Below are 144,179 nucleotides of genomic sequence, written 5' to 3'. Positions count from 1 at the left end.
TCAACCACATGGTACATAGTGTTGCTTACGTTTATATTTGGCCCATAGGCGGAAATAATCGAAACCAATGACGTAATTGTATTGTGACAATTCTCAAATTATCCTACAAAGTTTGAATGTACCAATGTCCTGGACACCTAATCCCATAATAGGTTAATAACAGATAGGTTAATAACATAATTACGTTGTTTACAAAAATGAATGAATATTTACAATTTAGTCACCCCAAGTAATTAGTAACGAGTAATTAGTAAGGACAACAATTTATGGGGTTTAGAAGGAAATTTCTGTAGTTACATAGCAGTTATATAGATATGTTTACATAAAGATTCGAGATATCTAAAAGGGTTTACTTACTCATACTTTATTTTATACAATAAAATCCTATTGTGAAAGATCATGAAGAATCAGGGGTGTACTGCTATTACTGGATTTTGCAGGTTTTTAAGATTACAATTTTCAATTTTTTATTTACTATTCTATTGTATTTTATATTATGTCATGCATGACAAAAGCAACAAGACGAATAGAATTTTAATATTGAGTTGACGTGTAGTCGCCGCCTTGAGTCTACATGTCATGAATTTAAAGCTTGTTTGGAACCCTTTTTCGTTTTTGTAACCCTTCAAAATAATGAGTGATCCTCTCTCCTTTCTCCTATTATTTACGTTGTGTAGCCAATGGAGAGAATAAAGAGGATTTTAGATTATCAGTCTGCACTAAAGGGGGATCGAACCGACGATTTCTGGCTTTCGAGGAAAAAATCGTATCCTTAATAGAGATTGTAATTCAAAGTATTCAAATTGCTATTCCACTATGGCCATGACGATTGAACAGGCACATGGAAGTTTTTTTTAAATGAAATTTTAATTGTGATTTGCATGCATAGTCGGTTTACAGCAGAGAGATTAGTTTAACAAATATTCTGAGTCGCGGTTTGGATAGACCACAGTGCGCTGATATGGGCTTCGTGTTTACGCATTAAAATGATATTACAGAAAACGTGTGCGAATGCAGCGAAGAAAGTGGAACAGTGTTTCCATTTGTGATCGTGAATTTTAAACCAAGGGTTGGTGTTAAATAATTCAACAACTTATATTCTTCCAAGCTGTTTATGCTCGTTATCGACATACTAGTGGAAAAATGTTGGGATGGAACGTCTTAGTTCTAATGTTAGCAAGTGAACCCATGTCGCCTAATATGGGTTGAAAAAATGTCCTCTTTTATTCGATTGGCTGCTGCAATTTATTAGTGGAAACTCAAACGGGCGTTGGCCGAATGGCGTTTGATTTTTTATAAAAATATAATATTGTTCTTAAAGTATTCGACTCGAGGCAATTAGTAGATGCACCACGTAAGTGGTGTGCAGCGAAAAGTTTGGGCAGAGGCAATTAGTGAAGGTGCAAAAACAATTTTAATTATCACCGTCGCTAACTAGGTAAGTAACTAGCCATTCACTGGTTTCTTTTCCTTAGTTCTATCAAACATTAATTAATATTAGTACACATTAGTACATAATTGGATTGATACCATAAGTGCTCCAAAAATAACATGATTATTAGTGGGTGAACGTATCCTTGTGAAAAACAGTCATCCAGATGTTCAACAACAGTTCTAAGTGTCCTAAGTTTTTAACAATTTTTTTGTTTGTTGACGTATTTCTTCTCAGTGCGTGTTGTTATGTGTGAACGAGGCGACTCGCACCCAATAGTCAAGATTGAAACATGAAAAAGATAATTCAAAAAATTATATTAATTATTTGTATTCAATAAATAAATAATAATTAAATAAGCTTCTAAGTAACAAATCCGGACAATTAATAAGTATTAATAATCATTAATCACCATTAATGAATTTTAATAATGAACTTTAATAATTTAATAATTAATAATAACTTCTGTAATAGCACAATATAATTAATAGATTGGATAGATAATAAAGAAAGATAATTATTTTATTTTATTTTATATTCTTATTTTGTTTGCCCTTTTATCATGAGTATGAGAACATTGGTGTTATATATCTAAATAATTGCATATGTAACTGTATAGAAATGCATTCATGTGTGTATGTTCCTTCATGTGTGTCCTTGCTCTGCTGATAATTCTTTGATAATCCCTTCCGGTCTTTCAACTCTACGCGACAAGTTGTTACATAATTTTATATAATAGTTCAAGTTGAAGAGATAAAATGTTTGCATGTAGTTTAAGGGGATGTCTACCCACTTGCAAGTGTTTCAGGATCCCTATAAGATAACACGTAGATATTTCTATGTGAATATTTAACAAGATATTGCACTTACCGTCTCAAAATTTTCCATGATATTTTCCAACAGCAATACCTATATGTTCATGTTTTCTGTTTTTGATTTAATGCCCCAGATCAATTTAGATTAATTATAATGTATACTTCCGTTTACACTTGGCAACGTAGAGGATAGAATTTCTCCAGGAATTGAGAGCTCTCTGCTGAACCTCTAGCCCTAATAGTCTTCGCGTCACGTGGTAGTGATTTATGAGCGCTTCTGGCTAAAAACAAATGTTGTCTGTTTCTTCCTTTTTTTTTTGTCAAAAACTTGTTTTGGGCAGCTTTGTCCTCAGTTTTGTCCACTGCCTCTATCGAGATAGCAGTTATACAATGGAGATCGTTTGCAGATCTCATAGCAGATAATGTAACATTCTTTGAAGAAACTCGAAGACTGACATACGAACCGCGTGACAATTTGGGTAGGGAATCTGGAGCGTTGCAATTTTGTGTTCTGAAGTCCGCCTTATCACACAAGACGAAATGACCATAAACAAGAGACTTGTGAAGGAAGAAGGAAAATGTTCTTAGTAATTGTATCCAATTGTTTCCACATTTTTCACCTTTCCCCCCGAAAGATCCCTTCGAAAAGGGAAAGAGGGGAGGGTGATTTTGTGACCCTTGAGTTTTAGAATAGTCTTGAAATGAACTGCAAAGTGCACTTACTGGAAATTCTACTGTCGTTGTGCTATAATATATGTGTTGCAAGAAGTGTGACAAAATGAAGGAATCAAAGAAAAAAAGAATTTGGTACTCTCTCCTTCCAAAAAAGAAGTCTCGCCAAGCTAATTCATATGTGTGGTCGATCTCAGAGTATGGAGTTCAGAGACTGGATAGTTAATATTTACCATTCAGGATTACCTTACAACCAATTAAATCCCATTTTCACCTAGCTTGGGCAACTCCCTCTTGTGCAGTCGCCTGGACCCAGATCAGGCTCGTATTTATGGACATGTGTCTATTTCCGGATCACTTCGGAATTGATCCTTCGTTAATAACCATTCAAGTTCATTACTCTATTTCCTGAATTATCCAGTAATCCTTTCTCCTCCAATCCTTTATCTTTCTTTATTCTTTCTCTTTTTCCTTTCTTCTCTGCCTCCCTCTGCTACTCTTCTTTCTCACTCTTCTTTTTCCTAACACTAACAAAACTGAAAAACGGTGTCGTGACGGGGAGTAGTCGCTATCAGCACGGTCAATAAGTTGTTTCGATAGTTTTTTTTTCTTTCTTCGGGAGTCCGATATGGAATGATTAACTCGAAAATGAACATATACAGAAAGAATAATAATAATAAAATTTATTCATGATTTCAATTATCAGATAGGAGAGTATTGTATTTCTTCCTTACTTCGGGCGACTCCTCCTTCCACCCACGAATAAAATTACCCGTATACATGACAATAGGAAGGTATTTCGTTGAAAAATATGCTTTTTGTAGGATCATTTTAATTTCAGGCATATAGTCATTCTACTCCTTTTCATAATGTAATTAATATAGATGTATGCACAGTATAAATGTAATGTGTTAGAGATGTAATAAACTATTTCGTTGATAATTGTTTTTGGTAGAATCATTTGAATTTCAAGCATAACGTCATACTAAGGGGTTCCATAGTCTTGTGGTTAGAACTTTTGACTCCTGTTCGCGTGATTCTAGGTTCGATTCCCTACTAGAATACTCAAATCATTGGCGTTTGCTCATCGTTGTGAGGCAAGCTGGGGAGCCACGTGATTAAAAGACGTGACAGTCTATAGAATTAATATAAATGTATACACAGTACAAATGTTGTTTGACAGTAGTAAGGTATTTCGTTGATATGTATATACTATTTCTAGGATGTATACATTTCTTTGTATACGACTTTTATAATGTATAATGTATTCTTATAATCAAGAACGAAATTTTAAAATTGTTCTTCTTCTTATTATTATTATTATTATTATTAAGTATTCTGCCTTTTGGCCGGTCCTGGGACTGATGAGATTTTTTTCGTTTCTTCTTAATTTTCAGTTTGGACCTTGAAATATTTCTTCCATGTTTCTCGATTTTCAGCTTCTTCTTAATAATAATTAATTATTAATGCTTAATAATAATTAGGCATAACAATGTTAGAAAACTGAAATATTTTAACAGAGCAGTTGATTTCCACGAATGTCTAATAACAAATTTTACCACCCAAGTGAGATTTATACCACTTGACACGATGGTTCGGAACTCATGACTATCATATTTGTGTTACAAGGTTATTTTCTAAAGACAGCTGTTTATTAGTCTAAAATCTAAACTCAGCAATACAGCCCATAGGGGCCTGGACATGCCAGCTGGTAAACATTCACAACCTAGAAGATCGTGATCAGTGCAATGACATCAAACAATCCTTTCGTCTTTCTTGGCCAGAGATCGCTACCACTTTATTCGGATAGTTCTCCATTTCTTTCACGATGTTGACTCAACTTCGGAAGTTGTGAGCTTACACTGGCAATCGAATCCTATTCTACGTACAATGGAGACACAATATAACGAGATTCAGCTAAGGAAAAACTCCTAAATAGTCATTAGTAGGAAAAGAAGCTGAGTACTATTCAGGAATGAATTGTTGATCATCTCTTAGGGGGAGGATATTTTCGAGAAAATGTACGCATGGAAAATAATAATAATAATAATAATAATAATAATAATAATAATAATAATAATAATAATAATAATAATAATAATAACACAGCTACACAAAAAGAATAAAAGTTCTGTGCACCAGACCCCAGGGTATGGATTCAAAATATTTTGGTACCCAGAATCCAAATTTCGAAACCCCAGGACGATTGACCGTGATATTTTTTTAAATGGGCGATAAACATAAGCAAACGTAAAACAGCACTTACGTTCTTCGCCCATAAAACAAAGTTGACACGGTCAAATCGTCCTGGAGTTTCGAAATTTGGGTTCTGGGTACCAAAATACATCGAATCAATACCCTGAAGTCCAGTGCACAGAACTTTTATTTATTTTGTGTGGTTGTGTAGCCTAATAATAATAATACTGTATAAGGAAAAGGAATGAAGACGTACTAAAGGAAGCTAATGAAGGACGACAGATCATGAAGATAATAGGAAAAAAAAGAAACACATGCTTGGACATCTTATTCGGCACTCCGATTGGATCACCATGTTGATAGGGGAAAAGGCAGAAGAAAAACCAGGAAGTGGAAGATAAAGGATAGAAAAATCTATAAGTTTTACGTCCCACAGTTATGCCTGGTAGGTTAAAGGAGCTCTAGTGATGTTGTGAAAAGAAGGAAATGCTGGAATGCAGAAAGTGGAAGGAAACGGGAGAACCCCGAGAAAACCCCCACACATGGTGTTTGTCCTCCACAAAGTTCACTTGGTGCGAGCTGAGATCGAACTAAGGACGCCATGCATTAGAGGTGAACGCTCTACCACTGACCCACCGCGGCCCGATCAGGGATAGATGCAGTTACGAAGAAGAGACCTTATCAAATTATAAAACAGCTCTGCCAGGGTAGAGAAAAGTTTTAAAATTTCCTTCTTGCGCATCAACCTATGATTGAAGTGAGAAAGATTATTATTATTATTATTATTATTATTATTATTATTATTATTATTATTATTATTATTATTATTATATCGAGAATGTACTTCTGGGTTTCCTCCTTAAAAAATACACACACTATTTCCAATTATGGTTATCCTACTTTTTACAAATTTGTCTTTTTTTCCCTCTGTCTTTCATTCCCATCATGCGATGGGTGGGCCATAGAAGGTGACGCCTTTTCTGTGGCCAGAGTGATCAAATTTGTCTAATTCAATATTGGTTTAAATAGTATTAGTTTTCAAGCTACATATATGAGTTCTTTGACTAACTGAATAGTGCACGCCCCTTCTGGCTCAATCGCCACTATTTAACATTAAATTTCAGATGCCTCGATATACTTGCATAAGTTTATTATTTCTAAAATAAACATTACGTAAAAGGTTAATCAAATTGATATCAAGTTTTTCTGACATTTGTATATTACGCATATCTTTCTTAATTTGCATTACTCACATTACCCCAGAGAACGAACAAATTTTAGAGTTCTGGTTTGAACTTCTCTTACAATAATAAGCAAATATACGAGGAACAAATTTACCATTATTGATGATGCGGAGGGGAGGAGATTTTCTGGACTAGGAAGGAATGTGTGCGGGTGCAGAGCAGAGGTCTGCACGGGCCGGAATTTTCAGCCCGGGCCCGGCCTGTGAATTTACAATGTGAGACCCGACCCGAGTCCAAAATATGTCTTAGCATTTAGGCCCTAGCCCGGATTGCAGAATCTGGCTCTGTGATAATCAAATGAGCCCGAAATAAGCCCGGATTGCAGAAACTTAATTATTAATGCAAAATTGTATTTTTATTTACAGCAATTCGAGGTTTGATTTTGCAGTTGTGTTTTAAAAGTCCTCCAGAAAGAACGGTGCAATTTGTATCGTTTTACACTATATTTACAAAGTTAGGCCCGAAAAAGTCCGAGAAATATGGTTGTATATTTAAAAATTCACAGCCCGAACCCAGGGGCGTCATTTAGGAGGACAGGGAGAGGCATTTGCCCCCCTCCCGAGTTTGAGATTTATATAATTTTATCAATAGCATAGTAGTAAATCAGTGAAAAACGCGAAATTTTACATATATCGAGGGGTCTTGACCCCCCAAGCCAAATCTGAAATGACGCTACTGCCCGAACCCCTCCCAGGCCCGAAGTGATACATTCTTTGTAGGCCCGAGCACGTGCAGACCTCTAGTGCAGAGGCGTTTCAAGTGGTGGGCGACTGCCCACGGCCTTGCATCTTGAGGGACCTCTCAAAAACCAACGAGCCTAAATCGATTTAGCACTCACTTTTGTCGATGCAACAATAGAAACAAATATGAATTCGGACTTAATTACAGAAAAACAATACGCTTCAAACTAACTTTTCATCTATTCGTATATATTAGATCGCTAGCATACGCGACAGGCGGCGAGTTTATTTTAAAATTGCAATAATGAATGTGTATAAGTCTTTATCGTTGAGATGAATTGTTTTCGATAAATTTTATTATAATTAGCAATTTTTAAAAAAGGGGGCAGGAAGGACTCGTAAACCTTATTCGCCTTCTGTGCAGATGGTATGGTAAAAATCAATACTGGATAATGAAAGTGTAAGTGTAAAGGCTAATATGGAACAGAGAAACAAAAGAGAACTTCTTCAGAAGGGAATTGGGAGGGGAGGGGATGAGAGTACAATGATGTGACACTTAAAATGCGTCTTGATTTGTATACTTCAACAAACTTTTCTTATTAGATTACGCAATTTCTAGTTTCTTACTCCGATTATTCAAAGTATTCAAATGTTCTCGGAGGGAGTGACCGCCCCTCCCTTTAATCCGTCCGTGGTGTCATTCAGTTTGGCTTTTCGCTACTAATTCAAAGTGCTTTCCGAAACAAGTTGTCTTCTTGTGACAGCAGGGGGTGGAAGAAACAAACAAACCGTGAAAGGAAGAAAGAAGAGGTTTTGGGCTCTTCCAGTCCAGACCATTCTAACCACTGAGAAGTGAGAATCACAAAGTGATTTTTCTGGTAAGAGCGTCCTTTTAAAAGCAGCTAACAAGCAAACAGATGGTCAGCCCTCTCCCCTCTGCAGCATACTTTTTATTCTCTGTTGCCAAACTTACTGAAGAATATATTGCAATTAATCTAACGCATGTAACGTAAATTGGAGACCGTGGTTGGATTTATATGGGTCTTGTGTATTTGTATTAAAAATTTCAAGTTATTACCTGCAATACTTTGTTAGAAATTACCATATTAAATTTTACATGTTATCAAATGGAGAGTTAGAAACCTAAGCGGAGATGGTAGGAGATCCCCTTAAAGAGAATATTTGCATGTAGCAACTACATATTATCTTAGTGCCACAGTGGTACAATATATACATATAGAAATACAGAAATAGTATTCACTTTCGCATGTTCTATCTTAGGCGTAATAATAGATTTTAAGTTCTCCTTTTTTCATAAATCTTTTAGAAAAGTTATTCGTGTGTGCCTTGCTGATGTATTTTCCTTATCCTTTACCTGTTCCTTTTAGGGTGGATTTATCCCCGTCGCAAAATTAGCAGGGACTTGGGAGCCCCACGAGTCTGTTCTGCGACAAAGATCCACTCTTGGTATCTGGTAAGCAATGCAACGTTTTAGCGGCTTATGTTTTTCGTATTTTCCTTCCTAAACCTTTCCTTCGAGTGTTAATCTAATCCGGTCGCAAATTAGCAGGGATATGAGAGCCCGACTAGTCTACTTTTGCGATAAAGGATTTTCACTCAGATACCCGGTAGCAACATGCAACACCTAAGAACATTAACCTATTGAAGCTTACGCGCAGAAGTGTAAATTAAAAAAAATCATTTTACAAGTAGTATTAGTATTCATATTATTCGGTTGTTTTGGTATTATATTTATATGTGTGCTAGTACGTAGCATACTTAACAATTCACATTAAGCTTGTTTTTCCATGGATGGTTCACAACCAGAGTGTCGCGAGTCTATTTGTGCCTTTAGTAATAAAAATCGTCTTAAAAGATAATAGGGAATTATCATCTGCTGGAAGTGCAAATAACATAGGAGATAATAACGATTCTACTTATAACTATGTCAAAACAATGCTAGTATTTGTAAGAAAAAGAATTAGGTTGGATCAAAATTATTTCATTGCACATACAATAAGGATTAATGTAATAATATCTGCTAATGGGTAAGATCTTAAAACACAGCACTTTGAAGAGGAGGAAGGCATTCTTCCACATTCGTTGACATTTAAGAGGACACACTCACTGGCCGCTAAAGGTACTTCCGGAACAAATGGGAAATTTAACGCAAATTGTTCGGGAGCATCGGTAGCAGAAAGTGAAACTACACCATAGATGGTTGCATGAGGTAGCGTACTTCTTGGTGTGTGGAGCCTGACAATTTACTATGGGAGCTGATGGCATTATGTTGTTTACTAGTAACCTCCGTCAGAAACAGCCCTGACTCAACGTGATTTTAATTCAACTCCGTTGGCCAGGGGTGTCCCTAGGGGAATGTTATTGATTCATCTCGCATGCTCTTATCAAGTGGATTTAGAGAGGATTGAAGAATTTCACCAACTAACACCTACACATTGGATCAGGACTTGAATGCGTGGAGCCTGGAGTATATGTAGAATTAGTAATTAGAGGGAATGTAGCATGTAATGCATGAGCAGTGTAATATGTAGTATTGACATAACTTGTCTGGTTTCTTTTCACTATTCTTATTATCACCATATATTTTATTATCAATTATGTAACAGTTGCAACGCAAAAGTTTTATGCATGTTTCATGTACAAGGTTTTGTTGTGTGTTTTTGTATTATTTTTCATAATTTCATATTCAGTAGTGTACTCAAGGGAGTTATATCTATATGTGTGATACATATATATGCAACATATATGTACTATACTATTTAATAAGCTAACCTAAACGTTACTGAACATAGTGTTCTTATGTAAAATATGTTAATGAAATCAACACTATATATATATATATATATATATATATATATATATATATATATATATATATATATATATATATATATATTGCACATAAAGAATAATAATGACTCGATTTTTACTTAGAATCGTCATAAAATAATAGCATCTTGTGCAAGAATATGTATCGACAATGTGCAAAAATATATAATAATCTAGCAATGTCACTAAATAACTACTATATATATATATATATATATATATATATATATATATATATATATATATATATATATATTCAAATAAATCTAGCAATTATATAACGTTACTTCTAAACTTCTAATGATAAAAACAGTAATCAATATTAAATCAACAACACAAGGACAAATCAACCTTAACCTGACCTTAACCTGACCTGGCAACTTATTTTTCCCCTTTTTAAAGAGTATTACACACATACTTATATACTAAAAATAACATCATATCTACATTAACATCTGTAATCAAAGCAATATAACGCTCATAATAGTATGCTAATAAGAAGTAGTAGAGCGCATAACTCAATAAAATTTTGATAGATTCAGATAGTCAGCACAGGTAATAATCAAGCTGTCTGAGAAACGTAAGTCACTCTTAGGACTGATGTTTTACCCAACCTAAAGCGGTCTGAGTAAGAACACTCGTACGCAGAAGGGCTTCTTGGAAAAGGCTACTAGGAGGGCTCTTTGCCATAAAATTTCAGGCTGTGGAGCACATATTCCTTATTAGGCAGTAGAATAAAATTGTTTTAGCGCAACTTTTTTCTATGAATGTTCAGTAGTTATTATTATTATTTTTGTTTTCAGAGTATGGAATGCTTATGATTATTCATTTATTCTAATGCATAGTATAATTTGTTTACTTATTATTATTATTATTATTATTATTATTATTATTATTATTATCCCTAAGATGATCAGTATAGACCCTATTACAAGAATCCCATCTACAAGGAACATGGTTAGTAGCCAATTGAATTTTCATGCCCTGTTGTTTTTCATGACCTAGAAATAATATCATTGCTTAATCTGTCGATATTTTGTTTTGAACATTAATTTGAAAGCAATTTCATACTTTTTCTTTCAGTTTACAAATTATGGAACTCATTGTCTTTATGTTTCATATAGCTAAATTCTAATAACATTCAGGACGTAAGTGTGCATATATTAGATAAGCTTCAGTGGCTAATATTGCTGAATATTCGAGGGTGTTATGGGTTTAACATACCCTTCAAGGACATGTTAAAACATAGACTTAGGATTTCCTTTACCGTTTTCTCAAATAATGATCTTACAGAATATGGAAACGTACGCCATTCTGCTATACGAGAATGAAGCATATACTGATTCATGATTGGTTATCTTACGATATAAAGGCATATTATATCAGTCTGTTTTATACACTTTTATTTCCTTAGCTAACTCTTCTAATTACTAATTACCTGCGCATTATAGAATTTAAACAGTAAAAGGAAAGAAAATAAAATTAAAAGAATACAATGAATAAAATAGAAGAAAAATATACCAATGCTCGCTTATTTTTGAGTTTTATCTATAAGTCCTACATTTTGAGGGCTTAATCTGTCTTCCACTATTATTTACGGTTATTGACGATATCTTCCACTGTTAGTCTGTTTTCTACGGCTGGCCTCTTATTATTATACACATCTCTTATACCACGGCCTATATTATTATAAAATCATTGTTCTCCACAATGTACTAATACCCTTTGTCAATTGATTTTAACTTGGGTTGACTACATTCCGCATTATGGAGCTCCAAAAAGCATCAGTGAGAGCACGTAAACCTGCTTGAAGCTTAGCAATTCATACAATTTAAGTAGTCTATTAACTTCATTTACACACGACCTGGCTCACGAGTAAATATATTTTCCAATACGCGGGGTCCAAACCTTTTAATATGTACCATTTTTATTCATAACTAACTCTAGTTTGTTACATACTCTTAGAACTGTATAATTAATTCGGAAAATTTCATGGGATGTTTCTTGCATTTTTGCCAATAAGGCAAGTGGTTCACCAAGCCCAGCTGAGGCTGCGAAGGCAAAAGCTTATCTGGACCTACAAAATACGAAGGCGTATCCTGTTTTTAATTATATTCTTATTAGTGCGATTTTCAATCTTTCTAACGGAGGTTTTACCTTTAACAAGTAAATAAAAACTTTTCTCACAAACAATGAAATAATACAACAATATTTTTTCTTTTTTTCCGTTCACTTGGTTTTTTTTGTCTGTCTGTCTGTCAACACCAGGAATGTAATACTTACGTAAGGAATCAATCTGTTTCCATAGTTGTATATATATATTCTTATTCTCTTTTATTTTTATTCTTTGTAGCCATTCTTATTATCCGACCATGCATGGATTTCAAAATAAACATGTACTCTTCTAAACATCTCTTTTCTCTATTTATTTTTTCTTTACACATAGATATATATACTTAATTTATTGGGTACCCATTTACTTGTTTATTTATTTATGTATGTATTAATATATTATATCTTTGAGAAAGTCTGCTTCATCATTGAATTTCATGTTAGAAGTTCCTACGCCTATCGCCACAACTTATTAATTTAACATTTTTTAATTAGTCTTTGCGGTGAGAGTTGATTGAACAAATCGATCGGGTTTGAAACTAGAGAACTTGAATAATACAACTTCATCCGTTCAACATTAATTTTCTTCTTGCCACTCTTAGCATATTTTTAGGAAATAACCCCGGCTTAGTTGCCAAATTGCTAATGAGGGCAAAATGAGGACTAAATCATTTTCTTTATACGTATGGGCTTTCCTATGTTTCTCAATTTTGGCTTTTTTGTTTTTACTGCTGACTAATTAAGGCCTTTTGTGCTAGTTTTCTTATACGACTAAGATTCTTTTTCATGAGTTTTCCATACGGGGTTCGACATGGTGTCTTGAGTTCGATTTCCTAATATAGCCTTTCTAGCAAACACCAATTCAAATGGAGAATAAGGATAGTGTTCGTGTCTTGCAGTATTATAAGCGAAACAAGCAGTTCTAACAAATAGAGACCAATCTTTTTGGGAGGTAGTCACATATTTCTTCAAATAGTTTGCCAAAGCTTGATCATATTTCTCCATTCGTGAATTTGTTCTAGGATGATAAGTAGTACTAAACTTTTGATGTATACCTAGTAAGCCATAATTTCGCTAGTTACTTGTGCGTGGAATTTAAAACCAAGGTCTGACAATATATGGCGGGTTGGACCAAAATAACAAATAATATTCTCTAATAAAAACTTTGCAACATTCCTTGCTGTTATGGTTTTTAAAGGTCGTGCCACTACATAGTTTGAAAACATATCGACAACGGTGATGACATACTTATAACCATTAGAGGAGGGCAGTGGGCCAAACACTTCCAAATTTAAAGTATGAAAAGGAGCCATTGGTTTGATAGGTTCATGCAACCCTAATGGTTTAGTGGTTGAGTCCATACGTTCTTGACATTCGCGGCAAGTTCTGATAAAATTTTTGTTATCAGTTCCCATCCGAGGCCAATAAAATCGCTCATTGACACGTGAAAACACTTTTCGCTTTCCAAGATGTCCGCCTTCTAGACATGATGTATGGGTAGCATATAAAATTTCAGGGATCATACAACGTGGAACACATTGTTTCAAATCGTTATTGGCCTTACGATATAACACCTCGTCTACTAATACATAAGGACGAGCCTCATTATTAGTAGGATCTATTTTTACTAATTCGCGTATTCTACCAAAATATTCGTCTTCTTTCTGAGCCTTAATTACATCAGTCGCGTCAATTTTCATTGTATTTATACAAAGTCCGTCTTCTCGATTTGCGTTATCTTCCTCAATTAGCGATTCGTCTTCTTCAGCATGCGAGATGAAAAGCTTTAAGATTGGAGCCTAATTAGCCAACGAAGATATTTTCCTTTTAGATTTTTCATGTTTCTCAAATAACAAAGACAACTGTGTAAATGCAGTGGGTGAGGCAGTCCTATTAGATATTCGCGGAAATGTAATACAGCTTGTACCAATGCCATGGTCTCTTTTTCTGGGATCGTTAAAGACTTAGCTTCATGGTCTGAGATTTTTATGCTATAATAAGCAATCAGTTTCGTCTCTCCTTTCTTGATTTGCATTAATACGGCGCCAATTCCGTATTCACAGGCATCTACGTACAACTCGGTAGCATCTGCTTCCGGATCAAAGATGGCTAGTACAGGGGCAGTAACTAACTTCTCCTTTAAGGTGTTAAAGGCTTGACGTTCCTTATCTCCAAATTGAAAGATTACTTCAGGCTTAGTCAAATCTATGAAAGGCTTCGCGATAGCTGAAAAGTTCTTAATAAATCTTCGATTATAACTAGCTAATCCAACAAAGGTACGTACGCACGAACTGTTTTTAGTTCGGGCAAATTAGTGATAGCCTCGATTCGTTTAGGATCTATCTTAACACCTTCGCGTCCTACGACGAATTTTAAGATTGGTAGTTCGGCATACATGAAGTGAGATTTTGAGGGATTTAACCCTGGAATACACAGACAAAAAAGCTTACGTGAATACACAGGTGGGGTGCCAGCGCACCCCATATAATTAAACGCTACTAAAATTATAATGAACGAACTTAAACATATTTATTGCACTTTATCACTTACAAGAATACACAATAGGAGTTTGTATGCATTTTTGAACAGACACAGCTATTCCTTACTGCACGAAATGCAGACTTCCTTTCTGTGCTTAGCACAAACAGCCTCTTTGCATCTGAAACAAAAAGATTTAGTTTTTCTGTCCTTATTCTTAGGGCACATTTGACATCGTGCTTGCTTTGGAAGACTAGATGTTGAATCAATTACAGGTAACAGCTCTTTTTGAATTCCAAGGATATTTCTGATACCAATAGACAAATTAGTCGGAAGATTCTTCTTGAGGCGCTCCAGCTTGTAGGGTCTAGCTAACTGCAACCCCAGTTTTTTTTCTAGAAACTCCGAACGGATGGTTGAGAATTCCATTTATGACCGTTTCTTCCTAATATAGAGGCTCCCCTTATAGCTGGATCATCTTCGATGTTACCCTCAGTGTCACTCGTGTCATTTCCACTAATTTCATCATCGACTTCCGATTATACTTCAATATTGTCATCGGACTCTCTGAAATTACCTTCAGAATCATAATCTTCTTCTAATGTGTTCAGTACAAAGTCTGTCAACTTGCTTGAGCCTGCACACACTTTCGCCATCATGCAATTAAACAAATATGCACGCAAAGTATCTAAAACGAATTTCGTCAAAACTTGAATTTCACATACGTAAATACACAGGTGGGGTGGTGGAGAACCCTACCCCTTGAATATATTCTCTTCTAAAACGAGACAATTTGCTTCACACCAACCACCGTGAATGTCATGCTCCAAAATGAGAATACACGGAAGCACCAACCAATGTGCCTGAGAACAGAGCCACAATGCCGATGAGTATAACGTCTGGGGTGCTCCAGCACCCCTCTGTGTATTCCAGGGTTAATGTTAGATTGGCTTCTTGCAAACGAGTGAACACTTTCCGAAGTCTATCTAACTTTTCGTCTATAGATTTTTCAAAAACAATCAAGTCTTCCACGAAGCATGCAATAATATTATATTTTAACCCGGCAAACACTTTATCGATCATTCTTTGAAATGCTGCGGGGGAAGTGGAAAGATTTTTTGGGACCTACAAATGAATGCGGTTTTCAATTTATCCTCTTCTCTTAAAAGGATTTGTAGAAAACCAGGTCTGAGGTCCATTGTACTTATAAATTGAATATTTGCGAATAAATCTATCAAGTCGTTGAGTGATGGAAGAGCGTAACTGTCAGGAGAAATAGTGTTCAATTTTCTATAGCCCACTACGAGTCTGTCTTATTGACTAAAATAACTGGAGACGCGTAGGAAGACCGACAAGGAGAAATGATGTTTTGTTTAAGCAATTTGTCAATTTGTTCTTTCATGGCTCTCTTAGTCTCTTAAGTCTCTCTATGGTGTGGTGAAGATACAGGAATGCTTGAAATTAATTCTATGCTATGTTCATATTCGTGTGTTACAGATATATCATTTATTGTCCACGCCATATCTTGGAATTCAGATAATAGATCTATTAACCTTTTACGATCGTCAGGGGAAAGGTCATGGGAAATATCGAGTTCCTCGCCAATATCATGTTGTAGTTTAAATTTAGATTCTTTAACTTTCTCGGCGCGGGAGACCCGGGTTCGGTTCCCGGCGGGAGCTCATGTGGTTCGGATTCAACGTTAATCAGTAGGTCCACGTCTCACATAGCCTTGCTGCTAAAAGGGACGCTAAACTGGAATTCACCTCACCTCTTCAACTTTCTCAGCGGAGAGTGAGCTGGCTTTAACCGTGTTCACCCTTACCTCTGGTATAGGAACACATTTCCCTAAATGTCCTACGATTTGAGAGTCAGGTATAGTCACATCTCGTTTACTCAGATTGAATACAGGCAGTTTAGCAAACCCTTTTTCTTCCACAAAAATTGTGTGTGGTATTAAACATGAGTAAGATCGATGTAAAACTTCATTCGGTTCCATATAATAATCTCCAACTATAGGATAACTTGGCTTAATTTTTACTAAACCAACTTTTCCAGCAGGTATTTGCATGCACTCGACTGTTTTGATTAGATTACGCGAGGATTGAGTTTCAATACAATTGATTCTCAAAATGGTATATGGTATAGATTCTTACGACATTAAACCTGCTTGTTACCATTCTCTTAACCATCGTTATCTGTGACCGATTTTACAGCATGAAGATGAAAATTTAAACTGGAAATGGTAATCTTTTGTTCAGCTTAATAAGATTTATCGTTTGATATGAATATTTAACTTCGGTTCACGCTTGCACCAGAACAAGTCACAGTGATTCATATTTCATTTTGCACTTTGTTATCTGTTGATGTTTTCTCTCTATTGTGATTAATTGAATCGTAATTAATTGATTTAGACTCATGAAAAGAATATGGAATAAATGCCAAAAGAACAAAATGAATAGAACATATGTTTCAGAAATAGTGTGTGTACAGGGGAAGGAAGCACAGTTACAAGATCTTATGGCATTCTATTTTTCGTCACAGTATGCTTGAGTGTTATGAGTAAAAGAGGTTATCTTGAATCCTAAAATTTTTCCTAAAATGAAACTTGTGTGAAAATCCCAGAAGAACGGACAATGGGTTACTCCTGAAGTACAAAAAGCAAGTGCTGCAAACATAAATTTACATAAACTTAGTAAGGTTTTTAAAACAGGTTGTGCAAAGTCCTCTATAAACAATATAAAAAAGGTAAAAAGAACTAATTAGAATGACAAAAAAGAACTACTACCAATTTAAACTTGCTTATGCATCGAATAAAACTAAAACAATATGGAACATTATAAATGAAGAACTAAATGGTGGCAAAGAGACGCTATATGTAGATACAATAATATATGAAGGGAACAGTGTAACAAACCCAAGGAAAAAGCAGAAATATTTAATAATTTTTCTATAAATGTCGCAAAAATTATGGATGGTGATAAAGTAAAAAAGAATGTAAACAGAATGGCTACAAAGTAGTTCCTGTAAATAATTTTAAACAAAGTTCAAATAAATGTGAAAGAAAAAACAATCTTTCTACAACCGGGGTCAGGAGATGAAATAGCAAATATAATAAAATCTCTCAAAAACAAAAATACAGCTGGAATTGATGAAATCTCAGATAATTTATTAAAAAGATGTTTCAATCAGGTGAGAAAGCCGCTTCGTCATTTAGCAAATATATCACTTACAAATGACGAGTATCCAGGAAAGTTAAAAATTGCGAAAGTTAAGCCCTTGTTTAAAAAAGGTGAAAAACAAAATTAGAGACCAATATCTCTCCTACCTGTCGTTGGAAAAGTTTTGGAAAAAAATTATATATAACAGTGTAATTAATTTTTTGTTGAAAGAAAATATTATCTCAATAAAACAGCATAGCTTCCTTAAAGGTCGATCTGCAAACATTGCAATATTTTATTTCATTGAGAAAGTAAGAATCATTGTAGATAAGAAAGAAAACTGTATAGGAATCTTTCTTGATTTGTCTAAAGCTTTCGATACAGCGCAACACAGTTTACTTTTGAACAAACTGGAGAATTGTGGAATACGTGGTAAATCAAGGGACTGGTTTGGTTCGTACTTAAAAAAATCGTAGCCAGGTCGTAGACATAACGCATAAGAATAATAACATTGTAGAAAGTTATTTGTCAGATGAATTATATATAAAACACGGAATTCTACAAGGATCTATTCTAGGGCCAATGCTCTTCCTTTTATATATTAATGATTTTGATAAAAGCATATCTTTGGCAGATGTTACACTTTTTGCTGACGATACCACTCGGCTAGCGACTGGAAAAATAAAAAATTATTGGAACAGGATGCTAGACAAGCACTAAATGAAGTATCTCTTTGGATGAAGAACAATAATCGTTTTGTTAATGTTGAAAAATCCATTGCTATATATTTTCATAACAAGTGAAGTAAACCAATATACCCTAACCTATATCTGAACCAAAATAAAATTGACTATACAAAACACTGTTCATTTTTAGGTCTTACTATAGATCATAACCTGACATGGAAATTTCATATAGAGTCAGTTATTAATAAATTAAATAAAATATGCACTAAGGATTATTAGAAAGAAGGGAAATTTTAAATTAGCTAAAACTTTGTACCATTCGTGTTTTAACTCTATCTTGCTATATGGTGTCATGCTCTGGGAAAATTCAAGTCAGAAATTTCATGTTTTCAAAATTCAGAAGAAAGCCATAAGAATACTTTGTGATAAGAAACCGAACTTTCCTTGTAGACATTTGTTTAAGGAGTTCAATATACTTCCACTGGATAGTTTATATTTGTATCGTCTCTTTTTGTATTTGAAAGAACACTCATCGGCATTCGTAACAAACAAGTATGTACATAATCATAATACGCGAAATAAGAATGATTTTCATTTGTGTAATCACCGCTCAGCGATGTATCAAATATGTGTAAGTTATGGTGGTGTTGTACATTATGTTGCCTATTGATATAAAGTATGAAGAAAATATGAAAAGTTTCAGACAAAAGTTAAATTCATTTCTATTAGAAAATTCTTGTTATACGATTGAGGATTACGTAAATATCATGACAAGATAACGTTACTTTATTTTACTCATGCAAATTTTTTGTACATATGACGCATGTTACACGTAGTTGAGGACATTCCTCATACTTGTAAGTTCATACAAAAGAAATAAATACAATGCAATACAATACAATTGTTATCCTTTCATGGAAATTAAATGCAGTATGAAGTCTTAACTCATCAACACCGCTAATGTAAATCACTAACTAAACATTTTTTGTGTAAATTTCTTATAATCCATTGAATTTTATATACTGTCAGTTTTAATATCACTTTGTACAAATCTTAATATGATCTATTGATTCAAATGAATTGATATGAATGACTTCGATTTGCATGGTACCGAGCTCGATTCTCTGTGGATCACTCTTCATTTAACGTCTTAATGTCACTATGTTTAGCTCTATATAATCCATCAATTGATATGAATATTTGACTTCGTCCGAGTTCGATTCCCGATGAACCACTCTTGCACCAGAACAAGGGGCACAGTGGTTCCTATTTATATTAGGTTTAATGCCACTTTGATCACCTCAATACGATTGTAATGTTTTTATTAGTATTCGAATAAATTACACTAACGTATTTATATATTTTCAGAAATTCTTGATGCCTCTCTATGAATGAATGTATCATAGCTCAGAATATGATTAGAGCAGTTCAAAGAAGCGACAGTATGATTACTACTCGTTCGCACTAACAATTGCCAGACATTGCATTCTTCTTTTACTCTCTATCTTTGCCTCTCTTGATGCCACCCGATACACCAACGCATTCTACAAAGCATAGTTTTTATGATTTTGTAGTTTACTTTTGCGACAAAAGAGCTAGATGTTACACGTCTTATATCTAGCTTTGATATTGATTCCTAAGAGGAAGTGTAACACCCATTGCATTATGGATCTGAAAGCCATTACTTTCTATCTTACTTCTTACTATCGCCAATCTTACAAAATAATTCACTGGAAGCAAGAGCCACATTTTCTTTCTCTCTCTCTTTCATGCTAACACGAAGCAGGGAAGAGGTGAATTAGTGATAGAGCGTTCTAGGGTATCCTCGTTTTGATCCCAAGTCGCGTCAAGTGAACTTTACGGTGGCCACATACCGTATGGGAGGGTTTAAACTTGATCTACATCTGTTCTCTGAAACTCAACGAAATGATGCTATTAGCAAGTTCATATTCAATTTAGAATTCAGTCATGTTTAACATTACTTCAAATCTTTCAACGTCATTCACTTGTTTTAACTTTCGTCTCTAATTAAATAACAGTATTTCATTAAGACGATAAGAGAAACACAAAATTAGAAAAAGCGTACGCGCCTTTGGCGCGGGAGACCCGGGTTCGATTCCCGGCGGGAGCTCAAGTGGTTCGGAGTCCACGTTAATCAGTAGGTCCACGTCTCATATAGCCTCGCTGCTGAACGGGACGTTAAACTCAAAATCAACAATCAACAACAAAATGAGAAAAGATTTTGTGAACTTCCCACTGTACTTCCGAGTTCCACGGGCCATAGATTTAGTTAATTAATACTCATTATCTCATTTTAATTTTCGTTATATGACAGGTAGGCGAATTTTATGATTTTTAACTACAAAAGTTCCTAACACATAGCTTACGCATGTGACTCGTAACGTCATAAAAACTGTAATATCTTGGCGACCCTTATCACTTCTTGCAACATAGTCATTCCATGCTGCTCTAGTGTTTAGCACCTGTGCCTTGTGAACACTGTTCTGGGTTCGATTATCGCTGAAAATTTGATGCTCTAGGGGTTAGCGCGCGCGTCATTCCTACCGTCCTAGGCTCGATTCCCGTAGAAAGCATATTTTGTTTTTACGCTTTAATACCACTGTGTTCAGCTCAATAAGATGTACCGAATCATGAGAATGTCTGCGCGTGGAGCAATAAATGTGTTAACAAATTTATAGGTTACATAATAAACTCAAGTTTAAACATTAGAGAGTTCTATTATACATCCAAATAAAACATGTTAAACTGACAACCCTTTACTGTCTTCGGTTGTACTTTTATTACTGTAGTCCATAAATAAAGAAGAAAAATACACTTCGATAATAAACAGTGGTACTAAACTGAATGTAATATTTTCACAGGTTCTTTCACTACAATTCAATGTTATGAAGTATTAGGTTTCTTTAAAAATCTCTCACACTATGCTATAGCTGTATGTAAGCCGAAGCTGTATGCATGTATGTATACAAACATCATTCTCACAACGGTTCTTCTTACATTTTCCCCTAAGATTCAGCACATCTCGTAACGGTTTCAAAATATACATACATTTCAGAGGAAGCCAAACAGCAAACGCATTTTTTTCTCTCGACGTTTCAGCATTCTTTTATTCAAAACTTCAAATCGATAACGTAAGATATTTCCCAATGTAGGTTGTTCGATTATTTTACATTATCTCAGGCAAAAAAAAAAATCATGATAACCAACCTACTTTGATTTGATTCTCGCACTGCACTGCAGCATGTGTCTGTGTGTGTGTCTTTTAAAATCCTCATCTTACATTGCATCTATGTTTTCGCTACGGGGCTTTATACATATTTCCTTCTGTTAATCATCAATAGGCCGTATAATTATCTTTCGTTTCCTGTTCCTGTTAACTCGGTAGAGAGGGCATTATGATGATTCGAGTTCTATCTCAAACTATAAATTCATCTCTCGCGTACAATATTTCTTTGGTACTATTATTTTACTTCAATACCGAAGCTATAACCCGGAATGAGCTTTCTTCATTTCAATCAGACAAATACTATAATGGATCCTAGCATATCCTCGGGTTCGATCCCGGTGGGATGGCACCAATCGAAAATGAATATTTCAAATCAACTAGAAGATGAAAACAAATCTTTCCTTTGAACGTCCCACGATTATATCCACCCAGAGATAAACTTTAAACATAATGTCATACACCACCAATTAATTCTACTCCGGTGGCTCACTGGTTGAACGTTCATTTCTAATACAGGGAAGTGCTATTATTATTATTATTATTATTATTATTATTATTATTATTATTATTATTATTATTATTTTATTATATATAAATTTTCATAAACGTGGCTTTGGATTTTTCTATTTACAATAAAGTAAATTGTCTGTAAAGAGAAAATATTTAGCGGCTTTCATCATAGTTTTGCTTTGTTGATTTATTTTCTTCGACATAAATAACAGGTCCTGGTTTGTTTCTCGATGTAAGCGCATTATGATTGTTCGGGTTCCATCTTAAACTAAATCCATTTCTCAAAAAGTGACAACTAATTCCAGTACTATTTTGCTTAGAGCTTGTGCCTTTAGTACTTACGTGGGGGTCGGGGTTCGGTTCTGGCATTGAATATTTTAAGACATTAAGTTGATTCAATCCTTTCTGCTATGATACGATACCATTTCTACCTATTCAAACTAAAATATAGAACGTAATAAAGTGACTTTAGACAAAAAAATTTCATACTAGTATCATTCGATGGTGTCTTCCGTAGTACGACATAACTTGGGTATATTCCGTTAGCAACCCACACACTACCAATAATTTTTGAACATATAAAATGGAAGGTGACTTCGTGGGAACCCCAAGGCCAAATTAGACCTAGGAAATAGCTTCAATGAAACACTATCTTCCGTTAGCAACTAATCAAAGATGCAGTCTGAACGATTCTAATCCTACGGCTTCAAAATATTACAAAATGCTATGGGAAGCTTCGATCGTTGCAGTTCTTCCACGTGGAACCCAAGGCCGCTTCAATGCCTGTGGGACACTTAAACATACCATTTCACATTTCTTCCAATAACAACTTTCACGTAGAACCAAAGGCCACGTCAATGTATATGGGGGTTGTTGAATACACGAATTCTCATACTACGTTTTCAAATAAAATAATGAAATGCGATATTCATCTTAGCAACTAACTCAATTCGATGAAAGGACAAATTCCATGCAGTCTGGTATCAAAGTCTCTCATCATGGACACTTACAAGTGACTTCGTGGGAAACCCCAAGGCCAAATTAGACATATTAAATAGTTTCAATGAAACACTATATTCCCTTAGCAACTAACAAAAGATGGAGTCTGTACGATTCTCACTTTATGGCTTCAAAACATTATGAAATGCTATGGGAAGCTTTGACGATCAATTTTCACAAGAGGAAGAGGAACACTCATGTTTTATCTTGTCTATACACGCATCTAAGAGCAGGACACTATTCAATACACGTCTATACCCATATACGCCTAGGAACAGCCCAATTTTCACATTAAAATTTACCCACGCAGTGAAGAGCCGTCCAAGAGCATGAATGCGTCCCAACATACTAGTTCAGGCCAGTGTAGGTACTCAGGGAACTTCTCAGGCCGGGCCTAAAATGTCAAAAGCCAAATCCACCTATACGGTTCGTTATCTACTCTAAACTTGACAAATTAGAGAGTCGCTCAAAAAATATAGAAGTTTCTTAAAGGACAAAGACAGTTCTCTCAAAATTAAAGCAGGCAACTCCTTGAGTTCCAAAACATGCACTTGAAACAATCATAAATTTGGAAGCCCGTGTATAGAACAACGACCTGCCAGTAATAAACCTTGACCTTCACCTGCCCAAATCAACTGTTTCAAAGTAAATATCCCTTCTAAACTTACTTACAATATTAACTTGCCGTTTTAAAGTTATGATGTGCTCATTCCCAAATTTTGAAACAGGATAAAGTACTTCTGAAAAACTGATTTGGGACACTGAGTATTAATATCTATTGTTGCAGGCTTTAGGGTCAATCTTAACAGACCGAAGCCATATTTATGAGTAAGTTAAATGTCTAATAAAATCAGATAATTCGTGGTATGTTTCAGTTCAAAATCTCTTGTTGTCGCGATCTGTCGGGGAAATTGAAGCTCAACATATATAAAACGATAATCATGTCTGTTGTGATTATCGATGCAAAATATGATCGTTTAACTGAAGGAAAGAACGCAAACTAAAAGTATTAGAGAACAAGACCTATCGAAAAGAGTATAGTGATATTCGTAGTTCTCTGTAGGATTTCGTGTATTATTGAAAAAGTTACGACCCACATCTATTTTTCTATATGGTGACTGGTAGAATCTCTGCAGATTCCGACATACCTTACAAGTGTCCGATATTAGCAACGTCGGTATGTTGGCAGACGTCAATCATGTACTGTAGAAACTTCTATCGAAGTTATGTACATCTCTTTTGTAATATTGTTCTTGCACTTTTCTTTGATTCTTTCGTAGTTCCAGGCGAGTCAATACATTGTTTCATACTGCTGTTAAAATACAAAAGGAAAAATCCCGTCTCGCGAAGAGCATGTTATCTTTTTACTGTCGTAGCATTGGTTACATAATTATGCTGATTTTCTCTTTAGCATTTCCAAAGATAACATACAGTATGAACTAATAGAGTAAGTGTAACCAATAGAGGAAAATAACATTGAAAAGTGAGTGTTTTATCCTGCTGTGATGTACTTATATCTCTTACTTCAGTTGAAGCATAGAGGCCAGCAGTACCTCAGTTGTGGAACGTTCACGTCTAGTACATGTGGTCACTAGTTCGTTCCCAGTTCATGCCAAGTATGTTTTATATTAAACAAATATCATGTGCATGTTTTCTTCTTGGCGCTCTCCAAATTTCTCTCACTTTCTCCATTCCACTACTTAATTCATTCTTATCATTATCGTGTCCTTATGCCTACGCGGCAAAACGATGGTTGAAGTATCTTCATCACAGCAAAAAGAAATCAATCATAAGAAATTGTTTACACATAACGTCGATGTATAAACAAATAGCAGATATATGAATGAAGTAAGTTTATGTTAATTCTGTGAACCAACCAAAACATATTTTTGTAGCAATCACGCCAGTTGCATCTAGAGTTTTTTCATTACTAACAATTTTAGATGACACATTTTCCACACGGGATATGCATAGTGATAAAGTAGTTATACATAAACAAAGCAAAAACCACATAAAATTAGTAATATAAGAAATGTGTTTTAAGATCTTTTAAGGCAAAATTTCAAAACTTCCTTCCGTGGGGCTGAGAGAACAGGCACTTAAAACCAGAAGTAAAAGTGGATCGGAAACAGTAGAATGACGGATGACCATGTCGTTCCCCAAGTCTACCTCTTGCCACTGTACTTTTTTCAGGAAGTGGGGAAACGTCATCCTTCTGCGTTAGTCTTCACTTTTATCCCTGCTTAAAATGAGAGCTTGGTGATCAGATTCCTTTACACAAAGTTCTATATCTAATTGAGTTACTTAACAATGCATCAATTTAATCAGAAAATTGAAATTTCATACAGATTAAAAGATAATATTTGAATTGTACTGTTCAGAAAATCAGTTAGTACTTTTCAAAACATCATTATAATCTTAACTGTAAGAACAAGCATGTATCTTAAATGATAACTTAGATTTGTATGATTAGGAATATTTCTCACCATTATATGGCTTTATTTATGTGGGACTTAATACATGTACATTCAATGATCCCTTTGTAGCAAATGATTTGTCGCATACTTTGCATTGATATGGTTTCAGATATTGATGGTGTAGTATATACCACTTCAAGGTAGTTTTGCTGGAGAAGGTGTTACTAGTGATGGGCAGTGGGTGTATTCCCGGTGGGAAGGAATTTAAAAAATGGGAATATTCCCGGTTTTTTCCCTGACCAATAAATTCCCGGGAAGGAATTTCTTTCCATTTGTTTCTTTTATTTTCCAAATTATAAGAACCAAATGACTAATTACCTTATTTTCATATATTACGATTTACTTCTAAGGTTTAAAGAATAGGGAGGTTAAAAAAAATTAAAATTCTTTGACTGTACTCTATATAACTAATAACATGATTTTTTTAGGTTCAATTTCCACTTGCACTAAAAAGCAAGGTAATTGTTTAGTATTGGGTGGCCAAAACTAGCAAAAAGTTGGATGATTTACGGAAGAAATGAACTGTTAGTGGTGTTCAAGTAGTCAAGAAAGTATGGAACACAATTTTTTTGGGTGGTAGTGGATTTGTACAAAGCGTAAAGGTAAGTCGAAGTGATTTATGTGATAAAAGGAAGTGAATTGTTTAAAATTAAAATAGAAAACAATGTGCTTTGCGGCGCTTTAACCCGCCTTCACTCGCTAACGCTCGCTCTGTAATGCTGTCTGAATTTAATGTTAGTAATGTAATTTAACGTATGAAACCATAAAACAACCGCATCGGAATAGAATATCACAAAAATGTAGGTGCAAAAGCTGCCCTTCCCCAGTGCTAAACAATACCCAAAATTAGCGAAGTACTAATTTACATATGATGAAAAGGAATATTTTGTAAAGTAATGTAGAATTATGTAGAAATAAAGATAAGGTACTATTAATAAACCTTGAACCACCGTTAGCAATAGACGTCGGTTTGTCTGCACTCTCTGACTTGAATTTCTGAAGAGGTATTCGGACTTCTCTAACATGTGAATTTACGCATGAAATTTCGGAAATGGACAGGAAGAAAGGTTGTGTGTGGCAATGTTACATGCAAAGTTATAAAGACAGGAAAGTATCTTGCAAATATTGTGAACATACATATTTATGCGCAAATGTTAACAAAATGGTGGGACGTGTGTGTTCTGGCAGTTACCCAACCTAATTTGTTTATAACATTTAAAAATTTAATATGTTTATATTGTTAGTAGTAGAAGTTTAGAAAATCAACTAACATGTAAATGTAAACTGTTTAGCGGTTTAAAAGTATGTGGGCTTACCATTTTTGAAACATATTTATTTTCATAGAATATATTGTCAATATATATGCATTTTACGTACTCTCTAAATATAATAAAATAGCAAAACATCATTCAGAATATACATTCTAAAGACTCCCTGGGGACAAAAGTAATAATATACTGTGATATAAAAACGAATTTAACTTTGAAATCATAATATAGTAATATAATGCAATTTTCTCTGTGATTGTAGATAAATTCCCGGAAAATTCCCATTTTTAGGAATCTTCCCGAAAAATATCTTCCCGGAAATTTACCCATCACTAGTCTTACGACAGTTCTCACATGTAAAGTACTCTGCATCTGAGTGAACCAGTAAGTGCTCACTCAATATGTTTCCGACTATACGATTTACCACACTCGTGACAAGAATATGATTTCCTAAGGAAATGTGTTTCTAAATGCCTGTTTAATGAATTCTTCCACCTAAATATGTTACCATATTTATTACATATATGATTTTGGGTATTTCAGTGACTTCTACCATACAAAAGGTTTTCTCAAGTCTGTTTACAAAGAAAATGTTGCACTACATTCATTTAAGCAAATTTAGGCAATTCTATAATTTTAAACGCATGTGAATGTCTTAATAACAAGCGCTCTACCAAGTGACTCTTACGTAAAAACGTCCTACTACATACATCACACGTTATGAATTTGAACACTTCTAAATGTGTTAATAATGTGTGCTCTTTCAAATCACTCTTACGTGAATACGACCTACGACATACATTATTTGAAAAAGACTATTTTCGAACAAGTTACTAGGTGCTGTTCAAGGTGAGACAACTGATGAAAAGAAGCATCACATTCCTTACGAGGATAAGGTTTTTCAACTGCATGTGTTGACATATCTCTTCGTAAATATATCTTCTGCTTAAGTGATTTGGCACATATGTGACAAAAGTAGAACTTGTCAGCTTCACGTGCTGCTAAGTTCCTCTTGAAGGAACTTTCCGATTTGAATGATCGTCTACATTTTTCACAAGAATACGGTTTCTGAGATGAATGTGTTATTATCTCACCTTTTTGGTTAGATTTCGTGTTAAATAATCTTAAGCTTTTTTCACAACAATATAACTTTAATTCTTTGTCAGTTGAGAAAGGGCTAACTGACTTCAACTTAACTTCAAATGGCGAACTGTAGAAGTCTGGTGATGATACTTCGTAATATGAGGAATGTTCTTGTATTGTTTCCATATCCCTAATCAATTCCTCAAATCCTTAGACAAACCTGTGCTAGTATATGCACTAATTGGTAAGTCTTTTAGTACTTTAGCACTCGCAGTTGACGGTTCACTGCTATGTCTTTGATGTCACAGAGTAATTAGTTTTTGTGTAGAATTATGTATTTCTATTAGTGATAACTCATTTAATTTAGGCATATACAATCAGGAATTATTCAGAGTAGTTTGTTTTTACCTACAAGGACCTGGTCTATAATAGCTTGTAGAATATAAGAATGATACATTAAACATATGTATAAATTTACGAAAGGGCACCGTCCAGAAGAACAACATGGCGGCGTCTGCTGCAGCTGGAGCACGAGAAGTTCCTAGAAACTGTAAAAGTTTGGCTGAAGTCGGAATATTTAGAAATGATAACGTGCCTGATTGTGAATTGAAGTGCAGTGCTTTAAATAGAAATATTAAACTTTCGGAAATTTGCAACAAAGATAACGATATTGAACAATCAAAATGTAGATATTGTATAGCAGCAATTAGTAACCAGAAAACAAATGACGATCAATCGTGCTTGGGTGAATCATCTGAAAATAAACTAATAAGTGAGCTGATTGAAGAAATACATTCTCTACGCAATATTATTTCATTGCTGAAAAACGATAAATGTGCAGGTGTGTCGAAGCAACATTATCAAAAAAAATCTGAAGATGTACTCCTTCGTACAAGGGATTGCAGTCCGCTATGGAGTGAAGTGGTTGCAGACTCAAGAAAGCAAAGTAATTGCAAAACAAATACTCTGCAGTCTACAAATGTCCAGCTGTTACAAATGCAAGTGCCCAGCAGTTACCGGTACAAAACGAGTAACAACAAACAAACATGTATAAAGAACCAAGAAGTATCAAAAAATATCCTGCCTAAACACAAGTAAATTAAGTCTTACAAAAAATGCATCAGTAATTCCAGACTGCACAGTGTTTCACGAGAAGTACCGACGCAAAATAGCTTCGCAGCTCTGGAAGATGTATCAGGAGAAAATAGTTATGTAACCACACCATCTCGGAGTGCTTATCAAGTGAATAGCAACAAATCAACTGTTGTTCGACTGACAACAAAAGCAGTGCAAGTGTAAATTTAACCATTAGATCTATTGGTTTAAGACCAAAAAGTGTATGTAACATACCTGTAAGTAGTGCAAGGGATGAATGAAACGAAGTAAATGAAGTGCTTATTGCTAACAATGTGAGAAGAAGTGGAAGGAAGGAAACATTTAAAAATGCTACAGTTTAAATGCCAAATGAGAGTAAAGAGAGCAATAGTTTAGTTGTGAAAAATGTACGTGCTGAAACAAGTACTAGTAGTGCGTGTAGTAATATGAGAAAGTCAAGTGAAAATATAATGAGTGAAATGAAAATGAGCTCTGATGACAATAAGGGGGGTAGTTCAATTGTAAAATTTAAGTGTAGTGGTATCACAGCGAACTTTGCTTCCAAGTCGCTTGATCCTGCTGCAGAATCTGTAGAAGGATTCGATTTAAGATATGTTAAAAGTCCTATTATAATTTTAGCTGATAGTCATGGCAGAAACATTGCTCAAATGTTAAGCAATACGCTGGATGACAGTTACACAGTTTTCAGTTTAATAAAACCTGGAGCTCTAATGAAGGAAGTACTACAGGATCCTTCAATTAATACTCTCTACTCAAAAACAACGGGAACATTAATTATAATGGGGCGAGCTAATGATGTATATTCAAATAGAAGTGAAAATTCTGTCTCAGTCTTAATCAGTGCTCTGTCGTTACTCAAAGATAAAGTTTGTAATATAGTTGTAATACGCATTCCAATTAGATATGATCTAATCGAAAGCTCGTGCGTAAATGATTTAATTAAATCAACTAATAGAAGTTTCGAAAAAAAATATGTAAAGGTCACCCTGATATAATCTTTGTTGACCTCTCAAATCTAGGAAGAAACTGTTTCACCAAGCATGTAATGCACTTAAATAAGATAGGTAAGAAACAGGTAAGCCAGCTACTGGCAAAATATATCCAGAACAAGAAGAAGGTATGCCATGCTATTCCAGCAACATGGAAAGTTCCAACAAATAACAACAGTCTTTGTTTAGCGAATAATAGTGTAGAATGTGAACTAAAAGCTAGCAATATTGCAAGTAGAATCAGGAGAACAAGCATTGGCACATCGGCTATGTCATGTAACAGTAAGTTTTCGCAAAAGTCAATCGACGAAACGATCTGTTCTGGAGTAGTAAATGGAAGACAAAATTATGCCATACTATCTAATGAAGAAGATATCAGTGTAGAATCGAATATTGCAAATAGGAGTGCTTCAAATGACATTGTTTCTCCTCAAGAAATTACATCATATTAGGACAATATACATAAGAAATCAAAAAGACAAAGAAAGCCTCCAACACACCGTATGGATTATTTTTTATGGTAGGATCATCAACCCAAAATAGACATCCGTAAAAAAAAAATCCAGTTTTGATAAACGTCTAATTGACAAGAAATTAAATCTACGGTCTAGTAAGAGTAATACTGTTGGAGTGCAGACATGCTATCAAAGTATACAGTCTGACAACTTAAGTTACAAATATAATACCAATAATATAGTTATTTTTCATCAAAATGTACAAGGGTTTACGTTTCATAAAAAAAGCATGTTAGAAGAACTACTTTTGGACAGACTGTTAGGAGTACATTTAATTTGTATAACAGAGCACTGGTTACGATGAAGTTGCTTAGACTACCTAAGCATTCCTCAATTTGAGCTAAGAGCACAATACTGCAGACAAAATAGAGATAGAGGAGGGGCTTGTATATATGCAAAAAGGGACCTAAGAACGAGAGAATGTACTAGGTTTAAATATTTAAATGTAGAAGAACACTGTGAAAGTTGTGCATTAGAAATTGTAATTATAACTTTGTAATTGTATGTGTATATAGAACCCCTGACAGTGATATAGAATTCTTTATAAATAAGATGGACACCATACTAAATTATTTTATAAAAATCAAGAAGACTGTCGTGATTGTTGGGGATATCAACATAGATTTTTTAGAGCCGATAAAACACGAGGGAGAACTTTTTCTAGATTCATTTAATATGGAGGCAGTTGTTAAAGTTCCCACACGAATCACAAAATGCTCCAAAAGTGCAATTGACCAGTTCAGTGAGCAACCAGCTTAACTACTACACAGTAAACGTCTTCAACAGTGGTTTTTCAGACCACCTTGCCCAAGTACTCGATATATGCAACTCCTAATAAAAGTTTTTGTAATACAAGAACAAATAATGTAACGTACAAAAGAAAATTTAATGATGAAAATATACAATATTTTAATCACCTCCTCAGGAAAGAAAATTGGAACAAGGTTTACTTTTATAACCAGGTTACTGAACTTTTCAGTTATTTCATTGACACCATAACATTCTATTTCAATCTAGCATTTCCTGTTGTAAAATGTGTAACTTTAAGAAAACAGTCAAAACCCTGGGTAACACAAGGGATCAGAATAGCAAGTAAAATAATGAGACTTCTTAACAAGACTAAAACACAAAGAAATCTATCATCATATACAGAGACATATTACAAAAGATATAAGAAGATATATAAAGGAGTTCTTAAAGCAGCAAAACAGTTACACAATGACAAAATCATTTAAAAATCGGATAATAAGTCGAAGGCGTTGTGGAAACTAGTGCAAACCGAGATAAGTGTAAACACTCGTAATGATGACGGTAATTTAGAGGTAATTCAAAATGGCAACGTAATTAAAGATCTTCGTACAATAGCTGACCTATTTAATAATTATTACAGCAACTTATCAAAAACGTACAATAGTGAGCCAGCTATGCCCACGAAAATATTCTCAAAAAGCTGCAACAATACAATATATCTGCATCCAGTTACAAATGCAGAAATAATAAAAGTGATGAAGAAGTTGAAAAGTAAATGGTCAGCTGACGTAGATGGTATACCGCCAAGTATTGTAAAGAAAAGCATTAAATATATTGCTGACTCCCTTTGTTTCCTCATAAATATGACGTTCTTAAGCGGAGAATTCCCTAGTATATTAAAAACTGCAAAACTAAAACCAATATATAAAAAGGCGACAAATCAGAGCTTGAAAATAATGGGCCTATTTCACTTCTCTCACCTTTTTCAAAAATTTTAGAAACCACAATGTGTATCCGGTTATCATCCTTTTTACTTAAACATGATCTAATTAACACACGAGCAATATGGCTTCCTAAAAGGGAAATCAACGGAAACAGCAATATATAGTTTTGTAGAAATTGAACATAAAAGTTTAGATAGTAAGGAGAAATGTATACGTGTTTTCCTTGATCTTTCCAAAGCATTTGACTTAGTGTCACATAGAAATCTTCTTTCAAAACTCCAAGATTATGGAATAAGAGGCATTGGGTCCAAATGGTTTAAATCGTATCTGGAAAATCGGCAGCAAGTAGTAGAAATTACATACAGTAACAAAGATACAAGCCAAACTACATACTACACATCGGGAAAACAAGAAATATCAGGTAGAATGCCGCGGGGATCCGTATTAGGACCATTATTATTTTTGAAATACATTAACGATCTACCATCTAATATTGCTCTAGCAGAACTATCCATTTATGCAGAGGATTCTAATATCATAGTAAAGGGGAACACAAATGAGGATGTTGAAGGTAATGCAAATGAAATCCTTCATAAACTATCTCAGTGGATTAAAGAAAATAAGCTTAAACACTGAAAAGACACAAGCAATCAATTTTAATCATATGCACAACCAACATACGCAGCCTGTTAATATTTTAATTGAAAATAACGGAATAGACAATGTGAACTCAACTAAGTTCTTAGGAATCTGGATAGATAAAAATCTCTCCTGGGATGTAAAAATAACTCAGCTTGGTAAAAAATTAAATCAGATTTATTTCGCACTTAGGTACTTAAAAATGTTTTAAAAGAATCTATTATACTTTAAAAACGATTTACTTTGGATTATTTTAGTCAAATTTAACATATGGCATTATATTTTGGGGAAATACAAAGCCAATGTAATTTTTACAATACAGAAACGAATAATAAGAATGATGGCGGCCGCTAAACCAAAAGATCGCTGCAAACCAATATTTCTAAAAAAATTCCTATATCCTTAGTGCCATGTTTGTACATTTTAAATCTACTGATATTTGTAAAGAGACATCTAGAGGGTGTCCTTACGCGAGTAGAAGAAAAACATGATCATGATACAAGAAACAAACAATACTTTTCCATTGTAGAAGACAGAACCGTGGGGGAACACATGAAAAAGGGTGTAAATACGCGGGTATCATGCTATACAATAAACTTCCCAAACATATAAAGACTCAGGAATCTGTTGCTAAATTTAAAAGAGAACTTTAAAAATATTTATTGAAACACTGCTTTTACTCGATAGAGGAAAACATGAATTGCTAACAAAAAAAAAAATAACTACATGATCTACAGTAACCAGTGTCGCTGCTTGTTTTTAGCATTTAATATATGTTCAAGGATTTCTACATACACTGCAAGTAATAATTACTTTATTTTTAATAATATCATGAAAAATATAATGGATAAGATGTAAGGTGTAATGTTTAATTATTAACCTAGTGTGTGTAATTTTCATTATTATTGTCCTTTTTACTTTTGTGTTTATATATAAATGACTTGTCCACTTCATATGCATTGCAATACAGTCCCAAATGTATGAAAAAGGGACGAAATAAATACAATAATATTTGTGTGGAATTTTTGTTGAGTTTTTCATTTCATAGAATCAGTGAAGTTTCTACGATTATGTTTCGGGGTCTTTGCTTGTTTAGGGAGAGGCTTTGGTAACTTTATTCCGGGAAATGAGAAAATTCTGCAATATTGGCATATGTAAAACAAAAGGATTGCAATAAAATTTCAGCGAGTGATTAAGCCACAACCTCATAAATATGCCACTACATAGAATACAATATTAAATATCTTGCGCTGATTCAAATTAAGTTCCTTCTGAGCATTAAACTTTCTAGAGAAGACATTATCATGTGTTGCAATAGTTAATTACAGTACTGCATTTGCTCTAATGTGATAGATGCAAGTAACAAACCCTTATCCAAGATATTTGACAGCTAACTGTAAGAGTGGACTTTCTTTTTAATCCTCCATTTTCAACTATGCGAGAAACGAAACCAGCAAATGAGGAAGAAATTCAATTCGTTCTCCTCCACTTCAAATCCGAGGTAGAAGAAAATATGGACTCCTACGAAATACTTGTAGTATAGTTAAATAGAATACTCTGCTTACGTTTTGATCATCTAGCCAAGACACGTCACGTAAAAGTTTTTTTTTTTTTTTATATATTAAATAAGTGAATTCTTGTTCAGTAGTGTGTTTATTTTTCTGATTTTATTTGCAAGACGTATGCTTGTGATTGTGTGTCAGTTTAAAATGGGCCCGAAGCTGAAAAGGGCAGTTGGAGTGTACGTCTGATGAGGATCTTGGCTAGAAGATCGAAACGTCACGTGTAAATGTGTTTTTTTTATATATATTAAATAAGTGCAATCTTGTTTAGCAGTGTGTTTATTTTTCTGATTTTATTTCCAAAACGTATGACTATAATTGTGTGTAAATAAGAAAATTTAAGAAGATAGGTTCACGGTGCATAATAACGGCGATTTACGTATCTTTGAGACTCAAAGACCAAGCACAGAGAAACAAGGAATTGTTTTGGGCAAGTAGAAGAAACATGATTAACGAAGCGAGAACTAAAAGTTCACAGAGCTATTTTACGTAGAAAGTAGATCGATTAATCCTGGCAGGACGGTGATGTTGGCAAATGCAGATATAGCTATATTGAGGCCACTATAAGGATCTTATGGGGCGAGAAAAGGATATGATTGAGGCACATGTACCCAAAGCAGAGGCGCAGAAGCAGGGTAACAAGAAGGCAGTAATAGTCACTGCCAAAGCCGTTAATTTACTATTAATTTCTCAAGAAAGGTAGTGAAACAGTAGCAGAGTGACGTTATTGGCAAAGGAAAATTCTAAGCGACGGGAAATACGAGTTGAGATACTGCAATGTCTCTATTACATTTTCATTGCCCCTATGAAATAAATTCAGTGGCTACACCGTTCATATTTAAAAGTCTTTGTTCTGCGAAATGTTGACAAGTGGGTTAAAACTACTTTCGTAAGGAAAGTCCACACATATTCCTGATAGGATAATTTTTTCTTTGTGTGTTAGCGTTCTATATTTTCTTATTCACAAGATCACTTACCACGCTCCAGACATGTATTATGGTTAATTTTAGTATATTAACATGTGAACATTTAAATCAATGTTAGAACAAATTCATTACCATACACTCAACAAGCACGATATTTTCCTCTGGTTTGTAATAACATAAAAATTTATGTGACTTAGAGATTCATGAAGCTTTTATGTGCTTCAAAATATGGGCATTGAGGCTAGATTTTCTGACAAATTTTTGACCACACACCCAACACATATGAGGCTTTTCATGTGTGTGCATAAGTACGTGGGTACTCAAATGACCTTGTTGAACAAATTTCTTACCACACTCTTTACATGTATGAGGTTTCTCTCCGGTGTGTGTTAAAATGTGTCTATTAAAATCGCCTTTACGAGAAAATCCCTTTCCACACTCCTGACAGATATGAAGTGTTAACCCGGTCTCTTTAAACATGTGAATTTCTTTATTTCTGTGCCTTGACATGTGCACTTTTAAATAACGTTTTTCAGAAAATGGTTCACCATATTTCTGAGACGTGCGACTTTTTTCGTTTCTGGACTCTAATGCATCCACTTTTAAACAGCTTTTCAGAGAAAATGCTTTACTATACTCTTGACTTGGAAGACGTTTTACTTTGCCGTGCGTTAATTTGTGAACATTTAAATGGTCTTTTCGAACAAATGATTTACCACAATCATCACATTTAAGAGCTGTCTCTCCAAAATGTATTAACATGTGGATTCTTAAGTTACTTTTGCGGGAAAATTTTAAACCACACTTCTCACACTTAAAAAGTTTTTCTTTTGTGTGCGTTAAAATGTGAGTATTTAAATGACCTTTCTGAAAAAATCGCATTCCGCATTCGTTACAAGTATGAGGTCTTTCGTTTAAATGTCTTAAAATGTGGGCATGTAAATTTATTTTTTGAACAAATTGTTTATCACACTCGTTACACGTGTAAGGTTTCTCACTTGCGTGGGTGAAAATGTGGACTTTTAAATTGCCTTTATGAACATATCTCTTCCCACACTGCTGACATCTATGAGCCCTTTCTTTGGAGGGTTTCAACGTCTGGACTTTCGAATTATATTTATCACTATACTCTTTACCAGACCCCTCAAATTTCTCACCTAAATGTGCTTCCGTTTGCTTTGCTGAATCTGAATTTCCAGTACATCTCATTCCACATTCTTCGTATACATTCTCTCTCTCACCTTTATCAGGTAATTTGTGATTCAATGAAAGCTGACTTCCTGTAAGAGTTACGTTAAATTTCATATAAATTTCACAGTTGTTAGGTGGAAAAGAACTTACATCCTTTTGTATGATCAGCGTATCTCCTCGACTGAAAAGAATGCATTTATTAATCTAAAAAGAAATTAAAGCAATAAGAGTTACAAAAAAAAGTAGTAAAAGTTTTCCAATACTAAAAAACAAGGAATTTGTTTCGTGCAGAAATCTATAACACTAAATCTCTAGAGTTTTCATCTTCTCTAAAATTAACAGTAGTGATAAAAAAAAGTTATAAATCATGGTAGGATGAAACGAAGGAACCCTGGGAAAATACCCACAGACTATGTTTTTCCATCACAAACCTCATTAGGGCGACCTCGGTTCGAAGCAGGACCAATACCACACGTTAACTCTCTTGCACAGTGAACATATCATTTAATTTATTTTTTTTTTTTAATCTATGAAGTTAACTATTATAAATAAATGTTTTAATATTTAGAAGCAAATTTTCGACGTAAGGTAACACATATTACTACGTAATCTAAAAGTTCACATATCAAAAATTGCGAACATATACACTCCGTCTGTAGAGTAAAATGAATGTGATGTTAACATCAGATGTTGATGAACATGAATAAGTGAATTCATAGACGACATCATTTAAATCATACTTACAATTATCCTACAATAGACAACCGTAATCTGTTTAAATGTTAACACTAGAAATGTTTGTATTACAAAATACGAAAAATTAACTTATTAATCATACTTCAAAATTTCGAAAACGTTGAAATAATTTACAAAATAAAAGTAAAAAGTCAGTATGAAAATGGACACTTGTTATCAGAAACTACAAATCAGATTGTGAGGACCATCATTTTTATACTACGTCTAATATGTTCCACAAAAGAAAAAAAAAAAAGATATATTAGAAAAAAAACCTTTGACTCCAAGGAAAAATATCTTCAATGCATTTTATTTTCCATATTTACGGGTGTAATTAAACATCATATTGCAGCTAGTAGGATGTACCAGTTATAATTAACTTTATTTTCTGGTAAGTCAGCCAGTCACATTTATAGTGAACTTATTTCTATCCTCCTATGAAAGGAGAAAACAGTACTTGCAGGAATATGTCCTCGCTGCGCCTCTACGAACCGCTGCGTTAAATCACAACTTTTCAGGAGAAACAAAAAACATTTGGAACTGTTCAAATTTTGCCAAATACAAGGAAACACATGAAAGATACAATAAAAGTGATTCTGCCTACATTAAGCACTGGACATTATTGTAGCTTCCTCAACAATATTATATTACCATTTTCTGTTTACGTGGCACCTCTTACGTCGTTATAAGCACATAGAGGATTATGTACATAACCAATGCGTACAATTTGAGAACCAGAATCCTTTAATTTCAAGTTATAACTTTTCATTCTTGTGGCGAAAGATTTGAATATTAACTTATGGCATCATAAGGGACGCTGCCTGACAGCTTTCCGGTTTATATGCATGACCTAACTCATTTTTGACAAAAATGTCATATATCGGTTCTTTGAGGCGCACCGGCGATGTGCAGCAGATACAAGAAAAATAAACAAAAGTAAAATGAACTTGTGTTCAGATTTCATTAGCTCTAAATCTAATTGGAGTAACTCATGATCTCGAAGGAGTCAAATCTAAAATTATATAATAGTTCACCGATAGGAAATATCTGCAATTGACAGATTAATTGGACATTGGTGATAACTTTCTGTGACTAATATCGACATATTGATACCGATAGCTACGTGGGAGTTGCGAGTATCCACGAATGAAAAAATCTAGCACAGTATTTGCTACAAGAAGCTGCTCCCCGAAACATTGACTACACAAATGTCTTTCCTCTTACTGAAACAAGTAGTCATATTCACTAATTTATTCCCATTTGAAGTTTGTTTTTATATTAACGATTTTTCGCTTTAGATATTGCATTGAAAGAGTTCTTCAGGCTATATTGTTTCAGATGAGTATAATACTCGATTTTCCCTCCTTTAACCTCTTTCATGAACTTTCCAAGAACTTGTGTTCTAGATCTTATATGCATACGTCTAAGTTATACTCAAATAGTTACTATAATTTAGGAATACATATATTCGTGTGGAGTAAATTCGAATTATCCTGTTTAATTTTCATGTGGTAAATGTATGATTTACGTGGAGTAGCAAAACATTATTTTAAGATTCAGCCGTACTATGTCGACTCGTAATGACTGCATGGATCGAGTCATTAAGAAGAAGCCAAAATATCGAAAAACAACTATTAATTCTTTCTTGATTTCCTTTATATTCTGTTAGTTAAACCGATTTAATACTATTAAAGCATCGAGTTATCATTAGGTAGCTTCGCCTACGCATGTTTTCATATAATTACGTCATATACTTTCTGTTGAATTTTCAGATACGATTCTGTGCACTAAAAGTTGTTGGTTTTAAATGCGTCAGCCTAGATTTAAAGAACGGTAATATTAGTTCCAAACCAGTCAATAACTATTTTAATTATCATTCTTTCAAACTTCATATCAGCTAAACTAAAAAGGATAAAAGTGAACTGTTTTTATCAATTATTGAGAGTAAATTCTTTAATATTTTTTTTCTGTTTAAATGAGTATAAAGTAATATTTATTAGAAGTTTAACAAATAAATGGCCGATGTTACACTTTTTTTTTTAGATCTCAGCATTAATGCTGCTTGTAACCAAATTTACAGGTTATTATGGCAGAGTTCGTCTTTGATAATATATTATTATATACAGAGTTATTTGGGATATCACTTTGTATTCCAATCTGTATTGGATACAAATAAAACTTACGACGCACGAACCACATACTACGGTCTTTACTCTCACCAATTAGACATTGTTTCTTTATTAGACAAAAACGAGCTCAAAATTTTCACATTTTCTAGAGCAGTAATGCAATTCGTTCATATGATAATTGGAAAGATAATTAACTTTTCGCCACGAGTGAGTGTTTCGATATTAGCTGCTCTTATTGTCGTATTAGTCATTGAGGATGTTCAAATTTGTAGTACAGTAAGAGATCTAATAGCTGGGAATTTTTCTTAGATAAATAAATTGGGATGGGTTTAATCCGTACATAATACTTAATTTCACCAATATAAATTCTTGAATGTATTTGTAGTAAGAAGCTGAATATTACTTCTATTATATATGTAACTGGGTAATGCTAACTAAGTCTGAATAAATTCGCTAACTTGAGGGCAATGTGGAACTTACCCTTTGACGATGTCAGATACAGTGAACAAGATACAACAGTTTAGAACAATAGACCTTGTATCTCTTGGGTTACTGCACTAGTTAATGGTGACTCACATATTCCCTTCAGCGAGGAGAATACAGATATCAATTTCGTTCCTCAACAAATGGGGTTTACAGTCTTAGAACATTAATAAATTTATCAAACACAAAAATAAAATTATTTTCCTCTTTGGGAGTAGTTATTTTTAAAATAAATAATTTGAAACTAGTTCCTATAGGGCAAGGAGAGTTCAAAGTGAAATAAATTATAAGTATCTATTTGTTCGTGTGAACTTCAGCATGGTTTCGCACGTACTAACTGCCTGATACGATAATATTAAAGGACAATTTAAAAACCTATAGATGGGAAATTGTTCCAAACTTGCAATGGACGCAAATCTAATGGAATGATCGCAAATTTACGGCTTTGTCATGATATAATGGTTTTCTCTGTCTATATTTTAAAGTGGTTTTTGAGCTTATGCCATATGTGAAAACAGTGCACTATTCTATAAACTTGTTTTGATGGCAATAGTAGCAAAATCACGAGAGGTCTTCTCTTAATCTACATTTGAATGTGTCACTAATCTCGTACGAGATGATCTGATTATTGATTTTGTCTGACGCTTAATAAAGCAAAATTATTACGTGCAACTACACGAAAGAAGTGACAACACTGATTTTATTTTGAGTCTAGCGTCCCTTCAAGAACAAGGCTATATTTGACGTGGAAATAAGCTTAACGTGGAATCTCAAAAAAATGTGCTCCAGCCACGAATCGAACTCGGCTCTCGCCCGCCCAAGGAGAACAAACTGACCACTTGGCCACGAAAGATCTCGGGAACGTTATGCAATATATCAGAGATTGTTACTGTTATTACATGTTGTAAGGACAATATTATTATGAGTATATTTTGTGTTGTATACTTCTAGCATAAACCCAAGTGCACTTAGCGATGGACAAACATCGTCTGCGTGGATTTTTTTTGTTATTTTCTCCCGTTTCCTGCCACTTTCTTTGTTTAACCATTTCAATATTTCCCATCACCGTCTCCTTTATTCTAGCCGTCATACCGGTGCCACGTAGAACTGGAAGATTTCATTCTGTAGCACAGTTCAGCTGTTACATAACGACCTATTTTGATATTCTAAACCTAAAAGCTTTGCTTAGTTGAAGTGCATACTACAGGTTTCAATCTATGAGCAAGAGAACAATTCACTCTCCTAAACTCACACAAGTATCATTTTCCTAATGGGATCACAAGACAGTGATCTGCCGCAATTACTTCCAAGACATCAATGTTAAAATGTTTGAGAGGAACTAAACGTAAAACAAGTATATTAATCTGATTTTTTTAAAAAAAGAAATAAGGTGTGTTTGTTCTGAAATAAAACACGTAACGATGACTTTTCCGTATTTTCAGTAAAGTTGATATCACGGAACTTTATTTTCAACGTGCAGTGCACACGTGGTTAATGGTTTCTTTAATTGATCACGCTTTAGACAGCACTCATTCAGTGAAATAAAAAAATAGAAGAAATCTTATTGGTTCGGAATTAATGACACAGGTGTTACAGTACAATCTGAATTTAATCTGTAACTATCAAAAGTAAACTCTTCACACGGCCATTTTGAACGGTGAAATTTACGCTGAATATTGAAGCGATAACAGCTAATAATATAGTGAGTTGATAAGTTACTGAGTACATGAACGACGGAATGATATTCAATAATTTTCAAGTGCGTAAAACTGTATGATATAATTGCTATATTCCATACTGAGATAAAATAAAGCGCTAGTCAACCTTCCAAGAATTTCACTCACTGATAAATCCAAAAGAAGAGAAATGGAACAATTGAAGTGTTCAAACACATATATGCTTTGTAGCAACTGTGAAGAGCTACAACGATTTGAGGCACAAAGTGAAAATTAAAAATAATCTGATGTCATTAATTCCCTTGACCTCTGTCATTTAGACGTCAGTGTTGGTCAGTCATTGGCAGCGGATCTGTTTCAATTATCTTAAAACCAGTAGAGTACATCTGCAGATTACAGGCGTATGGTCAGTAATTCACTTATCGTCAGTAGAAGAGATAACTATCGAAGACCAGCGGGCTCATAATATCATAAAGAGAAAATGTATCCCTAAATAACTGGAACAACTGGATAGTTCATACTCATACTTCTTTACCAAGAACCAAGAACCGAAATAATTATACTTCAGATATTCATATAACAGATAAAACGCCTTTTCGATTCACATTATCCTTTATCTCGTCAGAATAAAAACAGGCTTGATTAAAAAAGGGAGAAAATGTTTCATAATAAGATCATTGAAAATGAAAACTTTGAGTTTTACGTCCCACGGTTATGCCGGTTAGCTTAAAAGAGACGGTGATTATGAGAAATGAATGAAATAGTGGAATGAAGAAAGTGGGTGGAAACGGGGAACCCCAAGAAAACCCACGCACACGGTGTTTGTCAACCACAAAGTTCACTTCGCGGGGGCTGGGATCGAACCCGGGACCCCAAGCACCAGAGGTGAACGCTCTACCACTGAGCCACCGCGGCCCCAATAAGATCATTGAGAAATCCTCGAGATTTTGATCATTTCGAGCCTTTAATAGCCAAAAAAGGCTGGAAGACTTCTTGACTATTCCATATTCGATCAAGATAAACGTTATCACTTGTCTCTTACAATAGAGAGGATACAATTTTTCCAATAGTTGTTGCGCCTCCACAAAAACTCTCAGGAGCTTGATTAATGCGCGTTCCCCAGTTCACTGTTTGAGCCCTAACCGATGTTCATGTTTGCACACTCTAACTGAGCCGTTTCAGTGGGGTATACGACATATTTTAGCATCAAATTCAGGCAATGTATGTTGTTAACTATCGTTTTATTAAAACAGCCTTTAGGAAGTTAAAACGACAGAAAAGGATTTGCTACCAAATATGATTTTTTCTATATCGAACACTATTGAAGCTGGAAATACTAGGAAGACATTATTACTTCTGATTTTATTAAAATAGCAAGCATGAAGATAACTTTTTGGTGATGCTGAATCGATTCCAAACCATGGATTTTCGATAACCCTTTCCGGCTTTCTTCTATGGATTTAAGCGTTGAAGACGCAAGAACTAATAACTTTCTAACCTTTTAGTTTTAGTACAAAAGGTGTGGTAGTATTTCACTTAACATACTGGTTCCATCTCAAAAAACGCCTCTCTGATTATTCCTGTTTTCAACGTCTATCAACCTTGATTAAGAAATAAGAGTATATTTTACCACATCCCGTTGTAGTGGTGTAGTAACGAAAGAGATGGTGCCCTTTTAACACAATTCTATTTCAATAAACCGGTTGTTAGTATTTATTATGATTATTATATTGTGGTTATTCGAGTTGAAACTGAAAACTTTTTCTCGAATCTCCTATATGAACTTGGGAATATCGACAAGCCAAAACTACTGTTGGGACAGTGATTTGATTACAAGGAAACTCGATATCTTCAGCTTTCTTTTTTCTTCTTTTACATAAATAACAATATTTAAAACGAACATTGTAGTTACGATTATACATTTTCGGTTATAAACAAACTATACTTATGCGCACATTATTGAGAAACGGCCTGTCATTGTGACCTAGCATTTTTCTACGGTGGCCAACCTTCAAACTGCAAAGGGCTTGTATCCACCACTAATTCCCCTTTCAATAAGGAGTTAGCGGGGAACTTATTATTTCAACGTTTAACAAATAATTTACTTTTATATTTTACTGATTTGAATTCTATGAAAATCATTTTGAAAAGAAAAATAGTAGGAAATTTCTACCACTACCGAGTTTACTAGGTTAATATGGATGGAAATTTTATTTCTTTAAGACGCTGAATCGGCTACAAGCAGTCCTTTGATCCTATTATTAATGATTTTATTCTATAATCAGTGTTGAATTCGGAAGGACCGGTATATAATAGTACGTCGGGATTTAATAAAGTGCCGGAAGAAGAGATGATATACAAGGTAACTAAACAAAGTTCTTGCAATTTTTAACGTCTCATTAATCAAGCGCTCACAGAAAGAAGACTAAATGACGCTCGTGGCTACCTAAAGATCGCGAGTTAGTTTATGAACGACCTTCAGTAATACAGGCACATTGTGCACATACACCAGTCATACTTCGTCAAGTGTCGGAGAGAATCGGAAGTATCAATGCAGTTTCAGCTTCTTCGCGCGTGTTTGTTGTTTGACTCTAAAGTGGCTTATCATCTGCTGCAACAAGTCGCCACATATGTCAAAAATTTAGAGAGAAGGCTGTAAGCGAATGCTCTGTCGGGCATTTGTTCAAAAATTTCCGTGCGGGAGATGGGATTTTTTCGGATGAACCTCACAATGGACAACTACATATGCCGGATAATGAGGCTTTGAATGCAGCCACCAAGGAAGACAGTAGTAAATCGTGTGTCGACCGTGCAGAAGGGTTCCATGTTTCCGTTGAAAAAGTCAGACTGCAACTACATGGGATAAAGAAGAAATACAAATTAAGCACGTTGGTACCCAACAAATTGCTGGCGGACGAGAAACAATACCTGACAGCCCGTTTGTCCTTGTTCACTCGGCACTCAAACACACACTTCTTTCATCGTTTGCTCACTGAATATAAATGGTCCTCTATAACACTCCCCAGCATATTACACATTGGTTGTCACCAAGTGAAAGATCGTCACATCTCAAGACCACCTCTGCAATTATAAAAGGTTATACCTGATTAGTCCATCGCTACTGATCTCTAATGTCAGCAGTTGTAAAGGTTGCACCGTGCATTGCAGAAGAATGAGCCATTTTTGGTAAATCGCAAGAATATGTTCCAATTGAAGACGATGCCAAACAAAATGTGCCGAAAAGGACCTGGAAGACACCATGTCATTCATTATATTGATCGTACATTGCGGTAAGGGATTACTACCTGAAGAAAACATTCATGTAAAACTTTGCATCTACGACGGCCGAGATTTATCACCAGTGCACTGTACAGCTGCACGAACATTGGCGAAAAGTGTCAGATTCTGATGGAGACTACTTTGAAATCTGAAAGTACGAACTTTTCGTTGTATTGCTCTTTGTTTATTACTGCTTGACAACGACACGGAACTAATATTTTACTTGTATCGAGAGGCTTAATAGATTTTCCAATATCCGCTTCTTGTTATATGGCAGCGACTACGTTATTCAACATTGAAACTGGAAACAATTGATTAATACTTGGTGTGGTTTTAATAGAAATGTAACGGAGGAAAATAGATCTAGTCTTAAGACGTTGAACAGTCTGCACAAACTAGGTCCTCTATTACCGTTACAATTTCTCCCTTCTGCCTGACGACAGGTAAAATGGTAGGCGTTCTACAGGACTTGCGACATTTATGTTTAGCATAGTTCGGAAACCTAAAAGTAATGTCTCGTCTTTCCTGTGTGCAGCAACACTAGTTAAGGCAATAAAAATATTTTTATATAATAATGTTGTCCTTGTCACATCGGCGATTTTATAAATTATCTGAATTTTATCTGTTGTGCTATATGTTTAACTTATTATGTTTGATACTTCTATTGCAAAGAAAGTTAAGAACTTATTAGCCTACTATTAACTAGATTGTACAGTTTAAATTAATGAACAAATTTTATTCTGCGCCTGATAGAATATATAATACCTTGCCTCCCGATCACAACATTTGGACAATTAATGAATTAAAAAGAAAATTATTTTTTCCTACTCTACAATATATGTACAGACAAACTACACTGGTGTGAAGAAAGGATTAGCTTGTTTAATGTTCTCAACCATGTAAGAACAAATGCCGTCAGCAACGTTTCATTGAACGAAATGTCTATACTGCTGTATCGCAAGATAATTAGTTTGTTTATAAATGTTAAATATTTCGTTCTGACTATCTGTTTTATAAGCCTAAAGAAAGATCAGAATGGATGAGGGAAAAGAAAATGCATGTGACGTATCCTGTCTGAGATTATACGTGCTCAAGATATACTGAGCAAACTATAATCATGCAAAAGGTTAATATAAGTAAAAAGACTACATGCTAAAAGGTTAAGATTTTGTAGTGTAATAAAAGGAAAGAAAATATTAGGCAACGGATAGCGATCCGAACCATATTCACAACAACTTTTATCTATATTATTTACGCAGTATCTATCCTAATTCACTCACACACACTTTGCTCTTCAAGTTGACAATCCAGTACCATACATTTATAGTTGGCCTTAAGTATTGCTATGTTTACAGGAAATGGGTTTTCTACAATTTTCTATGCTTAGGTAAGAAATAATAATTACTAAAAAAAAAAAAAAAAAAAAGCACTACTTTGAAACTAAGAAATTAAATATTTTCCTTAAGTAATGATTGTTCAGTCAGATCCTTTTCTACGAATTTTAAGTGAATTCGCATTATGCGGGCCGCTGTTGCCTAGAAAGTTCTCTTGAAAGTAGGGTACCAGGATGTAATCAATCGAGCTTAAATTTTCTACCTATATATTTATTACTATTTTGTTTTATATCTTGGGAATATTTTTGTACAGGCCATTACCTCTACAAACTAATTATTAAACTTTGAAAAAACGCAGAAAGGAAACTGTAATAAACGCAAAAATTGTTAAAATATAGTACATGCCGCACAATTTTCTACACGTAGATGTTCCCGGCATAAATATGAACACAATAAATCGTTAACGATTATTTCAAGATCTCTTAAAGCTATTATTTACATCTTCTTTTTGCGAAGCATTTTTGGTGTGGTTATTGTATTTCAGTTATATGCTTTCATAAAGCATAAATTTACAACAACATGAATTTGAAATTCACTGAACAGAAAGCAAGTATTGCTAGTTATAGGGTTGAAACTGCGACCCTATGCAAAAAGAGAATGTACCTATTTCTGTTCAATTTATATTTCTTGCGTTGATAGCAACAAGTTGTGTACTAACAACTTAATAAATAATTACCATAAACAAGCAGTTCAACTGTAGAAAACAAAGAAATATTAGCACGACCTTGATTTTAATAGGAATCAGTAATTTACAAATTCAAATCTCAAAATGCTAAACTAGTGAGACGCATACTGAACCACTGTTGAATCACCGGCAAGTTAGACCAAATTTCAGTTTTATGATTTTGGTAAAATTTGTAGCAGAATTTTCACGTCTCCCTTTGACATTGGACATTTTGCATTCAGTAAATAAACTAACAAATCTAAACAAAAAAATCATATCACTTTTATATTTTAAAGGATAAATTCAAATGAAATCTACACGTTCTGGTTGCACGATGTAAAAATAAAATGAACAGCTATATTGTTGCAAAAATTTAAGAGTGTAACTATGTGATCTAAGAATATTTTTGTTGTGAGTAATTCAATTAATTTTTGGAGTTTATCTTGTTATCTTTTATTTCGAACAAATGTTAGAAAGCCCTCGAAAAGATAATATTTCTATCCTATCTCTGTCTGACTTATGTGAACACGAATTATTGGCCTTAATGGATTTTATTACGTACCATAGTATTTGCAAGTAAAAATAGTTGCAAAAAATGAAAACAAAACACATTCTAAACGATCAAGTCTATTTTCTTTTCAAGACGTATTTTCTGTGATGACCTGTTACATGAAATTTGCGATGTTATTATCATTAAAGATTGATGTATGAATAAATTCGACTTATCTTTGTGCGTTTAAAATTATGTAAATTAGGTTTTTCTCCCACTTGTGTTTCATGGTAACTTACATATTTTAGTGAAATTCTCTTCATAGAAATATCATAAATCGCCTGAAAACTACGATTACTACTTCTTTGTTATCGTGCTAAGGCCAAACTAAAATAGGTCGAACACGTATCAATGGAAATTTTCCATACATGCAACAGCAAAGTCTAGATATATAAATTTGAAACTTATCGTGTAATGTCAAATTCTAGGCGCACCGTATATTGGAAAAAAATATTTGTTTTACGTGCCAAACTTATGCCGGCTAGGCTGAAGGAGACGGCGAGTGATGAGAAAAGAATGAAATGGTGCAATGAAGAAAGTAGGAGGAAACGGAATAGCCCCAAGAAAACTCACACTCACCGTGTTTGTTCACCACAAAATTCACTTGGTGCTGGGTGAGATCAAATCATTAACCCCATGGTCCATAGGTGAGTGCTCTACCACTGAGCCTCCGCGGTCCCCCACACACAGGAAAATGTAAAACCTTTAGACTTCCTTAAAACGGTTGTTTAAAGTAATGATTTTTATTCACAACTATCAGAGGTGTAATTTTGAGCTCTTATATCTCATATCCCAAGATATCTCTATCTGTTGGTAAAACCATCCCCATCAAGCTCAATGAAGTATTTAATTATTCATAAAGCCAGCGTGAATTCTTTTTTTTATTAACAAAAAAACTTTCACTAAAGAGAAATGTAAGCGAAAACTGAACAGAATAAACGGAAGTGTAGGCTAAGTTCACAAATATCAGAGAACAAATTTAGTGAAACCGCAAATATTCTCTTTTCTGACATAAAAAACACTATATAAATAAAAGTAAATAAAACAAAGCAATAATCCTAAATAATAAAATACACCTATGTTTAAATCAATAATGTGTATAGAGCCTTTCTATTTCAAGGGTGACTTATTTCAACAAAAATATGTGAAACATACTTTGGCCTCTCCCACGCTTTACTCTTACGAACGAAACCTTTCCTTTGCTTACGGGAAAGAACTGCATGACCTCGGCTGTGTTACGAATTTGTCATTCTCTCCTTTGGTATTGACGAGTGATCTCGGCTGTGTTGCGAATTTGTCATTCATTCCTTTCGTTTTGATGAGTGAAGATCGGGAAGTTTAGAATTGCTAACACAGTGCACAGTGTACTCCGTTAAACAATTTCAAAATCTCGGCCAAAGCAACTTGTCCCTCGTATTTTAACGGAGGTACGGGTAAGCACACATCGACACCAGCCCCAGCAGGGACACACTGGACATAGGATGGTTTTAGTATAATAAAGGTAATTTAAGTAAGCAACTGGAATAAGAATTCACTTCGAAATAATTCTAAAAAATAACAGCATAGAAGATATATAGCTACAACGTACAGGGTATTTAAGATACACTCTCTAATTCAGAGAAAAACGTATATAACCTACTATCATTTTTTCTAATAGAACAAAAAGAGAAAGATGATGCCCAAAGGTGTTAGAAAAGAGAAAATCGATGTCCACAGCCACCTCCGTCGTTAGAAGAGACGATGGTAAAAGCAATACGCAAACTTTCGAAACGTTTATAAAATAGAGAAAATAGAAAATCTTTTGTGGTATATATCCGCAATCATTGTTACAGCCTTCCAGATTCTATTAAAGACAGCCTCAAAGCTGACGTCACTCATATAGTAAGAATGGCTTGATCTGTATCTTCAGTAATCAGAAATCAAATAGCTGTCATCAGCTAATGCAGGTTAGAAACATATCTCAAGTAGATCAAGTAGCTTGTACCTAACGATATTGATAAGTCTATTTAGATTATAGAAAATAATAATTCACAATACATTGCACAAAATCAAAACAATAACCATCCGAAGGCAGTCAGCTGTTCAAACATAAAGTTGGAAACAAGTATCATATACAATGCCTAGAAAACATTTAATTATTTCTCCACGTGATAACATTATCTCATACTATTGCATTCTAGGAAATAATAACGAATAATATGTCTCAATTACCTAAAAAACAAAGATCCAATTATACCCTCCAATGTAAGGGGCAGAACAGCCGTCATTAACTGGTCCAAGTTTAAAACATGTTTTATATGGTACGACAGATTTTTTCCCTCGTTGGAACCTTTTCAGGCATTCCTACATCCTTCTAGATTCAAGAAGAAACTATTTTCTAATTAGTTATGCTTAGCTATTAAAGACAGCGTAATCTCAATTGACATACTCGTGCAAATAGGCAGCAGGGCGGATCAGGAAAATTTTCAAATTTGGAATGAGATTTAGATAGATTGAAGGAATTTTTCATGGATGCCTACATTTTTTTTTCAAGGTTCAAGATCGCACAAATCTGAAATCATAATTTATTCAACATATCTAATTACGCATTGCTCAATTCCAACCAAAGTAGTTTCTACGGAAATGCCAAAGTTCGAAACATGATTTAAAAAAAATATTAAATCGAATTATTTGAAGCATTTTAGAATTAGCTATCCCGATGGGAGGTTTTCCGTTTCTAACCGTGGATGAAATAACTTGTCATTCCCTTACGGCACTACAAGAGGAGAATAAATTTTGGATTATTCATTCCTGGATCCTAGCATTAGGTAAGAATTACATCCACGAAAAATCTTCCATTTATTCTTGTTCAAACTTGTTCCTAAGGTCGAATACTGTGTCAGATTCTGTTCATATAGGGTGTTAATATATATATATATATAGAGAGAGAGAGAGAGTGTGTTAACGAACTCTACCGACAAACAGAAAGAGATGATTCCGCACATCAAAATAAGAGGAAAAGTTGATATGGATCTGTTGGAAAAAGCGCATAGTTTCAGAGCTAGGGCTGTCTCAAGTCGAGAAAACGCAAATTTTAAGTGATCCTATTTTGAGTTCGAGAGACTGTGGATGGTGGCCCTTATCAGCGTAAAGAAAGCCATGCATACACAATCCTAAGTGCATATTTCGTTAATTTTCAATAGGTTTACAGGGCATTCCCTACAGAGAGTAATTCTCATATATGCTCTCAATAGAGTTTTCAGATATAGCCGGATTTCAAGGAAGGTTCAAAGTAGGCAGGATGTAATGCTTGGCAATAGCGGACATCCAATGCTTCGAAGGGGAGTCGGAAGTGTTAAGAGCCGGCAGCAGCACCGTCGCTCGTACTCAGCAAATTGCATGTTGGGATGTTTTCTTTCACGCTCATAAGTGGAGAAAACGAATTATACAATGGCGAAATACATCGCATCACACGTTATTCCGAACACAAAAAACATGGAGCTGGCGGGTCTTAACACCTCCGACTCCCCTCCGAAGCATTGGATGTCCATTGTTTTCAAGCCTTACCTCCTGCCTACTTTATACCTTCCTTGAAATCAGGGTATATCTGAAGATTCTATTGAGTGCATACCTGATAAAACACCCCGTAAGGAATGCCCTGTAGACTAATTGAAAATTGATGAAATATGCATTTTTGATTTGCGTGTGCATGACTTCCTTTATGGCGATAAGGACCACTATCCACAATTTCTAAAATTCGAAATAGAACCTATTGAAATTTAGCGTTTTAGCGATTCTGAACAGCCCTAGCTCTGAAACTATGCACTTTTCGAAATAGGTCCATATGAACTTTTTGTCTCATTTTGATGTGAGGAATCATTTCTTACAGTTTGTCCGTATATCTAATTAACTCTCCACACACACACACACACACACATATATATATATATATATATATATTTTTGTACGTATGTCTTTCTGGAACGTAACTGTGGAATATAGTATTTATATTGCACTCGTTTAGGAAATATTTATGGCATTATTTTACGCATCACTATTGTACTTGTTTCTTTTACTCCCATTAGAATACTGAATGGAAACGTTATATTTCCTTTGAATTATTTCTCCGTGTTATCTGCTAATTCCTTAGAACACCAACAGTATAAACCTGGTTCGTCAAGTTCGAAATATGTTGTGTGTAAGTGAAATTCGCGTATGATTTTCTTTCCAGTGTAGAAAATTTTAGAAATATGTTTCGCAAATATTCATACAACAATCCACCACCGTTAGTTTTTTTTATCCCCCCAAAAAAACCTTATATATGAATCATTTTCAAGAGCACGCACATTGTAAATATATATAAAGTGGTAGAAAAATGTATAATCAAAAATTGTAAGCATAAATTCGAGCTGTGTGAGTTCTTTAACCCTGATATCAATTACCTGTATTTTTGTATACACTCAATATTATCAAAATGTATTACTTCAGGCATTTGTGCTGTTATCGCCGGGCAAAATGAGCATCGAAAAACGTACCAGATGCGGATGGATTACATTACTGTAGATTAACTTACATTACATTACGAAATGAAATGAAATTTTTGAGTTTTACGTCCCACGGTTATGCCGGTTAGGCTAAAGGAGACGGTGATGATGAATAATGAATGAAATGGTGGAATGAAGAAAGTGGGGAAAACGGGAGAACCCCGAGAAAAACCACGCACATGGTGTTTGTCCACCACAAAGTTCACTTGGCGGGAGCAGGGTTTCAACAAGAGAACCCTAGCACCAAAGGTGGACAATCTGCCACTGAGCCACCGTGGCCCCTACATTACATTAGGGTAGGTTAGGTTTAGCTGCAAGTCAGTTGCAACTGAGGCATGAGAACTTTGAGTTGAGTTGGTTTTAAGTTTAACGTCCCTTTAAGCAGCGAGACTATATGAAACGTGGACCTACTAATTAACGTGGAATCCGAACATGAGCTCTCGCCGGGAATTGAACCCGGGTCTCCCACACCCATGTAAATTTTTAAAATTAGGAGTGGAACATTATCTTTTGCGTATAAATACACCGTTCGGACGTATAACACAAAACTTGCAGTGCAAAAAGCAAAATTAACTTGTGCTAGATGGCCACCGAAAAGCACTAATGCTACCTAAGCGATTGGGGCATAATGATGCTAGTACACCCGTGCTACAGCGCGGGCTGCGTTCAAATGGAGCAAGCACATCAGCAACCGTTGGTCTGTGTGTGAAGAAGGTAGTAAAAACAGATGTGTTTTGCAGTGATACGAGTTTGAACTGCAACTTTTAAGGTTAGGTATTAGTATCACTGTACTTGTTATCAGTAAACCATATCTTTCGCACAATTTCTAGTGACCCTCGTTATGTTTGCATAAAATTCAAACAGGGTATGTCAAAACCTTAACATATGCTTGCCATTTTCGCACTACCTTTTCCATCACTAAAACGTAACAATTGTTACTTTCCGCCTCTACATGCAGTCCTGCTTATAACATCAAAACTAACCTAAAACAACCAATTTCTTAAATTAAACATTTTTAATTTTTTACCTCATCTGACATTTACGCAGTCTTCCTCACAATTCCCTCACCTGATTTTTACACACTCCTTCTCACAAACCAAAATAAATTCTCCAATGAGCTCCTCCTCGGCTAAACGGTTAGAGCACTCGCCTTTGGCGTGGGAGACCAGGGTTCGATTTGCGGCGGCATTTTGCGTGGTTCGGATACCACGTTAATCAGTAGGTCCACGTCTCATATAGCCTTGCTGCTGAACGCTATATAGCCTTGCTGCTGCTGAACATGAAACTCACTTCACTTCAAATTCTCCAATTAATCCGGTAAATTTCCTAAAAATGGATCTGGCAATACAGCACATAATCCTTATTAAGGATTTTCCTATTCTTGCAACACTTCACATACATTACTGTTTTTCGTGAAATTATTTCCTAATTCATGTTACCGCCTTGTCTATCTGAACCTATTACCATATCCAAAATTTATCATTACCTTACTGATCCAACAGAATTTAGTGTGTTTAATGTTAATTGATTGTAGTCCGTAGAGTGCGATGCCAATATATCTTCATCTACTAAGTTACCTTGCGTATCTAAATTATTTTCACACGTAAAGTCTACTTTAACTGCAGGTTCTGCTTTCACCATATCAACGTTTAATTTCACATCGGAAGAAATCACAGCTTCAGGTTCTGATTTCATCATACGAATGTTTACTTCCATATCGGAAGAAGTTATGGTTTCATCCTTCGCTTTTTGAATTCCTTCCACTGATATTAATTCCTTATTATCTGTCACCGCTCCGTACGTCCACCCTTTCCCTTCGAGTGGATCATCCTGATAAAAGCCATTATCGTTTTCTTCTTTGCCTTTAAACTCCAACTTAACACATGCTTCCCCTGCCATTATGAGGTACCATTTATTACAAAATTCGAACTGTTACTGAAACTCAACTTTCTATTATTCTACCAATGTAAATTTAATGCATTACAAGAACGTTCATAAAAGACATTTCATACTTCATATCAAACATACAGATTTTAATATAATACAGAAAATTTTATATAATACAGATTGTTTTTGCTGATACTACGATATTTAAATAAATAATTTCTATAATTTCAAACTTAATACTCGTTGCTAGTAATACCAAAGCTTGAGTTTTATCTTCTTCTTCTAAACCATTATCGGTTAAATACGAACGTGCACCGGCTATGCAGTTGTATGTGCTACAATTGAAAAATTTGTTTTTATTTACCTCACTAGGATTCAGGAACAAAATACATGAAAAAAACAGGACACAGTAGGGAAAAAGAGCAAAACTAGTAAATTGTCAAAATCCGGAAGTTCAGACAGTGTAACAGGGCTGAAGACCCAGACGGCCGTGGGGAAAAGAGGAAATTGAGAAGAGTTGTAACGGTGACGGTAACGGTGGAGGGTAGTAGTGGTTAAAATATGAAACAAAATTTTAATAACCTCCCGTTATCCGGAATCCCGGTAGCAGGAGCGCACGCTCCGAAAACAGTGTATTAAGAAATAGTGAACTTAAATAAGAATACTAACATTAATACTATAACACTCTTGGGTTGTAATTGATAACTTACCATTTGAGCCTTTAATACAAATATTTATAATGTTCTTATTTACGAAGTTGTCGGACGTAGCGTGGACGTAGAGAGATGATGCAATTTAGACTTAGAATTTTTAGAATACAATTGCGTAAACTTGCTATTAAAAACCATATGTGTTTATTTACTATATTTGTTTTTATAATACCACATTTTATTACAAAAAAGTATTCATATACACAACAGATAATGCTTACCACAAACGAACAATCTTTTAACGTAAATAGTAGCTACAATAATGACTCGGTAACGTCACTCACTTTAATTATTGATACTGTTTAACATAACACTGAGATTGACGAGTAATTAAAAGAAACATGATATTTAGAAAAATGAAACACACAAAATACTATATACAACAAAAATAATAATAATACATGCAATAAGATTTTTTTTACTATATAGTCTTTTTAGAATAAATGACAGTTCAGACGACAGTAGGAAATTATATTATTTTAAATGTCTAGAAAGAAGTTTGATCTCTTATTTATATTTGTATTTATTATTCATTTATTATTTTTAATTATTTCCTTTTTACGGATGCACTGAACTATTATATTATACTTGCCACTTGATATAATTGTTTCTATCTTCCGTTTTGTCTTTACCCGAACAGATGATTTACTAGTGAAATACTAATTTGAATGCAAAGTGACTAACTAACTGACACTTGATAGTCGCGACTGGCGAACTTTTATTTAAATTGAATTTAACTTATTACTGATACTTCAAATATTCTTCACAAATAAATATGTTAGCTAGCACAGTTTTTAGAATTAATAGTTACGTAACAATGTTATATTACTACTGTGGTTGTTAGATATTTTTATGGCTATAATTTGAAGTAATATTTTGCTATTATATAGGCCTATATTAAATATAGATTGATTTGTTTTCAAGCGCTTTTAGTGTATATATGTTTCAAACTCGAGCTTAAGGTTGAAAGAATTTAATACAAAGTAATGCGTTTGTATTGTGCGCTTATTATATACGTGGTGTTTTATATTTACTGATTCTTTAGGGTGTATACAAATTATTAACTTTTACTAATATTGACTGGCGCAAGAAACTTTATATTTACTTTTTGTAGCACTGATATGCAGTATTCAATAAAATAGATTAGGTCATGAATGAAGTATTTGAAATGGATATTATTATGTCGGCTTATATAAATAATGTATTAATATTTAAGATTTACTTTTTATATGCGCATATGTTTTTACAGTCACATTAAAAGAATTCTATAAGGTTACGAGTGCAAAGCATGCTTTAATGTGTTGTATACCGTATACACATATCACTTGTTTTAATTCTTTTCGTTGACATTAGTACGTGACATGCGATGTTTACTTGCAGTGGCTGGCTTCTTTACGAATATGGCTTACTTGTTAGTTTCTTACCTTGACTGATAGGTTAACACAAAACAAGTCCTTAAACAATTTTTGTTCTATTAATTCACTTACAAATAATTCTTTATAATTGCATTTTTATTTTATTCTTTTCTTTATGCTTTCCCACTTCTTCTTATTACACTGCATTTCTCTCCTTCTGTCTACCTGCAACCTGCTCCTCCTGCTGTCGATTCAACCTGCTGCTTCCTGATCATGTGTTGACAATGTTGCCAGTGAAGTTTAGACAACATCGCTGGAGTTCAGAAGGTTACTGAGCGGAGCGTTCAGTCACACCGCTCGAAGTGAGCGAAACACAAAACTATGAAAACAACACGTATACAAATGCTGATGGGGCAGCGTGGCCTGTCACAGAGTTTCATGTTAAAAAAAAGGAAAAGAATAAAGGAAGTAAGGAGTATAGTAGAAGAAAGAATGGGAAATTTAATTGAAAGTATAAGTGTAGTGTAGGTGAATATGAAGTCCCACTCAACTCTTTTCCTCACAGAGCATCAGAACACTTCATGCACTCGTCGTAAAGACCGATGTCGAACTTAGACTGTGTGTCTCTGGTTTGCCAGTAAGCAGGTGTTATTCAGTAAAAGATAAAACATCCAAAAGTCGGTATACTGTTTTCATTATATTAAAGCCCTGATTGTTATAGAGAGTAATCGTTAGAAAAATGAAACATATTAGGTGTTTAAAAAATCTTGAATCATCAAATACGATGACAGTATTTTCTTTGTACATACTTGAGCTACTCAAAATTACTTGGGGTAATATTTATATTGTATAAAAAGATGCTCTTGCTCACAACTTTTCTACGCTTGAAAAGAATAGTTTATTTACTGCGTATCATAGATCATCTACATACGAAAATCATATATCAGTTTAATACTGTTTAATAAGCAATCTAGATGCATAAAAATACTCATTCATACTGATAACAGCTATTTGCATTGTGGAACGTTTGGAATGAAAAGGGAATTCTCATGTTCTGAAGAAAGTTTGTGCTGTATCTGGTTGGTAACACTGATCAGAGATCAAAAGCAAAGGTTTTACTTAAGAATCTCGAAATATATCCCGATGTTGCTAATTGCTTAAAGTCAAACCAAATACAGGTATATTGTGATTGAATACTTACTTATGCCTGCAATCTACTGAAACAACTGTCAGTAAGGTACAGTCACTTACGGAGAAATAGTAGAACTAACTCTTGCCATTCACCAGGACTGCCAACTAAATAGCTGGTAATTATTGCGCATGATGGTCAAAATTATAATATTTTCTAGGGTATTATGGTACGCTCCAAAATCAGGCGTGGTATATAGTAATTATTATTGTGCCCCCATTTGGTTATTTGTAAATTGGATAGCTACTTATTTCGAGCTCTATTATTATTATTATTATTATTATTATTATTATTATTATTATTATTATTATTATGACAATAGCATGAACGTCGTTTCTCTTACGTATTGGTAAAATAACATCTGAACGAAATAAATTGTCTCCAGCTTATGATGTACTAGACTACATTGTGCAGTAAATTTAGAATAACTAAAATACTCACTGACAGAACTCAAGGTATAGTTCAAATCACTATTCAAGGTCCAAATGCAAGGAAGAAAATGGCTAATGTTTCATATATAGTGTTACACCGTCTTGTACGGAAGAAGCACTAGATTCATTACATACAAGACTATCAGTTTTATCATGGTACATTATGAGAAGCCTAAAAGAAAAACGCTAAAATGCTCACAGAATTCTTGTGGCTTCATAGAAACGTTAACTTTTCATAAAATTTAAAAGTTGTACAATTTTATTTGTAATGCGCTTCAGGACGTCAACTTCTTTTTTCATGCACAGAATAACAGTCGTTTTGAGGAAACTAACCTCTCTCACTTATGATTGTTCTTCCATTTAATATGTATTTATAACCAAGGTTTTAGAGGCAGCAACTGAAGAGATATTTTACACTCAAATATTATCAATAACTAGGGAAGGAAAATTTGGAAGCAAGTCAGCCAGGGCCTATATAACCCTATTTAAAGGTACCATTCCAGCATTCACATGGTGAGAGTGAGGAAACCATGGGAAACCTCAGTCAGAATGGTTGGCCTCGAGATTTGAACCCAGGATCTCCCAATTGCAAAGCCCACGCTTATCAGTTACCTACGATCGTTTGGTGATATGGATGCAGAGAATCTCTGTTATTTCCGATGGGATTTCGTGTGGTTTGGGCCCGATTAAATTTATGCACCTAGTATTGGCCACGAGAGAAGGGAAGACAGAATTTTCGTGATGAATTACGAGGTGAACAGAACTCTTCCAGTAAAAGCAGCATTTTTTCTAGACGAGTCAGCTCTTTCACTACACCTTTTAGAGACAGGATAGCTCCAAACCTTGCTCAGATTCAACATTACATCTCTCTGTGATGTAAGGAATGAAACTGCAATGAAACATGCACGTACTACACTTGAAAAGAAAAAAATTGGGAACATTAACACGCACCAGCGGCGGATCCAGGGGGGCGATCATCCCCCCAGAAGAGGAAACTTTCTTATTTTATATATAAATAAAACCCATCCCAGAGTTTGGCGATCTTAAAAGTAGCTCTAAGTAGCAGTATCACAACCCACCGCTCCCTTCCCAGAATTCCTTCCTGAATCCGCCCCTGACACGCACAAAATGGAATGGCTCTTTATGCATTACGTATACCGTACTTGCTAAAGTCTTCGCCCCTTCGTCTCGGAGCAGCCCGCGTTCGATTTCTGGTCGGGACACTCGGTCGAAAAGATGCGTAACAATGGTCCTTTTCCTGGTGTCTCCTAATTCAAACTCACGAATGACGGGATGGCACCTAACACAGGTCTATAGGTCGCTTCCTTCTTTCCCCGTACCCGAATAGTGTGATCGCCGAGATTCGTTATCTCTAATACACGGTGGGCTTAAGGCCTTAGATGCCAGTAATGCTCAGAACTCATGTGTATAAATAAATCTATATTTACATCGATAAATCTGCACTAAAAAATTACGTTCTAAAGAAGTTTCCTAACGCTCCTCCCGCCTCCGTATCATTATTGAGGTCTGTAATACATGAGAAAAGTTATTTTTAAAAAAAATCAAATACCAATACAGTGGTCCCCTTGCAATTGCATTTTTTCCCCTTCACAGTTTCTGATGCGGCGCAGAGGCAAGTATTAAAGAACAGGCAGAATCCTCATCGGCCAATAACTGTTTTCCGAAAAAAAAAAAAAAACACCCCAGTCACTTCGTTCTAAAGTGGAACGAAGTTGTACTTTTGGTAAATAGGGCAATAAATCCATTCAGGAATAGTATATGTTTATGATACCGTACTTCACAAGGTGGAGACAAGGAATACAAAGGAATAGTATATGTTTATGATACCGTACTTCAGAAGGAGAAGACAAGGAATATAAAGTTATAAATACAACTGTCATATTTATAACTTTATATTCTATGTGGAAAAAATAAGAAAATCCATATTCACATTTTTTCCTATTTTTAAATGAAGCCAAAAGACTTTCCCGTCTCCTTGATTATGTTACTTTTGCGTACCATAATGAAAGTACTATGCCACATGGTATAGGACCTGAAATTATTGTATGTGTACCAGAAACAACTGTCAGTAAGGTGAGTCACTTACGGAGAAATAGTAGAACTAACTCTTGCCTTTCACTGACTTAAAAATACAGCATCTCCAGGATTAACATGACCCTTAACAAGGGATATATTTTCATGACACGCACATGAATGTCACTAGTACGCAAGTGGTTAATTGCTTGCTAATGTTTGTTAAGCATTGTTGTCAACTTACTAGTGTCATACTACGATGGTTTTCTCACCGTCAGCGCTTATGCTTGTTATTTCATGTTCCAAAAGTTCATGTTCATATATATACCCATCTTGAAATTGGACACTTATAAATCAAGCCACCCAAGCAAGATTTAGCGGTGCCCTTATGCTCTATGAGTTATCTGGGAACAACATGGTACAATGAAAGCGTTTAACTTTCCATGAAGTTAAAGAAAATGGTCTGTTACATGTGGGATTTTTTTATTATTTCATTGTCAGTGAGGATGTATATCAAAAATGCAAAATTAATGTGTTGTAGGTATTTTATCAATAGATAGTCCAAAAATTTAGGTTATCCAGCATTGAAAAAAGGAAGGATACATTCAAGTGATAATACTTTTCTCGGAAACAATATGATGCAATGTATGCAGGTTACATTTGTAAATGATAGTAGTAAGGGCGTTACCTGCTCGCGTTTTGGACTTTGACCCCGAATTTGTGACGTCATAGGTCAAAGGTCAATGACCTTGGCCCGGGGTCAATGACCTAGGGGTATCTAGGACCACCCCCTCTAAATTTTGGCAGGGGTACCATGGCCTACCCCCTAAATTTTGGCAGGGGGTACTTAGGCCATCCCCCTTAAATTTTGGAAATTGCCAAATCTAAAAATTTGGTATGGTAGCCTAGGACCTTAGTATGTACCTCTAGCAGTATTGGGGTCTATGTCGTTCCCTTTTATGGGTAAAAAATCTGCCAAAAATTCAAATTTCGGGGGTTTTGACCTAATTTATCCCCTTTGATGAGGTGTTATTACCTTATATAGTTATATGGGCATATACAGGGATTCATCCCTTTCATAAGACATGGATATATTAATGCACCCCTTGAAAAATTTGGGAGGGGTACCTTGGCCCACCCCTTAAATTTTGGAAATTGGCCAATTTAAACGTTGGGTATTATAGTACGGGACCCTAATATGTATTATGATAAATTTGGGTGGTCCACCTCATTCCCTTTTAGGGGTACAAAATTGCCAAAAATATAAACGCAAGCAATACGTTGTACCACGTGTTTGGTTTTGGACCTAATTTATCTGCTTGGATGAGGTCCTATTACCTTATATAGTTATATGGTCATGTATAGGGGTCCATTACCTATCATAAGACATAGGTACATTTGTGCACCCATTTAAATTTTTGGGAGGGGTACCTTGGCCCACCCCTTTAATATTGGAAATTGCCTAATTTAAACATTTGGTATTATAGTATAGGACCCTAATATAGACCACTATAAATTTGGGTGGTTCACCTCGTTCTCTTTTAGGCGTACAAAATTGCCAAATTTTAGTACAACCACGTGTTTGGTTTTTGGCCCAATTTATCCCCCTTTGATAAGGTTCTATTACCTTATATGGGGGTCTATTTCCTATCATAAGACATGAGTATATTATTGCACCCTTCTTAAAATTTGGCAAGGGGTACACCCCTTCAATTTTTGGAAATAGTCCAATTTAAGCATGGGACAGGACCTCAATATGTTTCGGTGGTCCTATTGCCAAATTTTTTAGTACAACCTTGTGTTCGGTTATTGACTCAATTTATCCTATTTGATAAGGTTATAAGGTATGGACAAGTATCTCCTTTCAATTTGGTAGGACCCTTCGGGTGTAGTACGGTCACGTGATCGATGATTTGGTTTTGATGCGCGACGAGGTCCCTGGTCAATGTTCTTTAGGAATTAGGTGCAAACTTTGCCCAGGGTTCTCGTCTTATATCACACAGTTCTTTTGGAGAATCTGATAACGTTGTATGTATCATATTGATGGAATGAACAATAAAAACACATGGATAAGCATAAATTGTATTTTATTCATTTTTCTGGTTTTTTCTTTTTCTTTCTTGTTACACTAAGGTATTGACAATGTTTGTATATTGAGCTGGGTTTCTTTATTAGACCGCCTCCTCTTCTTGATTATGATTTGTTTCCATGTTTTGCAGCATAGCACCCGTTTGCAAAGCTTCGTATTGTGAATTCTGTAAAAAGAACGAGGAAAAAGATGATTAGTATAGAAACAGATGATGATAAAACAAGTACACTTACAATGATATATATGATAAAATTACCTGGAAGGTATATTGCAGTAGTCTACGATCATTAACCGTGGGTACTGTTGTGAACAAGTATTGAATTTCACGCAGAGATTTTCCTTGGGCTTTATATCACAAATAAAAATAAGCATAATAGCCACATACGAATGAACCAAGACTTTGCATTTGGCTATTATTATATTTATAGTACATACAATGAAGTTTTAAGAATGCAACATGTTGTGGTACATAAGGAGGAAGGCCATAGCTGTCAAAATATTCTCCAACACCGCGATTATCAATATAAATTGCAATCCAACGGCTTCCTAGTTTTGTGGATGGATCTGTATTTACAATGATTGCCAGAGGAAGAGAAATGCGTGAGGGCAACTCATCGCTTGCAAATACCAAGGTAAAATGATTTCTGAATAATGGACTACCGGTTAAAGCACTAGCTAATTGTAATGTATTCAACATCGTGAATGGAAATGATACATAACGTATACGTACCTTGTAATTTAAAAGTCCAAGATAATGTTGCGCTGGTGGTCGATCTCTAGGAGTGAGGAAAACTCTCCATACACAATACAGTTTGCAGGTGCTGCTAATTTCTCTTGGAAATGAACTTCCAATCGGATGGCTCCATGTCGTTGTAAATTCCAATAGTGACAATCTCCAGCAGAAGAATCGGGAGTTAGGTCAAATACAAACAGTTGGTATTCGGCTCTTGAAATTGTATTTCCAGTGTTGGTATTGGTTTGTAGCCAATGACACGACTGTCTAGAACACTGGATTGCGTGGGTAACGTTGAAAAAAATGTCCAATTCACTTTTTACACATTCACAGGATTGATGATGTAAGAAAGCCATCGTTGAATTAATCAAAATATCTGGTGACGATGTCAATGATCTCTTCTTCTTCTTATGTGATAATTTACGTCTCTTCGTAGGATTGATGGTGTTGTTGATCGTTGGAAGGTCAACCTCAAACTGAGAGCAGTCATCCCAATTTTGTTTATGATATCCACTTCCCAGCATAGTTTTCAACTTATTTTTAGCTTTTTCTTGTAAATTTGTTTTTGCCTCTTGCATACGTTGATGAAACGATTCTTCCAGCTGTTGATTCGAGATCACAACATCATTAATCATATTGGCACCTGATTTTAATAATTCTTTTCCCACAGTTTTAGCTCCTTGCTTCAGAAGTGGTAACACTGAACGAAATAAACCACCAAGGAAACTTCCAATGCCATGTCCTGCTTGATAGGGACTTCCCACATAGACGTTGCCGATACCGGACAACGCTTGCTTTTGGTAGTATTGCAAATACGGATCAGTCATGACGACGACGACGGAAATGTGGTTTTGTACACACCGTTCCAAAGGTGAATGGCATACGATGACCTGTGCTATCCCTTATATCGATTTGTATTTCTCAAAATTCATTTTTTCCACCGGAACATAATGTGCAGCATTAAAGATTTGTACTGCATGACTTCCTAAATTATGATTCACAGGATCCATGTTGACAAATTCGTAGCAAGGGTACCATTGTATCTCCAACAATGACAGATTCAATAATGTCACAGTAGACGTACATTTGTGATGGTAAGCCTAATCGTACATCCGCTGTATATTGTCCCTTTTCCATATCTTTTAAATCAATTTTCGGTTCAAATCCAAGCATTAGACTAACACTTGGTGAGATTTGTACAGAAGTATGGATTTCCTTATTGGGATGTCTTATGAGGCACATATTATTAGTTGCGTCATGAGATATAAATAAATTGGTTTCTTTATGATGTATATTACTTGCATGGATAAGATCCCGTATATTGTTATAATAGCGTACAGGGAACGTTACAAACTTCCACGGTTCTTGATCACTACTACTTGATGATTTGTAATATATTTTATTGTTTTTAGTGTTATGTTCAGCAAAGAATGTGGATAATGAATCTCTACAATTGCCACATCCCATTTCTGGCGAAACTCTACACGTTGTTGTAATTTCGTAATATATGAAGTCAATGTATTTTCTGGAAAATAATCCATGGAACTATTACTGGGAAGTGTAACGTAAAAATCTTGATCAGGTTAAATTCTTCTTCTTCTTCTTCAATGAATTTGCAGGGATCCACGAATTGAATGAGGAAGGATATCCTTTCCACTGGACGAGATACTCCTTTCTGCGACCTTTTGTTCTTGTACGTAATATTTTATCGATGAGGAACGTCGAAGGGAACTGCACTGGTTGTAATTCTTCTCTGTAGAAAACACCATCGATGAGTTGATGATTTCAATCTAGAACCCCTGTATACGCCCATATAACTATATAAGGTAATAACACATCATCAAAGGGGATAAATTAGGTCAAAAACCCCCGAAATTTGAATTTTTGGCAATTTTTTACCCATAAAAGAAACGACATAGACACCCAATACTAATAGAGGTACATACTGTGGTCCTAGGCTACGATACCCAATTTTTAGATTTGTCAATTTCTAAAATTTAAGTGGGTGGTCCTATGTACCCCAGCCAAAATTTAGAGGGTGGGCCATGGTACCCCTGCCAAATTTTAGAGGGGTGGTCCTAGTTACCGCTAGGTCATTGACCCCGGGCCAAGATCATTGACCTTTGACCTATGACGTCACAAAGTTCGGGGTCAAAGTCCAAAGTCAGATCAGGTGGGGCAATTACTACTACTGTGAGGTTAAGTGATGATATCTATTAAATACACAATATATTCCATGTTGCATATTCACTGCCTTCTAATGACCAATGTAAACCACCGTACCAGAAATATGCAAAGACAAGGTTCCCAAATAACTGTACAAAATTCCAATATACACCTTCGGTGGAAAATTCTAACCAATAACTTATCTAGGTTGCAAACAGAGCCGTTGCTAAGGGGGGGCCAGCGGGGCGCCCGCCCCGGGCGCTGATAGCAAGGGGCCGCCGAATGAGCAAGGAGAAAGAAAAAGTGGTGTTGGACATGAGTAAAAGACGACTCGCCCCCAGAAAATATTGGCGCCCAATTGGATCAATATTGCTGTCGGTTATCAATGAGATACGCAGATTTCTGAAAATTTTTTTTGTTCGCTTCGCTCGCAATACAAGAGTTTAAATAAGTCAAAGCAAGTTTTTACGTATTACTTAGAGAGTTATTATAGATGATTTCTTCATGACATGTGGTATACAAGGTGCCGAGTAATGACATTGTGTACGCAGGAACATTTTCAAAATCAGAAAACAGTTGAGAATGCTCCAAGAGCATTGTCAGAACGAACTTAAAAAGAATGGAGAGATGATATCACGGGAACGGTAAGCCTTCTCTTTCTCGCAAAAATTAACAAAACAGCATCTCTCTATGACTTACAGTTCTCGAGATATTGTTGCTTAAATATCTAGAAATTCGGAAAGTTTGGCCAATATCTGGGGAACAGTGACCAGTTGGCCAATAGAGAGTTAATCAGTGGCCACCGGTTACTATTTGGTACCAAAATGTTCACCATTCTCTTAGATATTGATCAACTCCAGTATGATCTCTGTGTGACTTATGGTTCCCAAGATTTGGCTCCTTAAATCTCCTGAAATCGGAACTATCCTTTGGCCAATCATAGAGAGATGATATCACGGGAACGGTAAGTCATAGAGAGATGATATCGGTGTCAATCAATCCCTAATAGAATGTTAAACATTTTCGTACCGATATTAACTGATGGCCACTATCCAACTAGCCACTGGCCATGGCCACCAGTTAATATTTGGTACCAAAATATTTACCATCCACTTAGATATTGATCAACATCAATATCATCTCTCTACAACTTATGGTTCCCGAGCTACGGCTCCTTAAATATCTAGAAATTGGCCATTTTTTTTTTCAATATCACTGGAACGGTAAGTCATAGATAAATTATATTGGTGATAATCCATCCCTAAGAGTATGGTAAACATTTAGGTAACGATAATAATTGGTGGTCACTGGCCAAACCAGTGGCCAGTTGGACAGTGACCACCAATTACTATTTGGTACCAAACTATTTACCATCCTTTCAGATATTGATCAACACCAATATAATCTCTCTATGCAGATTGGTGAATGCCAGAGAAGTATGATGTTGGAAACAAGATGGGTCCTGGGGGCGAAGCCCCCAACGAGGTCTGGGGCAAAATTCCCAGAATAGACCTATATTCAACTTTGTTACTGCGTGCATGGGGATCATAACCTAACACTTGCTCTCACATTCATCCCAGCTCAATTCAAAAGCAGCATTGCATCCAGAATGCGGTTTTCCTATAACTTTTTCATGCGCTATATTTCTCAAAAGTGCCAATATGTGCAGGTTTTCTCTTTGCATACAGTAAGAGCAATGCTTCTGCTACGACATATTAAAAAATCACAGATATATTAGGCCACATTTTCTACTAAAATGCCATTCTATCGTTTGACCATAGTTTATATGCTTTCAGTACCACAGCATTTTCCAAATATGATATTAAGTAGGGGATTATCGTACGGATATGATAATGATATTAGCATCACTCCAAATATGATTATTGACTACATCATATCAACATTCTAAATATACAAAACGATACATACATGTCGGTCGTCTCACTATGTTTACCAGCCACTGAATATCTACACGCAATGTAGGAATAGTCGCATTCAAAGTCAATTTCCTACCTTCTGTCACTAAGCAGCGCCTCTCCGGTTTCGGCGGATAACCAAATTTACACGTCCCATGAATTCATTGTAAACTGTTATCACTTCTTTTCCTGTACACTATCTTATGTGTACACTATTAAAGTTTTATTATAACAAATTATATCGAGTCAATCTTTTGCTTCATTTGTCGAATTTTTGCTAAGAATTGCCTGTTTGGCCACAGTGTGCGACAGTGAGAATGAAGGTATGAAAGTGAGAAGAGTGAAGAGACACATTCAAGCTGCTGTTTGCGCGGAAATATTAAAACTAAATGGAAACGAGGGGAACAATAACATTTTCGAACTTCAAGCAGTTGTAGAATAGGGGCTTAAGGGATCAGAACTTAGCCCAACGAAATTCGACTTTTTCAGACACTAATCACTACTAATGATTTACTTTTAAATTCCATTGACTTATCAAATGCTTCCAATTAGGAGGAATTTATTGGGGTCATTTTTCATCAACATTTTGTATCGCCGGCATATTATTTTGTGCATACGTGTCTAGTTGTGTGATGTTTTTATCTATCTACATACATACAAAACATAAGTACACACACTCTTTATATATGTACGTGTTAGTGTATTTTAATGTGTTGATTAATAATAAGTACCTTAAATTCGGAACGTTCATTCATTAAGAAATTAAGTAATTACTGTAATTTCAGACATATTTAGTAGCCAAAGTATATTTTGGATTTTAAGTACAAAAATTGAACATATTCTTCACCTCCATCGATCAATACTTAGAAATTCACAAAGAAGGATCCTTCTGAATTTCCATTACATTTCACAAAATATTTCTTACCGTAAAAAGATCGAAATTAAAATGCTATTGATGTGGTCACATACAGAATAAAAAAAAAAACTTTACAATTATTACTGGAAATTAATACTGTCACCCATTTCGAACAATTTAAAAGCACATAGTTTTTAATGTATTGAAATTTCATTTCTTTTCTATAGTATGAAACGCTGTAAATAGTACTAACTTTCCATAACTGTTCTCTTACTGTATACAACCAAAAGTAGTTTTGTCAAGTTTAACAAAAAGCCCAAAATGATACTCTTGAAAACAGCTCTTATTTGAAAAACGTTACATAATGATCGTTTTTGATTGTTGCAATTGTCTTTCCAAGAAGATTAATAAGAATTCAAAGTAGCATAACAACAAAAGCTGCTTTATTATATATATATATATGGAGGGGGCGCCGAAATCTCTAGCTACGGCTCTGGTTGCAAACTGTCCGATGTTTTACCAGACAGTTCGGATTTTGACCTTGCCCGGCGTTCGGTACAACCATAAAACCGGAAGTTAAGTGTTCGGCAACCTTTTTTTCTTACTAGTCCCATTCTCTGTTCCATCCAGATTATTTTGGAGTGTCGATAAACGAATGGTTTGCTGATGAACATGGTTAAACCAGAGCTCATGATTGGCTCCGGTATCGACCTGTCGTGCACCAAATTTCCTGAAGAGTTGAACTCAGAAGAATTTATTAAAATTATCAAAACTGCTAAAGGTCAAGAAAAGTATATTTTCAAAAGCGCAGCTAGCTCTGGTTCATCCACAGCTAAATCTTCCAATTAAATTATGCTATCATATCCAGTGAAGTACAGTATGTAGGCATTATGAAACATAACCAGCCCCAGCGACACTGGTAAACCTTTTTTTTTAAATATATTGTCGCAATTATATTGCCAATTATATTTGTTTTTTGTTTTAAATACGATATAGTAATGATGGTACACTACAAAAATTACATGTGCCGACTCAAACGAAACTGGAATAAGTAGGTTTAGTAAATTCATGAAAACAACTAATGTTACTATAAGTTCGAACTCCGAATCGCTCAATTTTATGTAAAATAACTAATTTTAATTTCACATTTTTTACACGCATCACAATCTTAACAGTACACGTAGACGTACTCTAGGAGGATGTCCAGTATTTCGATTATCAAAAGTTGCAAAAAGTAAAAAGAGATATTCGGCATTATAGCTGGAGTTGACGTTTAACTCTTAGGCTCGGTCTGCGAACGTTCCCTGGGCACTTACACCCTCCTGAACTAGTATATTACGACGCACTGATGCTCTTGGACGGCTGATCACTGCGTGGGAAAATTTTGATGTGAAAATTGGGCTGTTACTAAGTGCATGTGAGTATAGACGTGTATTGAATAGTGTCGTGCTCTTAGGTGCGTGTATAAACAAGATAAAACGTGAGAATTCCTCCTCTTCTCGTGAAAATTGGTCGTCAAAGCTTACCATAGCATTTCATAATGTTTTGAAGCCATAGGATGAGAATCGTACAGACTCCATCTTTGATTAGTTACTAAGCGGATATAGTGTTTCATTGAAGCTATTTAATATGTCTAATTTGGCCTTGGGGGTTCCCACGAAGTCACTTGTAAGTGTTCATCGGAAGAGACTTTCTTACCAGACTGCATGGAATTTATCCTTTGATCGAATTGGTGTTAGTTGCTAATACGAATATCGCATTTGAAAACGTATTTATTTGAAAACGTAGGATGAGAATTTGTACACTCAAGTGCCCCCATAAACATTAAAGTGGCCTTGGGTTCTACGTGAAAGTTGTTTATTGAAAGTACTGAATTCGTATATTCAAGTTCCCGCATAGATAATGAAGTGGTCTTGCGTTCCACGTGGAAGAATGGCAACGATCGAAGCTTCCCATAGCATTTCATAATATTATCAAGTCGTAGGATGAGAATCGCTCACACTCCATATTTGGTTAGTGCTAATGGGATATAGTATTTCATTGAAGGTATTTGCTAGGTTTAGTTTGGCCTTGGGGTTCCCACGAAGTAACTTTCTGTTGTATATGTCCAAAATTACTGGTAGAGTGTGAGTTGCTTAGGGGATATTGCCCAGGTTATGTCGTAATATAGAAGTGTTATGAGATATGATTTATGGACAAGCTAGGACATCTTTATTTCATGTGGAAATTCAACAAGTGGTTAATGTAAGCCAAGCAATCTTCAAGAGTTCACTGCCTGATGATATTAGCACCAATATTCTTTTTGTACGTCGCTAGCTGTCTTTACATCGAAAGATAAATTAACTATTGCTTTGCTGTTATTGAGGAAGTCCTTGTACTTGTAATTTGTAATAAACAGTGGTAGCGACCTTTAGAACCTTCACCCTTTAACAGTCTCACACGCGACGTTTTTAATTTGTTTTGTCAGATCAATTGCTTCTCTCGGTAGGTTCGACCTCATTGGCCCCTCATAATCAGGCTACCACAAGACATTGTCCGTTTCGTTCGTTTTCCCTCGACAGGATGTTACAACAAGGACGTAATAAATATAGAAGTAAGTACTTTGACTCAGGTGAGTCTCCTTGTGGTTCATTTACCTGTCAACGCTAGCAATCTCAGGAGCAAGTTTGAGAATTTTGAGCCTTATGCAGAGTCGTTTTGACATATAATTAGCGTCATGCTAAAGGTCTGACTACTGCAGGAAACATATGTTAGTCGAACGCTTTAGTATGGCACTAATAACGCTTCAAGACGACTCTGCATAAGGGCCTTTGTGTTTTGTCGATGACATCTAGAAACATGGACTTGGTCAATGTCGGTCTTATGTAATCGACCACCCTTAGGAAACTCTGTGGTGTCACAATCATCTCATTTTGACGTCAGAGGGACAGTCACGTCAAAACCAGTTGAGAGAGCACGATCTGGGTCTCTGGATCTCAACCGCGACGCGACAGATCGGAGTCTTCCTGCCTTTGGGGTCCTGCGTTCAATGCCATGGTTGATTGTCGGACAAGTTTTCATCAGGGACTTCATCAAGACAACTCAACCTGCAAGTCACAGGAACTTCGAGAACAGCACCTAAAAATCACCTACGAGTAAAAAGAAGATTGGATCTACTTCGAATTAGGGTAAGACTGTTCAAAATTAGTTGCTATTCCTTTGTTTACCATCTATTCCTTAACACCCTTATTGCTAACAATTCTCAATGAAAATTCATTGGTTATTTTCAAATGATTTTAACACAAAATTCATATTCGTTACCCTGCATAACTTTGCTCATGGTTCTAGTCGCCTAAGACTAGTGGTGGAGTCGCTACCCAATTATCATGTGTTTAATTTTATACAAATATGGTATTGTTATGCCGCACCTTTTAGGTGCCTCTCTTTCGTATCGCGACAGTTAAGTGGTGTCGGAACATGGTTGATTGCGCCGTGAGTTTTTGGTATATCTTTGTACTCTTGCTGCTGCAAATTGTTTTTCCTCCCGCCTTTATGAGTAGTGGAATTTTCCTCCGCCCACTAACCCTTCTGGAAATAGTTTTGGACTTTTATACGCTTCTAATGTTTTTCTTGCTGAAGTATGTTAATCTATGTTGGTTCAGAATTTTACTTCCCACTTCTAAAATTTTATTAAATTTTACTTTAGTGAAACCCCCTCCCAAACACCCTTTACTGTTGGTTTCAATTATGGCATTGTCAGTTCGATTCTATGTTTTGTTTATATGATTATTCTGATTATTTGTGTTTACTTATTATTAGTTATGAGGAAGCTCAGTTTGTCTTTTTATTAGCGTTGATATTATTTTATTCTTGATTAGTTAGCAACTCCTTGAGCCCCAAAACATGAAATTGAAACAATCGGAAATTTGGAAGCGCGCGTAGAGAACAACGACCTACCGGTAATAAACCTTGGCCTTCACCTACCTAAATCAACTGCTTCCAAATAAATATCCCCTTCTAAATTTACTTTCAATATTAACTTGCCGTTTTTAAGTTATGATGTACTCATTTCCAAATTTTGAAAGAGGACAAAGTAATTCTGAAAAACTGATTTGGGACACCGAATATTAATATCTATTATTGCAGTGTTTCGGGCTAGTCTTAAAAGACCGAAGCCATATTCATGAATAAATTAAATGTGTGCTAAAAGCAGATAATTTGTGATTTTTTTCAGTTCAGAATCTCTTGTCGCCGCGATTTGTCGGGGAAATTGAAGCTCAAAATATGTAAAACGATAATCATGTCTGTTGTGATTATCGTTGCGAAATGTGATCTGTAACGGAATTTTGTAAAAAAATGAAATGAAAAGTGTAGGTTGGTAACATTTAGATGAAGTGAGAGCGTGAGTTAAATAGTTATCAGTTTCACCGCTTGTGGTCTCCCGTGATGGACTGTTCCTGTTGGACTCAAAGAGAGAGTGGTATCTACCGGTTATAGTATGGACTTGTTGAATTTGCGTGATGCAGCTTAGCCATGAGGCAGGTACATTTGCCTTTGTGAATTCACCCTGAATAGAATGGGAGTATGAGTTATAATAATAAAAAAGGGGAATTCTATCTTTTGGATTAGATGTGGTGTTTATAGAAGAACATGATTTGACAATCAAATCGTAAGTTGTATTGAGTCCATATTAGCATATAGTAATATGTTATTTTTAATCATAATTATTTGCTTTTCTTTTTGTTTCTTTTCGTTTGTAGTTGACAGTAGGAATCGTTAGTTCGATTGGGGGTACCTTATTGCATATGGCAATATGGGCTATTAGTGTAATAAGTAGTAGAAATTCTCGGAATTGGATTTGTATATACCTTTTTGGAAAGGGAACTACTACAAAATGGAAACTCTAAATTTAGGATTTTCTCTCATGTTCGTTAAAATATATAGAAATAAGCACTACATTGAATAATGGACGTTTCTGATGATATTCAGAATGATGCTTTTCATTATCATTATGGCTCTAATTGAAGTTTGTTGTTTGTTGGATTTTCTAAATAAAATTTGTTGAAATAAATATTAGAAGTTGAAGCGTCCTTTCTGATATTGAAAGTATTTAGAACCTGCATCCAACACATTTCTTGCTGCAGTATAACCTTACTGAACCTAATTGAAATTTCCTGTAGTCTCATTTTGAGGCCACACGAGCAAGTAAAAGTAAAGTCCTTGGGTTCACCCCACTAAGTACGTTACAAGATTCACAAAGGCAAATGCCGGATATTGCATGTGTTGGATCAAATGCCGGATATTGCATGTGTTATATCAAATGCCGGTTATTGCATGTGTTGGATCAAACCCCGGTTATTGCATAAATTTCATTCGGAGACTCCAATGTAATGAAACTCTTATTTTGTTTATTTTTAATTTGCACTGTTGTTTCTTTAAATTTCCTTGAGTGTCTCCAAGACAGTGAGGCCCGAAACTATAGTTTGTTTAGCATATACGGAAATCCGGCACGGATTGACTTTATTAGACAGATATTTCTGTTGTATCATCCGTTATTTGGTGTAATATTGAATGACAATTAATTGCGTTTAGTTTTAGGGAAGGTGTGGATTATAAACCTTGATGGAGCTTGTACGACTCATGCTAACAAGGTTCCTTAGTAAGCCTTAATTAGTTTCTACCTACCGTCAGAGGCCTTAGCGGGGGCACCGCTCGCCTCGCCCTTACGCCGGAACTTCTGAGTACAATTTTTACTGACTTACCGAGATGGTCTCTAATTCTTCGATTCTAACTACTTCTTCATCATCATCTTTATCATCAAAAGTATCAAAATCACTATTCTGAGTAACTTGAAATTTAGCTGATAGGTCTAATGTAGTCTTCTTGATATTTGTGATACTTCATATTTAATTGAAAAGTTAATGGTGAACGGGCTGAAACGATAAATTTTTGCTACTTATATTACCTCGTTCGTGAAATCAAATATCTGAGATTCCTTTGTGGTAAAACATTTATTACACACTAATTCTGTTTTACTTTATATTTCCATATTTAGAAATCTTATAACAACGATATATATTTAGTCTATATACTTTTATAATTATGATTTGTTTTTTTAATACTCGGACTAGTGCTTATTTTGAGCACTTCTAGTGGGTTAGCTTTGTAAATGGCGGTTGAAAACTAGGAAATTACGTAATTGTACATGTAGGCTTTCTCAGTATAATTACGTAAACAAGTTCCGGAGCTTATAATAACAATGATAACAACTGACGTTTAGGAATGCACCTCTTATATAGATAGTATATCGACATTGGCTACTAACAACATATGAAATACATGTAAGCACTATACATTCTTTTAATTATTTTTAAAGAAACTTGGCTTATTTCTGCATGAATGTCTGCGTACAAGATAATGTCTTATATATTCCTCACAATGTTTGGTGAGAGACAAAGTAAATTATTAAAATATAATCATTTTTTAAATTGTGATAATAACTAAATGGTTGTTCAGACGTTGCTGGAAGATATCATAAGGTCTTCGTGATAGCAAAAAAGTCAAAAAAAATACTTAAAAATTAGAATGACGAGATATTTGAAACATTAACTATTCTTTGTTATATATTTTACCATTAAAATTAAACAAAAAGTAAAATTAAGCGAAGATATTCTTTAAAAAAAAACATGCTAAATATTCTAACGTTATATCCACCACTGCATGCAATTTTAAGTTTGATACCAGATATTCATATTTAGAAGCACATTCTGCGGAAGAATGTTGTTATTAACGATTTCCATCCGTTTTTTGTGTCTTTCGAAGTAGACAATTTCACCAGTACATCAGTGTTACGCAACCTGAGGGATTTACCAGAATGTACATCGCTATCACTTTTCAGTTTTAGTTATATTCCAGTTTGTTTGTCCAGTTATTATTTCAATTTTTGTCTTTCTCATTATGTGAATTAATTAACGTTTGATTTGTCTCTGTCTTTTGATTTCTTTTACTTTCGGGATTCTTATATCTGTCAGTTGATAGTTTCACAATGTATGTTTCCAATTTCATTCTTGAGTCCACCTACTTTTGGAAGATCGATTTCAGTGTGTAAAGTATACAGGGTGTCCGAGAAGTCCTTCCCTGATTACAGAAATTGATAACTCAGGCTAGAAATAAGATCATCAGTACACTTCCACATGAGCACCCTTGGTAACACGTAGCCCATCTAGGCGACATTCAATTTCCATCCACACATTACCCAACATCACTGGAGGGATCAATGCAGCGACTGTGGTTATTCGTTGCAGCAGGGTTTCAAGATCTGGTACACGTGTTCGGTTGACCTCATCCTTGACATAACCCCATAAAAAGAAGTCTAATGGGGTTATGCCAGGAGAGCGTGGAGGCCAAGCTGTTGGTCCATCACGACCAATCCATCGCCCAGGAAATGTCCTATCGAGATAAGCACGGACGTCCAAACCCTGATAGGCCTGAACGAGTTGCACTTTGTAAGCACGAAACAATAAACGTTTGTGTAAAATGTCATGGATAGAGCTTTTTGGCATCTGTAATTCACGTGAGGCCCTGCGCACCGATTTCTTAGGACTTCTCAGAAAAGACTGCCGCACAGCCTCCACCGTGTCTGCTGAGGTTCTTGGTCGACCAGACCTCGGAAGGTCAGCAACCGACCCTGTGTTCTTGAACTTCTCATACCAGGCTTTAATGCTCTTGACATCAGGTGGAGTCCTCCCAAATGTTGTCTGGAACTGTCTCTGCACCGTGGTTGGTGATCGTGTCTCATGGTTCCACAGGAGACACTGTGCATTCTCCTGGTTGGTTGGCATGGCTTCTTACTTACGTACTACAAACCTAAAACAAACAAAATTGAGACTTGGTAAAACAAAACAAACTTAACACAGACAAAAACTTTTATAGTTTGTAAACAATTCAACACCAGTTTCATATTTCCATCTTATTTCTAGCCTGAGTTATCAATTTCTGTAATCAGGGAAGGACTTCTCGGACGTCATGTATAACAACGGGAATTCTACATTAGAACATGCACTACTCATTGCTTAAACTTTGTTTCATTTTATTGGATATATCTTCAGAAATAATATCTCCAGAATTATCTTTCGTATTTTCATGTTCTCTGAATTATGTGAATCATTTTTGTTCGATGTAGATTTACTTGTGATATTGGATCTCTTGTTTAGTTTGTAAATTCAATAAATTTGTAGTTCCTTTATTAGCACGTATGTGTTATTTACCTCTTTGAATGGGTACCTCCTTGGGATAAGATTTTTGCAATCTATTTCACGTTCAGTGCCTGAACTTCTAGAGAGTTCGTTGATAATTGCCGTGCCGAGTTCTGAAAGACTTAACTACTGACATTCTCATATTACCTGTTCCTTTGGGTATTATTATTATTATTATTATTATTATTATTATTATTTTTAGATAATGTGTACGTTCCATAAAATTAAGATTTTCCACTTTTCATTCTTTATATACACCGTATATATATATATTCAATATGACGTACAATTACCTTCTGCTTTATTATTTTTTCCATTCCTCTCATATGTTTTCCAGTTATTTGTTCCTACAACAATTGAATCATAATAATAACTCTGTTTAGATAGTTTATTGAAAGAGCTGTTTTGTTAGAACCTGTACAACTTTTTCTTTTACGCTGTTTTTAGAATGACGTATTAATTCATTCCATTAGGAAACTTACTACATACGTTTTTAGCTGTTATCGTTTCTACCTCATTTCACCCAACGGAATTTAGTTTAAAGACATCTTGGCTTAAATATGAACATTATATTGAACAGCAAATTCGCGAGTAATATAGGGACGGTAGTTGTTCTCTATATTTCTTCTTGAACCGTTGGTATAACTCCTGATATGTGTGCTATAACCTTGGTAACAATTTATACGAAAACTAAAGTTTTCACGGAAACTGTAATTTTGTGCATTGTAATCAGTATTATCTATATATGTGAGGCCATCATGTCTATCGTTGCTTCTGAAACTGGAATTACCCCTATTTTGCCAATTACTAATGCCAGCAATACTGATCTTCACTATAGGGAAGTCACTAGTTCTCTTAGATACGGGATTTCCTGGAAAATTCCGATTTGTAGTACCATGTGTTATCGAATTGTTCTCATAAGTTTGAACTATTAATAACATGTGCCTGAAATTAATACGAGCTGAAATTAGGGCTTGTTGCGATTTATATGACAATAAAACGCGTATGGACGCAATGATCCTAGCGTTTGATTGCTGAGTGTTCATCAGTTTTAAATTGTTATAGTCAGCAACAAAATTTACGTAATACATTTATCTACCTGTGTATCAAATTTACTGCTTCTAACCTCAGCATTCCGATTGGCAAGGATAAAATCGTTTCTAAAATTTTCTAAAAGAGGAAGTTTCATACTTTTCTATTTATGCAAAGAACTCTTTATTACATTGAACCATCCCGAAAAAGGTTGCTCTAAAATATGTTGCAAAAGTTTCAAATGTTTACTTTATTTATGTCTACTAATTCACACCCTTGTTCCAACTTTTGCAAAAACATACTTGCCGGTCTGCCATTTACTCGACTAGTATATTTCGTCAAAAATCTTACTTCACTAAGTTTTTCATGTTTCGGTTGGGACTCAGATTCTTCAGTTCACCTTCCTACTCGCTTTCAAAACTAGGGCCAACATCTAAAACTCAGGATGGGGGCATTTGTACTGCATCTTTCATCACATTGTCCACCCATATTCCTTCCATCGTAGTTGTTTTAATTTCCAATATACATTAGGTTTTGCGCTTGCCTATCTTCTGTTTGATCATTGGTATGCATCAAAGGAATTCGAATAACTGCACTGTTCTTTAAGTTGCTCTTCATACTTTCCACTATAAAAGGATCAAAGTTTAGAAGGTTTATTACCGGGAGTGAGAGTAGAACAGAAGGACCCTAAAGTTTAACGATGGTAGGGGATAGTATGGTGTAACTTTGATAAAAGGGAAAAAGTTAGATTTAGAGAATTTAAGAAGATAGGTTCATGGTGCATAATAACAGTATTAGGTATTTTTGAGACTCCAAGACCCACCACAGAAACAAGGAATTGTTTTAGGCAAATAGAAGAAACATGATTAATGAAGCGAAATTAAAAGTTCACAGAGCAATTTTACGTAGAAAGTAGATCGATTGATCCTGACAGGGCGGTGTTCTCGGCAAGTGCAGAATTAGCTATATTGAGGCCACTTTAACAAAGTTGAGGAGCGAGAAAAGTATATGATTGAGGTACATGAAGCAAAAAACAGGGAAGAAGAGGCAGCGTTACAACAAGCACTAAGGGTCTTTAACAAAAGCGTTAAATGAAATGAAATCTTTGAGATTTACACCCCACAATTATGCAGGTTAGGCTAAAGGTGACGGTGATCATGAGTAATGAATGAAAATGGGAGGCAAGGGGAGAACCCCGAGGAAACCCACGCACAAAGTATTTGTCCACCACAAAGTTTACTTGGCGGGAGATGCGATCGAACCCAGGACCCCAACCACCAGAGATAAACGCTCTACCACTGGGCCAACTCGGCCCCACCAAAAGCGATCATTTACTGTTTTTTAAGGAATGTGTTGAAAGAGGTGCAGTGTGACGTCTGTGGCAGAGGAAAATTCCGAATGACGGGAAATACGAGCTGAGGTACTGGAATGTGTCTCTTACGTTTACGTTGGACCTATGAATTGAATTCACCAGCTATACCCTTGACTTTTACAGGGGTTTGTTCTGCTAAATGTTGACAAGTGGTTTTAAGCTACTTTCGTAAGAACAGTGCATAACTATTGCTGATTGAGAAGCCTATTTTTCTTTATGTATTAGTGTTCTATATTTTTTTATTCACAATATCACATACCACGCTACTGACATGTATTTAGGTTACTTTCAGTATATCAACATGTGAAAATTTAAATTAATTTTAGAAATAATTCTCGCCATACGAAGTCCTCTGTTGTTTGATAACATATAAGCTTCCATCACTTAGGGATTCATGAAGCTTTTACATGCTTTAAAATATGGGCATTTAGGCTATATTTTCTGGTATATCTCTTACCACACATCCAACACATATGAATCCTTTCATGTGTGTGCGTAAGTATGTGGGTACTCAAATGAGATGTTTCAACAAATTTCCTACCACACTCTTTACATGTATGAGGTTTCTCTCTGGTGTGTGTTGAAATATGTCTATTCAAATCAGCTTTACGACCAAATCCCTTCCCACAGTTTTCACAGATATGAGGTATTTCTCCGGTGTGTTTACACATGTGAATTTTTTCATTTCTCTGTTTTGACATGTGCACTTTTAAACATTCTTTTTGAGAAAATGTTTCACCATATTCCAGGCGCGTGTGACTCTTTTTATTTCTGGGCTCTAATGTCTCGACTTTTAAACCACTTTTCAGAGAAAATCCTTTACTATACTCTTGACATGTAAGAGGCATTACTTTTGTTTGCGTTAATATGTGAACTCTTAAATGTTCTTTTGGAAGAAATGATTTACCACAATCGTCACATTTGTAAGGTATTTCTCCAATATGTTTTAACATGTGTACTCTTATGTTACTTTTCCGGGAAAATTCAGACCACACTTCTAACACCTATAAAGTTCTTCTTTTGTGTGCGTTAAAATGTGAGTATTTAAATGACCTATCAGAAAAAATCGAAGACCGCATATCTGGCAATTGTGTGACCTCTCACCTGAGAGTGTTAACATGTTTTTCTTCAGAGTTCCTTTTTCCTAATACTGCTTACCACATTCCTGGCACATATAATGTTTTTCGATTAAATGTCTTAACATGTGGACTTGTAAGATTATTTTTTTAACAAACTGTTGACCACACTTCTGACAACTGTAAGGTTTCTCAACGCCGTGGGTGAATATGTGGTCTTTTAAATTACGTTTATGTACATATGCCTTCCCACACTGCTGACACCTATGAGTCCTTTCTTTGGTAGGTTTTAACACCTGGACTTCTAAGTTATCTTTTTCACTATATTCTTTAGCAGACTCCTCAAATTTCTCACCTAAATGTGTTTGTTTTACTGAATCTGAATTTCGAATTAATCTCATTCCACACTCTTGATATACATTCTTACTCTCGCTTTTACCAGGTAATTTGTGACTGAATGAAAACTCACTTCCTCTAAAGGCTACGTTAAATTTCATATAAATTTCACAGTTGTTAGATGGATCAGAACTTAAATCCGTTGGTATGATCAGCGTATCTCCTTGACTGAAAAGATTGCATTTGTTAATCTACAAAGAAATTAAAGCAACAAGAGCTACCCAAAAAAAAAAAAAAAAGTAATAGTTTTCCAATACGCAAAAACAAGGAATTTTTGGGTGTAAGAATCTATAACACTAAACCTCTAAAGATTTTCCCTTTTCCCTAAAATTGACAGTAATGATAAAACAACAACAACTATAAAAACCGTTATAAACCATGGTAGGAGGAAAGAAGCAAACCCTGGAAAATTCCGACAGACCATTTTTGTCCATCATAAACCTCATTAGCGCGAACTCGGTTCGAAGCAGGAGCAATACCATAGGTAAACTCTAACACCATGACCATATCATTTAAATATTCTTTGTGATGTATAAAGTTAACTACTATAAATAAAAGTTTTAATATGTAGAAGCAAATTTTCTACGTAGGGTAATACATATTACTATGTAATCTAAAAATTCATATATCAAAAATTGGGAACATATACACACAACCCGTCGATGGAAATGAATATGATGTTAATATCAGATGTTGGTGAACATGAATAAGTGAATTCGTAGACGACATAACTCAAATCATACTTGCCTTTATCCTACAATATACAACCGTAATCTCTTTAAATTTTAACTTTAGAAGTGCTTGTATTACAAAATACGAAAAATTAACTTATTAATTAGACTTCAAAATTACGAAAACGGAAAACGTTGAAAAAATGAAGAAATACATTACAAAATAAAAGTAAAACATATGAATGAAGATGGACACTTATCAGAACCCACACCAAGTCAGAATATGACGACCACCATTTTATAATACCTTTAATATTTTTACAAAAATAAACGATATATTTAAAAAAAGACCTTCGACTCCAAGGAAAAAATGGGCGAGTAATATCTTCAATGCACTTACACTTTGCATATTTACGGACGTTATTAAACATCATGTTGTAGCTAGTAGCATGTACCAATTATAATTAACTTTATTTTCTGGTAAGTCAGCCGGTCACATTAATACTTTACTTATTTCTCTCCTAATATGAAATGAGAAAACAGTAGATGCAGGAATATGTCGTCGCTGCGCCTCGAAGAACCGCTATGTGTTAAAATCATAACTTTTCAGGAGGAACAAAAAACATTCCGAACTCTGCATATTTTGCCAAATACAGGGAAACACGTGAAAAATACAATAAAATTGGTTCTGCCTACATTATGCATTGGATATTGTTGTAGCTTGCTTCAACAATATTATATTACTATTTTTCTGTTTACGTAGCATCTTTTGCGGCGTTATAAGCACATGGACAATTATGTACACTCATGTCCAAAATGATTGTTGCATATCTATAACTTTCTTCTTCTAAAAATATAATTTGATAACGATTTTGCAGGGTAATAAGACTTATACTCTGTGTATAATCGGGAAATATTTATTATTTGGTAAATTTCTTAGGAAAAGAATTATAAATACGAAAATTAGATGGAGAGGAAAGTATTATTTTCGTTTTATTTCTTTTATTTACTGCTCTTTTGACATGAAATTTGCTGCATACTTGTGTTTGCCGATTATACACATACTAACATTGTAAGAAAAACCAGGCGAATTCGTTATCAAATTATGTTCCTACAACAATATATTTATAGACATGGGACAATAATTTTGGACATGAGTGTACATTAACCAATGCGTACAATTTGAGAACAAGAAGCCTTTCATTTCTAGTTATAATTTTTCATTCTTGTGGCGAAAGAATTGAATATTAACTTATGACATTATAAGGGACACTGCCTGAGAGCTTTCTGGTTTATATGGATGACTTAACTCATTTTCGACAAAAATGTAACATAGCGGTTCTTCGGCGCGCAGCGACGATGTGCAGGAGATACCGGAAAGATAAACAAAAGTAATATGACCTTTTGTTCAGATTTTATTAGCTCTATATCTAATTGGAGTAACTCATGAACTCGAGTTAAATCTAAAATTATAAAATAGTTCACGGATAGGAAATATCTGCAATTCACATATTAATTGAACATTGGTGGTAACTTTCTAAGACTAATATTGACATACTGATACCGATAGCTACGTGCTTAATATAGTTAATATAATTTAGCCGATTAATATAATTTAGGAATACATATATTCGTGTGAAGTAGATTCGAATTATGATGTTTAATTTTCACTGTCACTGTGTAGTCACTGTATGATTTACGTGCAGTAGCAAAACATTATTTTAAGATGCAGCCGGACTATGTCGACCCGTAATAGCTACATGGATCGAGTCTTTGAATAAGAAGTCAAAAGATACGAAAACAATTATTAATTCTTTCTTGATTCCCTTTATATTATGTTAGTTGAACCGACTTAATACTATTAAAGCATCAAGTTATCATTAGGTAGGTTTGCTTACAGAAGTTTTCATATAATTACGACATATACTTTCTGTTGAATTTTCAGACACGATTCGGTGCACTAAAAGTTGTTTGCTTTAAATCCGTCAGGCTAGATGTAAAGAACGGTAATATTAGTTTTAAACCAGTTAATAACTATTTTAATTTTTATACTTTCAAAGTTCATATCAGCTAAACTGAAAAAGGATAAATGTGAACTGTTTTTTATCAATAATTGAGAATATATTCTGTAATATTTTTTGTCTGTTTAAATTAGTACTAAATAATATTTATTAGAAGTTTAACAAATAAATGGCTGAGGTTATTCTTTTTTAGATCTCAACATAAATGCTGCTTGTAACAAAATTTATAGGTTATTATGGCAAGCGGTGAATTCATCTTTGATAATATATTATTATATAGAGAGTTATTTGGGATATTACTCTGTATTCGATACAAATAAAAAAAAAATACAACACAGGAACCATATATTACGGTCTTCACTCTCACCAGTTTTACATTGTTTGTTTATTTGAAAGAAACGAGCTCAAAATTTTCACATTTTCTAGAGCAGTAATGCAAGTCGTTCATATGATAATTGGAAAGATAATTCACTCTTGGCCACGAAGGAGTGTTTCGATATTAGCTGCTGTCATTGTCCTGTAGGTCATTGAGGATGTTCAAATCAGTATTACAGTAACAGATATAATAGCTGGGAATTTTTCTTAGATAAATACAGTGGGATGGGTTTAATCCGTACACAATACTTAATTTCACGAATATAAGTTCTTGAATGTATTTGTAGTAAGAAGCTGAATATTACTTCTATTATATATGTAACTGGGTAATGCTAAGTATGTCTGACTTAATTCGTTTACTCGGGGGCAATATGGAACTTACCCTTGACGATCTCGGGTACACTGAACAAGATACAACAGTTTAGAACAATAGACCTTGTATCTCTTGGGTTACTGCACCAGTTAATGGTGACTCACATATTTCCTTCAGCGAGGAGAATACAGATATCAATTTAGTTTTTCAACAAATGGTGTTCATAGTCTTAGAAGGTTAATAAATTTATCAAACATAAAAATAAAGTTATTTTCCTTTTTGCGAGTAGTTATTTCTTAAGTAAATAATTTAAAATTAGTTTCTATAAGAAGATTTGAAAGTGAAGTAAACTGTAAGTATCTATTCGTTCCTATGAACTTCAACCTCGTTTTGCTCGTAATAACTGCCTCTTACGATAATATTAAACGGCAATTTCCTACAGATGGGAAATTGTTCTAAAATCGCAATTAACGCAAATCTAATGGATAATCGCAAATTTACGGCTTTGTCATGACATAATGGTTTTCTCTGTCTATATTTTAAAGTGTTTTTTTTTACCTTATGTTTATATGTGAAATCAGTGCACTATTCGATAAACTTGTTTTCATGGCAATAGTAATCTGATGTCATTAATCCCCTTGACCTCTGTCATTTAGACGTATTGGTCAGTAATTGGCAGCGAATCTGTTTCAATAACCTTAAAACCGGTAATGTACATCAGCAGATTAAGGGTGTATGGTCACTAATTCACTGATATCGTCAGTAGAGGAGATAACTATCGTAGACCCGCGGGCTCATAATATCATTAAGAGAAAATGTACCCCTAAATAACAGGAACAACTGGATAGTTCATACACATACTTCTTTAATAAAAACCAAGAACCGAAATATTTATATTTCAGATATTCATGTAACAGATGAAGCACCTTTTCAATTCACATTATCCTTTATCTCGTCGGAATAAGAACAGGCTTGACTAAAAAAAGGGAGAAAATGTTTCATAATAAGATCATTGGGAAATTCCCGAGCCCTTGATCATTTCGAGTCTCTAATAGCCAAAAAAAAAAAAAAAAATCTGGACTTCTTGAATATTCCACATTCAATCAAGATGAACGTTATCACTTTTCTCTTACAGTGGAGAGGATACAATTTTCCCAACACCTACCGCCAAGTGAACTTTGTGGTGGACAAACACCGTGTGCGTCGGTTTTCTCGCGGTTCTCCCGCATCCTCCCACATTCTTCATTCACCATTTCATTCATCTCTCATCATCATTGTCTCCTTTAGCCCAACCGGCATAATCGTGGCATGTAAAACTCAAAAATTTCATTTTCATTTAATTTAAATTTAATTATAGTTGTTTTGCCCCCACCAGTCTTAGAAGCTTGATTAATGCGCGACCCTCAGTTCACTCTTTGAGCCATAACAGACTGTTCATGTTTGAACACACTAATTGAGCCGTTTCAGTGGGGTATACGATATATTTTACCATCAATTTCAGGAAATGTATAATTTTAACCACCGGTTTATTAAAACGGCATTTAGGAAGTTACAACGACAGAAAACAATTTGCTATCAAATATGATTTTTTTTTATAACGAAAACTATTGAACCTCGAAATACTAGAAAGACATTATTACTTCTGATTTTATTAGAATAACAAGCATGAAGAAAACTTTTTTGGTGATGCGGAATCGATTTCAACTCATGGATTTTCGATAACCCTTACCGGCTTTATTCAATGAATTTAAGCCTTGAGGACGGAAGAACTAATAACTTTCTACAACTTTTGGTTTTAGTACAAAAGGTGTGGTAGTATTTCACTTAACATACTGGTTCCATCGCAAAAACGCCTCTCTGTTTACTCCTGTTTTCATCGTCTATCAACGTTGATTAAGAAGTAAGAGTATATTTTACCACCTCCCGTTGTAGAGGTGTAATAACGAAAGAGATGGTGCAATTTTTAACAAAATTCTATTTCAATAAACCGGTTGTTGGTATTTATTATGATTAATATGATTATTATATTATGATTATTGTGATTATATTATTATATGATTATTATGGTTATTCCAGTTCATACTGGAAACTTTATTTCTCGAATTTCCTATTTGAACATAGGAATAACGGAGAAAAAAAACTACCGTTGGGACAATCAATTGACTAAAAAGAAACACGATATCTTGAGCTTTTTTTTTTTTTTACGTATATACCAATATTCAAAACGAACCATCTGATTACTTTTATCCATATTCGGTTCTAAAACAGCGATACTTGTGCGCACATTATTGAGAACCAGCCTGTCATTCTGACCTACCATCTTCCTACGGTGGCCAACCTTCAAACTGCAAAGGGCTTGTATCTACCACTAATTCCCGTTTCAATACGGAGTTGACGGAGAAGATAGAACTTATTATTTGAACACTTAATAAATCATTTATTGTTATATTTTACTGATTTGAATTCTATGAAAATCATTTTTATAGTAGCAAAATTCTACTACCACAGAGGTTATAGATTATTACGGATGGAAATTTTATTTCTTTAAGACGCTGAATCGGTTCCAAGCAGTTCTTTGTTCCTATTTGTTGATGATTTTTTTTTCTATAATCAGTGTTGAATTCGAAGGACCGGTGTATTGTACAACGTCCGGATTTAAGAAAGTGCCGGAGGAAGAGATGATACACAAGGTACCTAAACAAAGTTCTTGCAATTTTTCAAGTCTCATTAATCAATCACTCAGGGAAAGAAGACGAAAATACCCTTGCGGCTACCAAGTGATTGCGAGTTATTTTATGATCAACCTTCAGTAATACAGGCACGTTGTGCACATACACCAGTCATAGTTCGTCACGTGTCGAACAGAATCGGAAATGTCAATACAGTTTACAGCTTGTTGGCGTGTGTTTGATTTCTGATTATTATATTTATTATTATTTTGTATTATATCTTGGGAATATTTTTGTACCGGTCATTTCCTCTACAAACGAATCATTAAACTATGGAAAAACGCGGAAAGAAAACTGTAAAAAAGCAAGAATTGCTGAAATATAGTACATGCCCCACAATTTTCTGCACATAGATGTTCCCGGCATAAATATGAACACAATAAATAGTTAACGGTTATTTCGAGATCTTTTAAAGCTACTATTTACATCTTTCTGTGAAGCATTTTTGGTGTAGTTATTCTATTTCAGTCATTTGCTTTCATAAAGCATAACATTTACAATAAGATGAATTTTATATTCATTGAACAGAAAGGAAGAATTGCTAGGTACAGGGTTGAAATTGCGAACCTATGCATAAAGAGAATGTGCCTATTTATCTAAACTGTATATTTCTTGCATTCAAAGCAAGTTGTGTACTAATAAGTTAACAAAATAATTACCTAAACAAGCAGTTCAACTGTAGAAACCGAAAAATTAGCACGACATTGATTTAAATAGGGATCAGTAATTTACAAATTCAAAGCTCAAAATACCACACTAGGGAGACGCATACTGAACCACTGTTGAATCACAGGCAAGTTAGATCTAATTTCAGTTTTATGATTTGGTAAAATTTGTAGCAGAATTTTTTCGTCACCCTTTGAGAATGAACATTTCACATTATTAAATGAACTGTCAAATATAAACAAAAAAATAACACCACTTTAATATTCTAAAGGATAAATTGAAATGAAATAAACATGTTCGTCGTTGCACGATGTAAGAATAAAACGAACAGCTACGTTGTTGCAAAATTTTAAGAGTATAACGTAGTAATCTAAAAATGTTTTCATTGTGAGAGTAATGCAATTAATTTTCGGAGTTTATCTTGTCATATTTTATTTCAAACAAATGTTAGAAAACCATCGAAAAGATAATATTTCTATCCAAATTCTGTCTGATTCATGTGAACACGAATTATTGTCATTAGTGGATTTTGTTACGTAAACTAGTATTTGCAAATAAAAATATTTGCAAAAAATGAAAACAAAACACATTCTAAACGATCAATTCTATTTTTTTCCCAGAAGTATTTTCTGTCAAGACCTGTTACATGAATTTTTGCAATGTTACTATTTTAAAAGATTGATGTATGAATAATTTGACTTATCTTTTTGCGTTTAAAATTTTGTACATTAAGTTTTCGTTCCCACTTGTGTTCCGTGGTAACTTACATATTTGAGTGAAATTCATTTCATAGAAATATAATAAATCGCTTCAAAGCCACGACTAGGCCTACTGTTTCTTTGTTATCGTGCTAAGACCAAACTAAAATAGGACGTAAACATATCAATGGAAATGTTAAACAATATATGCAACAGCAAAGTCTAAATATATAAATTTCAAACTTATCGTGTAATTTCACGTTTTAGATGCACTGTATATTGGAAAAAATAAAATCTGTTTAACGTCCCACGAATATGCCGGCTACGCATAACGACGCGGTGAGTGATGAGAAAAGAATCAAATGTTGCAATGAAGAATGTAGGAGGAAACGGAATATCCCCGAGAAAACTCACACTACCCGTCCTTGGTCACCACAAGGTTTACTTGGCGCCGGGTGGGATCGAATCAATGACCCCATGGTCCACAGGTGAATGCACTACCACTGATCCACTGCAGTCCCCCCACACACAGGAAAATGGAAAAACTTGTGACTTCATTATAACGGTGGTTTAAAGTAATGATTTTTATTCACAACTATCAGAGGTGTGTTTTTTAGCTCTTATATCCAATATCCCAAGATATCTGTATCTGTTGGTAAAACCTTCCCATCAAGTTCAATGAAGTATTTAATCATTCATAAAGCCAGTGTGATTTCTATCTTTATAACAACAAAAAAATTTCACTAAAGAGAAAGATAAGCGAAAACTGAACGGAATAACCGTAAGTGGAGACTAAGTTCACAAATGTCAGAACAAATCTGGTGAAACCGAAAATATTCTCTTTTCTGCCGTAGTAAACAGTATTTAAATATAATAAGTAAAACAGCAATAATCCTAAATTATAATACACTTATGTTTAAATTAATAAGGTCTACAGAGGCTTTCTATTTTAAGTGTGACCTATTTCAACAAAAATTAGTGAAACATACTTTGCGAATGTCATTCAGTCCTTTGGTTTTGAAGAGTGAAGATCATTAGATAGCTTAGAATTGCTAAATAATTCCTTGTGGCAACGCTTGCACGTCGAACAATTGCAAAATCTCGGCCAAAGCAATTTGTCCCTCGTCTTTTAAGGGGGGTACGGGTAAACACACATCGACATCAGCGCCAGCAGGGGCACACTTCAAAAAGGAAGGTTTTAGTATAATAAAGATAATTTTATGTAAACTATGACCTACCTTTGTGGGTTTATCGTAAATAAAACTACATATTATCTCTCTCCCTTTTTGTTTCACTTGCTCCAAAATTTGGTTTTGTGGGTTCCAGCGCCCACAAGAGGTCATCATAAACCATACAAGCAATCCCCGTCTCCACGGACCGCTGGAAAGATATCGAGGGAGAGAAGAGTGCTTGCCGTAAAGATTAATGAATAAAGCAAATAATCTATAAACTGTTACAACGCCCTGCAAAGCTACAAGCGATTACAGCTAAGAATTAAACGTGAGATTAAAACTATGAGTACTATGTAGTATGACTAAAAAAACAATGTACAATACGTAAACTACAAGCAAATTATATATTTAAAAACCTGAGCGTTCAAAATAATTACTTTACTTTTTATTTTCTTAAAATCATTTACTTTGATTAGGTGGTCTTTTCGATTTATAAGAATGTTTCTCAATTCTACTTTCAGTTTGCGCTAGCGGCATGGAATGAGAGTAGGGAATGATTGCATAACACTCGCGTTTCACTATGCACTGCACAAGGAGGGTGTGGATTACGTCTGCCGCAATTTCCTCTTCTGGGCCATCCTCTCCACAGAAATCTGGTTCTCAAATACAATCTAGTAATTCATTTGCCATACGAAGGAAAGTATAATATAGATATGCTGCTCGCAACAAGATTATTGTTTGGAACTATTTCTGCCAAGGTTCACTGACTGCATCGAAGTACGTTTAAAACTAGCTTGTTAGCCCTTTTTCTTTTCGGCTACAACTACTCATAAAATCACAAAATGAAATTAGATTCAAGGTTCGATCTAGAATTACACAACACTGACACTTGGTTCCTTATTTACAAGATCAGTTATCACGCTATTGTATTAAAGTTGCTTTCGGTGCAATACCATGTGAACACTTAAATGAATCTGAGAACAAATTCTTTACCATACAATCAGCAAGTACGAAGTTTTCCTTTGATGTGTAATAAAATATAAACTTGTTAGTTAAGGATTCAAGGTTTTATTTTGTGCTTTAAAATATGGGCATTTAAGCTAGATTTTTGAACAAATCCCTTACTAGATACCGGACATGTATGACGCTTATCACGTGTGTGCGTAAGTATGTGGGTATTCAAGTGACATTTTTGAACAAATCTCTTACCACAATCTTTACATACATGAGGTTTTTCTCCAGAATGCGTTAAAATGTGTCTATTAAAATTACCTTTTTGACAGAATCCCTTCCCACACTCTTGACAAATATGAGGTGTAAGTCCGGTGTGTTTAAACATGTGAACTTTTAAATATTGTTTCCGCTGAAAGAACTTACCACACGCATGACAGATGTGAATTTTTTCATTACTGTGCCCTGACATGTGCAGTTTTAAATAATAGATTTGAGAATATGTTTTACCACATTCCTGACATTTGTGACCTTTTCCGTGCGTAAGTATGTGAACATTTAAATGTTCTTTTCGAAAAAATGATTTACCACAATCATCACATTTGTAAGCTCTTTCTCCAATATGTGTTAACATGTGGACTCTTAAGCTACTTTTGCGGGAAAATTCAGAACCACAGTTATCACACTTAAAAAGTTTTTCTTTTGTGTGCGTTAAAATGTGAGTACTTAAACAATATTTTAGAGAAAATCGCATACCGCACTCCTGACAAGTATACGGTCTATCACCCGAGTGTGTTAGCATGTGTTTTTTCAATGTTTCTTTGTGATAATACTGCTTACCACACTCCTGACATATATGAGGTTTTTCGTTTGTATGTATTCGCATGTGAACTTTTAAAAGTGATTTTCGAACAAATCCTGAACCACACTCCTGACAAGTATGAGGTCTTTCGTTTAAATGTCTTAACATGTGGACCTCTAAGTTTATTTTTTGAACAAATCCTTCTCCACAATCTTGACATTTATAAGGCTTCTCACTGCCGTGGGTAAACATGTGGACATTTAAACTGCCTTTATGAACATATTCCTTCCCACACTGCTGACACTTATGAATCCTTTCATTGGTGCGTTTCAACATCTGGACTTCTGAAATATATTTATCGCTATATCCTTTACCAGACTCCTCAAATTTCTCACCTAAATGTGTTTTCGTTTGCTGTGCTGACACTGAATTTTCAATACATCTCATTCCACACTCTTGATATACATTCTCTCTCTCACCTTTATCAGGTAAATTGTGATTCAAAGAAAGCTGTCTTCCTGTAAGAGCTACGTCAAATTTCATAGAAATTTCGCAGTTGTTAGATGGATCAGAACTTAAATCTTTTTGTGTGATCAGCGTATCTCTTTGGCTGAAAAGAATGCACTTATTAACACACAAAGAAATTAAACCAAGAAGTACAAAAAATTTAATAAAAGTTTAACAATATTCAAAAACAAGGGAATTGTTGCATGTAAAAACATATAACACTAAATATCTAAATTAAGGAGTTCCCTAAAATTGAAAGTGATGATAAAAACATGTTATAAATCATAGTAGCAGGAAACGAGGTAACCCTGGGAAAATCTCCGCAGACCATGTTTGTCCATCACAAATCTTACTAACGCGACATCGATTCAATTCAGGACCAATACTGGTAAACTCTCTTCAACTGTGAACATATCATTTAAATTTACTCATTGATATATAAAGTTAACTACTATATATAAAAGTTTTCATATTTAGAGGTAAATTTTCGACGTAAGGTATTACATATTACTATGTAATCACAAAGTTAGTATATCAAAAATTGCAAACACATACACATAATTTGTCGAGTAAAATGGATTTGATGTTAATATCAGAGGTTAGTGAACATGAATAAGTGAATTCATAGACATCATTCAAATCATACTTCCCTTTATCCTACAATATACTACCGTAATCTCTTTAAATCTTAACACTAGAAATGTTTGTATAACAAAATAGGAAAAATTAACTTACTAATTATACTTTAAAATTACGAAAACGGAAAACGTTGAAAAAATGAAGAAATACATTACAAAATTAAAGTAAAAAATCAGTATGAAGATGGACATTTATCAGAACCCGCACCAAGTTACATTATGACGACCACCATTTTTATACTACTTTTAATATTTCCACAAAAATAAACGATATAATAATAAAAAAAAAACCTTCGACTCCAAGGAAAAAATGGGCGAGTAATATCTTCAATGCACTTACACTTTGCATATTTAAGGACGTTATGAAACATCATGTTGTAGCTATTATCATGTACCAATTATAATTAACTTTATTTTTTAGTAAGTGAGCCGGTCACATTCATAGTTTACTTATTTCTCTCCTAATATGAAATGAGAAAACAGTAGATGCAGGAATATTTCGTCACTGCGCCTCGAAGAACCGCTATGTGTTAAAATCAAAACCTCTCAGGAGAAAGAAAAAAACATTCCTAACTCTTAAAATTTTGCCAAATACACAGAAAAACTTGAAAAATACAATAAAACTGGTTCTGTCTACATTACGCACTGGACCTTGTTGAAGCTTGCTTCAACAATATTATTTTACTATTTTTCTGTTTACGTAGCACCTTTTGGGTCTTTATAAGCACATAGAGATATATCTTAACCATTGGGTAGAATTTGAGAACCAGAAGCCTTTAATTCCAATTTGTAATTTTTGAACTAGTGGCGAAAGAATTGAATATCAACTTATGACATTATAAGGGATGCTGCCTGACAGCTTTCTGGTTTATACATGACTTAATTCATTTTCGACAAAAAAAAGTTAAATGAACTTTTGTTCAGATTAGGTCTAAATCTAATAGGATTATCTCTTGAACTCGAAAGAGTCAAATCTAAAATAATATAATAGTTCACTGCTAGGAAACATCTGCAACTGACAGATTTTTTAATCGGACATTGATATAACTTTCTGTGGCTAAAATTGACATATTGATACCGAAAGCCACATAGAAGTTTCTAATATCAACGAATGATAAAAACTAGCACAGGATTTACAACAAAATGCTGCTCCCCGCAACATTGACTACACAAATGTCTTATTCTCTTACTGAAACAAGTAGTCATCTTCAATAATTTAGTCTCATTTGAAGTTTGTTGTTGCTTTAACAATTCTTCGCATTAGTTATTGTATTGAAAGAGTTCTACCAGGTATATTTTTTCAGATGAGTATTTATTCGATTTTCCCTCCTTTAACCTCTTTCGTGAACAATCCAAGAACTCGTGTCCTAGATCTTATTATTGCTAGGAAAAGACAATTTGGAGGAATCAAGCAAGTCACTGATCTTATATGCATACGTCTGAGTTGTACTCTAATAATTATTATAATTTAGGAATACATATATCCGTGTGGAGTAGATTCGAATTATCATGTTTAATTTTCAGGTTATAAGTGTAAGATTTACGTGTAGTAGCAAACCATTATTTTAAGGTGTAGCCGGACTATGTCGACTCGTAATAGCTACATTGATCAAGACTTTGAATAAGCTAAAAGATACGAAAACAATTATTAATTCTTTCTTGATTCCCTTTATGTTCTGTTAGTTGAACCGATTTAATATTATTAAAGCATCGAGTTATCATTAGGTATTTTGCTTACGCAAGTCTTCTTGTAATTACGTGAAATAATTTCTGTTGAATTTTTAAACACGATTTGGTGCGTTAAAAATTGTTAGTGCGTTAAAAATTATGGCAAACAGTGAATGCATCTTTAATAATATATTATTATATAGAGAGTTATTTCGGATAGTACTCCGTATTCTAATCTGTTTTGGGTAAAAAAAAAAAAAAAAAAAAAAATGAAAACTTGGAACCATATATTACGTTCTTCACTCTCATTAATTAGACACTGTTGCTTTATTTGATACAAACCAGCTCAAAATTTTCACATTTTCGAGAGCAGAAATGCAATTCGTTCATATGATAATAGGAAAGATAATTCACTTTTGGCCACGAATGAGTGTTTCGATATTAGCTGCTGCTATTGTCCTGTAGGTCATTAAGGATGTTCAAATCAGTATTACAGGAACAAACGTAATAGCTGGGAATTCGTCTTAGATACATAGAGTGGGATGAGTTTAACAGTACAAATATTTCATTTCACCAATATAAGTTCTTCAATGTATTTGTAGTAAGAAGCTCAATATTACTTCTATTATATATGTAACCAGGTAATGCTAACTAAGTCTGAATTAATTCGTTTACTTGAGGGCAATATGAAACTTATCCTTGACGATCTAGAATACAGTGAACAAGATACAACAGTTTAGAACAATAGAGCTTGTATCTCTTGGGTTACTACACCGGTTAATGCTGACTCACATATTCTCTTCAGCTAGGAGAATAAAGATATTGATTTCGTTCCTCAACGAATGGGGTTTATAGTCTTAGAAGAATAATAAATATATCAAACACAAAAATAAAATTAGTTTTCTTTTTGGGAGTAGTTATTTCTGAAATAAACAATTTAAAACTAGTTTCTATAAGGCAAGGAGAAAAAATGAAATGAAATCTTCGAGTTTTACGTCCCAAGGTATGCTGGTTAGGTTAAAGGAGACGGTGATGATGAGTAATGAATGAAATGTTGGAATGAGGAAAGTGAGAGGAAACGGGAGAACCCCGAGGAAACCCACGCACACGGTGTTTGACCACTACAAAGTTCACTTGGCGGGAGCTGGGATCAAACCCGGGATCCCAAGCACCAGAGGCGAACGCTCGACTACTGAGCCACCGCGGCCCCAAGGAAAGGAGAGTTGAAAATGAAGTAAACTATAAGTATCTATTCGTTCGTGCGAACTTCAGCCTGGTTTTGCTCGTACTAACTGCCTGTAACGATAATATTTAAAAACAATTTAAAATCCTATAGATAGGAAATTGTTCAAAAATCGCAATGAACGCAAATCTAATGGAATGATCCCAAATTCACGGTTTTGTCATGACCTAATGGTTTTCTCTGTCTATATTTTACAGTGCTTTTTGAGCTTGTGTTATATGTAAAAACAGTGCACTACTCTATAAACTTGTTTTGATGGGAATAGTAGCAAAAGCACGACGGGTCTTCTCTTAATCTACATAGAATGTGAATGTGTCACTAATCTCATACGAGATGATCTGATTATTCATATTGGCTGACGCATAATAAAGCAAAATTATTATGTGCAATTACATGAAAGAAATAACAACAGTGATTTGATTTTGAGTTTAGCGTCAAGAATTATATTTGACGTGGAACTAAACCTTAACGTGGAATCTCAACAAAATGAGCTCCTGCCAAGAATTGAATTCGGGTCTCGCCCGCCCAAGGAGCACACGCTGACCACTTGGATACGAAAGACCTGGAGAACGTTATGCAAGATATCAAAGATTGTTACTGTTATTATACGTTATAAGGACAATATTATTATGACTATAATTTGTGTTGCACACTAGTAGCATAAACCCAATTGGACTCTGTGGTAATCAAACATCGTGTGTGTGGGTTACCTCGGGGTTCTCCCGTTTCCTCCCACTTTCCTCGTTTAAACATTGCAACTATTTCCCATCACCGTCTCCTTTATCCTAGCCGTCATACCGGTGGGACGTAGAACTGGAAAATTTCATTCTATAGCGCAATTCAACGGTTCTAGTACGACCTATTTTGCTATAGTAAACCTAAAAGTTTTGCGGAGTTGAAGTGCATACTACAGGCCTATATCTATGAACAAGAGAACAATATACTCTCCAAAACTCACACAACTATCATTTTCCTAATGGTATGGCAAGATAGTGATCTGCCTCAATTAATTCCAAGCTACCAATATTAAAAGGTCTGAGAGTAACTAAACGTAAGACAAGTATATTAATCTGATTTTTTAAAAAAAGAAATAAGGTGAGTATGTTCTGAAATAAAACACGTAACGATGACTTTTCCGTATTTTCAGTAAAGTTGATATCATGGAATATTATTTTCAACGTGTAGTGCATACATGGTTAGTGGCTTCCCTAATTGAATGAAATGAAATGAAATCTTTGAGTTTTACGTCCCACGGTTATGCCGGTTAGGCTAAAGGAGACGGTGATGATGAGTAATGAATGAAATGGTGGAATGAAGAAAGTGGGAGGAAACGGGAGAACCCCGAGAAAACCCACGCACACGGTGTTTGTCCACCACAAAGTTCACTTGGCGAGGGCTGGGATCGAACCCGGGACCCCTAGCACCAGAGGTGAACGCTCTACCACTGAGCCACCGCGGCCCCTGCTTCCCTAATTGATGACGATTTAGACAGCACTCATCCAGTAAAATAAAAAAATAAAAAATCTAATTGATTCGGAATTAATGATCCAAGTGTTACCGTACAATCTGAATTTAATCTATAACTATCAAAAGTAGATTATTACAATAACAAGCATGAAGATAACTTCTTTGGTGATGTTGAATCGATTCCAAATCATGGATTTTCGATAACCCTTACCGGCTTTGTCCCATGGATTTAAGCGTTGAAGACGGTAGAACTAATAACTTTCTACAAGTTTTAATTTTAGTACAAAAGGTGTGGTAGTATTTCACTTAACATACTGGTTCAATCTCAAAAAACATCTTTCTGTTCATTCCTGTTTTAAACGTCTATCAACGTTGAATAAGAGTAAGAGTACATTTTACCACTTCTCGTCGCAGTGGTGTAATAACGAAAGAGATGGTACCTTTTTAACACAATTCTATTTCAATAAACCGGTTGCTGGTATTTATTATGATTATTATATTGTGGTTGTTCGAGTTGAAACTGGAAACTTTATTCCTCGAATTTCTTATTTGAACTTGGTAATAACAAAGAAGAAAAAACTACTGTTGGGAAAATGAACTGATTAAAAGGAACCAGATATCTTGTTTTTTTCTTTTTTTTTACATAAATAACAGTATTCAAAACGAATATTCTAGTTACTTTTATCCATTTTCGGTACTAAAAGAACGATACTTGTGCGCAAATTTTTGAAAAACAGCAAGTCATTCTGACCTACCATTTTTCAAACTGCAAAAGGCTTGTATCTACCACTAATTCCTGTTTCAATATGGAGTTAGCGGAGAAGATAGAACTTACACTTTAAACACTTAATAAATCATTTATTGTTATATTTTACTGATTTGAATTCTATGAAAATCAATTCTGAAACATAAAATACTAAGAAATTTCTACTACTACCGAGTTTACTTGATTATTATTGATGGAAATTTATTTTTCTTTAAGACGCTGAATCGGACCCAAACAGTCCTTTGTTCCTATTTGATGATGATTTTATTCTATAATCGGTGTTGAATCCGGAAGGACCGGCATATTATACTACGTGCGGATTTAACAAAGTGCCGCAGAAAGATATGATATACAAGGTAACTAAATAAAGTTCTTGCAATTTCTAACCTCATTAATCAAGCGCTCACAGAAAGAAGACGAAATCACGCTCGCGGCCTCCAAGTGATCGCCAGTTATTTTATGATCGACCTTCAGTAATACAGGCACGTTGTGCACATACACCAGTCATAGCTCGTCAAGTGTCGAAGAGAATCGGAAGTATCAATGCAGCTTGCAGGTAATTCGCGTGTGTTTGATGTATGACTCTAAAGTGGCTTGTCAGCTGCCGCATCAGGTCGCCACATATGTCAAGAATTTAGGGAGAAGGCTGTAACGAACGCACTGTCAGGCATTCGATCAAGAATTTTCATGCGGGAGATGTGACTTTTTTCGGATGAATCTCACATACGCCGGATAATGAGGTTTTGAAAGCAGCCACCAAGGAACACAGTAGTAAAACGTGTTTCGAACGTGCAGGGGTGTTCCATGTTTAAGCTTTAAAAGTCAGACTGCAATTACATGGGATAGAGAAGATATACAAATTAAGCACGTTGGTACCCAACAAATTGCTGGCAGACAAGAAACAATAAGTTACAGCCCGTTTGTCCTTGTTCACTCGGCACTCAAAAGCACTCATCTTTCATCGCTTGATCACTGAACATATATGGTTCTCTATGACACTCCCAAGCGTATTAGATATTGGTTGTCACCAAGTGAAAGATCATCGGATCTTAAGACCACCTCTGCAACCATAAAAGGTTATGTTTTCTGTATCATTGAATTGGCAGTAAGTTGTGCATTACAACCTTCTTCCACCTGATTACTTTATCGCCACTGATCTCTACTGTCAGCAGTTGAAAACGTTGTACCGTGCGTTGCAGAAGAATGAGCTGGTCTTTTTAAATCGCAAGAATATGCTCCGACTGCAAGACGATGCCATACCACATGTGGCGAAGAGGATCTGGAAGACAGCATGTCATTCATCTTATTCATCGTACGTTGCGTTAATCAATTACCACCTGTTTCATTCCCTCAGCAACCTCCTCGGTGAGAGATCATTCACAAGTAATAAAGACCTGCAGAAAGCATTCTTGTTAAACTTTGCATCTACGACGGACTAGATTTACCACCAGTGAATTGTGCAGCTGCAGGAACGTTGGCGAAATTTTCCGATTCTGGAGATTATTTTGAAATCTGAAAACACGTATCGTTCATTATATTGCTCTTCGTTTATTACAGCCTGACAACGACATGGAACTCGTATTTTAGTTGTATGTAGACGCTAAATAGATATTCCAATACCCGCTACTTGTTATATGGCACCGATTACGTTCTTCAACATTGAAACTGGAAACAGTTGATTAATACTTGCTGTGGTTTAAATAGAAAGGAAGCGGAGCAAAATAGATCTACTCTTAAGACGTTGAACACTATGCACAAACTAGGTCCTCAATTACCGTTGCAATTTCTCCCTTCTGTCTGACGACAGGTAAAATGGTAGCCGTTCCACAGGACTTCCGACACTTATGATTAGCATAGTTCGGAGACTTAATAGTAAACTCTCGGTTTTACTATGTGCAGTAATATTAGTTATTGCAATAAAAATATTCTTATATAATAATATTGTCCTTTCACATCTGAGATTTTGTAATCTATCAAAATCTTATTTGTTGTGCCGTTTAACTTATTATGTTTAATGCTTCTATTGCAAAGAAAGTTAAGAACTTATTAGCCTACTATTAACTAGATTGTACAGTTTAAATTAATGAACAAATTTTATTCTGCGCTTGATAGAATATATAATAACTGCTCTGCCGATCACAACATTTGGACAATTAATGAATTAAAAAGAAAATTATTTTTTCCTACTCTACAATTTTTACAAACGTTAAACCACACTGGTTTGAACATAGGAATAGCTTGTTGAATGTTCTCAACCATTTAAGTACAAATACTGTCAGCAACGTTTCATTGCACGAAATGTCTATACTGCTGTAAGGCAAGATAATTAGTTCATTTATATATGTTAAATATTTCCTGTTTGTCTGTTTTATAAGCCTAAACAAAGAACAGAATGGATGACGGAAAAGAAAACTCATGTGGCGTATCCTGTCTGAAATTACACGTGCTCAAGTTATAGTTAGCAAACTATGATCATGCAAAAGGTTTATCAAAGTAACACAACTACATGCTAAAGCGTTTTCAAGATTTTGCAGTGTAATAAAGGAAAAGAAAATATGAGGAAAAGGATGGGAATCCGAACCGTATTCACAAAAATTTATATCTACATTTTTTACGCAGTATCTCTAGTAATTCAACCACCCACACTTTGCTGTTCAAGTTGACACTCCAGTACCATACATTCATATTTGGCCTAAAGTGTTGCTTTATGTTTAGAGGAAATGGGTTTTCTATAATTTTCCATACTTAGGTAAGAAATAATAATTATAAGAAAAGGCACTACTTTGAAACCAAGAAATTAAATATTTTCGTTATAATTGTTCAGTCAGATTGTTTTCTCAGAATTTTAAGTCAATTCGCATTATGTGGGACGATGTTGATTAGAAAGTTCGCACCACCTTGATTATAATACGGATCAGTAATTTACTAAATCAAAGCTCAAAATGCTACATTACGGAGACTCATACAGAACGACTGTTGAATCACAAGGAAGTTAGACCTACTTTCAGTTTTATGATTTTGGTACAATTTCTAACAGAATTTTCTTCGTCACCTTTGAGACTGGACATTTTGCATTTAGTAAATGAACTAACAAATATAAACAAAACTATCATATCAGTTTAATATCTTAAAGTTTATATTCAAATAAAATCAACGTGTTTGTCGTTGCACGATGTCAAAATAAAATGAACAGCTACATTGTTGCAAAATTTTAAGAATATAACGTTGTAATATAAAAATGTTTTCATTGTGAGACTAATTCAATTAATTTTTGGAGTTTACCTTGTCATATTTTATTTCAAACAAATGTTAGAAAGGCGTCGAGAAGATAATATTTCTATCCAAAGTCTTTCTGATTCATTTGAACATGAATTATTGTAATTAATGGATTTTATTACGTACCCTTAAATAAAATGTATTAAAAATGGATGCAAAAAATGAAACAAAACACAATCTAAACGACAAATTCTATCTTTTTTCAAGAAGTGTTTTCTGTGAAGACCTGTTACATGAATTTTTGCAATGTTATTATCATAAAAGATTGATGTATGACTAAATTTGACTTATCTTCTCGCACTTAAAATTTTGTAACTTAGGTTTTTCTTCCCACTTGTGTTTCATGGTAACTTACATATTTTAGTGAAATTCTCTTAATAGAAATATAATAAATCGTTTCAAACCAACGATTACTACTTCTTTGTTATCGTACTAAGACCAAACTAGAATAGGACTTAAATATATCAATGAAAATGTTCAACAATATATGCAACAGCAATGTCTAAATATAAAAATAGCAATCTTACCGTGTAATTTCACATTCTAGATGCACCGTATATTGAAAAAATAAAATCTTTGTTTTACGTCCCACAGTAAGCCGGCTAGGCTGAAGGAGAGAGTGAGTAATGAGAACTGAATGAAATGGTGCAATGAGCAAAGTAGGAGGAAAGGGAATCACCCTCAGAAAACTCACACTCACCGTGTTTGTTCACCACAAAATTCACTTGGCGCGGGGTGGGATCAATCAATTGACTGCATGGTAGGTGAATGCTCTACCACCGAGCCACCGTGGTCCCCCACACACAGGAAAATGGAAAAACTTGAGACTTCCTTATAATGGTTGTTTAAAGTAATGATTTTTATTCACAACTATCAAAGGTGTATTTTTGAGCTCTTATATGCCCACATCCCAAGATATCTCTACCTGTTGTTATAAACATCCAATCAAGTTGAATAAAGTATTTAATTATTCATAAAGCCAGTGCGAATACTGTGTTTCTTTTTAATAACAATAAACATTCACTAAAAAGAAGGATGACCGACAACTGAACAAAATAACCGTAAGTGGAGGCTAAGTTGACAAATGTCACATAACAAATTTGGGAAAACCGCAAATATTTTTTTCTGCCATAATAAAGACTATTTAAATAAAAGTAAATAAACCAAGGCAATAATCCTAAATAATAAAATACACCTATGTTTACATCAATAATACGTATAGAGCTTTTCTATTTAAAGTGTAACTTTTTTCAACAAAAATATGTGAAACATACTTTGGCCCCGCAGCCGCCTTACTCAACGATACCTTCCCTTTGCTTACGGGAAAGAACTGAATGACCTCGGCTGTGTTACGAATTTATCATTCTATCCTTTGGTATTGACCAATAACCTCGGTTGTGTTGCGCATTTGTCATTCAGTCCTTTGGTTTTGATGAATGTAGGAAATCTTTGAGCTTTACGTCCAACCGGTTCCGGTTTATGCCGGTTCCTTTAAAGGAGACGGTGGTGGTTAGAAATGAATGAAATGGTGGAATGAAGAAAGTGGGAGGAAACGGGAGAACTCCGAGGAAACCCACGCACACGGCGTTTTGTCCACCACAAGGTTCACTTGGTGGGAACGGGGATAGAACCCGGGACCGCAAGCAACAGAGGTAAACGCTCCACCAGTGAGCCACCGCGGCCGCGTAAAAATTGTAGGATAGCTTAGTATTGCAAAGACAGTGCACAGTGTAGTCCGTTAAATAATTCATTGAGGCAACGCTTCCACGTCCAACAATTGCAAAGCAACTTGTCCCTCGTCTTTTAAGGGAGGTACGGGTAAACACACATCCACATCAGCGCCAGCAGGGGCACACTTGAAATAGAAAGGTTTTAATATAGTAAAGATAATTTTAAGTAAACAACTGGAATAAGAATTCACTTTGAAATTATTCTGAAAAAAAGCATAGAAGAAATACAGCTACAACGTGGAGGTACACTCTCCAATTCAGAGAAAAGCGTATATACTCTATTATCATTTTTTCTCATAGAACATAGAACAAAAAGAGAAAGAGGATTTCCAAAGCAGTTAGAAAAAAAAAATGTCCACGGACACCCTCCGTCCTTAGAAGAGACGATGGTAAAAACAATACGCAAAATTTCGAAACGTTTATCAAATACAGGAAACCGAAAATATTTTGTAGTGTATATCCACAATCATTGTTACAGCTTTCCAGATTCTTTTAAAGAAAGACTCAAAGCAGACTTCACTCATGTAGTAAGAATGGCATGATCTCTATCCTCAGTAGTTAGAAACCAAATAGCTGACATTAGCTGGTGAAATTTAGAAATATCTCGAATAGATGAATTAGCTTGTGCCTAACGATATTGGTAAATATATCTAGATTATAGAAAATAAATACTCACAATACATTGCACAAAAAATCAAAATAATAACCATCCGAAGGAAGTCAGCTGTTCAAACATAAGTTCGAAACAAGTATCATATACAATGCCTGGAAAACACACAATTAATTCTACGTGATGACTTTGTCTCATACTATTGCATTCTAGAAAATAATAACGAATAATATGTCTCAGTCTGTAACGTGTGCACGTTCCAAGTTAAAAAAAAAAAAAAGAAAGAAAATGAAATGCAATAAATCATGGACTTAAATAATAACAGAAATGGAAAATAATGAAAAATCTAAGGACATTCAAGTAACATTGAAATGGTCGTTTATATGAAAATTTAAAAAAAAAAAAATATTCTTTTTTTTTACTTTTTAAGATTGTGAAAATAGCTTCTTTTGCTGAGTTGTTCTTCGAAGTAAAGGTGTTTTGTAAACAACTGCTCTGGAGGCAATGAGGTGTACGCGTGATGACAGTTGTCGGTTGCGCTGATCTGGCCTTGGTGGGTGGGTGGAGTCTTCCCTCCCTACCAGGCTTCGTTCATGCGAGCGAGCGACGGCTGAGTCATTACGCATGGAAAAACATAGCAGTGAAGTTGTCTTCTCGGCTGGATTTGTGCCTCTAGTGCGAATTGTGTGATATTGAGTTTAAAGGGATTTGACTTTACGAGTTAAAAAGTTTCTATTACGGAATCTATAATATTAATTTTGATACTAAATCGGAGGTTAATTGTCTTTAATATGCTTAAATCAGATGGGTTAGTTTCCTAGCTTAAATAATTCGTGACTGAAAGTAAAAAAAAAAAAAAAAAAGGCTGTGATTCAATGTTCTTACTACAATAGAAGGTTTAAAAAAAAAGATAGGAATAAAAATTTAGTAGTGAATATCCATTTAATATGTGAGTTAAAGTCACTAAAATTAGCTGGTAATTTAATTTTTGTAGGAGAATTGTGCCTAATTGGAGTACTCGGGAGGGGAGTTCAGACCCTTTGACCAAACTAAAACAAGCTTGTAAAATTCGGTTAAAACAGATAGTTATGTCGCTTTGTCACTTAACTAACTACAGTAGATAACCTGTTTGACTATCATAAATTTAACTTTAAACAGTAGTAATTTTGTTTAGAATTGATAAAATTGTGTTGAATTATTGTAGTAATACTCAATTTAATGCAGGTTATAAAACTTACAATTTCAAGAATTAATTGATCTTTATAAAATGGTTTGAATTAATACCTGAATTTAAAGTGTATAATATTCTATTGCGGTAAAATTCAGTAATTAAAATCCGGAAGTTTGAAGTAAATTATAAAGGGAGAGCTCTGAATTGTAGCTATAATTCCTTGCTTAAAGTTTCAAATATTTTTTTTTAAATCCAATTAACTTTCTGACTCTAGAATGAGCTTGTAATTAAATCGTTAAATTTTGCAATTAATATTGTTGGGGAAAATTGGGACTCATTCATTTTTGTATGGCAGTTGGTTTTTAAGTAGAGAAAGTCAAATTCCAATCCATGGTGGTGATGTGGAGTCTCTGGATAAAGGCGTAAGAATGTTTTTATATTAGATATTTGAATCTGGTGAGTATTACAGAGTATTTAATATCACTGGTTACGGTTGAGTAGAGTAGTGGTAGAGTAAGTTTTGGTAGAATTTCATCTCACTCATTACCCAATTGCGTTAATAGTATTCATAAAATTAAACGTAATAAATTGCTGTCTGGTTTAAATAAGTAAAATATAAATTAAAATAAACTAAAACCGATTAGAGTCAAATCATCAATCTCATTTTTCGGGTGATTAGAATATAGATTACGGAAGAATTAAAATTGGACTCACAAAAAATTATACTTTATTCCTTCTAGAGCAGTCTGTAGTGTTTTTCAAGAAGCTATTGTAATTAAAGATTTGATGATATTAAGCTTGCTTCAATCCAGAGTTACGACCATTTTCCTTTTTTTTATCTGTGATAATTTCCTTAATTTATTAAATTCAAGAGATATATTTAGTTAATTTTCAACGAAAAGTTTTGATTGGAATTTTTGTATATAGAAGTCTCAATAATTATTAAAAGTCTTGAATTGAAAATAAAATTTTATTTCTACCTGAATAATTCAATCAGTGTTTGAAAGAAACGGGTAATGTTAAATGGAAGAGGCGGAATAGTTTATTTTTGTGGGGGTTTACAGGTGCAGCTGAGAGGTACTGCTTCGGCTGAAGTCACTCGCACTTTAAATAATCCAACCAAAGAATTTCTCTTTTTGCTTTATTGCGAATTATGGTTGTAGTAAAGTGTGATAGCGATAATTGTGACAAAAAGTTTTTCCATGCGTAATCACTCCCTTAATATTTTTGTTGAAGGAATTATTAATTAGACGGGGAGTTTAGAGAATTAAATGCTGGTTGAAATTAGTAGATTTGTTTTCAAGAATTTAGTAAATTGAAATTTCTCAAGTAACGTAATTAAAATAATTAAGTTTTGTTAGTTTCGTAATGTTGGATGTCCTTAGAGAGAAAAATTAAAATAATGTTTGGATTTGACTAGTATAAATGAGGATTGACATCGTTTATAGGTTGCATTTAATACATGTTTAGGTCAATGTCATTCGAACTTGAGTTTGAGGTGTTATTAAAGCTATTTAAATGCAACTTTGATTATTTGAGTATTCTAATAGGTTAATAGTAATGCTATTCAGTTACACAGAACAGCTGTAATAAATTGAGTAGTCAGTGTGAAATTGACTTAAATCCTGAAAGTGAAGAAATTAGATTTAATTTGCGGAAAACTTTAATGAATGGTTTTGGAGTATTAGCGTACGATCCTGAGTGAGTGCGTGCATTCTTTAAAAAAAAAAAAAAAAAAAAAAAAAAAAAAAAAAAAAAAACAGCGCCCAAATTCAGATTTCATAATATCGTAATCGTATTAAGATACAATTGGATTATTTAAAGGTTGTTGTTGAGTGACATCATTCAGCTAATGCTATCCAACATCGAATGAATAAATTGTGTTTAATAAAGAATTTCACAAACCTTTTGGAAACTTATGATTTGTAATTTATGTGTATTTATGCATTGTTTATATGAATTATAAGAATTTGGATGTGTAGTGGGTTGTTTACTTTTGAGAGTAGATAATATAGTAGTGGTTTTGGTGTAGATTTCTTAAATTTGTCATATTTCAATGAACCTTATTTTGTATAATTTCTATATTTGTTTGTTATATTTGCCTTTTGCGATCAACATGTCATACTCAGATTTATCGGAAGGTACGGCTTATATGAGTCTAGAAGATATTCCTGAATATTCGGTGGTTGAAATAAGAGATATTAATGATCCACGTTTAAGGCAATTACCTGACGATGAAGTGATAGCACGAATTAATGCTTATAGGGTAGAATCATCATCAAGTTCTAGTAGTAGCGCATTAAATCCTTTAGAATTTAATGAAAGCGAAGGGTTTTTGCGAAATATGGCGGAAACTTCGTATGAATTGGTATATCCGAGTACTGTACGAGGTCAAACGAGTGGAGCGACTTCTGGCGTAACTAGTAATAGACCAACTGATGTAAGTGAATTCAGAAGTATGAAATTTTCGGAGTTAAGGATTCATGAGGATAATAATGATGCAATTTTAGGAAAATTAAATACTATTCGTCATGGTACGTCTGAGGATCGTAAATATTCAGTTCAACCTAACTTTGTAGAAAAACTTAAGCAAAGACCAAATAAAATTGAACCTAGAGATGTTCAAGAAATATTGGGTGCTTTATCTGATTCCAAAATTAGCGATACAGAATTAAGATCTAGAATAGACTTGAAAGAGCCTAGTAGAGTGGTAAGTGCTGCTAAGTCAGGAAATAGGATGCCAGATTCTTTTGTGTGTGATAAGGTAAAACTTGAGAAAACTGAAGCTAGTAAGCTGGAACAACGTAATAGTCCTAGGGAATTTTTGAATCGAATGCCAAATATGAATAATATGGGGTCAGTTAATCCGTACTTAGAATTTTGGTCCGGAAATTTAAATCAAACTGAAACTTTGAAAATAAAAGGGGAAGACCCCGAAACTTGTCCTTGTTTGGCATGTAATAAAGAAGGTGTTCGAAATAGAGAAGGTAGCCCTTTAACATATTCTAATCTTTTGGGTCATCAGAACGAAATTGATTCTGGGATGGAAAATAATTTGAAGAAAAAATATGATATTAAAGGTAAATATGGAAATTTAGGTGAAACTAAGAAAACATCTCAGTTAAGATGTTTAAATTGTAATCAAGTAAATGATTATCAAAATAATGTTAGGGTTGGAAACTCTTCTGAATCAATGAATATGTATATAGATAAGTACATTTTTAATCAAATAAGTAAAATTGTTGATAAAAGACTGGCTCGTTTCAGCGTCATTGACGGCTCAAATGGTTTTCAAGTTTTCGAACTTTTATTAACGATTAATGATCTCATTTTTCATTATAATTTTCCGTTGAGAATGCTGCTATATTCTGTTTCAGTTAAAACTACTGGTCGCTTATATACAGAAATTATGAATGGCATTGGTAGTCAACTGCCTTGGATTGAATTAAGACATCGTCTGGTTTTCAAGTTTATTTCTATGATATTACGTAGTCATTTGGTGAATACCAGAGTTTATAAGATAATGCAAGCAAATGAAGGCATATTGGATTATATTGATAGAGTGTTTAATGCTGCTAAGGTTTTAGAAGTAGGACATTCTGAAACGGAAATTATTCAAATTTTATGTCATGGTATGAACCCGGAGTATAGGTTCAAGTGTTTTGGATACATGATGCCGAGATCAATTGAAGAAATGAGACAATTAGTTGATAATTTTGATCGGTATAAGGCATCTAAAAAGGAATTTGCTGAGCTTAGTGCTATTAAAAATAAAAATGCTAGACCTTTTGCTGCTATTAATATTCAACCCACTATGTCCAGAAATTCTAAGGCTACATATAATGGTAGATCTAAATATAATCCCAGCAATTGTAATAAAATTAATGCTGTTAAGCATGAGGGAAAGAATAATACGTGTTTTGGTAATGATGGTAAGAATTTTGGAAGGCATGATACAGTTGGGAAAAAATATTTTTCTGAAAGGGGAAATAAAGACTTCAAGTATGTGAATAATACATTGGATAAACATAATAATGGTAATGAAAAGCGTGTTAGTAATGGTGGAAATAATTATCGATCTTCGAAAGATCCGGTCAGTGGTTCAATCGGTGGTCGGACTTTGAAAATTCCTTCAAGTGATTCGAATGCCTCAGCAGCTTTTGTATTGGGTGATATTGGACGTAATTTAGTTGCTGTTTGTGTCGACAGTGGAGCTAGTTTGTGTTTGGTGTCCTCAGACTTGGTTAATAAATTAGGAAACTTTATAATTAAGCGGAAAGACATTGAACCAGTCAAATTTAATTCTATGATGGGTCAAAGTGTATCCCAAGCTATGGAAGTTACTATGCCGTTACGAATGGGAGGTCTTAAATTCGAAATTGATCTGGTGGTGGTTAGTGGTCTACCATGTGACATTATTTTAGGCACTCCATTTTTACAACGTTCGAAGGCTGTCTTGGACATTGGTAACCATATGCTGAGATTTCTTGAATTGAAGAGGTATGTTCCCTTGCGGAGTAATGAGGTGGTTCGAGAAATTATTAATAAATCTAAGGTTGAGTTGTCATCAGGAAATGAACAGGTTGTTAATCCGGTGTGGATTTATTTGATTGATAATCACGATACCTCGTCATCAAATAAAGGTACTGGGTGTGAAGGAATATCTGGGACATCGCCGCTTGCGTCAGACTTTAAAAACTTACCATCTAAACAGGCAGTTTATGTTCATGGCAGTCCTGAACTGATTGATGCAGCAGTACAGTGTAAATTGTTAGCTGAAACTAGGGAGGTTGGTTTGCAGTGCGATATTTTTTGGGAAGAGGAAGAGCAATACTCATCGGGAATTAATGAATATATTTTAACAGAACAAACTCATAATTCTATTGATCAGTGTGGCGGACTTAATTCAAATTTAAATTCCAATGATATTTCGGAAGTTTGTGGTAAGACTGGGGACCGTAATAGAAAAGATGAGATCAAGCGTGAAGATCCGTGTAATGAAACCGATAATAATTGGACTGAGTCATTTGAAGAAGAGTTTGGACGAAGGTTTCAGAATTTGAAAAGACAGTTAGGGATGGATAGTTCAAGTGATATAGTCATCCAAGGTGAAGAAATTCAATCCGAAGGTATTGGAAACAAGGAAATGAAGAAAAAGGAAGAAAATTTGGAAGTTATGGAAAATGATGGTTATTGGTTGGATCCTGACTCAGAGTCTTTTGTTAGATCGATAAAGGAGGAGTATAAAGATGTGATTAATAATCGGGTTGGATGCTTAAAAAATTATAAATGTCATTTGTATCTTAGAGAACAGAAATACTTTAATGATAAGCCGTTTCCAATTCCTAGAGAAAAGAGAAAAATTTTTGAAGATGTTATTAAGGATTTAGTTGAACAAGATGTTTTAGTTGAATGTGATCATTCTAGTTATGGGAGTTCTTGTTTTATAGTTAAGAACAAGGATGGTTCATATAGGCTTGTAGCGAATTATGTAAAATTAAATAGTTTGTTGGCTGACTATGTTTTTCCGACTCCACATATGGAAGAGTGCATAGGTAATTTATCTGGATGCCCTTTTATAAGCTCCTTTGATTTAAAGAAAGCTTATTTCCAGTTGCAAGTGGACGAAAAAAGTAGAGAATTAACCACTATAGTGACCCCTATAGGTATTTATCAATATAAAAAATTACCAGCTGGTATTAAGATAGGTTCAAGCATTTTAGCTAAATGCATGAAGGAGGTGCTAGGAGATCTTGAACAGTATGGGGTATTTTGTTATTTTGATGACATATTGATAGCAAATAAAACTCGTAAGGAGCATGAGAGAGCTATAAGAATGGTGTTGGAGAGACTTAGGGAAAATGGTCTTACTATTTCTCCAGATAAGTCTTTCTTTTTTAAAAAGAGAATTAAGTATCTGGGGTTTATAGTTGATAAGGATAATGTCTGTATGGATCATAAAAGAGTTGAAGCTATTAAAAAACTTCCACCTCCCAAAACTAGGAAGGCTGTTCAAAAATATTGCGGAATGTTAAATTTTTATGCTCGTTTCATACCAGGTTTTCAAGAATTAATAGCTCCGATTTCTGAACTGAGATCTACAACAAAAAAAATTTGAATGGGGTGATGAGCAAAATAAGGCCTTTGAAGAAATTAAGAAAATGTTTAGTGAGCATGTGATATTAAAAACACCAGACCTAAATAAGCGGTTCTTAGTCCATGTAGATGGGTCTAGTGTCGGTCTTGGAGGGGTAGTGTCACAAGTTGATGAGACAGGAGAGATCAGACCTGTTGGGTTTTATTCCCGAAAATTAAGTGAAGCAGATCGTCACAGATCTATTTATGAAATAGAGTTTTTGAGCTTAGTTAAAACCATTGTTAGGTTTAAACATTATTTATTTAAGGAATTTGACATATACACTGATAACAGAGCGCTTACTTGGGTTATTAATAATTCTAGAAGGCTTCTTAAATATGGCTCATTAATAGAACAGTTATCTCAGTTTAGCTTTAAAATCCATCATATTAGAACTACTGATAATAAAATAGCTGATTTCCTTTCTAGGACCTATGATGTTATGAATTATGAAATTAAATGCGATCTTAGTGATAGGGAAAATAAGGAACATCTTGTTATGGTGAATTTATGGAAATTGCCCTTTATTAGTGAACCATTGGCAGAATTGCAAAGAAAGGATCCTGAACTTAAGAATATAATAGATCAAATTGAAGAAGGTAGAGAAATTCCGAATTTTGAAATAAAAAAGGGATTTTTGTTAAAAAGAACTAAGGCCAGGGTAAATGAATTAAAAATTGTTGTCCCTAAAGATCTAAGGAAGAACATAGTGGAGTATTATCACCTTGAATATCTAACAGGTGGACATTCGGGAATTTATAGAACTTTGCATAAAATAATGAAAAAGTTTACATGGGAAGGGCTAGTTGACTACGTGAAAGAGTATGTTAAAAGCTGCCCTGAGTGTCAAAAGGCCAAACCCTCAAATCAGAGGAAAATGGGTAGATTAGGATCGCAGGTAGTCGAGAGACCTAATGCTAATTGGATGGTGGATATCATAGGGCCCTTACCGGTGAGTGATGGTTTTTCATATGTACTAATAGTTGTAGATAATGCAACTCGTTTTTGTATGCTTGAAAAGCTGAGACGTTTATCTTCTAAGAATATTTGTGATAAATTATATGATCTTTTTACTAAATTTGGATTTATTGAAAGTTTGTCGAGTGATAACGCTTCTGTATTCTCCTCTGATTACTTTAGGAAATTTTTGTTCAGTGTTGGGGCTAAACATATTAAATTAAGCCCATATCACCCTGAAGCAAACGTAGCTGAAAGATATATCAAAACGTTGAAATACGGGCTTAAATCCTACTTTGCAGAACAGCAAAATAAGTGGAGTTCGGCTATAAAAGAGTTGCAATTTAATTTGAATCTATCTCAGCACGAGGGAATGAGATCAGTCCCTTCAGAATTGTATTTAGGAAGATCTTTAAATAGTCCGTTGGAAATAAAATGGCAAATTTGTAATGCTGATTTGCAAGGAGAAAAGTCTGAAGAGTTATGGAAAAGAGCTATGCTTAACATGAAAAATTATTGGGAAAAAAGAAAAAAATTATTTGAAAATCAAAGAAGGGAAGTAAATTTACAATTAAGAGATAAAGTTTTGGTAAAAAATCATGAAAAATCATCACTAAAGGATAAAATAACTAAAAGTTTATGTTATACGTGGATTGGTCCTTTCACTATAGTTAAATTTTTGACTTATAACTCTGTGTTATTAGAAGAAGTAGGAAATGAGCAAAATGTGAAAAGAGCACATGTAACAGATATTAAAAAATATTGGGAGCGTAGGAATGTATAAGTTGCTTAAATTAATTTGAATTGTAATATGAAACTGAATTTGGACACTTCAAAACCATATCATTGAAGGATAGTTGAATTGGCAAGATTTAGTGGTAAGGTAGTATTAGAATTAGTTTAGGGACAGGTTAAGTTAGGTTAAATATTAGATTAAGTTTACATTATCATTTTCATTTTCATTGTCATTGTAACATTATCGTTTCTAATGTAAGGACTCTTGCAATTCAATTATGTATATGGATAATCTAAATTGAACTCTTCATTTCAGGAAGAATTGCTGTTTTATATAAGATGTGATAGCTTTTGTATATTTCAGGTTTCACTAGAGGGTTTATCACAGTAAAGTTGTCCAAATCGGTAAAATGTAAGAAGTTGGTATTGAGGCATGATCCATGTTTGTTATGGTGAAGATTGGCGAAGATTTCCAGGACAAAAAAGCTGCAGCGAATTACATCTGTGATGTGGAAATCTCACCGGAAAAGGACTTAAAGAATGGAATATAGAATATAAAAATTTTTTATGTGAATTTTTATATTTTCTGAGGCTTCGAGATTTGTAACGTGTGCACGTTCCAAGTTAAAAAAAAAAAGAAAGAAAATGAAATGCAATAAATCATGGACTTAAATAATAACAGAAATGGAAAATAATAAAAAATCTAAGGACATTCAAGTTACATTGAAATGGTCGTTTATATGAAAATTTAAAAAAAAAATATTCTTTTTTTTTACTTTTTAAGATTGTGAAAATAGCTTCTTTTGCTGAGTTGTTCTTCGAAGAAAAGGTGTTTTGTAAACAACTGCTCTGGAGGCAATGAGGTGTACGCGTGATGACAGTTGTCGGTTGCGCTGATCTGGCCTTGGTGGGTGGGTGGAGTCTTCCCTCCCTACCAGGCTTCGTTCATGCGAGCGAGCGACGGCTGAGTCATTACGCATGGAAAAACATAGCAGTGAAGTTGTCTTCTCGGCTGGATTTGTGCCTCTAGTGCGAATTGTGTGATATTGAGTTTAAAGGGATTTGACTTTACGAGTTAAAAAGTTTCTATTACGGAATCTATAATATTAATTTTGATACTAAATCGGAGGTTAATTGTCTTTAATATGCTTAAATCAGATGGGTTAGTTTCCTAGCTTAAATAATTCGTGACTGAAAGTAAAAAAAAAAAAAGGCTGTGATTCAATGTTCTTACTACAATAGAAGGTTTAAAAAAAAGATAGGAATAAAAATTTAGTAGTGAATATCCATTTAATATGTGAGTTAAAGTCACTAAAATTAGCTGGTAATTTAATTTTTGTAGGAGAATTGTGCCTAATTGGAGTACTCGGGAGGGGAGTTCAGACCCTTTGACCAAACTAAAACAAGCTTGTAAAATTCGGTTAAAACAGATAGTTATGTCGCTTTGTCACTTAACTAACTACAGTAGATAACCTGTTTGACTATCATAAATTTAACTTTAAACAGTAGTAATTTTGTTTAGAATTGATAAAATTGTGTTGAATTATTGTAGTAATACTCAATTTAAAGCAGGTTATAAAACTTACAATTTCAAGAATTAATTGATCTTTATAAAATGGTTTGAATTAATACCTGAATTTAAAGTGTATAATATTCTATTGCGGTAAAATTCAGTAATTAAAATCCGGAAGTTTGAAGTAAATTATAAAGGGAGAGCTCTGAATTGTAGCTATAATTCCTTGCTTAAAGTTTCAAATATTTTTTTTTAAATCCAATTAACTTTCTGACTCTAGAATGAGCTTGTAATTAAATCGTTAAATTTTGCAATTAATATTGTTGGGGAAAATTGGGACTCATTCATTTTTGTATGGCAGTTGGTTTTTAAGTAGAGAAAGTCAAATTCCAATCCATGGTGGTGATGTGGAGTCTCTGGATAAAGGCGTAAGAATGTTTTTATATTAGATATTTGAATCTGGTGAGTATTACAGAGTATTTAATATCACTGGTTACGGTTGAGTAGAGTAGTGGTAGAGTAAGTTTTGGTAGAATTTCATCTCACTCATTACCCAATTGCGTTAATAGTATTCATAAAATTAAACGTAATAAATTGCTGTCTGGTTTAAATAAGTAAAATATAAATTAAAATAAACTAAAACCGATTAGAGTCAAATCATCAATCTCATTTTTCGGGTGATTAGAATATAGATTACGGAAGAATTAAAATTGGACTCACAAAAAATTATACTTTATTCCTTCTAGAGCAGTCTGTAGTGTTTTTCAAGAAGCTATTGTAATTAAAGATTTGATGATATTAAGCTTGCTTCAATCCAGAGTTACGACCATTTTCCTTTTTTTTATCTGTGATAATTTCCTTAATTTATTAAATTCAAGAGATATATTTAGTTAATTTTCAACGAAAAGTTTTGATTGGAATTTTTGTATATAGAAGTCTCAATAATTATTAAAAGTCTTGAATTGAAAATAAAATTTTATTTCTACCTGAATAATTCAATCAGTGTTTGAAAGAAACGGGTAATGTTAAATGGAAGAGGCGGAATAGTTTATTTTTGTGGGGGTTTACAGGTGCAGCTGAGAGGTACTGCTTCGGCTGAAGTCACTCGCACTTTAAATAATCCAACCAAAGAATTTCTCTTTTTGCTTTATTGCGAATTATGGTTGTAGTAAAGTGTGATAGCGATAATTGTGACAAGTCCCCTAAAAAAAGAAGAATCAATTATACCATCCAAAGTAAGAGGCAGAACAGCCGTCATTAACTGGTCCAAGTTTAAAACGTGTTTTATATGGAACGACTGAGATCTTTTCCCTTCTCTGGCATTCTTTTAGGCATTCCTACATTCTTCTAAATTCCAGAACAAACTATTTCACAACATTTTAAGCTTAGCTATTAAATATGGTGTGATCTCAATTGACATACTCGTGTAATAGCCAGCAGAGCGGATCAGAAAAGAGTTCAAATTTGGATTGAGATTTAAATAGATTGAAGGGATTGTTTTCATGGGTGCAAACTACAAATTTCTTTTCAAGCTTGTCACCGGCCTAAATCTCGTTTTTTTTTTTTTTTTGATTTAAAAAGGACATTGGAAAAACAGACTTAATTTGAACTTTACTAACCAACCCTCGTATATTTCCAAACGTTTTAGAAACTGTTTTCTCATCGCCTTGGTATGTCTGTTCATTTGTGTTGGTGAGCCTCAGTCCGATTTCATGACTAAATATGGACATACGATGCAGAGACAATGACTCCCTTTGTGAACGCTTTCTCAAGTCTGGAAAAACGGGAAAGTTGCAATAACACCTTCGTCTTGTCGTCGTTCATCTCTGATTTGTTGATTCAAAGCATCCTCTCCCGTTTGAATCTACTATTATACGTCATAACGGGGGGCCTCCAGCCTTGAAGAACTCATACACAATAGCCCACTGGACAAAGCCTCAGTGCTTTTTGCACCCTCGACGCACATAGTCACGTGTCGTCGTTTGTTCGCGCATCGCGCGCTTTCTGGAAAAGCATCATTTTTCTTAACATATAATACGTCCTAAACTGAAATTAATTGGGAGATTTTATTCGTTGACTTATATCGGCAGTTTAACTTGGAAATACGAGCAGTTTGGAGATTCGACCCAGTTAATTTGTTTCATTATTACAAACGTTACAACTAGTGGATTATTAGAGTGATATTTCTTCTGTTGCTGCATACACAAGGATTGTATTTTGGAAACCAACTCAGGACATTAGTTCCAGGAGCAGCATTTGCAATTGAACCCAGGACATCGAGGGAACTACTTTATGGGCTAGCCGAAGAATGACGTGAGTTGTTTTATTTACAAGCCGCGACACCTTAACGTCGATATTTAGTAAAGGGTTGTAAACTACAGTTATATTTTAAATTCAAGTGCATGTAATGTTTATGGTTATTAAGTAACATTATACATTTATTATCTAAGTTTGAGTTCATTATTTGTTGTAAAGTTAATATTTAACGTTATTATATTCGTAGCTTAACAGATACATTTACGTAGCCTGCATCTACGCCTGCTGTACTCCCAGCACCCGCATGGCGAACCTGTAGGCATGGGCATTGACCAAAGTCGTCGTGAGATAGCTGGGAAATAAAAAAGGAGAAAAGGCAAGGTACGAGACTAAAAGATTTGATCCGAAACGCGACGTACACATTGGTCACAAGCTTCAAGATCGCACAAAGCTGAAATCATAATTTATTTAACATATCTAGTTATGCATTGCACAATTCCAGGCAAAATTGTTTCCATGGAAAGGCCAAAGTTTGAAACATATTTTTAAAAAATATATTAAAACGAATTATTTGAAGCATTTTCTGAATCAGCACTCCCGATGGGAGCTTTTCCGTTTCTAACCGTAGATTTATCATTCCCTTTCGTCACTAGAAGAGGAGAATAAATTTTGGATTATTCGTCCCTAGAATCTCGGATTAGATAAGAATTAGATTAGGAAAGTAACATCCAAGAAAAGTGTTCCAAAGTGTTCCATTTATTCTTTTCAAACTTGTTTTTAATTTCGAACACTGCGTATTATTCGGTTCTTTTTCCCGTAAAATCTGTATTTCGAAGCCCATTTATATATATATATATATATATATATATATATATATATATATATATATATATATATATATGGTGTTAATGAACTATACCGACAAATTGAAAGAGGTGATTCCTCACATCAAAATAAGAAAAAAAGTTCATATGGACCTGTTAGGAAAAGGGCATAATTTCAGAACTAGGGCTGTCCAAAATCCAGGAAACGCCAAATTTCAAGTGATCCTATTTCGAGTTCTAGAGACTGTGGATGGTATCCCTTATCAGCGTAAAGGAAGCCATGCATACACAACCCCAAAATGCATATTTTGTTAATTTTCAATAGGTTTACAGAGCACTCCCTATAGAGAGTAATTTTCATCTTTGCTTTCATAGTTTTCAGATATACCAGGATTTCAAGGAGGGTGGAAAGTAGGCAGGAAGTAAGGCTTGACAATAGTAGACATCGAATGCTTCGAAGAGGAGTTGGAAGTGTTAAGAACCGGGAGCAGCACGGTCTCTCGTATTCGGCAAAACGCATGATGGGATGTCTTCTTTCACGCTTATAAGTGGAGAAAACGTGAATTAGACAATGACGAAATACATCCCATCACACGTTATTCCGAACACAAAAACCATGGAGCTGCCGGTATTCAACACTTCCGACTCCCCTCCAAAAAAATTGGATGTCCATTATCTTCAAGCCTCCTGCCTAGTTTATACCTTTCTCGAAATCAGGGTATATCTGAAAATTCTATTACACCCCGTTGGGAATATCCTATATACTCATTGAAAATTGATGAAATATGCACTTTTGGATTGTGTATGCATTACTTCCTTTATGGCGATAAGGACCACTATCCACAATTTCTAAAATTCGAAATAGAACCTATTGAAATTTAGCGTTTTAGCGATTCTGAACAGCCCTAGCTCAGAAACTATACACTTTTCGAAATAGGTCCATATGAAGATTTTCTCTTATTTTGATGTGAGGAATCACCTCTTACAGTTTGTCGCTATAGCTCATTAACTCTATACATACATATATATATATATATATATATATATATATATACAGTGAAACCTCTCTAAACCGGACAGCCGTGGGGAATCAAAAAATGTCCGCTATAGAGAGGTGTCCGCCTTAGAGAGGTTTCAATATTTTCGTTTGTAAATTAATAAACAAAGTAATATGGAATTAGAAAAAAAATATTTTTGCATGAATCACGTATTTATAAATATTTCCGAAATGTTACTGTACCTGCATTGTACCCATCTTGCGCCATTCAATTCGAGGCACAACGTGGGAATAAGATGTTATAGTTTTCTGCACTTTACAGTTATCGCTACTTACTACGTTTTCGGTGTATTGCTTTAATTTATGAGTTAATTGCAGTCCAGCAATCACTTTTTTAAAAAGACAATATGCGTACCCGTGGTCAAAAATACCAAACTTTTCTTTTGTTTGGGTGGAGATTCCACCGGGACAGTAGAATAATGTGTCATACCAAACAGTGGGCAACTGTCAATCACTTTTGTTTCTGAAGCAGGTTGGGTGGGAGTGGAATGCAAGCAAAGGGTATAAGGGTGTTGTGAAACAGGGTACCTTCCTCTGAGTTGCTGAACAGACAGTTGAGGAGGCAAAATGTTGTCACACCCACATGTTCTTCCTCTGTGACATTCCTATGAATTACTAAAAGTGTATTTTTACTCCACTTTCCAAATTGTTTCTAGAGAAAGTGCGCGTAATACGGAGGTAAATAATACCTATAAAAGACAAGAAAGACTGTCCGTGCCGTACTAGAGAGTGTCCACTTTAGTGAGGTTTGCCAATATGTTTTTTCTTATTACAGTGTTTGGGAATTACAAAACATGTTCGTTATGGGAGGTGTCCGCTTTGTAGAGGTTTCACTACATATATATATATATATATATATATATATATATATATATATATAAAATATGTCTTTTTGTATGTATGTCTCTCCACAAAGTAACTGTGAAATACACTATTTATATTGCACTTGTTTAGGTAAACATTTATCGAATTATTTTACGCATCACAATTGTACTATTTTTCTTTTCCTCGTTTTCTTCCATTAGAACACTGTATTGGAACGTTATATTTCTCCGTGTTTTCTACTAATCCCTTAGAACACCCTACAGTATAACCCTGGTTCGTCAAGTTCGAAATATGTTGTGTGTAAGTGATATACGTGAATGATTTTCGTTCTAGTGTAGAACATTTTAGAAATATACTTTGCAAAAATTTATACCCCAATTCATCAACGTTAGCTGTCTTTCTTTTCTTAAGAAAAAGAAAAACTTTAAGCAAAAATCTTAAGTAGGTGAAAAATGTATAATCAAAAAATAAGCATAAATTCGAGCTGGGTGAGGTTCATAACCCTGATATCGATTACCTGTATTTTTTTATTCACTTAATAAATTCAAAACAGAGGCATGTGAACTTTTGAGTTATTTTGATTTTACGTTTAACGTCCCTTTGAGCAGCGAGGCTATATGAGACGTGGACCTACTAATTAGCGTGGAATCCGAACCGCATGAGCTCTCGGCGGGAATCGAACCCGGGTCTCCCGCACCCATGTAAACTTTTAAAATTTCGAATGGAACATTATCTTTTGCGTATAAATACGGCGTGCGACGTATAACGAAAAACCTATAGTGCAAATACCTCAAATTAACTTGTGCTAGATGGCCACTGAAAAGCACTAATGCTACCCAGGCGATTCGGGTCAGAACGATGCTGGTGCACCCGTGCTTTAGCGCGGGCTGCGTTCAAACGGAGCAGGCACGTCAGCGACGGTTGGTATGTGTGAACAAGGTAGTAAAAGCATATGGGTTTCACAGTGATATGGGTTTTAATAGCAACTTTAAAGGTAAGATATTAGTATCGTTGTACTTGTTATCAGTAAACCGTATCTTTCGCATAATTTAAAGTGACGCTCGTTATTTTTGCATAAAATTTAAACACGGTATGTGACAACTTTAACATATGCGTGCATTTTTCTAATACAGTTTCCGTAACTAAATCATAACAATTTTAACTTTCCGTGTTCACCTACAATGCTGCTTAAATCAAAACTAACCTCAACAACCAATTTCTTAACTAATTCCCTGACCTGACTTTTACTCAGTCTTTCTCACAAACCAAAATAAATTCTCAGATGAGCTCCTGCTTAGCCAAGCGGTTAGTATACTCGCCTTTGGCGTGGAAGGCCCGGGTTTGACTCGAAGCGGGAGCTTATGTGGTTCGGATCCCACGTTAATCAGTAGGTCCATGTCTCATATAGCCTTGCTGCTGAATAGGACGTTAAACTCGAAACTGACCCCACCTCAAATTCTCCAATTACACCGGTAAATTTCTTAAAAATTGATTGGGCAATACAGTACATAATCCTTATACGAACTATTATCCTACTCTTGCGACACTTCACATACATTACTGTTTTCCATTAAATTATTTCCGAATTCATGTTACTGCCTTGTCTATTTGAACCAATTACCATATCCAAAATTAAAAATGGCCTATGTTTAGCAGAAGGGTCCAGCTCTTTTCTCTAAAAAAATGTTAAAAATTTTGTAATTTCTGTTCACATTCGGGTAGTTTATGTTAGGGTTGGTTAGTTTAAGTTAGGTTTGGCTAGTTTAGTTTATATTATATTAGTGTAGGAGTCCCGCATAATTTTCCAAGAAATGAGAGAATTTCGCTTATTTCTACTAATATTATGTTAGTTTTGGTTAGTTCAGGTTAACTTACGATAGTTTATGTTAGGTTAAGTTATGTTACCTCTAAGTACTTGCATCACTCATTTCTCCTGTAATTTTTTTTTTTTTTTTTTTACGTGTTTCCGGACCCTTTGTACTAAACATACTCCTTTGAAATTACCTTTCTGATCCAACTGAATTTAAAGTGTTTAATGTTAATTGACGGTAGTCCGTAGAGGACGATGCCAATATATCTTCATCTGCTACGTTACCTAGCGTATTTAAATTATTTTCACTTGTAAAGTCTACTTTAACTGCAGGTTCTGATTTCACCATATCCAAGTTCAATTTCTCATCGGAAGAAATCATAGCTTCACGTTCTGATTTCATCATATCAACGTTTAATTTCACATCGGAAGGAAACATAGCTTCTGGTTCTGATTTCACCATATGAATATTCACTTCCGTATCGGAAGAAGTAATTGTACCATCCTTCGCTTTTTGAATTCCTTCCGTTGATGTGAATTCTTTATTGTCTGTCACCGCTCCGTATATCCCCCCTTTCCCTTCGAGGGGATCGTCCTGAAACAAGCTATTATCGTTTTCTTCTTTGCACATAAATTCCAACTTAACATATGTTTCACCAGCCATTATGGGCCAACCTTTATTACAAAATTCCAGCTGTTACTGAGACTCGATTGTTATATTATCCTACCAATGTAAATTCATGCACTACAAGAACGTTCACAAAAGAAATTTCATACTTTCAACAACATACATACTACAGATGTCAAACATACAGATTTCAATAAAATACACAAAATTTTATATAATTGTTTTCGCTGATACTAAGGAACTTAAATAATAGTTTCGAACTTAATACTCCTTTGATCGTAAGACCGGAGCTTAAATTTTATTCTTCTTCTCGTAAACCATTATAGGTTAAATCGGAAAGTGCACCAGCTATAAAGTACTATGTGCTACCATTAAAAAATCTGTTTTTATGTACCTCACAAGAAGGATTTGATATTCAGCGGGAAAAATGATGATAAAACAGGACACAGTAGGGAATAAGAGCAGAAGCAGTAAATTGTCAAAATCCGGAAGTTCAGACAGTGAAAGAGGGCTGAAGGCCTAGACGGACGGGGAAAACGATAAAAAGGGAAAGTGTTTCATGTAAAAAAAAATTAAAAGAGTAAAGAAAGTAAAAAAGATAGTAGAGAAAAGAATGGGAAATGTAAAGGAAAGTATAAGTTTTGTGTAGATGAATACGAAGTCCCACTCAACTCCCATCCTCACAGAACATCAAAACATTTCATGCACTAATCGTAATGACCGCTGTCGAACTTACGAGGAGAAGGCAGCTTTTGTTAAGTGAACCTCGGAGCCATTTTTTGCGAGTAGTTAGTGCACATTAAAAGAGTACTAGAAAATGGATCGATCTGGAACAACCTGGAACAGTATAGAACAACTCAGGAGCCCCTGGGAAATCGAGCTCCTTGAACCGTCGACCCACGGTCTTTTACGACCTCCATTTCAGGGGTGTATTTGTTCCCTTTTATGAGCACTTTTTAGGGGGTTTACTCGTTCTCTTTTATGAGCACCTTTTAGGGGTGAACTCGTTCCCTTTTATGATCACTTTTCCAACCCCTATTCGAACTTAGCAGAGAATACACGAACACATAGCAGAACAGATAATCTTTTATGAGTACATTTTAGGGGTGTATTCGTTCTCTTGTATGAGCATATTTTCCAACCCCTACGAACACATAGCAGAACATCAGACTACGTAACATAACAGAACTAGTAAAAGAGTATGATAACATAGCGCATCAGACAGAGACTACGAAACATAGCACGGGTGTATTCATTCCCTTTTATGACCATTTTTTCAACCCCTATTTTACCATAACAGAGACTATGAACACATAGCAGAGCTACACACAGCAGAGCGGCTCACCCATATTTGAACATGGCAGAACATAGCAAAATTCGTTCCACCCCTATTTGAGCATAGTCCATTTTTAAGGGTGAACTCGTTCCCTTTTATGAACATATTTTAGGGGGTGTACTCGTTCTAACCATCTATAGCAAATGTAGTCATTTAAGGAGTGAGCTTGTTCTGTCCTATATTTGAACATAGCAGAGATTATTTAAAGATTGCAAAGGAATGTAAACTTTCGTGTTTTGTTATCAGTTACATAATAACTTCCGCCATATGTGGATAATTCTCATTACGTCATTCACCCGGATTTTAAAAACATTGAGATAGTTTTCTCTTTAACAGACAATACGGATTTAATAGTATAACTTGTCATTCAACGATAGGATTTAAAAAAAGGGGAATCCCCGACCGTGACTTGATGATATCATCTTTATTGCGCAATATTACGTAATGCAATCACACAGGTATATGTTGATCGCTCGCGGTATAACTTGTCATTCAACGATAGGATTTAAAAAGGGGGGAATCCCCGACCGTGACTTGACGATATCATCTTTATTGCGCAATATTACGTAATGCAATCACACAGGTATAAAAGACTGATCGATAAGTTCTTTTTTAATCAGTTCCTTGTTGGTGTTTCAGGTGTAAAGTTCTGGTTTTTTTGTGTGGTTTTATTAGTGTGGTTTTGTTTTTAGGTAAGACATCTTATAACAATAATATATTATAAAAACTCAGTTTTGAATTATTATAGTAACATTGCGTTATTTTTTTTAAAAAATGGCAACGAAAAAGGTTAAACCAAATACTATCAATTCACCAACTGATACTCTATTTAACAATAATTTAAAGAAAATCATTTTAAAATGTGATACTGTTTTAAATGAGGATAGTGGATGTTTTTCAAATAATAAAAGAAAAGACTGTTTAGATATATTAAAACAGGAACAAACTAATACATCTTTTAAAGTAAATTTTTCTTTGGCTACAACTTTTGTAAAACCAGTAGATTTAGAAACATGTAGATTCTTTGTAAATAGTGGTAACGAAATTATTTTACCGAGTACAGATGTGAATTCTATAATTGAAAAACTATTTAAAAAAATTTAGTTGACCAAGAAAACAGAGCAATTAAGAAATCAGGGTGGTCTTTATGTCCTGAACCAAACCATCACTTAGAAATTAAAATCAGTAAATATGATCCCCTGTCAGCTTCATCTTATATAAAATTGCCTCAATGGATTTTATCTAAAAAGAATTGTGTTTTAAATATTCAAAATAACGAAAATAGGTGTTTTATGTACTGCATTCTAGCTGCATTATATCCAGTAAAAGATAATCCACATCGTGTGAATAATTACATACAATATATTAATACTTTATTACCGTTATTTGAAAAAAACGAATATAAAATTCCCTGTTGAAGTGGAACACATAAGCAAATTTGAACATATGTATAATTCCGTATTTACTAAGGATTACATTTCTATTAATATGTATGGCATTAATTATGATAATGAAACTATTTTTCCGTTTCGTATAAGCGAAAACACAGCTGTAGATAAACGTATAAATTTACAGTATTGTGAAGAAAATTTCAATAGTCATTATTGTCTTATAAAAATCTCAATGCGTTATTGAAAAGTCATAAAGAGAAAACTTAGGTAAAATTGCCTCAATGGATTTTATCCACAAAATGTGTTATAAATATTGAAAATGACGATAATAGATGTTTTATGTACTGCATTCTAGCTGCATTATATCCAGTAAAAGATAATCCACATCGTGTGAATAATTACATACAATATATTAATACTTTATTACCGTTATTTGAAAAAACGAATATAAAATTCCCTGTTGAAGTAGAACACATAAGCAAATTTGAACATATGTATAATTCCGTATTTACTAAGGAACAAATTTCTATTAATATATATATGGCATTAATTATGAGAATGACACAATTTTTCCGTTACGTATAAACGAAAACAGAGGTGTATTTAAACATATAGATTTATTATATTTAAATTCTCATTATTGTTTAATTACAAATTTAAATGGTTTAGTTAGACATCAATTAGATACTCATCAAACATTTATTTGTAGACGATGTTTAATATCTTTTTATAACAAATCAAAATTAGATGAACATGAGAAATTATGTAAAGAACACACTCCAACCAAAATTAACATGCCGAAACAAGGAGAGGTTTTAAAATTTCGAAATCTGAAATTGTTATTACAGAATGATGTGATAATAGTTGCAGATTTCAAAAGTTTATTAAAAACTATAAATAAAAAAATTGGATCTAGTACAATACAAATTCAGGAACATATACCATGCAGTTTTGGTTATATTGTTTGTTGGAGTAACAAATATATGAAATCAGATTTAGTTATTTATCAAGGGGAAAATGTATCGAATAAGTTTATGTCTGCTATGGAGAATAAATTAAGAAAAATAATAAACATATTAGATCAACAAAAACCAATAATACAATTAAATAGTTCTCAGTTAAAGGAGTATAATCTATCCACTGAATGCTCTGTTTGTGATAGTAAATATATGAGTAACAATAGAATAGTTAGACATCAAAACCATTTAACTGGTGAATATATTGCCACGGTGTGCAATAATTGCAATTTGCAAATTAAACGTCAGAGTAATTTTATCCCTGTATTCTTCCATAATTTATCGGCCTATGATGCACATTTATTTGTGAAAGAACTAGGTTGCACACCTGGCAATATATCTGTAATTGCTGAAAGCACTGAGAAATACATCACATTCTCTAAACATTTTAATTTTAATGGTAGACATATCGAGTTACGTTTTGTAGACTTAATTAAATTTCTTCTGTACAGTCTCGAAAATTTGGTGTCAAAATTAAAACCTGAGCAATTCGTATATACAAAGCAACATTTTTCCGATGATAAGTTTCCTTTAATTCTCCGTAAGGGAATTTATTATTATGATTACATAACAAATTTAGATACATTTAAAGAAACTGAATTTCCTGAACGAGAGGCATTTAATAGCAAATTGAATGGAACACAAATTTCCGAGACCGACTATCAATATGCAAAACTTATTTGGCGTGTGTTTAAGTGTCAAAATTTAGAGGACTACCATGATTTATATTTAAAATGTGATGTACTTCTCACAGCAGATGTGTTGGAAAATTTTCGAAAGACGTGTTTAAATGCTTTTTGTATTGATCCAATTAATTGTTTTACTGCACCTGGTTTGGCATGGCAAGGCATGTTATATAAAAAAAATTGAACTTGAACTTTTATCAGATATCAATATGTATATGTTTGTAGAAAAATCGATTCGCGGAGGCATTACACACGCTGTATTAAGGTATGCCAAAGCTAATAATCCTTACGTACATGATTTTGATGCGGAAAAAGAAAAATCTTATTTACTGTATATTGACATGAATAATCTGTACGGACTATCAATGATTGACTATTTACCATATGGTGGTTTTCGGTGGGGGATAAAATTGACAATTGGCAAGACAAGAATAAAATTTTCAATTGGCCCACTGATAGTGAATGGGTTTTTTTCTAGAAGTGGACTTAGAGTATCCAAATTATTTACACGAATACCATTCTGATTTTCCGTGTGCTCCTACTAATGAAGTTCCACCGAATGGTAAGTACCCAAAATTACTAGTAACACTTAAATCGAAATCGAATTATATCTTGCATTATAGAGTATTACAATTTTGTCTAAAACAAGGTTTAATATTGGTAAAAGTACATAAAATATTATGGTTTCGTCAATCTATATGGCTTGCGTCTTATATACAAGAAAATACTCAACGTCGTGCAAATGCCACAATTGAATTTGAAAAAGATTTCTATAAGTTATTAAATAATTCTGTATACGGAAAGACAATGGAGAATGTACGAAAACGCATTGATATAAAATTAATTAACAATGAAAAAAGTATAAAAAATTAGTAGCGCAAGATCAGTTTCAAAATTGGGTAAAATTAGGAGATAATTTTGCATTATTCCATATGTTAAAAAAATCTGTAACTCTAAATAAGGAGCTACAGTTTAGATAAGGAGCTACGATTTATGTAGGAGCTACAGTTTTAGAACTATCAAAATTACCAATGTATGAATTCCATTACAATATAATGAAACCTCGATATGGAGATAAGATTAGTATTACTTACATGGATACTGACTCTTTCATTTACTACATTAAAACCGACGACATTTATAAAGATATAAAAGACATGAATGAATATTTTGATACTTCTTATTATGCAGAAAATCATGCTTTATATAACACAAAAAATTAACACGTTTTGGGTAAAATGAAAGATGAGATAAGTGGAGTTCCTATCATTGAATATGTTGGTTTACGAGCAAAAAATTATGCAATAAAAACTGATGAAAATAAAAAATTCAAAAAATGTAAAGAGATCAAGAAAAATGTAGTTAAAGAACAAATTACGTTTGACGATTATAAATCATGTCTATTTCAAATGAAACGATTCATAAAACACAATTTGAAATTAAAAGAAAATATCACAATATAACAACAAATCAGGTAACAAAATTAGCGTTCGATCCGTATGATGACAAGAGAAAAATTTTAAATTGTAATATACATACTGTTCCTTGGGGGTATCATAATAAAGATTTAACATGTGAGATTTGTATATTGTAAATATAATTTAGTTTTTGTACATATTAGTATTGATAAACAAAAAATATGCCACAATCAGTTCGAGAACAAATAGTTGCAGAATTACATAAAGGTGCAAGACGAAACTATCCTCGAATACCCGTTATAACGAAAGGAATTCATGATTTATGGCAAGCTGATTTAGTTGAAATGAATAGTGGAAAATTGAAAGGTCTACCGAAGATTAATCGAAATTTCAAATATTTATTAACTGTGATAGATACAGTCTCTAAATATGCTTGGGCTATTCCTCTGAAAAATAAAACTGGGAAAGAAATTACACAAGCATTTATAACAGTACTGAGAAAAGCAAACAAAAGCCCCAAATTTTTACAAACTGACAGAGGTCGAGAATTTTATAATTCAGAGTTTCAGAAGGCGATGAACCAAAATAACATTAAACATTATTCCACGTACAGTGATGTGAAAGCAAGTATTATTGAAAGATTTAATAGATCATTACGTAATTTAATGTGGAGACAATTTACACTGCAGGGAAATTATAAATGGATTGGCATTCTGCCGGAATTACTACATAAAAATAATAATACTATTCATTCCACTATTAAAATGAAACCTATTGACGCTATTAAAAAAGAAAATGAAAAACACCTATTGACAAACATCTATTGCAAAAAGTTTTGTGATAAAAAGAAAAAGTAAATTTAAGGTAGGTGAATATGTGAGAATTATTAAATTTAAGCGTCCTGGTTTTGATAGAGGTTTTACACGCAATTGTAGTACAGAAAGTTTTGGAATTGCTAAAGTTTTCTTCACTAATCCTCCAACATATCACTTGGTAGACTCAAATAATAAACCTATTGAAGGAAGATTATACGGACACGAATTACAATTAACGAAATTTCCAAAAACATATTTAATTGAAAAAGTTTTGCGAAAGAAAAATAATAAGGCCTATGTGAAATGGTTAGGTCTGCCAAAAAGTGAAAATTCTTGGATTGATTTAAAGCATACTATATTGTAAAAAAGAAAAGTCAAGAATTTATAGATGAAGCATGTCGTCACAAGTATTTCAAAAAGTGAATTTTATATTTTAAATTCTAGCAAATCATCATCATCATCATCACGACGTCTATTAAATCAAAGTTGTTCCTCCACAACGCTGTTTTTTATGTAAAGGAGAAAAGAAAGCAAAATATTTAAAAATGCTAGTTAAAATAAATATAATATATCTGTAATAGAGAGAAAAAATATGGAATGGAAAATTCCTTTTACATGTATGGTAGCAGGTCCTACAGGCTGTGGAAAATCATATTTTGTTAAAACATTTCTTGACCATTATAGTAAGTTATTTAAAAATATTGTATGGTGTTATGGTGAATGGCAACCATTGGATGATACTCTTTCAAACTGTGCGTTTAAAGAAGGTTTACCTCAAAATAATGAATTTCAAGCACACGAGGGTCCACATCTTGTCATTATTGATGATTTAATGCGTGAGTGTGACCATCGGATTGTAGATATTTTTACTAAGGGTAGCCATCATAGAAATATAAGTGTAATATTTATAACACAGAATATTTTTCATCAACAAAAAGGAATGCGGGATATTTCGTTAAATTGTCATTATATTGTTTGTTTTAAAAATCCTAGAGACCAAGCTCAAATTAATTATCTCGCACGACAATTGTATCCAGGTAATACAAAATTTATTCAAGAAGCATATCAAGATGCAACTCGAACTGCACATGGTTATTTACTTTTTGATCTAAAACAAAATACTCCTGATGAGCAGAGAGTTCGAACAAATATCTTTCCAACAGATTCTTTTAATTATGTTTATGTGCCTGTAAAAAATAATTGCAATATGGTTTATATTCTAACAACTATTTGTGCTTTAATAGCCGTAAAAAATGATTAGTAAGGAAAATGCACATTTGTTAAAACTTTTAGCAAAATCAAAACCGTAAGCACGTAAGGCAATTTTACAAAATGCAGATCCTGATTTAATTCGCTCTATTTGCGAATGTTCCTATAATGTATTACAGGGAAATGTTCCATTAAATAAAACAGAGATAAATAAGCTAAAATTATAAAAAAGAACTGAGATATTTGGTGAAAAAAGGTCCGTCATTAAAACAAAAAAAACCGAATAATTATACAAAAAGGTGGTTTTCTTACTGCATTGCTTGCACCTATTTTAGGAGGTATACTATCTAGTTTAATTAAATAATTATGCAAAACGCACAAAAACTTATTTTAATCTCACCAGAAAAATTACATCATTATCAAACGATATCGAATCTTGATGATGAGATGAAAGAAATTTTAAATAATAAAAGTTTAAATGCAGAAGAAAAATGGATAAGATATAGAGAAGTCTTACAAAAATATTTAAATACAATTCAAAAACCGGCAGCAGTTACAACAGCAACTACTACTACTACTACTACTACTATTGATAAAGAGGAGGAGGAAGAAGAAGAAGAGGAGGAGGATGATGAAATAATATCTACTCTCCCTGAAATTTGTAAACGTAAAGCAAGACCTTTATTACGTAAATTGAAACAAAATCAAAATATTCAATGGGACGATAATGGAAATGTGAATATTAATAATAAATTAATTCCAGGTGAAAATATAGTGGATTTGATATCCGATTTCGTTAGATGTCGTAAGAAAAATATTTCAGTTGCCGGTTGGAAACCTTTTGCTACATTATTAGCAAAAGCCAATATACCCTTAGAGTACCTTGGTAATCCTCAACGAATAGATTATATTAGAAAACTCACAGAGGACGAAGAGGAGGAAGAGGATGGTTCTCCACCCCGTAAACGCAAATGATGTACTTATAAGCAATAATACTAATATTCTATTGTAATCTATTGATATTTTTGAGTATATAGAAAGAAAGATGAATGATCCGTACTTTAAATACTACACTAATCAAGCAGGAGGTGGTTATAACGTGTATAAAGGTACAGCATATCAAGAAGGTTATGGCACTGGTAGTTTTCTAGGAGGTTTATTCCGTACTGTATTTCCTTTATTAAAACAAGGTGCAAAAACTGTAGTAAAGAGTTGATACGTACAGGAATTAATGTAGCAGGAGGTGTACTAGATAATAATAGACCTATTGAAGAGTCTTTGCATGATCGATGGCAAGAAGCTAAAACAAATTTAAAAAACAAAGCTCAAAATAAATTAGATCAGGTATTGGAAGGATCTGGAAGAAAAAGAAAGAAAGTTCATTTTAGTGGTGGTGGTGTGAAACGGATAAAAAGATCCAAAGATATTTTTGATTGATTATGGAGCAAAGTGATCCACTTCCTCTCACACTTCCTAGCATTAGTTCTATGGAATATTTTCCTCAAAATACTCTTGCTTGTTATACAACTAAATTATATCATCCTATTGTACTGGAGAAGGGAGTGTAGGAAACCGCTGTTGTTGAAGTATATTATACAAGTTCATTTCAGAATGTTTCCAAATATACAAATAACATTTATTACCGTATCATGAATACAAAAAACTGGAACATAACTCAAATCTTACCAAGCCACTATTATCATGTTGATGATATTCTATCTCAAATTAATCATATAAGTGATATATTAAATTTACAATTAAAAGTCAAAGCATCAGTGAAACGAATTGAGGTTAATAGAGTAATAAAAGATCAAGAGAAGCATATACAAGTACGCCTATCTCCTGAACTAGCCAGAATACTAGGATTTGATCATATACAGCAGGAAGATATAGCAGTTGTTCATCATGCTCGTTATCCACCTGATTTACATAAATCGCAACCTACACTTATGTATATTTACAGTAAATTTGTAAAACCACAAATGGTAGGTGACACCATAGCTCCATTGTTACGTATTATAAATACAAATATTACAGAGCATGGTATTAATAATGTACATATTTTTGACAATCCTCATTATGTGCCTGTGCAACGTAAACAATTTGATCAAATTATTATTGATTTAAGAGATAGTACAGGTAATCCACTTCCTTTTCAATATGGCAGTGTATGTGTAAAATTACATTTTCGTAGACGTAATACAGTATTGTAAGTTTTACCATGTGTGAATATTAATAGTAAGAAAAATGCAGTGTGAGTGAATGAAATCAGAATTAGACTTATTTGCTGGTTTACCCACTCAAACCAGTATTATAGGTAATAAAACAGTTCCATACAAGCCTGTGGCTTCAATATCTGATAATGCACCAATAGAATTTGTTGTCCCCGGTCATGGGGATGACTATATAGACTTACCGCACGCAATGTTTTATATTAAAGGTAAAATTACTAAATCAGATGGTTCTAATTTAACTTCTGCCGATAAGAAAATCGGCCCTGTAAATGATTTTCTCAATGCAATGTTCAGTGAAGTGCAATTATATTTAAATAATAAACTTATTTCCTACTCTTCACATACATATCCATATCGATCGTATATTGAAAAACTACTAAATTATAATACTAATGCTAAATCAACGCATCTTCAAGCATCAATGTGGTTTAAAGATACTGCAGGGCATATGGACAGTGTGGCCGATAGTAATGTAGGATTTAAACAACGTTTTCTTCTCACTACTTTAAGTCAGTCATTTGAATTATTGGGTTATATTCATGCTGATATATTTAATCAGGAAAAATTTTTACTGAATGGTGTACAACTGCGTATTAAACTAATTTCAGCTAAACCTGCATTTTGTCTAATGGGAGTGACAGATGCTGATGGAAAAGTTGTAATTACAGATGCAACATTGCTTGTGCAAATGTTGATGTATCACCAGCCATTAAAATAGCACAAAATAAAGTATTACAAAATCCTAAATTAAGAATAAAATATCCTATAACAAAAGTGCAGGTGAAAACAGAAACTCTGTCACAAGGAATTATGGATAGTACACTTGCAGATCTGTTTTCAGGCATAGTGCCTAAACGTATTATTATTGGTTTTGTTACTAATGCTGCTTTCAATGGTACTTATCAAACAAATCCATTCAATTTTCAACATTTTAGTATGTCGTTTTTTACACCATATGTTGATGGAACGCCTGTCCCATCCAAACCATTACAACCGGATTTTGATAATAAGCTATATATACAAGCATATTCTACGTTATTTACAGGTTCAGGTATTTGTTATTCTAATCAAGGTAATGATATTTCACTTGCTGAATATCCTAATGGTTATACTCTACTGGTGTTTGATTTAACTCCGGATTCAAGCGCAAGTGCTGCATTTCATACTAGTCCACAACGGCAAGGAAGTGTACGTTTAGAGGTTCATTTTAAAGAAGCTCTGCCATCTCCTGTAACAGCCATTATTTATGTTGAATTCTCTTCATAATTAGAAATTGATTTCCAGAGAAAAATATATATTAATTAAAAAATGTTAAATTCAATTGAACTTTAGGAAGCATTACAACAAAATTTGCCTAGAGATCATTTTATTGGTGTATATGATGCTGATGAGTTACCTTTGTTTATTCATACATTTCCAGCCGCCATAATTATAAATACTGATTCTAGTGATGCCTGGTGAACATTGGGTTGCTGTTTATATATCTAATATGTGTGTGGGAGAGTATTTCGATAGCTATGGTATACCTCCCTATATACAACATCATATAAGGTTTTTAAAACGAAATTGTCTGTATTATACATGGAATAATAGACGTATTAAAGGTGATTTATCTCAATTTTGTGGACATTACTGTTTTTTATATCCAGCATGTCGTGCATCTGGTTATTCACTGCACGATTTCTTAAACAAATTCTCACTTACCACTATTGATGCTAATGATATTATGCTTTATTCATTTATGAGAGTATGACGATGTTATTTTTTTAAACTCCGCCATTGCCGGTTCCAAGCCCTGGATGAGAAAGGAGGAGGGTTGGGGGTTGCTACCCCCGTAAAAAAATAATCTCTGCTATGTTCAAATGGAGGTTAGAACAAGTTCACTCCTTAAAAGAATCTTTGCTATAGAGGGTTGGAACGAATACACCCCCTGCTATTTCTGTTATGTTTAAATAGGGGTGGAACGAATTTGCTATGTTCTGCCATGTTCAAAGAGGGGTGGCTATCTGCTATGCTAAAATAAGAGTTGAAAGATGAGCTCCCGTTCTGCTGTGTGTTCGTAATTAAAATAATGGTTGGAAATATGCTCATAAAAGGAAACGAGTTCTCCCTTTAATCTTCACTATGTTTCGTAGCCTCTGTCTGATGCGCTATGTTCAATTAAGGGTTGGAAACGAATACAAACGAGTACACCCTCATTATTGTCTTAGTTAAAATAGGGGTAAGTAGTTTTATGTATTCTCTGCTAAGTTCAAATAGGGGTTGGAAAAAGTGCTCATAAAAGGGAATAAATTCACCCCTAAAATGAACTATGTTTAATCTTCGCTATGTATTCTCTGCTCTGCTGTGTGTTAAAATAAGGGTTGGAAAGTATGCCATACTCTTTTACTAGTTTTACTATGTTAAAATAGGGGTTGAAAAGTGCTCATAAAAGAGAACGAGTACACCCCCTTTGCTATGTTACATAGGTATTCATTCTCTGTTAAAATAGGGGTTTTAAAATATGCTCATAAAAGGGAACGAGTTCACCCTTGCTTTATGCTATGCGTTCATAGTCTCTGTTATGGTAAAATAAGGGTTGAAAAAACTCATGTATTAGCTCTATTATGTTACATAGTCTTACGCTATTTCTGCTATGTTAAAATAAGGGTTGGAAACGAATACATCCCTTTTAATCTCTGTCTGATGCGCTATGCTCAATTAAGGGTTGAAAAATAACTCATACTCTTTTACTAGTTCTGCTATGTTAAAATAAGGGTTGGTAAATATGCTCATAAAAGGGAACGAGTACACCCCCTAAAAAGTGCTCATAAAAGAGAATAAATTCAACCTTAAAATGCTGGTCGTAAAATAAGCCATACTCTTTTATTAGCTGTGCTATGTGTTCGTAGGGGTTGGGAAATATGCTCATAAAAGGGAACGAGTTCACCCCTAAAAGGTGCTCATAAAAGAGAACGGGTACACCCGCTAAAACGTGCTCATAAAAGGGAACAAATACAACCCTAAAATGGAGGTCGTAAAAGACCGTGGGTTCACGGTGTAAGGTGTTCAATTTTCCAGGGGCTCCTGAGTTGTTCTATACTGTTCCAGGTTGTTCCAGATCGATCCATTTTCTACTACTTAAAAGAATTAATATTGCAAACTGCGAGAGCAAAATGGCCAAAAATAGCGTAGAAAAACCGTCTTAATTTTTTTCTACTCGCTGCATATATTGTACGACGCATACTGTGACTCTGGATTCAAAAATATAATTACATTGCTCTTTATTGAAAAAATTAAAAAAGCTATTTTAAATTAATGTGCGATTTACAAGACAATTTTCTTTTTTAACTTATCACAAGCTAGTAACAAAAAAAATACGCAAAACCTGGAAGGTGACTGTGGTCGCTTTATTGCGCAAAAATTCGTAGGATGTCTAATTGTTGAAGGTTATGCTTGGTTACTAACAGGATAACTAACACGATTTTCTCAACGTAACCCCGCATTTGCAAAGATTTTGGTTAATAGTTAAAAATCTCTGGACAAATCATAAATAAATGTAAATAAATCTAAAAATCCTGTTATTAAAATCTTCCGGCGGTAACAGTCACGCCATCCACATGTGTGCTAAATCACGCCATATAATTTGGGTGCGGTTCCTTGCTAATAGCCAATCAAAATGCAAAAAGCAACAAATTTCCATATTTGTAAATCTAACAAATAAAATATAATACTAATATAAGGCTTAGGTGTGTAACTCAAAAAATAATAAAAAGGGACCTCAAGGTCTAAATAATTAATTCGGACAACCAACAACGTAGAAACTAAAAGCATCATAATTCAAACTATCGGGACGCCAAGTTGCAAAGTGTAAAATACATCTATACAAAGTATATACAAGCAATTGTCGCTATATATTAATTTCAAATAATAATATGTCATGCAGCACTATAAAATATTTATACAACGAAATAATTCTTTCTTACAATTACTAAACTACATACTAAGCGACTGCTGTTGACTAATAACAATTTAAAATATATTTATAAAAAAATATTTTAATATTCGAATATGCCCTGTTTTTTTCAATTATCCAATCGGCAAATAAAATCAAAAACTAAATTTAAGAAATTATCAATTGGCTGTCAGCGACAAATAGTTCATCCGCAATTAATAAAGGTAACTGAATTATCTTATGTAATAAAAAACAATCAATATCGGTTACAACAAAAAACACTAAAAATAACACAATCAAAACCCGCTTCTATATATAATTATCCATTGGCCAATTATAACCACTCCACCTATCCATATGTTACAGTATATAAAATGTATTAAAGCTCAATTAAATAAAAAACAAAAAATATTAATCAATATTGTAAATAAAACTGCTTTAATTATTCCAAAGATATGTCAATTTCATACATTAACTTTACTACAATATCTCTATTGATAGCTGAAAAACAAAATTTTACTATTTCATGTGCAGCAGTAAATATCCCGTTGCATTCCACCCCTAAGGTAGGCTCTCTATTTGTACTCCTAGGCTGCGATTGTAAACTAATGTTCAAAAATACGACACTAACTTCAAAATTTCCGTGTCTTTCACTGCAAACATTAATGGCCAAAGTGTCACATATAATTCTATCATCTTGGTTAAAAAATAAACCAAATAAAGTTCCAACCCTCATAACAAATTACAAAGTATCAAACAATTCAAAAAAATAATAATTTATAATAAAACGCATAATAAAAGTTTAAAATATATCATAACATTAATCATAAAAATAATCATTAATATTATATTAAATTCTCTTTCAATTGCATCTGTCTTCTATTATAAAAAATTAAAAAAACTCCTTCGACCCCCGAAAACTCTCCCTAAACCTCAAAATGTAACCAATAAATATAAAGTGCCTCGCATCCTTCATGCAAAACCTAATATTGCAAAATATTGCAATAGTCATCATCATAGGTATTCTGCCTTTATTGGCAGGCCACTTGCCGCAGCTGAGAAGCTTAAATGCTCCACGGTCCTCCGCTAACTTCTTCGTCTTCGCGTATGATCTTTCTGTTTTTATATCATCCATTAATTCTAGTCTCCTTCGCCCCCACTCTCTCTTTCCCGACACCATAGCCTCTAGAACGTCCCTCATGATACAATCTCTTCTTAGGCAATGTCCCAACCAGTTTCTCTTCCTAATAATATCTAAAAGTGTTCTTTTCTCACCCACCATTTCTAACACTCTCTCATTCGTTTTTCGCTCGACCCAACTAATTCTTTCCATTCTTCTCCACACCCACATTTCGAAGGCTTCTAGTCGATTTTCATCACCTTTACGTAATGTTCACGTTTCCGCCCCATAAAGTACAACACTCCACACGAAGCATTTTATGAGTCTTTTTCTCAACTCTTTCTTCAAGGTCCCACAAAACAGACCTTTCTTCTTCCTAAAGGCTTCTTTCGCCATTTCTGTCCTTGCTTTTATTTCACGTTCGAACTTCATGTTATTACTAAAAATACTACCCAGATATCGAAAACTATTCACTTGTTCTATTTTCTCCCCTCCTACTTCTATATTTGACACAGACCCCTTCGTTCCAATGACCATGGCTTTTGTCTTTCTAACATTTACTTTCATCCCATATTCTTCAAAGCCCTTTCTCATTTTTTCCCATCATCATCATGTAAAGTCTTTTTCACTATCTCTTCTAGATAGATATTAAATAGTGTTGCGAGAGGCAGCACCTTGTCGAACTCCCATTCCAATTGCACTTTCTTCCGTCAGTTCTTCCCCTATCCTAACACTTACTTGTTGGTTCATGTATAAGTTCATGCAATAGTAAAATAATAATAATAATAATAATTTCATAAGTATACGTCAGTACAAGTATAAGTATTTTAAAAATCTAAAAATCAAAAATAATCAAATTATTATATAAATTACAATAATAAATAAAAACTTACAGCAATAATTGTCACTGTTAAGTAAAAAGCAATATACTTATAACTACATTCTACTTTTTTAAATAAAAAAAATATGGCTGGAAGAAAAAAATGTGTAATATGTTATAAAGGGTACATCAAAAATGGTTGCGTGTTCGACTCACTAACAAAATATCTTAATCAAGTTAAAATATACCCCCACAACACAATTAAACAACAACTGCACAAAAACTCACAAAACAAAAAAATGTTCTCAAAATAAAAAAAGTAATCTTAAATCAACATTTTCATGCTTTTTCTCCGTCCTTGTCAAATGCATTTCAAAAAGTCTTTAAAAAATCGCTCTTTACTTGCTTCTTTGCGTTCATCTTCCTTCCCACTGCAAAATTCTCCTACCCAGCCAATCTTCATAATAAATACTCAAGGCTTTTTATTAAAAAATCGTATTATTTGCGTAAATTAAAAATCGCAACCCCAAATAACACATTCTTATTTCACTGCTTAATCAACTCACCTTATTTATTAAAATCTTTATTAAAAACTAAAAAACGTCAGGTTCACTTTCAAACTACGCGCATTCAAGGTCTCGAGTGGTCTCAATCTAATAAAATTGCTATTTCTACAATACAAAATATGCTGTCCACCTTAATTTTATCCAACAGCAAAGTTTACTATAACAATAGCAATAAAATTAAAAAACTTAAACAACTATTTAATATTACAACTAAAAATTTAAAAACTTTAAAATATCCTCAATTAAAACGCCTCCCCCGCTCACGCAAATATTGTAGCTTACATGCACAAGCTCTGCAAAATATGCTCTAAACCAAAGCAAAGCGTTATATAAGTAATTTACACTTCACAAGGTCAAGGCTAAAACAAAAATTAAAAACCACCCCTCTGGGAGCACACATAAAAAATAGCTTGTTTTAAAAATAAACCCCTCTCATAATAATTAAAAGTAAATAACCCAATATATTCTAACTAATAAAATAAATAATCAATATACATAAATTGAGATTCATTTAAAAAATACATCTACAACTTCCTTATACAATACCTTACTTTTTTCAAACCTTTGAAAAAACCACACACAAAACCTTAAACTTTCTGTAAGTATGGCTAAAAGAGCAATATTTCCCACCTTCGGCTCGTTATACCTTACACAAACTTAATTAAATCTCAGCAAAAGAATAAATAAACAAAAAACATTTAGCAATTGGCCTCATATTTTTCTAAATTCTGATTTTCTAACACAATACGGTTTTTATTTCTCTCACCCCCTGATTTTGTAAAGTGCATATTCTGTCAAAGTACAATAGGTAACTTACGTCCCAAAAAATTCTTACTAGCAATTATATTGCACGCCAACCCAAATTGCCCCTTAATACTACGCCACGACACTCAAAATATTCCTATAAAAACTCTAATTCAACCACTGCGCAATTTCAAATAAGCCCCAAACCTATTCCACCAAAAATCCAATTAAATCCTTTGTTTATCATTAAATTGTACAGTACACAAACTTATCTATATAGCCCTCCCCTGCTTCCAAAATATGCAATAGCGAAATCGCGATTAAAAACGTTTATTACATGGCCTAAAAAAACTAATCAAAATTCAAAAAAACTTATTCAATCTGAATTTTATTATACCGAAAATCATAATTTGGTTCTATGTTATTACTGTGAACTAAAATTATTTAATTAAAAACCTATAAATAATCTTTGGGTCGAACATTCAAAATACTCTCCAACCTGTTATTATTTATTGTTGTTAAAAAAGCCAAATTTGTTCAACAAATCCATCAAAAATTAAAATTTTGTCCAAAATCCAACTATTTTGGCGCACATACAGGCGCTATATCATATCCTTCAGTTAAATCTAACAAAAAATTAAATAATAAAAAAATAAGTCACATATAAATAAGTCACAATTCGCCTTATAATTTACCAAACAAATTTAAATGCAAAATGTGTTATCAAAACAATCTCAACATTCTAGCGTTGGCTTGTAACCACCTAACCCTCTGCACCAATTATACAGCTTCGATAAATCATTGCATAATATATAAACACCCTTTAAAAAAGTTAAAAAATATATTAAAACTAAATTATACTGTATAAATCCAAACAATTAATTGTACTATTTACCTGTTCTTAAAGGTAAAATAAATAACAAACATAATCAACAACACAAAGCCGTACACCAAAAAAAAAAACAAAAAGTAACTTTTCAATACACAAAAATAAACAATTCAAAAAACAGTCATTTTAAATACATGTTCTATGCAAAACAATATAAATTAATGCCAAATATCCCTTACTATAGCTTAATTAATTTTTCAAAAACCAAAAAAAATCATATCTTCTTCAAAACATTGCTATTTCATTGAGCTTAAGCCCTTGCAAGTTAATAAATATAATCTCTTTCTTTTAGGAGTTAGGCAGGTTTCCTTATCGCAAATAACTGCCCTCCTTAAATACTCCTCCTTGTTCATAACATTCATCGGTTGTGTAATTATAAATAAAAACTTTTCTTAGAAATCCACTTTTATTGTCTTTACTAAATTAAATTATAACAATGTTCTGTACGCCTTAAAAAATTTGCATTATAACACTTCATTCCATTAGTAAAAAAGTGTGCTCCAAAACCTTAAATTTTATAACAAAAATTTTCTTAATAGCTTTACCTAAAAAATCACTTCTGCTTACAAGTGCATTTTCACAAATCGCTTTAAATTAGTTAAAACGCCAAGCCCATAAATAAAAATTTCCCTCCTCGCCAGCTTAACTATACTCATACTTATTTTCAAAAACTTCAACTTTCAATCTTTTATCTATGCTATGTGCCAATCTTACTTTTATATAAATATTAATAAAAATATTATATAAAAATAATAAATACTTTTAAAAATTTAATATATAAATATATGTAATCATTTATCTATATCTAACTACATGAAATAATTATTAGGTTGTTTAATTTTCAATATTTTTTAAATTTATTTTTAATTTTCAATATTCTAATTATTTAAATTGTTTTAAATTCAGTATTCAATAAATATTTAAATTGTCTATTAAATTATTATATACTTGTTTGTTTTAGTTTTCAATCCATAATTTTTGAAATGCTATAATTTTCAATATTCAATAATTACTCAGTTTGTTTCTAATTTTCAATGCCTTGTGGTTATTAATTGTTTAAATTCAATATTCAATAAATCTTTAGCTTGTTTATTAAATTATAATATTCTTAAACTAATATTTATATTTTGCACACCTTTATTATTATCAAATTATTACTATACACATATATATATAATTGCACACTGGCATAATGTATCATTGTAACATTTCATCAAATTACATAATAAATCCTTATTAAAGTTAATACAATATATCGTATAGTTTACAAAATTATATAGGCATACCATATTATCACTCAATAGAAATTATAAATTAGTATCATTATATATATCATTAAATATGTCTATGTATTAACTAATTAAATATAATTTCTATATGCACATTAATCTAAATTACTCAATCTCCAACATAAAACAAACATTCAATACGTACATACATTATACATATACCCTTGTAAAACATATTGTAAAAATAACTACACAAAAGAGTAACAATGCCCTAAAGTAAACATTATGTTATTATGCAATGCTATATACTAGTACTACATGTTACATGTTCATGCTACATTCCATTTATTACCAAAACACATATACTTCATTCCGCCTTAGTGCATTTACAACATGCTCCTATAATGTATAAATCAATTAGCAAAACCCTTCAACCCTTTTTCATCCACTTAGTCCAAGCATGCAAAGTAAATCAATAACACTCCAGTATAAACTAGCCTGCCAAACAATATAAATAAAAAAACGTTAAGTCAGGCTGGTACCTTACGAAAGTCATCAATAATCATGCAATTGGTCATGCAATCAATTGGGTTCCACAAACCAAAAATCCCCTTTACTCATGCAGCAACTAAAAATAAAGCTTCCTACTCTTCATTACAAATACCCATAAACAAATAATATTGCTACCTACATTTGTTCCATCAATATCTAAAATGGCCAGTATTTAAAAATTAAATCTCCTTATATCTCCTTCAAAATCAATAAATATTAGTAAATGCCTTCTCCCTCCTCATGTGTTATTATATCAACCTAATTTTCTAAAACCTCATTAGTGCTTTTAATCTTAATAATTAACCCATCTTAATAATTAAAATAAACCAACACCGTGTGTTTTCTCAAAATTCTCCTGTTTCCTCCCACTTCCCTTATTTTATCATTCTCATTCGTTATTTATTACACTGTCTTTCTTAGCCTAACTGGTATAATCATAAAACATAAAAATCAAAAATTTAAATTTATTTTACTTATCTACTAAAATCCATCACTAATTTCAAATTTCGAATACAAAATAATATTTAACAAAAATAAAGTAACTCTAAATTAATGCTATTTTTCTCTTTACAAACCAACAAATTTAATTGCCAAAGCTGTAAATATAATTAAATTATATAAAATATATTCTCATTTTCAGCTTACAAATAACCCCTATTATCTTTATTTTCTATGCTAAAAATACAGGTATATTCTTATTAAATAAATATCTAAAATAACATCGTAAATAATTAATCCTATAAATAAAGGCTTATATTCATTTATGTTCATTTACTTTCAATCATGTTCAATTAATTCTTTCTTTGTTCGTTTACACCGTGCGCAAAAGCATAAACAAGGTAATATTTTTAAAATTTTTGCAATGCTATCAGGTAATAAATGAAAACGTTTTATCACAGGTAAACTAATCAAAATTCCTATTCCTTCTGCTAATCCTGCGACTGGGATAGGTTTCTCATTCCAAAAAAATAAAAAAAATAAAAAAGCAAGCATAAAGCCAATATAAGCAAAACACATACACCACACACGCCTAAAAACCAAAAACAGGGAGTCTATTCTTATGCTTAATAAAATAAAATAATACAAACTCTAACACGCATAACTCTACCACTATGCTACTAATTTAGCTAACACATAACATTTATTCTCTCCAGCTTAAACCACTATACAAACTTATGTCACAATAAATTATGTATAACTAAAACAAAAAAAATGGACGAAGTTATCATCATAAATTCAGGCAAGGTTGTTATAAAAGACAAAAACATACAAACAAATAAACTCTGTAACTTTTAAATACATCACACCACTGTTTTATGTTCATGCAAAAAACTAAAAAATAAAAAATAATAATAAAAACAAAACAATATCTAGTTATTCATAAATTATTAAATTTCGTTAATAATAATTAATACTTATTAAAATATATTAATAATTAAAATTTGTTAATTAAAGTAATTAATTAAAGTTAATTAACTGTTAATGAAAGTTAATTAAGTAATTATTATTTTTATTATATTTAAATACTAATATCGCTTTTTATATTTTGTTTCATAAATAACTATTAACTACGGCATATAAGTCGTATATGAGACTGCGCTGAAAAAATGCTTCTAAACAATTAGTAAAATCTTAAAACACGTAAACAAATATTAAAAAAAACACATAAACGCCTGTTTGCTTACTAAATAAGTTCACCCTTCACAAAACGCAATTTAATGTTTTAAAAATATTTAAAAATAAAATAAAAATATACTTTCCTAATTAGTAAAAATCTCCTTCTCACACCTATAAATGTTCTTCTAATAAATATATCCTATATATAACGCTACTCAAAAATATACGCGCACAAAATATTCCTGGCACATCTTTCGGTCACTACAAAATAAATAAATAAAAAACTATTATACTTCTATACAAAATTCTTCACTCTTTCAAAAAACGACCATCCTGCTCATTCACTAATAACTTGCAAAGCCCAATAAAATACCAAATTACCCATTTTCAAACCATATTTGATAATTAAATCCATTTCCTCCAATTCGTCAACCTTCCAATTATCCCAACTTCACACCTATTCTCTAAAATATCAATAAGACTATAAAAAATTAACTAAATATCAAAAATAAAATTTCTTAACTCTCTTCCTTAGCTCAAAATTAACAATCAAAATTAAAACACTATTCTTGTTTTTCACAATATTCATACAAACTTTCTATAATATTATTTTTAATATCATATCAACGTCAAAAAAATCCATATCAGCATCTTGTAGTTTTGTCTGCTGCATAGATCATAATAATTATCAACTAAATTTTCCTCTGCAAACCGTCTATGCATAAAATGCACGACTAACTTTGCATTTTTAAATATATTTAATTCTATATACCTATTCAATTATTATAATTTTGTAAAATCCCCTAAATTTTGTAAAAGCTCCCCGGAAACGTTAATTCCAAATTAATTCCATGCTAAATTACAATTGTATTATAAATACAAACTAGCCCTTAAATAAAAATACGCTAAGGTTCAATCCCCCTTCGTCACAAATCAACAATCTAAAATTATCTTTCCTCGCTCCATTGGCTACTTCAAATTAATAAAAAAAAACATTTGCTCCTAAATCAAAAAGTTACAAAACCAACTATTGCCTCTACCCCTAAAGTTGTAAATAATCGCCTGTGGCAATATTCTTTGATGCCGGCAAGAAATAAATAATATGTAAATAATTCAAATTCTTTAATTTACTAAATTCAATATACCTAATAACTCGCCCATAACCAAGCAAAAATAAAAACCACTAGGTGTGGAGTTTCCAAATCTAAACAAATATTGGTTCAATTCTCCAAAGTCCTCAAATAATAAACAACAAATAATATTTTTTCTTCCTCGCCCTTTTTAAATACACCTATAAACTTTTAAAATGCACAAAAAACTCGCCCTTTATATTAAGTATAAAAGAACGTTCATAACAAAACAGGGTCTCATGCCATATAAACTCAAAGCATACCTAAGTTCCAACTCCAATTTAAATCTCTTTTTATCTTATCTATTTTATTAATTTTTCAAAATTATAATATAAATAACTTACAAAATCTACTGCCCATAATCCCCCTTAATTCTACATGTTAAATCAATAATAATAACTCTCACATCCTTCTTAAATAACTGAAGTCTATAAATTTCTTATTACAATCTACTTATAAAAATAAATATCTAAATTATTATATTCCTAATTATTCACCTTCAATTAAGGTAACTATATTATAAATATTCACTCATCCTTGCAAACAACTAAACAAAATTAATTGCCATATAAAGCAAAACAAAAATATTATTTTTGTTCTATAAATTGTTAATATCATATAAATTACTAATATAATCAATCTCTTAGCCATCAATGTCTAATCAATTGATAATTATTGGTCAACCCCTTCATAAGCATAATGTTAATACTAACATCTATAAAAACAATAAAATAATATTAAAATAACTCTAATTGTGTTCCTAAGTAAACAATATTCAATAATAATTATAACAATATTAATTCTTCTTTATTTATCTGAGTTGTATATGATAGGTACCATTCTGATATTTGTCTTGTAGGAACGAAGAAAGTTCACTCAAAATGATGGATCTGGAAAGAAAGAAAGAAATTTCCTGTGAAAGAAATCGTACGGACGTCTTCTGTTTTCGCTAAGGAGACGCTGTGCGTTTATTTCTATTGCGGTGGTCCTTAGTTTGGTCATAGCGCAAAATACGTTTGTTGGAAAAAACATTTTGTTCATAAGTTTTCTCGGATACTTTTGTTTCACCCTGCATACTAATTTCATCAATTCTTCCAATATTATTATTATGAAAGTTGATATGTGATATAATGGCGATGGAGATGCTGTGCGTTTACTTCTATTGCTGAGGTCTTTAGTTCGTAGTTAATCGATCTAGGATTATGCCCTTTTACATAAAGAATAGTTAATTTAGGATTTAAGTTTGAAATTTCTGCGTTTTCCAGGTATTCGATTAATTAGTTCGTCACATATAATTAATTAAGAAATAAAGAAATTTAACGGTTCGTTTAATAGGTTTTGTAAGAGTCTCGTCTCCAAATTAATTCCTCGTCTTGATTTAATTCGCAGAATCGTAATCCAAAGAAATTTGCTAAAAATTCGCAGATTCTTAACCAACAAAGAAACTTATCTTTTCGTTTAATATGTTTTGCACAAGTCTCATCTCGTGTAGATTTGTAAGCATTTGATACCCTTAGCTAAATTCGTGTGTAAAGTGAAACAATTCTCTATTTTTTATTTCTCACAATTGAAATTTAAACGTAGGACGGTAGTTCGAATTTTCATTTTAAACTACAGATCCACGTCTCATATAATCCTTAGTAAACTACACTGTTAAAAATAATTTCTTAAATTTGAAAAACGGTATATCTGGGGACTATTATTTTCCTCACCTACTAGTGGTAATGAACATTTGCGCCAAATTTCGTTTTTGTAGTACGAGCTTGTTGGTTGAGGATTTTGTTCGACCATATTGGTTTTCAGGTGG

At 33.8% G+C, this 144,179-nt stretch overlaps 2 protein-coding genes across 8 annotated transcripts; both read right to left on the bottom strand.

The window, feature by feature from the left end:
- Positions 1-25,539: 25,539 nt before the first annotated feature.
- Positions 25,540-54,133, bottom strand: LOC145684396 (uncharacterized). 4 transcript variants are annotated; one of them, XM_081756682.1, is made up of 3 exons: positions 53,462-54,133; positions 44,494-44,646; positions 36,602-36,723 (listed from the first exon to the last, which is right to left on the bottom strand). In XM_081756682.1, the coding sequence occupies exons 1-2, from the start codon at positions 53,872-53,874 to the stop codon at positions 44,628-44,630; spliced, it is 432 nt and encodes a 143-aa protein (XP_081612808.1). In that variant the 5' UTR covers positions 53,875-54,133; the 3' UTR covers positions 36,602-36,723; positions 44,494-44,627. The 4 variants fall into 4 exon arrangements, with proteins under 4 accessions (XP_081612805.1, XP_081612807.1, XP_081612808.1 ...); XM_081756679.1 differs by lacking the exon at positions 44,494-44,646 and having other exon boundaries at positions 25,540-36,723; XM_081756681.1 differs by lacking the exon at positions 44,494-44,646 and having other exon boundaries at positions 36,495-36,631.
- A 23,016-nt stretch (positions 54,134-77,149) lies between these two features.
- LOC145684395 (uncharacterized) lies at positions 77,150-120,000 on the bottom strand. Of its 4 annotated transcripts, XM_081756678.1 has the most exons (3): positions 119,233-120,000; positions 88,163-88,304; positions 77,150-79,619 (listed from the first exon to the last, which is right to left on the bottom strand). In XM_081756678.1, exons 1-3 carry the CDS (start codon positions 119,700-119,702, stop codon positions 79,578-79,580), a joined length of 654 nt encoding a protein of 217 aa, XP_081612804.1. In that variant the 5' UTR covers positions 119,703-120,000; the 3' UTR covers positions 77,150-79,577. The 4 variants fall into 4 exon arrangements, with proteins under 4 accessions (XP_081612804.1, XP_081612802.1, XP_081612803.1 ...); XM_081756676.1 differs by lacking the exon at positions 88,163-88,304; XM_081756677.1 differs by lacking the exon at positions 77,150-79,619 and having other exon boundaries at positions 86,503-88,304.
- Positions 120,001-144,179: the final 24,179 nt, after the last annotated feature.

Source organism: Thermobia domestica, chromosome 4, assembly GCF_964235325.1.
Source record: "Thermobia domestica chromosome 4, izTheDome1.hap1.1, whole genome shotgun sequence".
Lineage (NCBI taxonomy): Eukaryota > Metazoa > Arthropoda > Insecta > Zygentoma > Lepismatidae > Thermobia > Thermobia domestica.
The sequence above is the reverse complement of the archived record's forward strand: the minus strand, read 5'-3'. Positions and strand labels throughout refer to the sequence as shown.

What these genes read in the sequence shown, in the direction of transcription:
- LOC145684396 (XM_081756679.1), bottom strand. Translation starts at nt 53,874, where the DNA reads ATGGCAGGGGAAGCATGTGTTAAGTTGGAGTTTAAAGGCAAAGAAGAA. An exon ending in AATTCTGTTGGATCAGTAAG is followed by an intron (nt 36,724 to 53,461) that starts GTAATGATAAAT and finishes CATTCTTTTCAG; the next exon opens with TCGAGGAGATACGCTGATCA.
- LOC145684395 (XM_081756675.1), bottom strand. Translation starts at nt 119,702, where the DNA reads ATGGCTGGTGAAACATATGTTAAGTTGGAATTTATGTGCAAAGAAGAA. An exon ending in AATTCAGTTGGATCAGAAAG is followed by an intron (nt 90,460 to 119,232) that starts GTAATTTCAAAG and finishes CATTCTTTTCAG; the next exon opens with CCAAAGAGATACGCTGATCA.